A 144,179-nucleotide genomic window follows, 5' to 3' on the forward strand; every position below is an offset into this window, starting at 1 on the left:
GATGCCACAGAACCAGCTAATTTGTTCTTCAAAGTTTTTTCGGGGAGGCTTTTTTACACGTATCTACATTTTAAAGGGTTTCCATTTTGTAAGTAAAAAAGCTCTCCATTTTAAACCTTGTGAGATGGATATTTTCCCATTAAGAACAAAGTATTTTTCATCCTTCTTTTTTTTCCTTTGACATTAGTGTATGTATACACCTACACAGCTCTTGGGCAGGGCAGGGAAGAACAGGGAATCAGCTGTAGCTGAAGCAGCTGCCAGGAGTGAAATTACTGAACATGAAGGGGCAGTATATTTGCAGCTCCAACCTGCTTCAGGTCTCCACCAGTAATTTTGCATCTCTCAGTTCAGACTCTTCTTTGAAACTGCTTTTTCTTAATAAGCATTCCTTGTAAATCCTAGCTGTGTGGTTTGTTCATTCCTGAGCTGAAAACAAAAAGGTAAAGCCTATAGTTACATGCAGAGAGGCAGCTTTCAAGCAGACATTCTTCCTGGTGTATATTCTTCCTGTTTTCAATAAAATTTTAATTATCTTCTTTGCTAAACTGGCATGTTTGTCTTTGTGGACACAGTGTAGTTCAGCACATACTTGTAAAGAAGGGCAGGGACAGCAGAGAAGTTGCAAAGCCCACTTGGGAGTTAAAAAATGGGTGTTTGGGCATCTTTTACACACACATTGAGGGGCTGGCTTTTGATTTAGCACAACCCAAGAGAGCAAAGGCAAAGCAGATGTGGAGAGCTCTTTTCCAGGGCCAGGGAGAGCAGCAGACAGCAAATGGAGATCTACTGGGGCAGAGCATCTGCATGGGGAAATGACAGGGACCTGGGTGCCTCCCTTGCCTGGGCCACTGCTCAGGACACACAGACTCACTGCTGCTTCTGCTACTGCCACCAGAGCAGCAGTTTTGGCAGGGCCAACCCTCCCAGGGGTACCTGGTGAGACCTTTGTCCCTGCCCTCCTCTGCCCTGCTGTCCCCTTGCTCCCCACAGCAGCCCTGCTTCTCCTGCCACCTCTTTGAGACCTTCTCTGCAGAGTCGGGAGTCTGTATTTGTTGTATGAGAGGCTCCATATATAAGCAATATTCTGGGCATTGCCACTATTTTTCAGCTTCATTGAAAATACTCCTTGAAATTTCCCAAGATTAATTACAATATCCCAGTAAGTTTTACTTGATCTTTTCAAAATTTGCCTGACATTTAAAATCTAACTTCAAGACAGTTTTAGTATTTCTCATTTACCTCCTAGTGATGAATTCTGTGAGGAACCTCATTCCCTCCCTTTCTCTATCCATCACAATCAATGAGGACTTGGCTCCAAATGGAGGAGAGCAGATAAATGTATCAGAAAGCAATGCTTCACATCAGGTGTGTCAGGTAAGGAAGTGCAAAAGGAAGAGGAAATCAGAATTTTTTCATGTATGTTACAAAGCCCTTTTCAAGTTGATCATGAAGGGTAAAAGCGTGGGTGAAAAAGACAGCAGATTTTCTTACCCATTTACACATTTGTATTCACTTGATAAGCAAGGTACAGTCTTGCTGAAACATTAAAGACATTTTTTGCACTCTGTGTTCGCATAATGATGTAGAAATACATGCCAGAAATAGTCTCAAGGGAGGAAAAAGAAACAGTGAACTAGGAAACCAGGCTCCTGTTAGGGCAGATAATTAGAATATCTGAAGAATGACAAGATTCCAATGCCAAAACAGCTTCATTTCACAACACGGAGGAGGTTTCAGGAAGATGGAATATAATAAAAGCCTAAGACAATTTCTCCTAGTTTCTAGCTTTTTGCAAAGAGCCCATGTGCCATGAACTTTGCTTCACCAGCATACTCCCTCCTTTCTAATCTTCCCCATTTGAGTGGTTGGTGCCTCCACTACTTTATTGTCTATTCTTCAGAATTTGCAAGTAGATGTTGTCTACCACCTTGAGCATGTGAAATTTCAGGTGCATGCACCAGAACCAAACCACACACAACAACCAGACCCAGACCAGCACCAGAGCTGGCTGTACATGAGGGGGGCTCAACACTGAGATCCATTCACACAAGCCAGCTCCATTTCACATGAGGAGATCTGAGGGTACAATAACCATCAGGAGTTATTTTCCCTGCAGGAAAGGAGAAGCCTGTTAGTGCAGATCTCTTCTTTACACTTGCTTGTGTGAGGGAAGGGGGAGAAGGAGGCAGCAAGGATCTGGAAAGCAGGAAAGTACAGGGGATGTGCTTTGCTCTGCTCCATCAGATGGAGCAGACCAGCCCTGCCCTGGTCCATTTGTTGTGCAATTTAAAACTGCCTGTCAGCAACATTATTTATGGGACTGCACAGGCTGAGTCTCAGAATCAGGAAGCCAAATCCAGCTTCCCTGATATCATTCTCCACCCAGGCTATTACATTGTTAGCCCTATTTCTTAAGAAAACGATTCCTACGTGACTTTTGCAGCCTGTTTGTACAAGAGTCTGTGTGTCAACTCTCAAGACCAGTGTGTCATCTCTCCTTAGAACTTTGCCCTGCAATTCACCCATTTCACAGATTTAGCTGAAAGACATGGGCTCAAAGTTGCTTGGCTCCCAAACTTTTGATTGAACCATTTGTCCACAAAGGAAAACAAGAGCCAGAGGAGCATCTGTTCCTGATGGGAATCCAGACAGAGCTCAGCCTTTGTTCAGGCTGGAAGTGGCCATCCAGCCCATGCCCACGTGCACGTTAGGCTGGCCAGCTGGCATGCAGGCACATCCCAGCCAGCCACAACTTCTGCTGCCCAGAAGATTTAGGGACACTGAAACAGGCTGGAGGGGGTATCCATATTGCAGTGGTGGAAGCATGTGGGATGTGGGGGGAATGGAAACATCCTGTTCATGAAGACACAAAGAGGAATTGGGGTGATTCACCAAGAGGCATGGAGGCTATGGGGTGCAAATCTGAGTTGAGGCACTTCCAGAGTGTGCAGATCTGAGGTGAGGCTCCCCACAGAGCACCTCAGTCATTCCATGGCTCCTGGGCTCAGCACGACTTGGCACACATCCAGCTCAAGTGTGAGACTAGTGGTGATCCCTCCAGAGCAGAACTGAGCACATTTTTTGCTATTTTGTGCCAAAATGGCCTGGATATACTGGCAATAAACCAGACGATGCACAAATTCACAGATCAAAGTTCAAGAAGATTTAGGAAACAGGACTTTTGATAAAACGAGGACCCAAAGGAACCTTCAGATTGGAAATAGTAATAGGAAGGGTCCAGAGACATGTTGATAGCAGTAAGGGCTGCATTCTTATAATAAACCAAGGGGCTCTGATTTAATCTATGGAATGACCAGACACAAAAGGAATTCAAGAGGAATTTTCTGCCTGCAGAGCAGTGGACAGAGCATGCAGGAAAAACAGGGAAAGAAGAAAAAGGTGTAGTATGCAAGCATGGACTGAAAGTGGTTGTGGAATTTATCTAGAGACTCAGAAAGGGGCACACTTAATTAGAAAGGACTCCTAGCTTCCTTCTGTCCCAAAACATCTCTCATTTGCCATTAGCAGCTCAGCAGGCGCTGTATGATACAATTACTCATTAAGTAAAGGAATTTCAAACCTTTGCCCTAAGAGGAGGCTAAACTTGTCACTCAAACTCAATCCTGCGTCTTTTGATGAGCCTGAGGAATACTCAAACAAGGATCACACAGCTGGGCTTTATTTTTGTTTTGCTGCAAGTGCTCAGGGATTGAAATGGAGAGTTTGCCCCTGGTAAGTCAGTGTTACTCTGCAGCTGTCCTGCACACACCATCCTCCTGCATGCTCCGTGGGCTGAGACAGGCTACTCTTATCTGCCTAAACTCATTTCCCTCATGAAATGCATCAAATACAGCCTCCTCTTTTCTAACAAAATCATTAGCTCTGAGTATAGCAACCATATTTTATATTTGGGCAGAAGGGAGGATGTGGACAATGAGGTTACAGAGGTTTGTGGCCATGTCTGCATAAATGATTCATCTTTTGTATTATCATACTGGTGTTGCTGTAACTTTTGTGGTTCAAGGGTACTGTTTTATTTTATAAGCCTGAAGGACCTTATTAGAAAAACGAGCAGAGGTTTTAGATTTCTCTCCTTTTTCCCCCACTCTGGCAGCTAGGCCAATAAAAGATACTTCCTCCCTCTACAAATCTAAGTTTTTTGATTAAATCTCTACAAGATAAATACTACACTGATTTACAGCACATTCAACATTATCCCTGTGTGCCACTCTTTTCATTCAATAACTAATAAATAAAAATACCAAGTTAATGTACAATCCAAGGCATTTAGAATAAAGTCTTGGGATTAAACAGGAACACATGTAGCTCGCATATCTTTATTTGAATAAAGTATATGGAAAAACTAACAAAGGTTACAATTTCATTGGATCTGTTTTCCTCAGAAAACTTTGCTGAGTAAGACACTGAAATGTTAAACTTTGTTTCTTTTTCCACTTCTGTTGCTTAAGGAATTTTCTACAATACTGTGGGGGGTGTGTGTGTTGGGAAAAAATGCTGCTTTAACATTTCTTTGTAAGTCACTCTGATTCTCTTTTGTTATGCCAGAGATTTACTGTTTCTTTTGACATCACAGTGGCTGTTTTTGCAAGGACTGCTTGGGACAGCAGCAAAGCAATCCTTCTCACTTCCATCCCCATGTACAGAACAAAAAGCTGAGAGACACAAAGTAGTTTTGACAATTGTTTGGTTGTTTGGTGAATAATAAGGAATTAGCAAAATCGTACAAAATTCTCAAGAAAGGATTAAAAAAAAAAAAAAAAGAAGCAAAGTTATCCAGGAGAAACATCACTTAGTTTGTGACCAAACCTAAGAGCAGCATCTCAGGTTTCTTTGGGAGGCCACTGCCTGGGATCAGGTGGTCCTACAGGATGTACTCTTCAAGCCAAGTTTTCTCCCCAAAGCTTGTCGGTGGGACTGTTTGCTTTCCTCAATGGAAATACCACCCAAATCATCCAAAAACAGACTGAACTTACCACATCTGATTTTTCCTGGGATCCCTTAGTGGGCAGAAGTACTATCTCCCCTAGCAAAGCAGGTTATCTGTCGGCAGGTGAGCCATCACTCTGCAAACATCTGCCCTTTTACAGCAGGGCTACTTTTGTGCAACTCCATGGTTTCAGACAAATCCCACAGAAATCTCCATCAGGAGATTCCCCAGACTCTGAACCAATAACATTCATTGCTCAATATATTGAAATCCAAGCCTGAGCCTGGAGAATGGCTACTTCCCATCTCTAAATACTCCCTTTTGTACAACTGGTTACAGAGGATTAAAGTCCCTGAGACTTGCCTAAGAGACTGCAGCGTATAATGAGATATACGCTGAAAAGATGGAAAAGCAGATGCTAGTTTTTGGAAAAGCAGCCCAAAAGCTTTCAGAAAACATATATTAAACATATATTAAACATGATCTAAATAGATGGAAAGAAAGCACATTCAGAAAACATGATGAGGAAAGCAGTGAAGCAGGTGGCCTTAGACTTGGAGTTATGGAAAACGTAACAATGAGCAGAAATACCTTTATTTCTGGCATGTTAGGCAATGTAAATTTTCCTGTCCTGACTAACTAGGAAGAAGCTAATATTAAGTGTGATCTGGGTGTACCAAGCAGTTTTTGCTGTATTAGAGCCAATACCCCAGGGAAAGCACAGCAGGCCTCATCTCTGCAAATATCCTGGGTTACTTGAAGAAGAAACTAGAGAATACAGTGAATGGCTCTGTTCTTCTCCAGTTTAGGCTTGGTACATCATCAGATAGGAGGAGGCATTTACTTAGAACAGGCACTTGCTGGTGGGTAAATTGCTCTAGTTCTTTCTCAGATTTGTTGTGCTTGGTGTTTTGATGGTGTAGGATTAAATAAAATTAAAATGCAAGATAATGCACCATATACCAAGTGCTCTCAAGGAATAAAAAGCACCTACCTTATTGTGATTTCGTTTGCAATATGCAGACATTGACTGCAGTTTCCTATTATCAACACAAAAGAATTTAGAGACTGGCTGGTGAACAAAACACACTGTTTTGTGAAAAAAACTGAAAGAGCTAGGCAAGAGGGATAGACTTACCTCTATGATGGCATGTGGTCAAAACTCTTTACCCTGTGTGAAGACAGAGTGCTCCTTCAGGGGTGGGAGCATGGCAGTGTCTCAGCAGCGGGTAATGTCACTATTGAGCCAATGCCATTCACTACCATGCTGCCACCTTGACCCAAAGCATTCCAAAAGAGATAGAAAAGGTAGAAAATCCCATGAACACTTCTCCTAGCCCTAGGATTTTCCCAGGGAAGACTTTCTCCCTGGGCAGTTCCACCTTTGCCATACAGACAGGGCCAACACAGCTTCCTTTGGCATGGAGGGGTCAGCTGCAGGGCCTGCGGTGAATAATGCTGCAAGATGGTTTATAGAAAACATTTGTGAAAAGCTTTTGATTGGAGAGGCTCTGGGGATGTCTTGGAAAACTTGGAGTGAAAAAAGCAGCCACATAACTGGGTTCCTAATATAAATGCCCTCAGCTGCATATGCAAATAGGGTTTTCATATAATCACAAAATGGCACCTGTCTAGTAATAATTCTCTTTCATTTCACTGTCAGTTTCTTGGCTACTTGGAACACAATGAATAAGAAATGGAAGAGCAAGACCTTGGAGGATCCAGTTACAAAGTAAGAAATAAAAAACAAAATTAAAATAAATATGTGCTAAGGACACAGACTTGGTATTTCTGACAAATGTCCTCATTTAAATGGACTTTTTATATGATATGAATAAATGTTTTGAGTTGACAAAAGTAATTTTTTGTTTTATCCACAACAAAAAAAAATCCCTTTCCTATTTCTGCAGTAGGTCCAGATACCAAGGATAGCAGATGCTCTTTAACCACAAGCAAACAATACAAACATTGAGTAAAGCATACCGCTTTGTTTGTTTGGGGTTTCTTTGTGCAAAGAGCAACTACCTTAAGTGCACATAACAGAGTGAATACAACTCCTTGGTTGCTTCCACTTGGAAGACTGTTGCTATTACTTCTCTTTAACATTGACTAGTGCTGAAATAAGTAGATCCTAAGGCTTTTTTCTCTAAACTGCTTCCTGCTCTGACAACAGGTGTAAGTCAAGATGTATGAGGGATAAGAGAGCACTCTCCATGGCTATTTCAGTCCTTGATAATGTTTGCTGGATTGCCAGAAGAGGATACTTCTGATGAGGTTACACATGTGGAGATTCTTCTGGCAACCACTCATATTGGTTGCTCACAGCAGAAGTGAAAGCATTCCATTGAAGAAGTTTCAGTTGAATTGTACCTATACTCAATGTCTCTGAACAAAAAAAGAAAATATCATGTTTCCTTCATGTTTCTGAAGCTAGAACAGTAAGGAAGCACATTCTTGAGCTGAAAGGAATGGAAAGAATACTTCCCCATGTGAAATTACAAGGAGGGAATGAAGACAGTAGCTATCAGCAAAACTAAGCACATATCGTTCATTTGCAAACCCACTTCCGTTCCTCAAGACAACTGGAAGTGGGTTTTGGACACAATCTGACAATTAAAACAACCACTATTATCTATTGCTGCTGTGTCACCGAACAGGACTTTTTATCATCATTTCTTTGGAAGACGTTCCATTCTGAATTACATGGGAGTGTGTGCACTTCCCAAGTGACAAGAGGTCCTAAATCTGTTTGCATATGTGAGAACTGAAGCCTGACTTAGACACCACAATCCTTGTCATGTGTAGCAAGAACAGAGATTAGCTGTGATTGCAGCAGTGTAAGGCCTTTGTTAACACAATGACCTGTAAGAAAAGTAGGGACCCCTGCTATTTGCATACATGAGAGCATCTTATTAATCTGCTGTGCCCTTTCACATGCAGCTCTTTTAACACACACATTTCAGGCAGATGGGGAATTGCAGTGTATTTTTTTTCCCTCAATGCCCCCATAAATTATGGGACAGATTTGATTTTCTCCAGATCTCAAGCCATGGCTATTTACACCTGTAAGAAACCATTGCAGTAGAAGATTATACTTCTTATGAGAAAGTAAAGATGCCATGAGATGGCAACAAAGGACTGTGGCAGCTCTATTAAATGATTTTATTGAAACAGTGAGATCTGACTGCTCTATAGCTCCACAGTATTATGACAATTGTAGAGGAAATAGGGATCATTTGTCCATTTGCTGCTTTCACTTTCCTAACATGAGAAAAATTCTTCATTGATATTACTAATATTTCAGAGGTATGCAAGCTAAACCACAGGTTTTCCTTTTAGACCCTTGTACTCTGGGTGGCTCACACAGCTCTTATCTAAAATCCAGATACTTGGGACCTTGGGAATGCTTCTCTTAGTTGCTTATCTGTATGGTTCCAGCAGGATACAGATAGCAGCTTTCAGCTGCAGTTTGTTGCTTTGGCTGGTGGCTAAAAGCAATGTCTAAAATTAATGTTAGGCCTTTTCTCTTAGGTAAAGATTTTGTTGCATTTTTGTTTGTTGGGCTAAAGATTCAGAGATGGAAACAGTTTCTTAGGAGAGCTCAGAGGTAAAAACTTCTGCTAGGGAAGTTTTCATGAATAAGTGCCTGGATTTCTCAGTACTGCTGACTATCACCAGGAGAAAATATATGCAGAAATATCTAAACTGACTCCCTCTTGGAGCCATTGATGCCTTGTCAAGGCTGACCTGGTACAGAGGCTAGATGGAGGTAAAGAATAAAGTAGGTATTTATTAGAAGGCCTCAATGGATACACCATGGGCAGTGCAAGAGCCCAGCCAGGGCTACATCCAAGGTTAACCCAAAATGGTCACAAAATGGACAACCAGGCACAGGGTCCCTCACTTTTATAAGTTCTGGCCCATTAGCATATTGGAGTTAATTGTCCAATTACAGCTTTAGTTTATGAAGTCCCATCCTTCTTATTTTTCTCTCTTCAGCCCACAATGTTTATGCTCTTTGGGCTGAAATTTGGGTCAGTTGTCCTTGGTCCCAAGCTAGAAAAGGAATTGTTTTGACTAGCTGCTCTGTGAAGAGAGCTTACTATCCCCTAATATGAAACTCAGAACTACACATTAAAGCAGCATAGAATTTGAAAAATATAAAAGCTGAAACTTCAGGCATCATCATAGACAAACATCCATTAGAGCTGGAGAGGAATCCATCACAGAAAAAGAAAATTAGATTCAAATGCTGTCAGTGAATGCTTTAAGTGGACTTAGCTTCTTTACACAAGGCACTGTAAGATTAAGAGACTCATGCTATGGCTGTAGGAAATGGTGAATAATGGCAAAGTGTGAGTTCCCATCAGTCATGGTTTGGATGAGGCTGATAAATTTGCATTTAGTTAACCTATGTTAATGTAACACCTGACTGTACCTCTTTTGTAATTTTATATCCTACCACAGGACTGACAGAAATCAAAAATGCATCGGTGTTTCCCAGAAATCTTAATTGCATCGGATTGCATTTAATGTCTCCACTGGCAGAGAGTTTAACTACATTTGTGGCCATATTCCATGAGAATGTCAACATCACTTCAAACTCCACCTAATCAATCCATAATGAATTTTTCTGAAAAAATCTCAATTTCATTTATCCTTACTTTTTTTAGTCAGGCACAATACTCCTTCCCAGACTGAAGAAATAGAGAGTAAATGACCATTACTGTATTTTCATTTTGGAAAGATTAATCTGATTTAATGTCTTCTATATGTACCTGCCCCCAATATTCCAGACAAAATTTAATGGAATAATGATGCCACCTTGGCTATTAATAGAATGAGTTCAGCTGATTAGTCAAGCTTAACCTACTTATTTTGACAAGGTCTTTGAGTTTACTTCTGTTTAAACAAGCATAGAAAGCTTCTAACTGATGTTTATTAAGTATAAACCCATATTTTTTCTGTAATTGCAGTGAAAAGAAATAAATAGCTCAAAGGAGCAAAATAAACATTTTAAAGTATACTTTGCAAAGCAGGTGACCCCTGTTTGGTTTGTTTCCTCAGATGTTGTGAAAGTATTCACCACATTTAATAACAGGAGACAATCCAGCATCAAATTCCAAAAAATTGTTGCAAGTGAGCAAGAAATACTTTTTTATATATTTATAGATAAAAGGATGGGAGTTATTTAGTCTTAAAAATGCAATTTAATGGAAGGAGCTGCATTACTACTAGGAAACTATGAGTTGCAACTCTACATAGTGAACTTAATTAAATTCTAGATATTAAATTCAATTAAATAATCTTGAAGAAACTGAAAGTCTAAATGTTAGCCCAGGTCAGATGCACAGAAGGCATTTAAGAAATCCAACTTTACTGAACTTAACTAGTGAATTAAATGTGCTGGCTAGATACCTTGTTTTCCACCACTTTCCCTAGGACTCTTTCTCTGCTATATCCCCCTCCCTGGGACTGTGACAGCCAAGGGGACAATTAAGCCCTTAATGGAGGAATGTCACCGAGGCAGGAGAGTTCAGGAGCCCTTTTATTTGGTAATGCATAACAGTGGCTGGCAGAACAACAGGTCCCCTGGAGCTATGGCTCTTAAAAAGCTGCAGATGAGTTCCTGTACAGCTCCTACAGCTGTTCTTCATCTCTCTTGGTCTCATCACCCAATTAGTGAAAGATACATCAAGTCATGCTTCCCCTTGTGTGTTTGCACCTATGCCTGGATGCTCAGAGCCAGTACCTCGGCTGTGTAGGCTGAGTAGGTTGTGCAGGGTTGGGTGGACAGGGGAGATACCTGGCTGGTGCACATCAGTGCCTAACATCAATCTGGAAACAGAGCACAGCCTGGACACAGACTGTGGAAGTGAAGACAGCTCTGATAACTTACACGTTGCCTAAGCATCCTCATCTGAATGAAATCATTAGTTATGAGTCTGAAAGACACACAGCTCCTTAATTATCCAGTCCTCTTCCAGCCATAGCTCTGAACTCTCAGACTGAATCTTACCTGTCCTGGCTTGTAGTGACAACCAGGCCTGTGAGGTGGCACAGAGGAGCAGGGGGTGGCACTGACCATCTTTCAGGTCTGCTGGTGCGGGGAGGAGGGCAGAGGAGGAGATGTCTCTGCAATCACCCACAGGCAGCCCAGCTCCTGGGAGAAGCTTGCTGGAGGCACTGTCTAACATCTGGATCAAGAAACAGCCGTGATTTGCTGATCTACATAATTGAGATGTCTCCCTGGAACTGTCTCCAGAGGAAACTCAGCATCTAAGCAAGTAAGACAACCAGGAAGGATGTGGTATTGAGATATATGGAAGTCAGGTCTCCCATCTCTCTGTCCATGTGTTAAACATCTTTCTCATCTTTCTTGGGTACCCTGCTTCTTCACAGGGGATTTATAGCAGGCAGTGTGAGTGCTGCAGCCTCATGGTATCACCATGTGGAAGCTGCTAGCTCATGACCAGTCCTGTGTCTCTGGTTCTGGTATTTGAGCTGATGGACATGCATCCATTTCTCTGTCACTGCAGTGTTCTTGCCCAGGAGGTATTTCAGATTCGATGTCCAGTCTCTGTCTTCAAACACCAAGCTCGCCCTTTGGACTCTATTCCAATCCAACAGTGTGAGGATATTACATTTAGGCTAATTTTTTGTTATTTTGACCTCTTTTTGGTACCCCACACTGTTCTGTTCTCTGCTTGGCTCTCAGCCCCTATGGCAATGCTCCAGAATTTCTCTCCACAGTCCTGTATCAAATGCTCAATATCCCCTGCTGAGCCTGTTCTTGAAAAAACCTGTTCCCCCTTCCTCTAATCAATATCTATTTTCTGTGAAACTCCATGGGAATGCTTGTGAATTCCTGATAAATGTCTCTCCCCTCCCAAATATTACTTTGGGGAAAGGAGAGACAGAGGAGGCAGGGATAAGCAGAAAAACAAGAAATGATAATGGAAATATTTTACATTCCTCCAAATGCCTGAAACTGTGCCTATCATTTCACAATTAAAAGTGAGATTCAGCTGTCTTTCCCCAGAGTGTTGTGAAATGACAGGCAGCATTTTTGTAGTTTAGAGATTTCTAAGGCATTTCTAAAATATACCATATAAAAAAGGCAGCCTTCACTGGATTTTTTTTTTTTTTTTTGCCAAGATAATTTTCATCTGCATGTGCCAAAGTTATAACTTTTCAGGAAAATACGACAATTACAAATAATAGAATTGAAAACAAATGCAAATAAAGCATAACTCACAAACAAGCAGAGGAAAAAATCTCTGTTTTATGAAAACAGGTTGTTTTATCAGCCACAAGTAAAGGTTAGTCATCTCTCTCAAACACACACAGTCCTGACCTGCTACCACATTTTTTGCTCACATGTACATAATTAGTGCTTCATGTTTTCTAATGCTTCTTTATCACACCCAGTGTCCAGGAATGTAGTCTCCTCTGCCTGACAGTGCTTGAGGCTGAGCCATACCTTGGGCTCTCACTTGTGCTCTGCAAGGGGTCTTTGTCATCATGCCTGGCTAACCGTCTACCTCCCTAATTTAATATACCCACTTTGAGAAAACACACCCTAATCTTTATACTCTTTAAAATTTTTGGTCTCATGTGGGAATTTTGAATTGCCAAGTAGAACAGGGTTATGTCTCAAATTACCTTTGTCTCATACAGTCCTGAGCTTTTATATTCCACAGATGGAAGGTGTAGAAGGCAAATCTACTCACAAAGAAACAAACCTACCATATGCAAATCTCCCTTACTGTGACTATAATAAAGATAATAATAATGCCAAGCTGAAAAGGTGTGTTATTGTAACTTGTACAAAGTGAAATATTCCTTATTACCCAACTAACATTCCTAAATATTTTATTATATAAGTGAGGTTATTTTAATGGCACACAGATAACTGCTTTATAAACACCTCTCTTAAGACCATGATGACTTCCATTTATCTGCAAAGATGCATCAATCTCTCAATGGTTCTATACCACTGCATAAAGAAGAACAGGAAAATCACTGCTCAGTATTTAACAAAAAGCCCAACATTTTAACTGGGATCACCTCTCTGCCATGAGAGATGTAGGCATATTTAACTTTGGGATTTAGGGTAAAAGTGCACAGTTAATTGCTCCCAGCACTCTGCCATGTCTTAGGTCTAAAGCTAAGAGCTTTCACAGTGAAACCTGCAGAAGCTCTGGCTTAAAACTGCAGAAAAATATTACTGCTATGAACTAGATCCTTAGGGCTATACCAGATATGCTTCTGGACTAAAGCTTAAGTCTTTTCTCATTTAAAACACTTTAAATTATGTGGGCTGATGTCGGTTTCATTTTGGGAAATAGACAAACAGTGGTGAAACAGCTTTTCTCCAGTGGCTGAATCCTGTAGGGTCCTATAGTCCATCCTAAATTTTTGCCCCATAAGTAAGTATAAATACTTTTAACTTCAGCAGGCCTTTCATAGAGAAAACTGAGAAGACTATCTTCTGCTGATATCTGTAGCTAATTGAGCTTTCACACGTTAAATTTCTGTGAGGATGCTGTTACTAGTCCTTTCTGAATAGCTCTGCTTGTGGTCATTTAGGTGTACATATTTACTGCAAGCTGAGCCACATTCTTTTTGGACCCCTGTTGACTCAGGCATAGTCTGTACATTGAGTTGAAGTCTTGTTCATGCAGAGTGAAGTCAATACAAGTATTTCCAGGGGCTCAGATGGGCTTTGATGGGCTCTAGCCCAGGACAAGAGTTTACAGCATTTGAAGCCAGAAAAAACTGAGTGAGGTCATCTGGTCTGGTCTCTAGCTAACCACAGGATATGCAAGTTTTATCCAGATATGACAGTATTGAAATAACATTTTTTTTTGCCTTAGGAGATTAGAAAGCGTGTGCCATGGAGCTGAGAAATGGACGTGCCTCTGCAACAGTGTGGCACCCTGGCTGCTGGGACTTGCTCAGGAGAGAAGCTCCCAGATGACTCCAGCTCCATTGAGAGCCACTGAGTCACACACAACTGTGCAGCACAGCACTCACTTCCTTCCCAAATCCTGAAGGAAGCCCAGAATTGTCAAACAGCACCAGGAGATCTAATCAATGCTGTTTCCTATCAAACTCATGAACAAAGGGGGTAAGCACAAGTCAGACTGACATACTGTAGGGCTAGAAAAGACTGGAAATACCAGCCAGCTTAATCCTCTCATGATGTGTGTGTATGCATAGTGCAGTATTGAAAAGAAATATGGTTGTACTAGGTTAAATCAGAAATATGTCCAGCCAAGTAGTACTTCCAAAAGCAGCAGATGCTTACAAGAGATACAAAAAGCAGAGCAATATAAAATCATCTGTCTCATAATCAGTGGTTTAGGAATCTTTTGGGCTGGAGGCTGGATGCGGACCAGGATGCTGCAATAAACTGGTGGAGGTGTCTCTTCTCCAGGAACTGCGCAACTTAATTTTTTTTTAACTCCTTGAGTTTACTCTCAGAATCTGGATTAATCCCCTTCTTCTTTTAATATGTTTAACTCCACCATAAAAACTCTATGTGAGGGTAAATCCACTCCCTTCTCATAAGCCGTCTCAATATCCTCCTCACAGCTACAAGGAAATGTCTTATTTCAAGGCTGGATTTTTCCAACTCTAACTTCCTAGTGCTTGATCTTATCATGCCTTTGTCAGTACACTTGAAACTGAGGTTGGAAAAGAGATTTTTCTCCTTTCCTTGCTCTGTTGTACTGTATCCATTTTTAAGTAACAGCCATGCAGATTTTTAAAATCCCGATCCACTGGACCACTTAATCACATGATTTACTTAAGCACAGAAGTAATCCCATTGACTTCCATGGGACTGCTTTTAGGTTAAAAGTTAAATGCATGGTTAAGTGCTTTGCTTGAATAGTATTTAAGTTGTTTCCAATTTCTCCTTTACTTTCTTTCCTTGCTCATGATACTTGATCTGCACAGTGTTGGAAGAACAGTGTTTCCAGTAAATTATTCAGTATGGGATCACATAGGTTACAACACAGCAATTTCCATGACAGCTTTTGTCTAGCACTGAAGGAATTCTGACTGATGGATACCAAGGGCTTCTCTTGATGTTATTTTCTCTGAGGATGTAATGCTCTTCATTCCTGCTAATTCCCTCTGCTGCCTAGTTTATTTGTTCAGCAGTGCCCTAAACAAGAAAGGTTTCCTTCAAACAATAGGCTGCTTTGCACTCTGAGTGTGTGTGGTTTACTGAATCCAGACCTAGTGAAAATGCACTGGTCTTCAGCTGGTATGAATCAGAGCTGTCTGCAGAGACAAGGGAGCTTTGCTTATTTGCATCAGCTAACAATCTGACCTGTTGTCTACTGTTTTAATATATAAATGTGTCTATGTGTGCAGTTAAATATGCCCAGGCAGAGGAACAGGACTTCAAACATCTGCTCTTGGAATATGAGATACAATATTGGAGCACAAGGGCAAAGGCTGAAATGAAAGTTCGTTTCTTCCTGAGGTCAGGTGTGGAAATGCATAATTTGGTATTGCCCCCCAGTACCAATAGCAAAATACTTCTGAATAATATTTGCAACATAACTATGCCTGTCCCATGGACATTTGAAAGTTTTCTAGCACCTAAGGTTTTTTAAATGCAACTGCATTATTGATGAATTTTAGTAATAGTCACTGACCATTCTTGTGCCCTACATACACGTGACCGGGGGTTCTGTCTGCTTTTGCAAACATTGTGAAGCAGCCATTTCAGATCAGTCAGGCTTGGAAGGTAAGTATTACCCAGCTCATAGTTTCAATTATTTTCTGAATATTTCTATATCTGGTCTGTTGACGAGATTCAGGGCCAAACCCCTGCTATAATGTGAGAATACACAGTGAGATTAATCCTTAGAATAGACTACTACCCCCATACTCCAGATTTGCCTAGCCCAAATATCTTTCCAGCAGGTGAAATTTCATGGATTTCTTCATTTGGAGAGAACATTCTGTCCATTGTGCTACATAGTCACAATGAGCCTAGCTTCTAGGATTTTTTTAAAACATACTTTGTCTGCAGGAACAAAATAAAAACATAAGGAATAAGGAACAAGGAATCCCTACAAACCACTGCCCACAAAGTAGGATTTGTGATACTGTGCTGGACACTATAATGTAGCTGACCCAAAACATAAATGAAAATCTAGCATGACTTTGAAGTGTTAAGAGCCTAATGCTAAGTATATTACTGTGCTCTGTAGGAGTTTGCCTTCATCTTTTATGAGTTTAACACTTTGATTGAAGTTTTCAGAAAGATGATGATTTAAACGTGGTAGCTGCCATCTTAGCTGACTGCAAGTCATGCTAGAAAATGGCAGACTGGATTTTTTATAAGTTGAAATAATTCCTATATTTGTTGTGACATAAGTATGAATGATCAGACCCTGCCAGCTTCCGTGCATGAGAGATGTTGCACAAATCCATATTCAGCAGGATATCCAAATCTCCCATTTTGACCTGTGTCATACATGTCACAGAATCATAGAATCATAGAATGTTTTGGGTTGGAAGGGACCCTAAAAAATCATCTAACTGAACCTCCCTGTCACAGGTAGGGGATATCTTCCTATAGATCAGGTTGCTTCCTGCTAGGTGAGGTGCACACACTCACTGTGCGCACACACATCTGGACTGGTGAATTCCACAATTCTTTCCTTGGTGTTTAGCATTTCACCGTACCTGAAAATGTACTGAAGTGTGGGCAAGTCCCCCCATCTTTCCCAGAATGGCTTCATACCAGAGCCAAAGGAAATATGAGGAGCAATAAAAGATTTCAAGAGTTATCCTGTTCTGCCACATGCATGTCTTCATGGGATTCCTACATTATTTTTGTGTGCAATAACAATTTGGCTGTTGGTAGAGGACATGGATATCAATTAATATACTTCCAATTGGACGTATGTTATTCTTGTCTGTGTCTCCCCTGAAGTTTTGTACTTCGTAGTCTTTCCTATTTCACCTTCCTTTTCCTTTCTGCCTTTTTACTTCATTCATAATTCTCATTTGTTCTGAACTCATTTTTTCTTCTTTTTTTCCTTTTTTTTTTTAATTCTCCTCCCATTTCTCAGGTCTGTGTAACTATTGGGGGTTTTTTTCATAGTGCTTTAAAAAGCTTTGAGTATTGAGGCAGATGCACAGGGCAGGGTACCAGTTATATAAAAGGACAGCTGTAAAAACATGTGCAATAGCAATTAAGCAAGAACTCTTAGAAGCATGAGGTCATTAATCGTAATTGCAATAAGAGTCTTCTTAGAAATTGTCCTTAATATTTGAAATGGAGAAAATGTCAGCTTCAGGCAGCATTCCAGTTTTGCTAGAATCCACTTCTGTGCAACTGCAAGCAAGGGGACTGTGCTTGTCTGATTATCAACTACATGAGGAAGCTTTACATTCAGACATCCTTCTTTGGGCTTGCTGTCCCATAGGCACTGGAGCATGGTCCACTTTAAATGCAGCAGAAAAAGCTACCAGGCAGAGGGTTATTCCCCAACAAAGCAATTTCCAGTTTCTTAATTGAATATTACCAAGGCCCTGTCCTGAGTGCCTCCAATCACTCTCCAGCAGGTTAGGGCAGCTACCATCTTCAGGAGTTGTTCTGCACCTCACAAACTGGTAACTCAGTCCTCCCAATTTCAATAAATTCTGGAGTTGTGTTCAATAATCAGTCACTCTTTTAACTAGGTGATACAAGCTGAATGACAAAAATATGCTTAAGCAAACCAGATGAACATACAGAAGGAACCCTGTTCCTTTCAGTTGCAGCCTGAAAGCTGATATATTACATGTCTGCATGCAATAAAACGTTTTTGTTTGAATGTTCCTAGGGAAGCTTGAAACTAAACCCTTGCAAAACATCTGGTTCAAAACTTCAGAATTTTAATATTAAATGCTTCCTGAAATCTGTTTGTGTAACTGAGCTGCGCAGGTTTGCTTCATAGCTTTCTAATAAATTGTTTCTAGCTCATTTTGTTATCCTTGCACTGACTTTGATATCTCCTGCTGATAACATAATGTCAGTAATGGTGCTTCTCCAAGTTTAATAGTTTGCTGATATCCTCAGCACAGATTCTGAAGACAATTGCAAAGTTTTTAGCTTTCAGCTTCATATCGTCTTTCATTCAACGCTAAGGTTTTAACTTTTTGCTTTGTAAAGTGAATTAAATTTTTGTTACAGTTTTGTCTTCCCACACATAATCTTCGGTATCACCTTCTGCAATGCCTCTGGATAAGGTGGGAAAAAACTTTGTATGGCCCTGTGAAACAACAGCTGTCATGTTACTGCTGGGATTGGTATTCAGAACTTTGTGTCAAAGCCCTGAAGGGCTTTGAAAACAAAAAATTTCAGCAGTGAAGTGGAAGGTTTTTTTTTCCACACCGAATTATCATCCTTATCATCCAGGGATAGATGAGCAAAAGGAAATCAGAAAAGGCTCATGCACTTTAAAGCATGCTAAGCCTTGTGAAGTTGGTCTTGCTGACCCCAAAAGCTGTAGCTCAGTAATTCCAGCTAAAGCCACATTAACTCTCAGTGTGATGCTCCAAGTTTCACGGGCTGATTTCTGCCTTTTGCTGGTTTCACGTTTGTGCTGAGCACAGCGCAGCGTCCTGACCTGGCATTGCCTGACCCTGCTCCAGACAGGGAAACTGTGTCAGCCTGACTCTCAGCTTCAGGGCTCATGAACTTTGGGATCCTGTCATGCTAGCACAGCTGTGCTGCTCTGGGGGTCTGAGCTGGTATTTTTGCAGGATGTGTAGCTTAGACTGACTGTAGCTATTCAGCTTAATGCAGCCTCAGCTCCTCTGTCTGAGGCCTTCCAGCATGACTGAGAGCACCTCAGGAGCGTGCCTCTCCCTCTGGGCTAAAGAGGGAGCCTTGGTTCCTAACTTCAGGCAACCAGGTAGAGCTCAAAGACTGAATACAGAACCTCAGGAGGCCTTTGAGAGCCTTTGAAATACAGGAGAAAGCAGAAGCCACTCAGGGGCTCATGAAGCACTGGGAAGAATCAAAACAAAACAAAACAAACTTTTACAGCACAAAAGTTCAATTCTATACCCTTAAAACCCTTACCAACTTTTAGCAAAGCTTTGTGCATGCTTTAGATTAGCCATGTAATTACACCACAAACCCCCACAAGGATTTAATTTCAATTGAAAGCAGTAGAATTAATAGTGTGCTTACAAATAAAGCTAATTAAGATTTTGTCGAACTAGGGACTATTTCATGCAAATACCAAGAGATTTAATGTCAGTATACAGCACTTTCCATGACTCATAGAGTCTATAAATATGATCAGGTATTTTCAGCCTGATCATTATATGCCTGGCCTAGCTCAGAAAGAAATGCTTAGGAAATGTGTAGCATAGTAGGAAACAACTCTTACAAACAGAAAATAATTGTGTAAATATCTAACTGGAACAAAATCCTATAGCTGATGTACAACACAGGAAATTCCATTTCAACATATTTCTTGATGCTTAATCCTGCCAGGTGGAATGGATCAAGAAAAAGGGAGAAGTCACAGTACATGGTGAAAAAATGTTACACATTTGTGGAGGTCATCCAACGGGACCCAAGAAAAATCCACAAAGCAGCTACAACTCTCATTGCTCAAGTTCAGCTTGGTTCAAGCTCAATGTCTATATATCTTGTTACAATTATTTACTTTTCAATTTATCAGTTTCTTGCAAAAAAAAAATATTTTAACTGAAACTCCTTTTCAAGCTATTTTCCATTTCTTTTTCAATGGATAAATATTATTTCAATTAAAATAGAGTAGTAGTGGAATAACAAGGGTAGGAAGTTGGGGTAGGAAAAAAGACACTTTCGACAATTAGCTCCCAACAGCTTCTTCAGACTGTCTCTAGTAGGATTCAATATTAGAAGAGTACCTTATTAATTTCAGCAGCATTGAATCATCTGCTTGTATAAGAGTGGAATAAATTGAAAATGTCATCACAATGTCATGACATGACACACTATACTATAGCTGATCAAAGCACTCAAATTCAGAGGAAAATAAAATATTAAGAGGAAACTGTTGAACATGGCAGCTGAGATGAAAAATGGAGATCTCCATAATGGGTCACTGCAAATCAGATTTGAAAAGTTAAAAGAAAAGAGAGTGGATATTTCACATGAAACATGAAGGTATTATTGATGAGATTTTTGTTTAATTAAATTCAAAACAGAAATGAGAGAGGAAAAACTTTTCAGAGTAAGCACTATTAAGAGCTGCCTTTCAAGAACAGGGTGCTGGTTTCTTAAGTGCACTTTTAAGGTTAAGTTTAAGCCCAAGATTAAATTTAAGAGACATACTAGCTCTATCAGTTTTGTTCTTGGGTTCCTTACACCTCCTCTCTCAGCCATTAGATATATATGAAAGAACATGAGAGCAAAGAACTAGGATTTCGTGTTTTTGTAAAAAGATATACATAGATACAGTAGTGCCTGTTTCCATGTGGTTACATAATGGTTACAATAAAGTATGAGGAGTAGCACCTAAGGTGATGCAAGACACTTTGCAATGTTCAAAATCAACTGAATTGAGAACAGGAGCTCAACACACAGCAGGACTCTCTGCCTCAGCATCAGCTTGAGGACTGGCTTTGCAAGGTGCAAGTGTGTGCTTGACCAGAGACTCCCCAGGAGACCTTCAGAAAGCAGACAATTCTGGGAGTGAGCTTTTGATTTTATATATGCATTTATAAATGCATTCTCCAGCCCCTTGCCCTGGGGCAGGAGTGCAGCTCTCCCTCCCCACAGGGCTGGGGCCGCCTGCTTTCTCACAAACTCCTGTGAACTATGATTGATGTGTTGAAACCACCCTTTTTAATCTAGGTTGAGTGAAGCTTTCTCTATACAGAGTCAGACTGAGAAAGAACAGAAAATGAATGCTGCTAGTAAATGAATATTAGCAAAGAGAAACGCCAAAAATGACTGGAGAAACCCTTGCAGTGAAAGATTAAAGTCTTTGGTAGGATTCATTATACATGTAGGCTAATAGCACACGTTTCACAAGTGTCTGTAATAGATTGTCTTCCTTTGTGCAAATGCATTTTCCAGTTTCACTCTCTCCTGAGCTGAGTGTGAGGTTCAGAGGGGGAGAGAGAGGGGGGAGAGCCCCTTCTGCTTCAGCCCAAGACCCAGGGATCCTTTACAAACAGTCACAAGGTCTGCAAGGGTGCCTGCTTAGTTTTTCCACAGAAGAGAACTTGAAATGTGATGAGTCTTGGTCAAGGAGTAAGCAGAAACTCAATGAGACAGCAATTCATATAGATTACAACAAAATAAATATTCCATTCCATCCATAATTTTCAGAAAAAAAAGTGGAATTACCCTAATTTTTAGTGCAAATTGGTGACTTGCAGTTCCCAGTAGAGCTGATAGATTCTCCACTCTTTCTGATAATGTGTTTAAAACTAAATCCCTGAAATCTCTTGCCTAAGCAGCATTAATCATGCTAGATCTTAGCCATCAATTGGCCTTTATGAATGATTAGGTAAACAAAATGGAATGTCTTAAAGTTGCTGTTACAGACTGTGGGCTAAAAACACCCACTCTCCCCATCTCTTCTTTGGGTACAAGGGAGTAATATTGCTGAATATCACAAGGTGGGATATGATTTGCTAACAGTACCTGTCCATACTTTATATTAAGCACTTCTTAGTATTTAAATATCTAATTTCAAAGTGTCCAAAACTCAGTACAAGTCAGATCTCAGACATATTTCACAGACATGGAGAAACTGAAGGAAATAGCATTAAGTGGGCAACCCCCCACAACATTGGCAAGTACAATGATGTACAAAATGCCCAAAAAATTGCTTATCTCGTTCCAGAATCTGCTCATGCTAGCCTCCATCTGGGTTCCTGATATTTTTTCAACTCCCATACCTTCAGAAGGTGTACAAAGAAGACCTTTACATAATGAAGTGGTTTTTATAGCAAGCTAAAACCATGCTGAGGAGATTAAATGTTGAAAGCTATTTTTAGCCAAAGTAATAGTATCAATTTCACTAATAACATAAGCTGCAGGTGTCTCCTAAAGTAAGAAGTAAGACGATGGAAGACCTAACGGGACAAAAGGCTACTGACTACAGAAAAATAGCGGTTCCAAATTACTTTAAATAAGGCAATTCTGCCCAGCACTCCCCCTGGTGGTTTTGCCCACAGAGATGAGCATGAAGTCGCACACATGCAAAATCCCCCAGCCTAGTGACTAAATGTCCCTTAATAGGATTAAGTCCCTTCTCATCAGATAAGTAGAAGATGGCAAAATCCCTGACACTCCCAGAAATAAGTCCAGAACACAGCCCAGCCCCTTCCTGACACAAGGAGCAATTTTGCAGAAGAGGTACAAAATATTAATGGTAAATATACTTTTTTACTTTTCTTTGGTTGTGTGTTTGTATTTCTTTGCAGTTAATTGGTCTTTCGGTGTAAATGTGAAGGTGAAATATGCAAGTAACTGTAGAAGTAAATCTTGGCTATAAACAAATCCAGGCTTTTAAGTTACATATGCTCTTGTGGCTGATAATTGCATCTCCAAGAAGGCTATATTGGCTAACTACAAGGCATCTGAATACTGTGTTCACTTAATCAGATGAGAACCATAAAGTGAAGCTGCATGGTTTCTGAAAAATGAACCTTTTGGCTCTGCTCTTAGGAGGGAAATAAAGCAAATGGCATTTCTTTCCCTTGTTTAGGGATTTCTTTCATTTGCTGATCTGTTTGTTTACAAAATTGATCTAATTACTGATTTTTTGGCACACCTTTGTTGAGTCTCTTATATTAAGTCTTATTCTGAAGGACACTGAAAGGAATTGCATGTTTACAAGAAAGGGAACAACATTCCAGAAACTTCCCTCTTTAAAACCGGCAATAATCTTTAGCATGGATGTATTTACAACATGAACTAAGGACACAATATGAGATTGGTAATTAGTGTGTTTCACAAAGAGGAAAAGGGACAGACTGAACAGCATAAGCTTTTGATTTTATACATACATGTCCTGATTCTGTTAACCACTGTGCAAACTCAGTGGAACTCATCTAATTAATCTAAATAGATAATTACAAAGCAGGTCAAGCTTCTTACTCATGTATTTTCACCAAGAGTAACACCTAGGTGCATGCTATACATATCAGAAACCATCGTTACAGACAAAATTAACGGGATCTTGTAAGATACGTAGTATTATAGTTAGCATTTATATTTACTTAGTATACCTAGACATCTGAGCTTCCTGCCAATGTTTACATGTAACTGCACTGAACTTTTCCTTGAACAGAAAGAACATGAGGTCCTCCTGGATATTTCTGGTCCATGTGCTGTGTCTGAGCGGCCACCAGTGCGCACCAACGAAGCAGGAGGAGATGAATCTCCGGGACAACCTCAAGCGTACGTAAGCTTTTTCTGCCAGGGTGGGCTGGAAGCCCCTGGGCCCGGGTCTCCAGCTAGGCAGGGCATCTTGGCTTCCACACTCACTGCCATCAACAAGTGCCACTTGCATGTATGAAGCTTAGAAAACATAACAAAGTCGATTGCATGCCTACGTGCACACATTAGGAAGATAAGAACAAGCAGGATGAGAAAGCAAAGGGATTAACAGATAAGCATCACCTGCCAAAAGAAAAAAGTACTTACAGGATTTTTATAGGTTATTTGGTTCCTTGTAGATCATCAGAATAGAAACCAAACCCAAAATGAGGTTCAACAGATTTTGAACTATTTTGTTTTTTCAAATAATCTTTGAAAATATTTCCTCTACACTTACATATTTCACTGAAAAGGTGGCTTTTACAAACAACTGAAAAAAATTACTTAATTTAGAAAATACCAGCTATTCTGCACACACACACATACTTCTAAGCATGGATTTATTTTGTGGAGAGAAAGAGGATCAGCCATTAAACAATGCTGTGCTTCAGTCTATGTTGACAGGATTTTTGTAATAAACAAACAGAAAGTTAGAGATGAGGAAGAAAAACACAAAGGAAGAAGTGATTGATGTGTTTTTGGCAGTCTCAAGGTGAGATGGTTTTACTGTTTTCTATAGTTTCAGTGATATTCAGGGTATTTCCACAAAGAAAACAAATGCAGATAAAGGATAGGGAATCATGCAGAGCTTCAAGGTGCAGTGCATGGGCCAGCCCAGGTTTTCACCAAAACTCTATGCTCATTACTTCACAGGAAGTCTACAAATTGTATTTTTATGAAAACAGGTTGAAGGCACTTGTAATCTACATTTTCAAAATGTAGAGGGAAGCTGTCACAGGCTTCTACCAGATCAAAGATAAATATAAAGGTTATGTCATTAGAAAATAGATGAGTGATCCTTGGAGATATTCAAAACCCAGGGTGATGATGTCCTGTGCAACCTGATGTAGTTGACCATGCTTTGAATGGAGGGGGCAGACTCAATGATCTCCAAAGGTACCAGCCCCAATTGCTCTGGGATTCAGTATTCAGCAGTGGGACAGTTGAATCTATCTTTTGAGTTACATACAGCTGATCCTTGCAAAAGCTCTGGGCCGGATTCTTATCTGATGGAAATTGCCTTGGCTCAGTATCATTCAGCATTCGCTATCTCAGATTTGGCTCTGCCAGTGTAGGGAAACACAGAGCTATTTCATTCTCCATCGTCAGTGCATGACAATTTGCAATAGTGTTAAAATCTGATTAAGTCACTGTATCATATGGCTTTTTTTAGAATTATCTGAAGTTGGAGAGAAGTATGTAGATGAAGAGGTAAAGAAAGCTTTGATTGGTATTAAGCAGATGAAAATTATGATGGAAAAAAATGAAGATAAGCACATAGATCTGATGAAAACCTTGAAGAAGAGCAGTGAAGAAAAACAGGTAACATAAATGCATCTGTGGGGGTTTTATGTTTATTCTGGGAAGAATGTAAACCAAACCAAAGCAGTGTACATATTTTCATGCAGTCATGGAATTGAGAGAAAACCTGCTTCTGGCCCTTTGTTTCACTAGCAGAGGAAAATTGCACATACTGCTTGTTTCTAAAAACCCCTGCTTCACTGCATACACACCAAGGCAACTGCAGGCCACTGTAGAACAGTGTTCTGTGCAGAAGGTCCAGCAGCTCTGCCCTCCATGTCTCTATACTCCTGGGGCCACCAGATGTTCTCCAGCTTGCTTGGCAAACTTCAGACCTGCAGGAGAACATCAAAGCCTCAAATGATAATGTGCTCTAAAGAAAGTACAATGAATCAGGGAAATTTCCAATGTCTTAGTGCAATGCCTAGGCTCAGAGCCATATGCTCAGATGATCTGAAGAAACAGAGGTTTACTCTACATTTAAAAAAACACAAATATCCTACCTTTGTTTCAACAAAGTTGAAGGAAAATTCCCTCCTGGCCCAACATCTGGTAGCTAGTTTAAACTAAAAAAGTACCTGATAGCTTTCTAACATCTTAAGGAGCACCAGTGCACTCCCACAGTCAACACTCTTGTTAGATCTTACTGGATGATTTCATTTACACAGGACTCACATCCACAGTGAGAGTTCATAAAACACTGAATAAATGTATTAGAAAGATCAGAAAATAACTGAGCACAGATTACGAAAACTGCAGTTACTGTCTCCATCAAGCACATTCTGATGGAAGTTTTCTTTTATCTGAGTCTCTTCCCTATTGGAATGCTGACAAAAAGGAATAAGCTCCATCAATTAAAATATTTCTGTCATACTTAGAGATAGCTTGGAACATTATTTGGAAACAAAACCTATTGAAATATGTTGCAATTGGAGAGAGAAATTGATGATGTGTAATCTACTTCAATGGGAAGAACTTTCCTCTTTCCATTGTCAAGCCTATATCCAAAAATACTGCTTCATCAGTTAGGGCTCAGCTTTGTGCCCTAACTGATGAAGCAAACAGAAGCAGCATTGTGAAATGCATCTTGTTGCCCTTCAGTATGGAAGGAGTGCCTCACACTTCCACAACAGCAGGAAAAATTTCCCTTTTGATTAGTACACTCACAAACAGCAGAGATGCTAAACTTTTATATATTTCTGCATTAGACAGACTTTATGGCAAGGACCTACCCTCATGAAATATCAATCCCTTAAAGGTAGAGAAAGGCAACAGAAAAGGACTATTTGTGGGACAGATGAGTACTGTTCAGATGATATGGAGCAAAAATAACACGAGTTGAACACATGACCATGGGGGAGGCTGAATTCTTACACAGAATGATGTGTGAGTTTTTTTCTTAACATCAAAAATCCTGGTAGTCTGTAGCGATCCATTTGTTTCTGCAGGCTGTGTCCCCTGAGAGAACAACATCAGAAAAATCCTATAAAGAAAAGGTTTTCAATTTTCAGTTCCCTCCGTATGTAACTGCATCTGAGAAGGCAACCTAGCCTAGTGGTTAGGGATTAGCAAAAAAAGGAGCCATAAATAGCCAAAATGTGTGTGATGAACACTGGGGTAAGTACTTAGAATGCTAATCTGAAAATTGCCCTCAAATGAATCTTTTTCCTTACTTAGCAAGCTTTGCGACTTATGGATGAAGTAAAGGCAAGACTGGAAGAAGAGGAAAGACAATGTCAAGTATCCTTGAAAAATCTATGGGATGAATGTGAATCTTGTTTAGAAAGTACCTGCATGAGATATTATACAACTTGCAAACGTGGTGTGTCAACCTTTAAGAGAAAGGTAGGAGGAAACTTTGCATCCGGAGAATACTCTCGAGCTCACCCAAAGAGACAGCACATCTTATTTCTCAATACCTAGGTCTGCCAGTTATATCAGCTTACTAAAATTAATTTCATTTGGAGAGTCTGGAAGTATGAAGTTATATGGTAGAGATTACATGTGATTATGGGTCATGGAATGCTGAGCCAAAATGAGTTCAGTTGCACCCTGGCAAGATTCCATGGAAACTGATGACTCCCCTAACTCCAACAGACTCATTCCAGATATAACATGTTTTCTCTCACAGTGGGACTTGCACTAAGATGCTTGAACACTGTTTGTGAAAAATACCACATATATTCTTTATGGTCTGTCTGAAAAATCAGCAAAGTTAAAAGCGTAGATGTAGTTAGCAAAATTACATGGGGTAAAAAAAATCACCTAATTATTACACCATTCTTTCCTATATTTTTCTTAAATAAACTCTTTAAGTAACAAACAAAACTTTAAAATGCTTAACCTCTTGTAGTAAAGGAGCCTGTCAGCAAAGGAGATTCCCCTAATTCTACTAGGAAGAAAATATGGTTTCCTGTCTGGAAACCATTATTACTAAACCATTATTACTACAAAATTTAACAATTGTAATCACATTTTTTTGTTTGGGTATACACTTTAAGCGCAACAAACTTCTGAAGCAGAACTGTAATTGCTGCTACTAAAATGTCAGCCAGATTCTCTATCTTTCACCCCTCCCATGTACTGAAAAATACAATAACTTTAACATTAAATGTGGTGTTTCAGGCAGGGTTTAGAGCACAGGTGTTTAATATTTGTGCATATTCTTAAAATAATTCAGGTTAAAACGTGGGAGATATTAAATTTAAAACTATTTGTGATACTTTTAGCTTTTTAGGTATCACTCATGGGTGGCTCATATAAATGTTTTGGGTTTTCAAGAGTCTGTAGATGCTGCAATTACTGCAGTAAAAGTTATACACTGCATTGTCCCCATCTTAGACCCTCTTGGACACATCCCTCATCAGTTACTTGGTTTACTTGAAGCATTCAAAGTAAGAGCTGTGTTATAACCAAAGTTATTTAAAAAAAAAAAAAGAAAGAAAAGAAAAAATGATAGCTGTAGCTGAGGACACACAGACAGCAGGAGCAGTACTTGCTTAGGTTGTTCCTGCAGTGCTGTTTCACACTTCACCTACCCTCTAAGCTGCACTAGTGGTCAGATCAAGCTGAAGATTTGTTTTTAGTTTTTTATTGCTGGAGTTCATAAAGTTAGAGGGTTTTTAGGAAATGGTTAAAAAAGAATAGGCCTCAGACAGAAGGTTTGATAGCATTGCAAATACAGCAAAAAAGTTTTCTAAGCAGTAGAGCATACGTCACAAATAACAATAGGCCTCTGTAGAACTAGCTTAAGGATGGCAACAAGGTTATTTAATGTATATCTTTAGAAGGTTAGCATGAATAGAGCTCTGTTCTTTGTCTCTTATGAACCAGTCTTTGTTTTAACTACCATTGCATGTGTTTTATAAGATTGGATAGAATGCTTGTCAATATGTGTTGTTCTATGACTGGCTGAAATCTAGGCTGAGATGGTTTTATGCTATGCTGTAATGCCCCACCTCCTTGGCATTCCCTGTGGATCAGCGAGCTGTTAACATCCTGTCTCCATTGTCTAACAATGTCCTGAGACTGATGTGCTGAACATAAAAAAAAGCTCATGTCCCTGGTCCAGTTTGTCCTGTGTTGTCCATAGCTGGACGTCGTTGCCTCGGCCAATGATTTCCTTGGTAAACGTGGGCATTTGACATAATTGGACACATTCCCACATTTATAATTAATATATTTAGATGTCTTTATGTATATCTGTCTATAGATATCTATCTATATCTATATATGTGTGTTTTAGCAAGGTGCTTCTTAACCCTTACCCATTTTCTAATGCCATTGGCTCAGGCCAAAGTAGTGCCTCAGAGTGGGGAGCAGGGAATCAGTGGCTGAGACCCAGGAACTGGAACTCTGTGACAGCAGAATTGACACTTGGCCTCTTACACGATAAAACCATGGACTCAGAGCCACTGCTTTATTGATTGTGCTGGTTTCCACTCACACAAGGACATGAGGATTTGCCCAATGGTGAGAGAGGATAGGCTTTTTACAAATCAAGGTGAGAACCTTCTGCTCGCTACACTGCACATAAAGCAGACAGAAATGCATCTCACATCTTCATAACATAAAGCCCAAGCTGTCTGTTGGAAGAAACCCAAATGCTGACAATAACTTTGAGCTCCCACAGATTAAAGGGTGACTGGCAGAAGTTTTACTCCAGATCTGATTTGGAATTAATGATTTAGATTGAATGCACTTCTCCTCTTTGGGGTCTACTCTCTTAAATTATTTCAGAGAATATGCTGTGTTGGCAGTTATTAAGAGGGCATTGTTTCTTTGAGTATTTGAAAAATTAGAGACACTTATCTGAGAGATGAGAAACCAGTAACTTTTCTCTCCTGATCTATATCTTTCTTACACACAGGTTGAAGATTTTTTGAGGAAAATACCTCCACTCATATTTACTTTTCATGAGGAGCAAGGAAGAGACATCCAATCTAATGAAAAGCCTGAGAAAGAAGACACCCAGCTAGTAAAGATGGAAGATTTATTTAGCCAGCTTTTATCGGATGTGGGCTCAATATTTGACAGAAGTTTCATTTTTTTCAAGCACATGCAAAAAGAATTTGACCAGTCTTTTCAGACTTATTTCATGTCTGACCTGGAAATGAGTGAGTCCCCCAGTATGCCAGCTTTACCTGAGGTCACCACCAGAACTGAAGGCTCCCAGAGAGGCTGGGGCGTGCCTGGCTTTTTACAGACAGTTTTTGATTTCAGCAGGACAGTGTTCGAAGGTGTCAGCGAGGTGATCACTGATGTGTTTGATGAATACAGAGATTACAGAAGAGATGTGCCAGAACAAACCAAAGGCAAGTGTTAGAAGATGAAAATTGACTGCTCTGTCAATGACATCAACCCCCTTGGGATGGCTAAACTACAGTGAATTACTCAGTTTCCAGCATGAGTGTGAGATACGTAAGGAAACTCTGGAGGCTGTGGGTCAAGGGTAGCTATCAGTTAAATGCACAGAAAGAAGTTGCCTAGAAATCTCAGAGGAATGTTGCAGGGGGACTTAGGGGTCCTACGCAGCCTGATTTTCATGGCAATTCTTTAAGTGCTCCTCAGGAGCACTTAAATTCAGGGTGGATGCAGGTTTTCATGAGGCTGACTGACAGATTTAATCTCAGCATTTGTCAGGATATGATTTGTATCATTTCTTACTGACATGGTCACCAATTCTAAAAAATTAGGGTAATTTTGTGAGATGTCAAGGCATATCTCTGCCCTTGCCAAATGATGCTAACTTCAGCTTGACAGCTGCAAGTGCTGTTTCAGGCTACAGCAGCAATGTAATTTGACAATCAAATACCAGCTAATCAAAGACCAGCCATCAGGTTTTCCAGTGACCAGAAAATTCTGGGCATACCATTGGTTATGACACTCAGTGAAGGAAAATGACCATGGCTGACTTTTAGAATACAAATAAGCCTAATATTTGACTATTGCTAACAGGACAAATACATGCTGGTCCTTGTCTACAGGGAAATCACAGTGAGCACATGCCATAACTCTGAGTGGCAGGTGACATGAACATTACGTGCTCATCAGGAAATACAAAGTTAAGTGACTCTTGAACATTGTTTTTACATTTTTCTCTATATCATTAGCCCTGTTACCTCAGAAATGGACTTGGTACTGTGTTCTCATGTAACTGTATGTGATTATGAAACATCTTGACTTCTAAGGGTCAAAAAGATCTTACCAGAACTCACATGTTGTAGCAATAACGCATAATAATATTAGCAATTTTTTGGTTATGTCTGGGGAATACACTCCTAAGTCTTTATAAAGGAATATGCTACAGCAAGAATTCCTTGAAAGAAAATATTATTTGAATCTTCTCTTGACTTCTACTTTTTAATAATTTATTCCTTTTACTTTTTTGGAGCGGAGGGGAAGTGGAGGGGTAAGGAAGGGGATTTATGCAAAATACTTTGGATTAAGGACAAGAAATTATATTCTAGCACTCAGGCTCGGTAATGAATGCATACTTATAAAGACTCTAAGTTTAACAGCAGTCTAAAAATACTATGACTTCATTCTAGATCCTGAAAGAAGTGGCATGTTTTCAAAAATTGTGTCAGGGCGCCAGAGACTTCAGTGCAGGGAGCTCCGGGAGAACTCCTCTGGATGCCCGCAGTTCCATGAGAGATGCCAGAAATGTCAAGACAATCTTTTGCATGGTAAATAACTATTCTCTTTTTTTTTTTCCTTTTTCTTTCTGTAATGCATTGATTACTGGTTTATAGATTTTTGAGGTTTTAATTATCTACTGGAATTAACATTTATCATAGTCACCGAGTTTTTACTGTAACCACGGCTACAGTAACCATTCCTCCTCATTCCAGATGATTTCAATTAGCTTTCCCCGCTGTCTCCACAGAGTGTCAGTATAGCTCAGTTCTTAACACACCGCTGGCGCTCCAAAGAGACGTCCCACAGCCTGTAACAGAATACATAGGTGTTTTGTTAGAGCTGCAATCCTGCAGAGAAGCAAGATGTCAGGCAGCAGTCGATCCTGCCTGGGTGCAGCAGTGCTGAGCAGAAACTGAGGAGAAGCTCAAACTCCCGACAGTCGCTTCTCCTGCTGACAAGCAGGGGTAACCACAGGTATCATTCAGCTCCTTGCAATGAAAGCAAGCGCTGAAGAGCCTGTAATTACTTTTTGTTGAACCCTGTCTGCAGATAGAAATGACATGAAGGACAAAAAGGGGACTTCATGTCAGTAAATAAGGAGATGGCAGAGCTCTGTCAGCACTGTCCATGGGCACCTGAAAAACCTTCAGACTGATCACCCAGAACTGCCAATCAGGACTCCTACTGCAGCATAACATACCTGTCTTTCCAGAATTATTTCGATCTTAAAATCTAAAAGCATTTAAGCACTAAACCTAATGCTTAAATTTAAATGTCTTCAGAATATCTCCAGAGGGGCAAACATTAATGAACAATGAAATACTTTTAAAAGTGTTTATCAGTGTGTATCTGACCACTTATCTTTTTATCTACACCCATGTATTAAGGAAAACAGTTTGTTACTGTACCATCAGCTGGAAGGTGCCCCTTGATAATCCAATTTGACAGAACAGAAGCTGAATTTTTACAAAGAAATTATTGCATAGAAATTTTTCTTGTTTAAATCCATATTTTAGTAAAGAAAATACCAGCAGTCTTCAGTTCTGAATTTGTGGCAGATGGTGCTAGTCTACTGTCTAGCTATTGTAAGATAAATATTAGGTTTTAACACTCCACAAGAATACAGGCTTTCTTGTCATAACCTCTATCACAGAATCATATAATAATGTGGGGTTAAAGGGACCTTGGTTTAGATGACCAACTCCCCAGAAATCAGCAGGGACATCTTCATCTAGATCATGTTGGTCAGAGCCCCATACAACCTGACCTTAAATGTTTCCAGGGATGGGACATCTACCTGCTCTCTGGGCGACTTGTTTCACTGTTTCACCACACTTATTGTAAAAACTTCTTGCTTACATGTAATCTAAATCCACCCACTTTCAATTCAAAATCATTACCTCTTGTCCCCATCTTTCTTACAGGCACCCTTCAGTAGCTGATGGTCACAGATTATATTCAAAGGCCACAATAAGCGTCCCCAGGGTCTTCTCTTCTCCAGGCTGAATAACCCCAGCTCTCTCAGCCCATCCTAATAAATAGGAGAGGTGCTCCCAGGCTCTAACAGCTTTTGTGGCACTCCTCTGGACTTGCTCCAACAGGTCCATTCTGTGCTGAGGAGCTGCTGTGGTTTGACACTGGCCCAATGCCAGGCACCCATGAGGGTTGCTTGCTCACCCTCCCCTGCCACGGCTGGGCAAAGGAGGAAAAAGAAAAAAATTAATGAAGGCTTCATGAGTGAGATAAGGACTGGGAGAAAAAACTTCAAGGGCAAAAAAGGCTCAGATTTTGTTACAAAGTGAAATTTATTACTAACAGAACCAGAGGAGGGTAATGAGAAGTAAAATAAGCCCTTAAAACACCTTCTCCCCCAGCCCCTCTTTCCTTCCCACCAACAGTGCAGGGCACGGGGGTTTGGTCAGTCCACCACCAAGATTTTCCTTCTTCTCTGGTAGAGGAGTCCTTCCCCTGTGAGGTTGTGAGGTCCCTTCCATAGCAGACAGTTTTTGGTGAACTTCTCTGGTGTGGGTCCACTCCCACGAGCAGCAGCTGTACTGCACCTGCTGCAACATGAACTCCCCTCATGGGCAGACAGTCCCCCCAAAACTGCTGTGGCATGGCTCTCTTCCCATGGGGTCCTCCAAGGACAGGCCGCTCCAGCCTCTCTCCACCAGATATCCCACTGGATCACAGCCTCCTCCAGGCATCCACCTGCTCCAGCATGGGCACCTCCCCCATGGGCTGTGGGAGGATTCCTGCATCCCTGTGGATCCCCATGGGCTGTGGGTGGATCTCTGCATCCCCCGCTGATCCCCACAGCTGTAGGGGCACAGCTGCCTCACCATGGTCTCACCACGGCCTGCAGAGGAATCTCAGCTCTGGTGCCTGGAGCAGCTCCTCCCCTCCTTCTCCATCCACATGGTGTCTCCATGTTGTTTCCCTCACATATTCTCACCTCCTCCTCTTCTCTGACTAGAAGCAAAATCCCCTGACTTTGTTTTTCTTCTTAAATATGTTATCACAGAGGCATTAACAACTTCTCTCATTGGCCCGGTTTTGGCCGTCTTCACAGCCATCAACTCTGGATCTGCCAGACATGGTGGGAAGCTTCCCGCAGCTTCCCACAGGAGCCATCTTTGTGGGCCCCCTGCTACATAAAACCAGGCTGTGCCAAACCAATACAGGAATCCACACCTGGATGAAGTGCTTCAGGGGTCTTATGAGAGAAGAGTAGGGGGGCAAAATCACCTCCCTCAACCTGCTGGCTGTGATTCTTTTGATGCAGCCCAGGATGTGTTTGGCTTTCTGGGCTGTGAGCACACATGGCCAGTTCATGTCCAGCTTCTCATCCACCAGCACCCCCAAGTCCTTCTTGGCAGGGCTGCTCTCAGCCTGTTCATCTTCCAGCCTGTGTTGATAGCAGGAGTTGCCACGACCCAGGTGCAGCACCTTGCACTTGGCCTTGCTGAACCTCATGAGGTTCACCTGGGCCTACTTCATGACCTGGACCTTGTCCAGGTCCCTCTGCGTGGCATCCCATCCCATCCCCTGGGTGTGTCAACCACACCACTCAGCTTGGTGTCATCTGTGAACCTGCCAAGTTTGCAGGCTTCCCCTCGATCCCCCTGTCCCTGTCACTGATGAAGACCTTAAACAGTACTGGTCCCAGTACGGGCTCCCAAGGGACACCAAACTGTACATGATGTCTATCTGGCATGAAGACATTGACCACCACCCTCTGGGTATGACCATCCATACAATTCCTCATCCACCAAACATTCCACCCATCAAATCCTTATCTCTCCAGTTTAGGGAGAAAGAAGGATGCTGTGGAGGACTGTGTCAATGGCCTTACAGAAGTACAGATAAATGACTTTTCCAACCCTTTCCTTGTCCAGTGATGGAATCACTCCATCATAGGAGGCCACTGACTGGTCAGGCAGGACTTGCCCTTGGTGGAGCTCTGCTGGCTGTCCTGAATCACTTCCCTATCTTCCATGTGCCTAAGCAGAGCTTCTTGAAGGTCTGTTCCACGATTTTTCCAGGCACAGGGGTGAGGCTGACAGAGTGGTAGTCCTTGGGGTCCTTCTTACAATCCTTTTTCAAAAAAATCAGTGAAATATTTCCATTTTCCTCATCACCAGAGACTCCCTTCTCTTCCATGACTTTTCAAATATCATGGAGAGTGGCTACATCAGCCAGTTGCCTCTGAATTCATCAGGTGCCACAGACCTAGACAGGTTAAGGTTCCTCATGTGGACTTAAAACTTCTTTTACAGTGGAAGGAACTTGGCTTCCTCAGCCCCTGCCTTGGAGTCTATATACCTGGGATAGATTCATAACGGAATATGAGCCAATAAAAGAACCCATAACCTATAAGAAGACTATGAAATTGCTATATGTAAAATTTACCAGATCTTATTTAGCATTAACAAAAAATCTATTGTGATGAAATATTATATAAACCTTATGTATTATATGATATAAACTTGCTAAATGACTTTGATACAATAAATGGCATAATACATTCATTTAGTCATTGAGTCTAAACTAAATCTACCATAATCAATAAGCAAAAATTATTCTCCTTTTTTTCAGCATTATTTGAAGACCCATCCAAACCATGCCCCTTTGCTAGGCTTTTTTACAGTTTTCATTTCTTCAGACAGAAAAGACAAAGAACAAGACATAACACTGTCTTTCCTAACAGATTGCCCAAACGTTCCTGAGCTGCACATAAAGTTTGATGAAGCCTTTAAGCTGGTTAATCTCTCAGGGGAGCAGTACGAGCAGATTCTCCAGGTCGTTCGGCATCACACGGAGGACACTTCCTACTTGCTGAACAAAATGAAAGAAAGGTTTGGGTGGGTGTCTGAGCTGTCCAACATGACCATTGGACCAGAAAACATTTTCAACATAGTTAAGGTAAGGGTTGTCTTCTGAAGGGAGCTATTGCTGCCTTTAAACTGCCTTTTGCTCATGTTTACGTTCCTGAGGGCTCTGGATGTTCATACATGTAAAATGTTTAGCTTTACAACATGACTTTCCTACTCATCTTGAATTTGTGTGTGCTTGGTAATCCCTCAATGAGCTGAAACTCCTGAGATTAGAAACTATTTTCCTCTAAATCCCTTTAGTGTGATGGATAGCTGACAGGCTAACCTGAATCACTGTCTGATAAGAGTAAATTGACACTAGCAGCTTTGACTGGCCTCAGATTACCTTCACAGATAAACTGCACTGCACCAGTCACTGACACATCCACATTAGATGGATGAATGTCTAGCTGTGTGTCTGTACCTACATATTCCAAAGTTCAAAGAAGGCAAATGTTATACAGATTTTTGCAGTGGAAGCTGCACATGCTTGACAGCACTGGCCAATATTTCAGTAAATACATAATGATTAATTGTGTCTCACACACAAAGATACATCCAAGGTAAATTCAATCCATTTTCCTGGGCAAGGGACAAATCTTTTTCTCTCTTCTAACTCAGAAATCCACTTATATATAGTGAATTACTACTATTACTATCAGAACTTTATACAAAATAGTGGTACAATTCACCAAAAAAAGCACAAAATAGGAACAGGCGACAGGCACATTTTCCCAACTGAGTCTGAGATATCTGTTCTAGGAAAATAAAGCTACAGAACTAAGTCTGATTTAGAAAAACACACAGAAATGAATAAATTCAATCACACAAATGTTGTATTGAACTTAGTGGGACAGCTCAGAAGTTTTCATTAGGAGAACAGAAGCTCTTTATAGATGTAGCCCATGATACAAATATTAACATGCTGTTCTTTAATATGGTCTTGGCAGTGCCATGTCAGCTCTTTCCACCACCTACATGAATTCAGACACCCACTGTCTTTTGAGAAGAAAGCAATTTAAAGAAAGTAGGCAAGTCTAAAATATTCCCCTATTTAATTTTCCCCTGTTAAAGAGAGTGGGCACAGCAGGTATAAACAAAACTGAAAGCACACAGCAGTTTGTGGTGTCTAAAGTACTGATCTCTCCTAGGTGGTACCTGGAGATCCCTCCAGTAAAGACGAAACTGTGGTAGATGTGAACGTTCTGACTTCACCTACTTTCACCATTAAAGTTCCTCCCAACTTAGATCCCAAGAGTCCTGAGTTCATCGAATACATAGCTGGGAAAGCACTCCAATTGTATAAGCAGAATTTTTAAGTGGTAAGTTCATTCTTTCTGCTTTCACAGAGAACACACTTCTTCATAAGAGGTGTTTACATTGCAATAAACTTTAGTTGGAACAGGATCCATTCATGGTGTATACAAAACTGCCTTCTCAGAAAGGACACATTGAGAAAAACACAAGCATTATGGAAAACACAAACAAACACTCAATGTTCTTGCCTGCAAAACACAGACACGATGATATTAAATGATTTGACTTATATGTCTGTGAAACCCCCAATCTTTAAGTAACAGCTGGGATGAGGTAATGTGATAATAAATATTTCTTCACAAAAGAATTGCCTCACAACCACAGTCCAGTGTCTTGGCATTGAAAACCATGTCTTTGTGTTCATTCATCATGAATGGACTGGAATTACCACTATTCATTATGTTTTTTGGATTTTTTTTTAAATTTTCAGTAGTGTTTGAGAGCATGCTCATATTATTTTTGATGATAAAGGAGGGCAAAGTGAGAATCACCACCAGGACTTGGAAGAGCTGTCTTGCCATAATATCTCTGCATTAGCAGCACACTGCTCAGATTAACAGTGTTTATTAATACAGGCTTCAGTTCATCTTGCAGGATCATGCACAGAAAGATCCTGCTCATGGGCTTCAACCATTTTTGTAAAAAGGACATACAAGAAGGCTCTCTTCTTGTTTATGACATTTCAAGAAGAGGAAGGAAAAACCAGGCAGAGAGGCAGGGAGGACAAATGCTTCATATCCTCTAATCCCACAGGGAATTTCCCAAGAAAGAGGGAATGGTTTTAGGTGGCATCACACTACTGTGAAACTTGTAAACCACCCTTCCCTGTGTTTCCCTTCCAAGGGGACTCTGGGATGCACAGCTGTAGTGGCCTCTGACTCTCAGACTTGTCTCTTCCAGGGGAACAGAGCCACAAGACACATGAGACTTTCAGGCAAATCACTGCAGTGTCCCCAAATCTTCTGAGAAGGACCAGATTTGAACAGTTTCTCTTAGGTCATAGCTGATTGCTCAACTGAGCAACTGAAGCATGACCTGCACACAAGGAAAAGTCTCAGGAGGCAGGGAAAGAGCATTCAATGTTAACAAAGTAGATGAAGAAGATTTCAGCATTTTGTATTAAATCTGCCTATTCTTTTGAGGTCAGAGACACATTTTTTGAGCAGATGAAAGAAATCATTCCCACCAGAGAGGCTGAGGTGGGCTGCAGAATTTAGACAGAATAAACCATGTACTTTGCTTAGGTAAATGTTGGTGAAATTACTTGTTGATATTTTTAAACATCTGAAATAAAATGCTCCAACACTTTCTCTACAATTTTTTCTTCAAAATTCTCTGTAATTTATATGCAGTTGTAAATATAAATGATAAATACTCTTTCAGATTATGGAATAATAATCTTCAGGGCCCGATGATGGCAATAATTATTTCTGTAGTTTGATGATGATTTTTAGCCTGAATCTTAGTCTGATTTTCCTGTGGGCATATCTGTGTACCCATTTAATACCTGGGAAAAGTAAGCAGTGTTGATTTCAAAATCACACCATTCAGTTTGCACAAGGCTTAGAGCACATGAAAATGTAATGGATAAAAACAGAGTCAAAACCCCACAAGAAAACTGGGTGAGAACAGAAAGGGAGAGAAAAAGAAAAGTTTCTGTCTGGTTTTTATGTTATGCATGTTTCTATAGCAGGACACTGGTACATTCCACATATACTTACTTTTCTAACATATTTTTCTCCATTCAAAACCAAAATGTATAATCTTTTTTTTTTTTTTTTTTCTCCTAGGAAAGAAGTGTGAATTCTTTCTTCCTGAAATAAAGTATATGCTCCTCAGTTGAACTACCCCTATGCTCAGCATAGCTAAGTGTTGAATTTCTATGGTTAAAATAGTTGCATATAAATAAAATGTTGCTTAGTAAATACTGTGACATATAAGCTATCAACCAAAGACTGTAGAAATCTTTAAACTCAAACCTCAAACCAAATCCATTTCAGTATTAGTTTATTTAAATAAAATGTTATTTATGTTGCCAGTAAGGTAATCTTTGATAACAAGTCATGGCTCTGGTTATGCAAAGATTTAAGGATATAATCAGCTGTAAGCATAAAAGTAATTTCTATTTGCATTCTTACATTCAAGCACATTCTCAAGCCTTTTCAAGACTGATTCCTACAGATGTTGCACATTCAGCTAAGTCTGAATCAACCAGATTTCCATCTGCATGTAGCATATTATTTTGCAATGAAAATATTCAATTTTTTCTTCCAGTTGCTTTTGATGCTTATTGTGTACATTAAATTACTTATCTGAATATGCACTAATGAGTAAGTCTTCTGCCTTTGGCATTTCTTACAAACAGCAGTCTGCCTCTGGAGTTTATTTCTTAATTAATTAAAAGCCTTTATCAGTAAAGAAGTTTGTTTCTCCCTAAATTATACACATCAGCTTTCAATGGTATTTGTAAATTATAATAAAGTTCTAGAACTGATATATCTCTCAGCTAGAAGCAGACCTCTAGGTGATTTGGTATCATTTGCCATGCAAAGCTTTTATAAGTGTGTTTTGCACACAGGTACACGCACCATTTCTAACTGTAGCTCTGCTAAATGAAGTATGCTAATTTCAAAATGTACAAATTCATCTTTATCAGATATGAGCAGAGAAAAATATCCACACCCTACTTACACTGTATGTTTTCCTTTATTTCTTTACATACAAGTTAAGTATACAAATCTATACAAGAAAAAAGCTATTTCACTCTTTTAATTAGTGGAAGAGATTATTTTCTGCATGCTGCAAAGCAAGGTAGCATTTTCTAATCCACAGTCCTCTGTGGTCCTTAGCTTCCTTCATATATACCTGTATTTCAGGCTCCTAATCGTGAGAGATTATCAGTCATAACATAACATAAACATGTCACTTGTCAGAAAGCTGGGCTTTATCTCAGAGATAAGTGACTCTTAGGAAATTCTTGACTTCCAAGAGATACTAATGATTAAATATTCAGAGAAGAATCAGTTTCTTCTGACTAGCAGAGATTATATGCAGAAAATTTTCAGAGGACACCATGTTGGGAACAGTTGCCATCAGACACGGGTTGGGATGCAAAATGACACTGGGACATGGGAGAAGCTGAGATGAACATGATGAGACACGATAAACCCAAGTGACGAGGACTACCCTTAGTGAGCAGCAAATGTGCCAATAAAATATGAAGCAGGAAGCTCATGGCATGGCATGGCATGGCATGGCATGGCATGGCATGGCATGGCATGAAAGGAACCTGGTTTTGGAAGCTCAGGTCAGAGTGACACTGCTGGACATGGAAGGTGAGCTGTGCATGGGGCATGGCACTGCAGGGCCACCACAGCAGGGGAGACAAGGGAGGCTGGCACAGGGGCTTTGGGATATCCCGGCTGGAGGGATCCAGTGCCAGATGTGTGCAGCCTGCCAGGCCCAGCTGAAGGCTTTGGTCTTGTTCAGCTCCGAAAGGGGGTGCCTGAGGCTGCAGAGAGAGGGAGAGAGATGACGAATGTCAACAGCACTTTCCAGCACGGGATGAGCCTGGAGAACGCTCATGGCGCCACTAGGGCAGAATGAAATCACAGAATCACGCAGTCAATCAAGTACAAAAAGACTGAAGCTCCTCTGAGCTCACTGGGGGCAACCTTGGACGGAACACCACCCTGTCTGCTAGAACATGGCACTACATGCCACCACGTCTTTCCTCAAACACCTCCAGGGATGGTGGCTCCACCACCTCCCAGGGCAGCCCATTCTGATATGTAATCAACCTTTCTGTGAAGAAACTCTTCCTAAAATAAAGCCTAAAGGAGCCGGTATGGTTCGGGGCACTGCCTCGGGCCAGCCCTCCCTGAGGGGCAGCAGCTCCGTGCAGGCCCACAGAGGGCGGGCGGCTGCGGACGCGGCGACGCTGAGGACCCCCGGGCCTGGAAGAGGAAAGAGAGGGGGAAAGGGAAGGGGCCGGGCAGGGGAGGAGGTGGCGGTGGTGCCGCTCCGCCCCGCCCGCCCCTCGGCACTATTTGGCGGGAACTCCGGGCTTGCTTTGGCGGGAACTCCGCGCTTTGGCGGGCTCGGCAGAGGCGCGCAGCCGGAGCCCAGAAGCCGCTCGCCAGCCATGCCCGCCGACGGGGAGCTGCTGAGCGGCCCCGCCGCCTGCCCGGAGCCCGGCGAGCAGCAGTACCTGCAGCAGGTGCGGCACATCCTGCAGCACGGCCACCGGAGAGAGGATCGCACCGGCACCGGCACCATCTCCGTGTTCGGCATGCAGGCGCGGTACAGCCTCAGAGGTGGGCACCGCCGCGACCCCAGCCCCTGAGCTTGCTCCCTGCTCCTGCCCCTGCCCCTGCCCCTGCTCCTGCCCCTGCTCCTGCCCCTGCCCCCGCCCTGAGCCGGGCTATGTGTGGGGGTCTCACACGCCGGGCCTGTCCCGCTCCCTCCCACCCGAGGGGTCTGACCATGGGAGCTACACATCCGAACTCTTTGTTTCATATCCCACCCTCACAATGTCAGGGGTGGCATTGTCCTCTGTGTGGGGAAAAGGCGAAGTCTGCTCACCCTGGCAATGGCTAGTGGAACTCTTTTGCAGATCAGTTTCCGCTGCTGACAACGAAGAGGGTGTTCTGGAAGGGAGTGCTGGAGGAGCTGCTGTGGTTCATCAAGGTTCGGTATTTGGGTGTCTCTGTGGGTGGTGGGCCCGGAGTGGCATGAACAGAACCAACTGCTGGGCAGTGGATTAATGCATTTGGGTAACTGCAGACGCTTCTGTTCCTTTTACAGAAGAAATGCAACCCCCTGATACTGTGACCCCACATGGAAGGTCGTTATCACCAAGACATTCTGCTATTTAGTACAGACTATTGCTACCAGTGCAATCAGAACAGTTTCGCTTCTAGTTCTTCTTAAAGGAGAAAATTTGAAATAGTGAGGGCTTGGACTAATTTGAATATACTCCACAGCTACAACACCTAATGCAGTGTCTTTTCTTTGTGTTTTAATCAGAAATAATAATATGAGACAGCTAGTAAGCAATTTAATGATCTGCTTTTTAATATTGAAGTAGCTTGACTTGAACAGAAACAAGCAGTGTGGAACCACGGGTGAAGTAAGACTGATGTAAATGCTAGACTTTTTAATAGCAAAAAATTGACATCTAATAGAGCAAATAGCTGTACCTAGTATAATAAAATTCAGCTATAGTTAGTTCATTACAATGTAAGTGTTCCTTTCTATGTTGTGATATTGTGCAAGTGTGGGAGAATTTACTAGTCCTACATTTGCTAGATAGCAGGACTCTAATACAAATTGATTTTTTAAAAGCTTTTGGTTTTGTTTTGGGTTTGGTTTTGTTTTTGTTTGTTTGTTTGTTTGTTTGGTTTAGTTTTTGGTTTTTGTTTCTTTTTAATGGAAAAGACTAGACACTCCCCAAACCAGCATAATTTCTGTGTTGGATTTTTGAGTGTGCTGATTTGGACATCTTGCAGGATTCAGTGACATTTTTCTGGGTTATTTTCTCATTTTTCTCATTTTCACAAAAGGATTTTTAAGACCATAATTTTATTATAGGTAGCTTGGAAAAGACCGTGCCTAGGCCATACAGTTTTTGTTGGCCTATTTTCATCAATCTGTAAAGTAACATCTTGTTCTCTGCAAATACGAAATGACGTTCCGCAGCTGACCTTGAGGCTGTTTGTGCATTCACAAAGTGTGAGAATCCTGAGTTAAACAGCAGCAGTGTGGCACTTCAAACTCCATCCCAGTGTGGTGCTCACAAGTTTTGTTCTGTCTGTGTGCAAGGACCTCATGCAGTACATTAATTACACTGTTCATCCCTTATGAGTGGAGAAATTCTGTGCACTAGCAAAGCTTTATACAACTGTTCTAAATCATGCCCTCTGTGTTGGAATTAGGATGCAGACTTCTCACTGTGTTTTGCAGGGTTCTACAAATGCCAAAGAGCTCTCTGCAAAAGGTGTGAAGATTTGGGATGCCAATGGGTCCCGTGAGTTCCTGGATAAGCAGGGCTTCAGCACCAGAGAGGAGGGTGATTTGGGACCAGTGTATGGTTTCCAGTGGAGGCATTTTGGAGCAGAATACAAAGATATGCATACAGGTAATCACATCCGAATACAGTCTTGAGTGCTCAGTGAGACAGCTGTGACACATCACTTCCAGAAGCCTGTGTGGAATGGAATGTTCTTAACCATAGAGAGCAAGCTGATAGCCAGAATAAAGAGTGTTTGAGAGAGTTAATTGAACTTTCTTCCTTCCTCAATCTTAATTATCCTGAAAGATGTAGCTTTGTATACTATAGTTGGTATTTGTGGAACAGATGAGTCACAAGGCACACACTGTTACTCTGTTACCTAGGGCAGATGTGGTTGCTGATAGCTGGAAGGATGTGTGTGCTGCAGTCCAGAAACCTGAGCTAGCTCCATTTGATAACAGAACACAGGCTGCCATCTCTCTATACCAGTGCAGGGTCCATGAAATTGTTGTGCTGGGAAGAACTGGCATCAGTACACTACATTCACTGGAGGCAGTGAAGAGAAAGATTTTTCCATTCTCCATCTGAACAAAGTAGGGTGTTTCCACCGCTGATGATGCTGTGGGCAGAACAGCTGTGACAAGTTGTGATGTGATGCAGTACCTGTTGGTATTTTCAGTGGAACTGGTTTATTAAACTGACTCTCAAATGCATTGATTCCTCTTTTCCAAGTCTCTGCAGGAGAGGCTATAGAAAATGCTTAGAGGACTGCCATTAAGAAAAAGGTGTCAGAAACCAGATTGTCACTATCTGGTGTGATTTTTTTTAATGTGGATTAACAACATGGGTAATTATCTAGATGAGGTTTCTTGGGGTTTTTTTTGTGTGGTTTTTTTTTCATTTTGTTTTGTTTTGTTTTATTTTCAGTACAGCCTCAAACTGCAGCTCACAATGAATTGCTGATATTACTCTTAGTATTGGCATGTTGGCCACTAGCAGGATACATTTTTATGGTAACACAAATGATGCAAATTATGAACTGGCACATCTGAAAACTTACAGTTTCTCATCTTAGAAAGTCTTGAGGTACAGCATAGCATGGAGAAAATGAACAAGATAAATTCCCATGGTTTTCCTTACAAACAGATTTCCTTAAGTTGCATTACTAAAGGATAGGTAAGTAGCTTCAGGAACTAACATGACCATTTGACAAGGCTTCTGGCATGGTACTGCTGGCAAAGAGTTCCCTGAGATGCTAATTGTGTATTGCTACCTTGTTTTGCAGCTTGGGTCTCCCTGTAACCATAATTTGGTGTTGCTGCAAAAAGAGTTATTAGAAAAAAGTAGTTACCAGCCATGCTGATTGACTGGCATGAGTCAGAACAATGATTAACAACTAATGACTTTTTTTTTCTGAAATCCATTCTATGGTCAGTTAATTTCAGAAAATTTCTTACACAACTGGTATTGAGCCTAAAATTCAGCCTGTGTCATTGGGTGAAATGTAATATCCTGTGCTACACATAATTAAAGTTCCTTTCTGGAGCTAAATGCTATGTAAATTTAGTTTTCATACATGACCTTGAGAGTGCTAGATGGATGCATTTATTCATCTGTCAAAAACTCTTCTTTTGAGTGTGTAAAGAATGCTGGCACACTGGTCTGGGCATAATTTTTTTTCTATATAAGAAGGAGCACTGTAGCATGCAAATTAAATGTTTAGAAAGGCATTTTAATCCAGAAATGCAAAAAGCAAATCAGTCTAAATACCATGACTGACTAGGTGATAATATCTTGTCCATTCCAGTACAGCTCTTGCCCTATTTAGGTAACAAGTCATCATGAGGGATAAGATAGCATGCTTTGTCCAGCTAGTTTTTTGCATTGCAACTTCTGTTTCTTGGGGTTTAGTGATTATACAGAATTTTAAGTTCGTCTTAAAATAAATCAAGTGGTTGAAAATGGAATAAATAGGAATGGTCCTATTTCAGTGGGTGCTAAAGGTACTCAAAGCACACAAAATATATGGGGGTGGGCATACAGACATATCATCATGAGAATTTTCCAAGCTCTGGAGCATCCTAAGAAAGACCGAGAACAGCCTATGTTTGGATGGTGCCACCTTATAAATCAGTTTCAAAGTTGCAATAAAATTTTCAGAGGTTGTCATTTGGGTATCACTTTTCAGCGGGACATGGGCTGAGTGATAAAAAAATACCATGGCTTGAATCTGTCCACTTTAGATCTTATTTGTTCTATTTCTCCAGATTACTCCAACCAAGGAGTTGATCAGTTGCAAAAAGTGATTGAAACGATCAAAACCAATCCAGATGACAGAAGAATCATTATGTGTGCTTGGAATCCCAAAGGTATTGAACAGATGGCATAAAGTGAATGGGGTTGCACATTATATTGCTGTGTGCTAAATTATCTTCTGCTCCTGTGTCAGCAGTCAATTCCATTAGGTGTCTTTGTTCATTCTTTAGAAAACTACAATATGTGTAGTAAAAACATTCAGGAGTTATAATCTTGATTCTCTTTCAACTTTATCCTCATGTTTAGACCTCAAAAATAATTTCTTCAAAGTTTTTCTCTCCAGGTTAAAATGAGGGATACACCAGTGTCTTTGACATACAGTCTATTCGAAGACAGTAACTCTTATTCTAAAAAGGTGAAAAACCCAAAACATAAAAATTATATTAAAGGAATATGTCTGGCTTTTAGCCATGTAATGTCTTGTAAACTTAACCCTTAAAGCTAGAGAACAAAAATATTATTTGTGTTGTAATCTTCTCCTTGAACGTGGGATCATATGATGAACCTGTATCACACAAATGATAGGGTCTATTTATACATAGATATCTATTCACTCTGTAGAGACTTCTAAACAAGAGCTACTACAAGTGAATGTTTAACTTTCACCAGTGATAGACTTGTGCGCCAAAAAAATCACACAGCATTTTCCACTGTTATCTGAAAGGGTATGCCACATGCTATTGCTGTTATTTTCAAGGCTAAATATCCTCAGAAAATATCTGGTGAAAGTTTTCTTTGTCAAGCTGTAATTTTACTCTCTGCACTTTTTAAGCGTAGAAAAACACACAGATCTTGTGGTTTCTGATTTTTTTTTACAAATTATCATTACTTTTATATCTCAACAAACACATGGCAATTGGAAGAGAGTAAGATGAAGCAGTTGGAATTTGCTTTAGGGTATATACTTAATTTTAGTCTTAATGTCTTCCTTTAGGGAATTCAGCTGTCTCACCAAGGTGAGTAGAAAGAAACTGCTGTGCAACATTATGGCATAAGTCTGTTCTGTGGAATATCTGTTTATGACTTTCTGGTCATACAGCCCAGGAGACAGCTTGTCATGACCTGGACTTAATTGCTTGGGCAGCACGTGCTCATAAACAAGAGAAAAAGCAACAGAATCACAGAGCAGTTGGCTCTCTACTGTATCTCATTACATGCTTGTTTAAGTTTTGCATCTTCTACATTTATAACATACTAATGCTGTTACTGTTTTCTCCCCTCCCCACCTTCTGTATCTCAATTCCTAGATATCTCACTGATGGCTTTGCCTCCATGCCATGCCCTTTGCCAGTTCTATGTTCTAAATGGTGAATTGTCTTGCCAACTCTATCAGAGGTCTGGAGACATGGGACTAGGAGTGCCTTTTAATATTGCCAGCTATTCACTGCTCACGTACATGATTGCCCATGTCACAGGGCTGAAGGTAGGCTATTTAATAATTTCATTTATTCTTGTCTGAGAAAGGAGGGACTGAAAGATAAGGCTCTTCATGTCATGTCCAAGAAAAACTGGAATGAGCATACTGTTTGAAATCTTACTGATATATGTGTAAAAAAGGGCCCTGCAAATTTGATGTGAATTGCCTCTGGGTTGTATGGGCAGTTAGAATCAGCAAGGTAAGAATTTTAAAATTCAGTTTAAGCAGAAGATTCTTTCATGTCTTGAATCTGTCAAGACTGACCTGTTGTTCATTAGTCTTAGAAATCTGAACTGAGTGCTTGTCCTCATGAGGTAGTAATATACCAATGATGAGATTTTGTAGCATGTGTTTATTACTTATTAGAAGTGAGCAATAGCTCAGCAGTTGCTGTCAGGGTTCTAATTTGGATAATCTGCCCGTCTTAACTTCCAGGTATAATTTCAGCTGTGCATTTCTTTGATTTCTTACTGTAGATGTTTACATGTAGATGAGTGGTATATGTGCTCAAGTAGCTCCTGCCCTGACCTCAGAGCTGTATTTTGTAATTTGGCAGAGAAACTGAAATGCATTACAGTCTTGTACCAGGAAAACCCCCTTTTCTTTAGGGCATGTAAAAAATTATACTAGAAAGGCTTTCAGTGCCTAATCCTCCTGTTGCTGTTGCCACCAGCAACATGAAGTGGAACTTCTTAAAACAGGGCAATAGGGAGGAATCAGACTTCACTGCAACCACAGAAATTAGTCCAAGCTGCTAAAAAAAGTGAAGTTTAACGTTATGTCCAGCTGTTGCCTCTCAGCCACTTCCTCTCATGGCTTTGGTGGTTTTCAGTGTAACATATCTGGGGGCTGATCAACATTGGTCAGAGGCCAGTAAAAGAGCTGATGAAACTTCCCCATGTGAAAGTCCATTGCTCAGGGGTTGGTAAGTCACAGGACCTGCAAGCTCTGGCCTCTTGCCTGTGCCTGACACCTCCACTGCTGTTTAGTAGTGGCTGAGGCAGCTGCTCTGAACCAGCTTTGGCAAGTTTTACTTACTAGAAGAGGAGTGGAAAAGCTGGATGTCACTGCTGCACCTGTTTCTGTGTCAGTGGGCAGATCAGTATGGTTCCGTTCATTTACCAAAGCTACTGTCATAGCAGGATTTGAAAGATAATTTTTTGGTAAGCTAGTGGAAATTTCATTATATTTTCCATTAATTATGCATTAATGGAGAAGCTTGTGCCCTTCACAGCTTTCAAGGATACAGTCCTATACAGAAGTGGCAATTCCATACAAGCCAGGTGCTGGGAATCAATATTGTAAGCACTGTAATGTTTTGCTTTCTTGGAACCTGACTGTTTGAAAACCACATGTATTCTTCATTCTTTTCAGCCTGGAGAGTTCATACACACCTTAGGAGATGCTCACATATATCTGAACCATGTGGAACCTCTAAAAGTCCAAGTAAGTACTTATTCTGTATTCTATCCTTTTATCTTCCACACTGCCTTGATTTAAAATATCAATTGCCTTGATATTTTAAATATCCTTTTGCAGATATTAATTTTTGTGGCTTTTTTTCTAATTTCTATCCTAATTATTATATTAACATCTGTTCAGTTGCATTTCTGTTTGCAAACAGAAATACAATACAAGCATGATTGAAATGTACATCTGTGTACTGCTCTAAAACCAAGTTAGAGAGCAGAATCTGCACTTTTAACTTCAAAAATTATTCCACCTAGTCCAAACAACACAAAATAAAATGTCTTTGTAATATATCAGAAAAGGATCACTTAAAATTCACAGAGTTAATCAGTAATACTGTTTGGCTGAGAAAGGCTACATTTTCTTCAGGAAGTAATTTGTTGCAATAGGATAAAATCAGTGTTTGATTTGATTAGACTAAGCTTGGAATTAATGTCCTCATTATTAGTATGGTTCAAAACCATCCAGAGAAGTAGTTATTGATTCAGACCCTAACGATGAGAAGTGAGAAGCTGTAGAATATTTGATGCATGTTTGGGTCAGATTTTCTAATTTAATTCCCCTGGAAGGAACATAATCTGTAACCACCAGAACTGATTTGCCATCTGAAAGTACTTGCAGTGCATTTGGATGATCAGGGAATTCACCTGAAAATTATGCTACTACTCCCTGTGAAAATACTAAGGTAGATTCTATCTAACTGTCTCGGGATTTTCTTCCATCGCTTTTTTCTTAGTGTAAGTCTTGGTGGGAAGGGAAAGCCTACACAGTGTAATCTGATTTGAGGTTGAGAACAGAGTCTCTGCTTTCAAGTATTAGCTTTATACAGTAAGCTTGCTTTTATTTCAGCTTCAGAGGGAGCCAAGACCTTTCCCCAAACTCAGAATTCTTCATGAGATTAAAGACATCAGCGACTTCAAGGCAGAAGACTTCCAGATTGAAGATTATAATCCTCATCCACCTATTAAAATGGAGATGGCTGTCTGATGCTATAAACCAGCATTAAATATTAACCTGGAAATGTACCTAACCTACTTAGATTCTCTAAAGTGGTGGGGCTTTTGTATACTTCAAAAGGTATTTACTTTATTGTTAAATAGTCACAGACCAGATTTGCCTTCAGTGCTGCTCCCTGTAGTTGTACAGGACAGGTGATTATTCCTGATATGCCATGCAGATGTTAACCCAGTTTTAAGTTGTTAGAGAGCTGCTTTTCTACATATTATTTTAGGTGCCATTGTCCATTTCTGTTACCATTCAGCTACTGTGTGAGTAGCACGGGTTTACATGCTTGATTTGGTGCTGAAAATAAGAATTTGTATGTGTGATTGAGGATTCCTTCAGGGTGGAAGAAATTGTTAAATATATTCTAAGGAGTGTATGTTTAATAAAGCTTTTTTTAAAAAATCTTCTGGGAGGCATGATGCATATTTAATTCTGGTATGATTTTTTATAGTTAGCAGTAAAAAAGCATTGGAAAGCAAAATGTCTTGGACGGTAACATCTGGCCAGGAAAAACAAACTTCCCATAGTCTTCACAGATGAACCATCAGGAAGGCAAAAGATTTTAGTGGAACCTTGCTGGAGCTGCAATCTCTACATCATGTTTCTGTAGCAGCAATTTTTTTTTTTATTCCTCAACCCTACATAAATTACTAATTTGATATAAGTCAAAGATAGTTGCAGTTAAACAGAGGTTACCAGATAATATTAGTAATCAGCTGTCTGTCATTATTTAAAACAGATCCCACAAACATATGGACTAATTCTGCAGCCTGGAGCAGTAAAACCTAGAGATCATAGTATTTTTAGGAATGGAGTTCATGAATTAAATTCTAGCAGAATTCAGCTTTCAAGTCTCCTTATCCTTCTACCTTCTGCAGTAACACATTAAATTCCTCTTCAGCAATTTAATAGTGAGTAGATATGAGGTTAATATTCATAGGATTGGCAATACATATTTGAACATGTAGGAAAATGCATAGTAATTTTTTGAGTTAAATTTTAAAGTAAATAAACTGATAAATATTGGAAAAGTGTACAATTTCAGATAATTCTTAGAATTTAATAATCTGTGTGCTTTCATTCAGGAGCCTGCATAAGAGGACCATTGAACCTTTCTTAAACCAAACTCATTATAACTTTGAAAATATACTTTTAATTAAAATTATTTGCATATGCCATTATGCTCATTTTCCTTCTACTGATCACTGATATTGAGACCAATTTTTTTGTAGCACAAAAAGTGATTCTCCTTTCCTGACATTTAGCCCAACACAAGAAATTACACAAAAAAAAAAATCTTCCTGTTGTAAGCACACCAAATGTTAAAGAGACCACTGCTTATTAGAAAGGTTCTTAATATACAGTGTAGTGCATCGTTTGTGAAGAGAGATGATCAGACAGCTCTTTCAGCTCAGATCCTGTGAGAAGCTTGGAATGGTCAAACCTCATCCTTTTCTGAGGCTGCATTAAATGGATGCTCAGTAGCCAACCTGCAGTAGAACACACACTTGGGTCTTCTCTCAAATTACTGAACTCACAGGTAGCAGCAGCGTTCTTGTTACCACATCTGAGAGCTTTGCCACATGCTCCTCCTAATAAACTTCATCTCAGCTCTACTAGTCTGATATTCTAAAGTCAGACTAGTCTGGTCTTCTTCAGATGGTCCAGGTGTTACCTTTCCATTCATGCCATGTCCCAGCTGTAGGTTGTCAGCCCCTTCTTACCATGTGCACACTTTTATAAATTAAAAATTCTTGAGTGTTCCTACAGCCCTTCAAAGTACAAGGAAACGGATTAAGCTGCACATTCACTTAACAGTTCTGCCTACACTTAGCAAGTCAAGTTCCTTCTGCTGGAATCCACTTTATGTAACACTGCAGATAAGGTGGATTCTGCAGGACATTTTAGCAAGTGTAGCCAGACAGGATGTGAAATAAAGCTGGCCTCAGGGCTTTACTAGTGGGAATTAGCAGTCTCAGTGGTTATCCAGGACAGGAATACCTAGCCAAGAGAAGAATTCAGAATGGGAATCATTTACTTCTCTTCATAAATTGCAGAGGAGTTAGGTGTATGGACATACAAAGCCTACATAAGCAGAGCAGTCTCTATAGCTCTGGAAGAGTTCCTAGTTTTTAGTATAGGAATTAATTACAACTTCACTGTTTCCCTTTATCAGCACAATTTACTAACAATAGCAGTTGGAGTGAAGCTTGTACCTTGAAGACCAAGAAGGTTTATGCTGCTCAAAAGATCAGAAAGATGTAAAAAACATCTCAACAGCACACTTTAATGTGAGTAAAAATAAAAATACATTTTGAAATTTGTAGGTATCAGGATTCTAGAGGCTTTCATGAAGAAATATGAATATTCAAATAATTTTAATATATAGAGCTAAACAGGAGGTATTCAAGGAATTTTGATTTGCAGAATATGGACACTGCTCATGCTGCAATGATGACTACTATGACCACAGGCCATATTCAGAGCTGTATTTTAGACAAAACATGGGACATTGCTTGATACTTTCAAGAGATGTATCCTTGTATCATTTCTCCACTTTCCAAAGGCCATTCAACAACTCAGAGATAGCAATGAAATGTCTTACCACTTTGTTCAAATATCTACTGCATTCCAGCTTCTTAGACGAGTTTTGTAACCCACTCTATTTCTGACATATTATGTCAAAATTTGCCGTACGGCACTACCACAAAGAATATTAGTTATCTGATTATGGTAGATAAAGGGTCAGAAAAGAAAGAACTGCTGAATTTTTGAGACAAACATCCATCAAAAGCAAAGTCTTCTAATGAGCCTGTCTTGGTGAGTTTGTCACCATAGTGACTGGCACCTGCGAAGTGTCTGAATGTGGAATGCAGCCCAGGTTTCAAGTGCTTTTATTAAAACCACAAACAGTTCACATCCACCTGCTAGAAGTTTCACCCACCCTTCTAACTTCCCTTTGCAACCCAGAGGAAGGTGAGCTTGTGGGGTAACAACACCAATACGTGCTGTGGCCACCATGCAGCAAGATATTTTTTAAGAAAAAAAAAAAAGAGTGATCACCACAGTCAGTTCTTACCAGAATTTTTTTTATATAACTAACCTGTTTTCAAGCCTTTCAGGTACTTGGATATGATTAAATGTGATCAAGTTCTGGACTAATTGACAGAGGCCCCCAAATCCAAACTAGAGATGACTGCCACACTGAGACATGCATAACATGATGCATAACATGAAACAACAAAAATTACAGCAGTGCACACAAGCTTATGCTCAGAAATCACAGTCATGACAGCTGAAGAAACTAATCAGACTGCTTTGAAGGATAGGGAGAGAAGATTTTCTCATTGCTGCTGCATTTTGCAGAGCATTTCTCTGGAACTTTTTGGCCATCAGCAGCACAGACAAGCTTTCATTCACACTTCCCAGCCTGCAGCTGTCAATTTGGAGACAACTGAAGGCCCTGGCTTGTAGAAGATATTTAAATATCACTCTGTTGTGGCGGTGGAAGGGAGAAAATGGAAAGTTAAGACCCAGAGACTCCCAAATTAACATATAATAAGAGCTGCTGGCAACTCTTACAAAAGCATTTGTACAGTGTCCCTCCTGTGTGTGTCTCTATAAATCCAAATAATTTAAATTTAAATGAGAGATCACATGATAATTTGAATGAACCTCAAGGATGTTGTCAGTATTAAAAATCAGCTTATACTTGCAATGTCAAAAACACTACACTTGACACAATGAACTGAGGTACACTGAATAAAAATCAGTGTGTGCCAAAGGGCACAGTTGTACTGGACTGAGTTTGGAAGTTACTGCCACTTAGCTGGATGTTGAATCCTGTAAGTGAAAATGAAGTGAAAATGCCAAGTGAAAATGGCTGCTCCATTCCAGGCCATGGACATGGCACAAAGGCACACCGAGCTTGTAGTGAGACAAATACATTGTCTCAAACATTATGTAATGCTCACACAAACTGATTGGGCAGCTCTCCCAGATAATTGCTTCACACATTCCCTTAAAATCTTTTTAGCATTTAGGCTCCTTTGGGACCCAACTCACACCCCTCTGGTCACCTAACTGCGTGCACAGGCAGGAACTAGGAGCACTCTGGGGTCAGGATTCAGCACGCCTGGGACTGCACAGCTTTGGGATGTGCTTGCTTATGTGAATGAGCAGCTATTCCCACTTTGAGGCAGCTAAAGGGAAAACAGCAGTGATTCTGCTGCAGGAAATCATTCTTCCTCCTGGAGACCAGTCCAGCCAGATGAGAGATGGCCTTGTAGCTGAGAGACACTTGGATAAGAGTCAGGATTCAATTTCTAGCTGTGTACAGATTTCCTGTCTGTAGCTGGACTAAGTTTGTATGTCATTTCAGGCCTCATATTAATTTCCTGTGTTTTTAGTACAGATAATTGCATTCCCCTTATTCACATGGGAATTCTCTGGATAAATACATTAAATTCTTATGTGGTTCTCAGATGCTATGGTGAAAAGAAGAGAAAGGCCATAGAAAACATCCAGTAAAGCCAAAATTCAGGACTGGTCTTTAATTTGTAAAGCAGGGCTATGCTAATGGGTAATTCAAACTCATCCTACTAGATATTCATTATAAAACACCCCCCTCTGCAAATGAAGTGTCCTATCTACTGGTAGACAACAGCTGAGAGTGAGAAGTAAAATTAAATATTTTTATAGCAGGGCTTGGCATGAGAAACTGGCAGCAGAGAAATTATGCTAATGTCATCGCTGTTGTTTCCATTGCTGCAGAGAACCAAGAATTTGTTAATTCACATTGTTTGGCTCTGTAGATTTGGTGTCAATACTTGGCAAAAAGATGGGTGCAATAAAAACCAATTTACTTTAATCTGGAGACTGGTATTCTGAAAGGTATCAGCCTGCCTGCTGGCACCTTGCTATTTATGATATATCTGGTAGTTAGTTCTGGTCTTTGGACTCATTAAAAATATTTCATGCAAAAAGTATTTAAATATAGCTGATGGCAGTGACTTACTACTAATGCTTGGGGAAAAGGACAGGTTTCACCCTTTGAAAATAGCTGCAAATGTACCAGACTAATTCCTCCAAAGGCCAGACAGGACACTGAGTGCACTGACAGGCCTCACCATGACCAGTCTCAGCTGGGGGCTCACACCTTCTGCCCCTGGGCCTTAGTTTCTACCTGGGTGGCATGGCAAGTGTACCTGCCTCCAGCTGTGCTACAGCTGTGGACATGTCTGGCCATGGAACTATACCCCATCCTGGCTGGACACACCCTGGGCCATGTCTGACCATGGTTCTCCTCACTCCTGGCCTCTGCTCTCGTCCCCATCCCCAGGGAAAGGAGGCTGGGGCCATCTCATTGTTCGCTGCCACCCCTGGAGATGGGACAAGCTTGGCTGGGAGGGATCTGTTCCCATGGGGCTTCCTGACAGCTCCCAGTCCTTGGGAGCAGCTGGCCCCCATGGCATCCTGCCTGCTGGGCATCTCAGGCTGCCCCAAGCCCTAAGCCAGCAGTGCAGAGCCAGGCCTGAGGCTGCACAAGAGCTGGCCCTACAAACCTGGCCTGACTCTGGGCTCTGACCCTCTCTTGGGGTTTAACCCCAGCCAGCAACCCAGCCCCAAGCAGCCAATGGCTCATTCCCCACCATCGGGGCCAGGGGTGGGATTGGAAGGGGAAAAGCTGGAAAATTCATGGTTTGAGATATAGACAGTTTAATGGGGAAAGCAAAAGTTGTGTACACAAACAAAGCAAAACAAGGAATGAATGAATTCACTGCTTCACATGAGCAGGAAGGCATTCAGCCATCTCCAGGAGAGCAGGGCCCCATTACACATAATGATTACTTGGAAAGACAATCACCACCACTCCAAATATTCCCTTCCTCCTTCTTCTCCCCCTTTATACACTGAGCATGGCACCACATGGTCTGGAATATCCCTTTGGTCAGTCTGGGTCACCTGTCCCAGCTGTGTCTCCTCCCAGACTCCCAGGCACACCCAACTCCCTTGCCAGCATGGCTGTATGAAAACCAGCAAAGGCCTTGGCTTTGCACAAGCCCTGCTCAGCAATAACAAAAACATTTCTATATTATCAACCCTGTGTTCAGCACAAATCCCAAACACATCCCTTCCCTAGCCACTGTGAACAAATGAACTCTAGCCCAGCCAAAACCAGCACACCCTCCCAGCACAGGCCTTGCCCAAACACTGAGTCTGACTGATCCCCTCACAAGGGGGACTTGATGATCTTCAGGGGCCACTGAGGATCCCCACTTTGATCCCCACCCATAAGTCTGCCAAGTCACTGGGGATATAGTCAGCTTGTGCCCTCCACTTGGCTCCAACAATCCTTGTCCCTTTCCCATTTTCATGTCCCTGCCCTGGCTCTGTGTCCCCTACACCCCACAGCAACTGAATTCCCCTTCAAAGGAATCCCATCAGAGCCCTTACTTCTCTGTTGGGTGAGAGGATACATCTGTCTGGGAGGGAGCTCCAGGCAGGAACAACCCTGCTGGCCTTGCCCAGCCTCACTAAAAGCCATCCCTCACCAACACTGCCCTTGGACCCACCTCAGCTCAGGACATGGCCCCACATGGTCCCTGCCTGAGCTACCCAGCTGTGATGGCAGCTGTGCAGAGCCATGGACCTCGCTGCTCTGGGCCCTGAGCCACAGGCTGAGCCCTGCCTGAGCTGGGCCTGACTTCATCACCATGGACAGGCTGGCAGACCCTGGGCTTTGTCTGACCCTGGTCCCTGTCACTGGGACAGAGCTTGCCCTCAGAGCTGTCCTAGGTAGCATAACCTTGTCTGGTAACCTTCCCAGTTCTGGCTGTTCCCTCAAACCTGCCCTGCCAGCCATGCTCCTGGCTCCCCAGCCCTCCTGCACCCCTGGCAGTGCCCCTGGTACCACCGAGAGCATGACATCATGATTTCCTGGAATGCTGATATTTGCAGCTGAGTTAGGGCAGCACAAATAGAGCTGGTGCAGTTAGAGGAGCCTGGAACCTCCCCCCTCTAAACCCCGCTCTTTCATACAGCCACTGCAGAGTCATGTCTACACATGTGCTGCTGTGCAATGTTTTGCTTCAGCCAAACACTGGCTGCAGCACCAAAGCCACAGAGCAAAATGAAGATGGGAGCTGGGTAATCATCCTTGGGCTACAGGGGATATCAGCTTCATCAGACCTTCAGTGCTCTACAGACCACATTGTCCAGCCTGCTCTGCTCTGCCCAGGTGCTATCCAGACTGTCTCATGGACCTGCAGTTTGCTCCACAGAGCAGCATGGACTTCATCTTTGTACCTTGCTTCCCTACCTGTGGGATTTCTCGGCTGTTCAGATGGTCTGGGGAAAAGCCCAAAGATGGCCTTGGGCCCCCGGGTTCGAAAGGACGAGAGGAAACTTCAGATTTGTTCTTGGTCTTGGTGTTTATTAATTGCTTATCTAAAAGATTTTCTCTTGGCCTGACAGAGTTCTGCTCAGCAGTCAGCCATGGGCACACACTGAAAGCCCCTGGGGCGGTCACCTATCTTTATACCCGGAGTTACGTATACAATATTTATCATTTTTCTCCAATACCCTCTACCCTTATTAACCAGTGTTCCCCTAGTAAGGTCCAATCCCGGAGTGCCAACATCACCACAGAAGATGGAGGCCTAGAGGAAGAAGAAGAAGGAGAAGGGCACGCCCCAATCCCTCCATCTTGCCTCTCTAGACCCCCCTGTACAGGGATCTTAAACCCTGTATCTCACACCCCAATTAACTTGTCCCTTCACCATTCACCCCAGTGAAATCCTCCCGTCCTCATACTGATGTCATCTCCCATGTGGGATCAAAGTCCAGTCACCAGACATTTCTGGCAGCATTCCAGGACTCCCGAGCCCCCCAGGGGGGGTCTTGTTCACCCTGCGCCCCAGTTCTGAGAGACTGAGATCCCACACCTACCCTTCATATGGGCAATCACAATCACAGGACGCATTCTTTCATATTTCTCACTGATGTAGAATTATGAAATTTTAGCAATTACTTTCATAATAATAGTGAAAAAAAAACCCTGATATTTCCAGGTTGTTCACAGAAATTGTATGTGGGAAGAAAGAACCAGGGAGATAAGGTGAAGGCAATCTTGGTAGGAAATAGCTGAAATAGAGACCAAGTAATTTTCAGCTTTAGTGTTTAACTTCACACAAAGGAGTTTTGGCACATGCTTCAACAGTTATGCAGTAGATTCATTAAGCAAACAGTAATTAGGAAAAAGCCCAAAGCACTTACACATATACTCACATGTTCTCTGGTTGCTGCACCAATTTCTAGCACTGTTAAGGCCTGCAAGGAAACAAACATTCAAGACTTGCTTCTGGTTCTCTGAATTCCCAGTGGAATTGCTCAGTAGCACAAAGGATGGAATAACAGCACACTCTTTTCTATGTGTTTTATAGAAAATGCAATACATGTTATAAAACTTTTTATTGAATTTTTTTTCTGCTTTCTCTTTTCCACAAGTAATGTAAAGAATTACATAACAGGGTGTGTGCAGCAGTAAAGAAATACACATGCAGTAGATCTGGGGTTTTAATAGTGCTGCTAAGTATAGCATGTTGGGAACACAAATTCTGAATCAGTCTTCCAATTTCACTGGAAACCACACATTTAAAAAAAAAGTCCATTCCCATTTCATACTAAATGTTGTCTGCCTTCCTTATGCAAGCATTGCAGTCCTTCAACATTTTTTAAGAAAGGAGTTATTTATTTAAACTTAAGGGAATACAGGTGCAGAATATGTATTAAGATCCCGTAGGAAACAAAGTATTCTGAATCACTAGTTCAAAATGAACTCTGAATATGTGAAGGAACAGTATCAACATTACATCAGTACTGGAGTCACTGTATTATTATTGAAATAAAATATTTAACCTCAAGGCTTTGAAACAGTTGCATGTCCCATCTGGATATGTATATCCTCATTTGGAAAAGTTGGCTTCTTAATACATGAGGGTTTAAACCCAGCTGGTTCAGTGACCCAATGTATTGCTTCCTTTATTTCCCTCTTTTGCTTTGCATTCAGCATCTGGGATAAGAAAAATAATAATCAAATACAGTGAGGGTTTCTAGAGAGTTATTTTTTCCTGACAAACTGCAAAATTTTTATGAAGTGGTAGAAATTCAGGATATAGAAAGCAAATGAAAAGTTGGAATTGCTGTTCTGTCTGTATTGTAGTTTTGGCTATACTTATGCAGTGTTGCAATGACTATGTCAGTATCCAGACTAGGTTCAAACTAAGCAGATCAGGACCTGTAGGAAGTAGAGCAGTCTTCTGTGGGAATGAGTATATCTTTGGCAGCATATATTTAAGAAAAGCACTCTAAAACATGGTCATGGATGCCTGAAATTTTCAGCAGAAAAGCTTCCTGACAAAAAAAAAAAAAAGTGCAATAGTTTAAATAAGATGAGTTTTTGAAGCAGCATTTCTCTCCCACACAAGGGAAATTTTTTTTCTATAAAAAATGAATCATCTGAAAATTACATCATAATTCCTCTGCAGGCTCTTCAGGTCCTTGCCATTCTATATTGACAGAGTTCGTGGTTCAGCATTCCATATCTTATGGCATCCCATGAAAGCTTTGTGCTGCACTGCAGCACCCAGAGTAGGTCAGCAGCTGTAGTGTCTCAGTGAACATATGGGGCAAAGAATCTGACCCACAGCAGTCAGCAAAGTAACCTTTCAAAGTAAAAATGAGTGACTTCCATCTACTTTTTCATTTTCACTCAAATATTTTAGTTTGAATAACTTATTTTTCAGCTTATTTTTGGCCAAATATCCGTTAAAAATTATTAACAGGCTTTACTCTGGTAGCCTCTCTGGATATAAAAGCCACTTTACATATTTTAGAAGACAATCCTGGTAGTGGGGCTCCCCCACAGACTCAAATTTCTGGCACAAAAATACAGGTTAAAATAGTAATACATCTACTTCAGTCATATCCAATATTGCTGTTCGTTGAAATATATCAACATTTGTTGACATCATTATTCAGGATTTGAAGAAGGAAAAACCCAATATTTGTCAATAAATGCGTGTAAGATCTATTTAATCTAAAGGTTTTAAATAGAAAATAACATAGTATAGTAACAAAAAGCGGTATGCACAGTTTTTATTCTGGCCAATCATTTCTTGCATAGATCTCAATCTGTAAATATCGTCCTGTAATAATCACCCACTTTTACTTTGAACGTATACGCATACTTGGAACATGAAATAGATCACTCCTGAATGATTAATGGGGCCATAAACTGGAACCCATAAAGTAGATTTTACCATTATAGCATGAGTGTCTTACAGAAAGAACTTCCTGGTTACTTCTCCTCCCTTGTGAGTGAGCTTCATCCTGCTCTGACCATAAAGCGGCGATGGTGTTTTGTAAGTCAGCGGGAGCGCGTTAATCTTCATGGTGATCAGCCCTCAGCTTTCCCAAAAGCACCACTCATGTTTTCCTGCAATGCAGCATTATGCAGCAGTGGAAGGGGGGAGTGTCTGGGAGAGATACAGAAGCAAAGTCATCACTGCCCGTGTCACAGACCTGCAAGATTTAGACTAAGCCCAGTTTGTCCTTTCAAAGCATAAAACACAGAAGTAGAATACTCAATTCCAGCATTTACTGTATGTTATCCAGCCTTCCCTCAAGGCCTGTGTGTGCAACTGCAAGCAAAGTTAGGTCACTTGATTATGCATCTCCAAATAACTCCACCACACTGCATCTAGAATAATATTAATTTACATGTAATTAGAATAAGCTTTTTATTTCTTCCTCACAAGTAGCTAGAAGAAACCATCAGAAAATGAGATCAGATATATCAGTAACATACAGCTGAACCAAACTCCTCATCCCAGCTAATTGTAACAAATAATACATTTTTCTAATCCATAACTTGGCAACAGTATTTCTAGGTATACCAAGGTGTATATTTTATGAAGGAAAAATACCCACTATATTAACTTGATCTGACACCCATGAACTGAGACAGGGAGTCAAGCACATGCAGCTCTCTCTGGCAATAGGGATGCTGTTTATGAAGGAAGCCAAGGGAAGCCAAGGGCCCTCTGCTGCTGACAGTTCCAAAGTATCCCTCAAAGAGATGGCAACCATAATTTCTAGATTGAACCAGCATTTATCAAATTTTGAGGTTCATGTTGACTCTGAAGAAGATATCCTCATTTCTCATCCATGAAGTTACTGTGCTTCTCAATGTATCCATCCAAGCACGGATTTTATATATTTTCATTAACACTCCTAATGATCATACTTTTGTAGCACTCCCCTGAGAATCCCTATGTACATAAGCCCCTTGCATAAACCAACAACAGCTGTAGCCATGCAAACTCACTGTTACACACAATATACCAACAAAGAAATTTCCATTTCTATGTTAGTTCCATGGATATATCTTCATTCATGAACATTCAGCCTAACTGGGAAAATCACTGAAATGCTATTAAGCCTACTTTTTTACCTCCCCAAATGGTAATGATAGATTTTCAGTCAGTCCAGCAAAACTTGTAAGTGTTTAGAAGCAAGCAGTGAGAATTGATCGTCATCTGTTAGCATTTCCCACTTCACATACTATTTAAAACCTTATGGCTGTAAAATTGAACATTCAAGCCTGTTTTAACTGCTGATCTGGTTCTAGCCAGGAATAGGATCCTGAATAAGACAGATACCCGTACTTTAACATTTTCTGGTCTGAAGCAGATAAGAATAATTATAAGTCAGGCTGTATTTTAGTCAACAGCATATTATTTTGTTAAATAATGCATCAAAGAACGTTATTTGTGAAAACTGAAGGATTGGAGATGTTTTTACTTCTTTATTTTTTCCCAAAACCTGGCATTTTAATCAAATAGATCAATTTGGCCAAATAAGCCCTTCCCTCTTCTCCCTAGCTATTTTATTGCAAAAGAACTGCAAAGCAGATAAATCCTTAGAAGAAGCTGAGATCAGTGCAAGCTCCTTGCTAACCCAATGCAAAGAGTCACATGGCAAAACATCACCACTGTGGCACAAACCTGGTGTTTGACATTGCACTCCTGGGAAACACAAGAAGATGCCAGCAAACAACAGGCTTTGTCTCACACAGTCCCTTCCCACTCTCTGAGAGATGCAAAGAGACTGTTTCCATCAGGTACAGATGTATTTAAGATCACACCTTTCTTTTTTTCCCAAGCAAACCATTTTGGAATATTTCTGTGGGGAACAAGAATGAATATCAAATTACACATTGGATCAAATTCTCCTCACACTCCAGGTTTCATCATTACCATTGTTCCTCCAGCTTGTCGGTCTCACAGGCTGATGGTGTGCTCCTGACAGAGTTACTCCCATCAAAACTTGGAGACAAGTCCAGGATTGGGAAAATGGAGGGCACCAAAACTCCAGCTTTGAAGGAAAGATGACACCACAAGCTTCCTCCTCTGGTGGCACACCAGTAATCTATCTGTATTCCATGCAGAATAGCAAATGCTGGCAGCCTCCTTCAAGCATGACATATAAAATAAAAAAAAGCCCATAGCATGATAAAACAGTATGATGAAGAAAAGACTGAGTAATGCTAGTCAGTTGGGTATTAGCTGTCAATCTTTTCCCCATTTTTCTGAAGCAAGCAGGGAGTGAAACAGCAGATATTCTAAACCTTCACACCCCTCTCCCTCATCAGCTTGTGTTGCACTGCCAAATGTGAGTTTGCCTAATTTCATGGCTGTGAGTAGTTGATAAAAAGCCCTTTTCAGCTTCTTTTTAAACTCTATCCAAGCAGGAGTAAAAGATTAAACAGGAAAGCCAAGTCACACCATTTTAGCTGTCAAATTAAAACAGAGAAGCACCCCTATTCTCATACCTCCTGCTCTCAGAAAAGGAAATACCTAGTTATTTTAGAACAGGATCTTTTAGATCTTAATACTGAATGGAGTTCCCCCCCAAAACGACTGATCACTTCAGCAAACAGATCAACACATGAAGGCCAAGTGTTTACTAGCAGACCATGGTAGCACAGGCAATTAAATTACCAAATTTGTAGTTTTCAGTGCGAAGTTGTTTTTGTGAAAAAGCGCCCAGCCATTAAAAAAACGAAAACAAACTCCCAATTATCCAGACTGAGAAAAAAGCATCTTCTTGTCCAAACCCTAAACGAGGACCTACAGATTAAAGCACATTCTTTAAGTACTCAGCTTCCTGTAGCTTTAGACATTAGTCCCCACTGCCAGCTGTGACACGAGGGAGCAAAGACAGGCTGTAGAGTCTCCCCAGGAGAGGGGCTGGTTTGCATCTCTGCTCGAGAGCAGACACTGGAAGAGGGTATGTTGGGAGGGAAGGACTTCCCTGTGCAGAAAGCAGCACTCCCTGCCAGTGACACAGCTTCTGTAAGACCATTTTAGTTTGGGTGCCAGGTGAAACATGTACTCTTCTAAAGGGGCCCAGTTCCTTTAGACTTTCTGATCATGTCCACCTCCAACTTTCACATAAACTAGAAAACAAAACAAATTAAATAACTGGAGCCACAGTGATGCCATAACACACAGAGGCTTTTTTCTTCATGATGAAATGTCACAAAATGCAAGTAACATTTACATTTGGCATGCAAAGTTAATTCCTGACACCAAAGCAAATTGGTTCTCAACACCAAGCAAGAACATTTGACACTTTCTCCTGAAAATCATTAAGGATTCAGTATCCTTCTTAACCTGGTTTCATTATGGAAGCAGTATTGGGAGAGTGATTATTAAAAAAGGTGTGGAGAGATAATGACTGTGGGTTTGTGAGGATCTGTAATTCATGAGGACACGAAAACTTTGCCCACTAAATTTCTTTCCTTCATTACAGATTACCACAAATATGACAAATATTGCCACTAGAAAACATATCTATGGTTAATAAAATGAATGAATATATATCAAGTTATTACAAATTTATATCTGCCATCAATAACACATATTATCAAACAAGAGCATGGTATCAATTAATAATTACATAAATTGGTACTGTTGTACAACCAATGACAGCAGCAGCCAATATTATCTATTATGTATGGTATATAGTAAATTATATATACTATTTTAGATTACTGTTTATCACAAGTGAAGCAAATTTATCAATGATACAACAGCAGAAATTTTTATGATTACTTATATTAATATTTATGCTATTGATATGAAGTGAATGAGCCAGAGTTCAAAAGCAGCAAAACCATCTCAAAAGGTGGGAACAACCTGGGGGACCAATCTTTCCTGAAAGAGAGGAGGACAGACCTAGACAGTAAGAGAACTGGTAGAGTCCCATTTTCAAAATGATCCATATCACAGACTCTTTTTCAGCCAGCTGTCCCTGGGGAGAGCCCAAATGCTTATAGGAAGGTTGTGTGGGATTCAACCAAGAAGTTCTCAGGTTCAATTTTGGATAAACATAAGGCGTTTTAATAGCACATTATCATAAAAAGGAGTGGGACATTGATCAGCCAATAGATCCTGTTTAATTTCCATTTTTCACAGACAGTTAGGGATCCTGTTATCTGTTCCTTCAGAGCTATTATTTTTTCAGACTGTTTTCCACCTTCACGTGACAAATTTTTGTTACAGTCTCGTTGTTTGGTGCTTATCAGTGGTATCTGTGGATGTTTCTGGTTTCTAGGTACCTCAGCTGCACTTCAAAGAGGCCATCTGCCCCTTTCAAGGGTGTTTTTCACTAGTTCACAGGCCTGGTCCCCAGGCTCGCAATTCCAGGCAGCTCTTTCTATGTCAGTCTTTTTTTGAGCAGACATATATCTTTTCTTCACTAATTTTCCTTTCTAACCAGGCTGTCTTTATGGCACATCACTGCCTAAAAGGGTATTTTTAATAAACAGTAACATGTTAAGTATGCAAGATTTGGTTCCCAGATCAACAGTATATTCAGCAGAGAAGGGCCTAAAAGGTGAAAATCTCAGATTAAAATATGTGAGGAAGAAAGATGAAATCAAGAGAGGGATATACAAAGAAACAGGACTCAGCAAAAATATTTTCTTCCAGAAATGCTCGAGCTCCACAAAGTTACTCTGTAATGTTCCAACCAATTCCACCACTAAGCACTGTGCAGTGGCCTCAATTTTCCATCCTGCAAAAATGAAGCATGGGCAGAGTCTCCAAGAACTCAGCAATGACTGTATTTTATTTGATATTTTAATGCCAATCGTATGTACAGATTATTTCAAGATCAAGACCACGTGCAAATGAGGGCAACCAGGATCTCTCTGAGTTAATGAACATTCTTACTTTGAGGTCCCATGGGCATCACCTTTCCCTCTTGTTTGGCCCAGAGCACTTTCAGAACAGCAGGTATAGCCAGGTGAACAGTGCCCTTCTCTGGTCCAATCTACTGAACAAAAAGATGTAGAGCCCTCAGTGTCATCCACAGTGGTTTGATACTCAGCTTCTTTTAAATGATATTTTGTTCTCCATGGTTTGAAAGATTGTATTGTTGATAACACAGCAAGGGGAAAAGTCACTGATACTGGGAAAAAAACCCCAAACCAATTAATATTGGTTAAAAATTACAAAAAAAGAGAAGGTGCAGAAATGTGCAACTTGTATTAAAAAAAAAAAATACCTCCCTAGAATTCTGCCTGGTCACTTTCACACTGGCTTGTCTGAGAACCACATGTTCCCAATTTCTAAGAATGCAAATGGAATTATTTTGTGGCAATTCACAACTTACATGTTTGTTACAATCCTTTTCACAACTGCACCCTAAATGTGTCTTACAGCAGAGTTGCCTGTTGCTGGTAAGCTCTCTGGAGAAGCCTTCAAAGTTGTTGACAATTTCTCCCATGTCTCTATTGACCACATGAATAAAGAAAGCCTTGACAGCACATATGACTGCCAAACATAGTCGAATTTGCTGCCTCATTACATCCAAATGCCTATAACAGAAGGACTGTGGGCCCTTTCCTCAGCTAGTACTTTGAGAATTAACCTTTTCAGACAGTCTCTGAATTTGAAGTATCAGCATGGAGCCATTCATTTTGTGCCCAGACCTGGGTGGCCACTGTCGATTTAGTTGAGTGGCCATGTTTCATCTTATACTTCCTGTTTCCAGATGCTTACCTCTTCCTAAAAAAAAACCCGTAATAGTCACAAAGGGCTTTCAAGATGAAAGTTATTTTGTATCACCTCCCACTCCACAGAGGAAGAAAACAGCCACCCTGGAATGGCAGTCCAAAACACTGTTAAGGGGACAGAGGCCACCAGATCCCCTTATCCTGTGAGGAAAACAGCTTTTCTTCAAATTATGCACCCTTTACATACCATCTCTTTCCAGCCACTGCTGCATGTCCCTGAGTTGTTTTGGCACTTGCAGTCACATTCAAGTTCCCATTTCCTCGTAAGGCATTCTGTTTCTGGCAGTGAGGTAATGGCAGTTGTCCTCAAGCTGTTTCAAGTCCCCAAGACTCAGGGCTATACCAGAATTGTTTCTTTCCAGTCCCACATACTACCACTCAATGTCAACATTTATTCCGAGCAAAGGGTTTTGCCAGGGTAAACCACATGCCAATCTTCTTCAGCAAACTGCAGAGTGTCAGAGAAAGAACAGACAGAGCATAAGCCTTGTGCCAGCCATCATTTTCTTCAGCAGCATGGAATAAATAGTCTTGAGAGTTAAGAGACAGTGACTCCAGTTCTGTGACTTCTCCCCTGTGTAGGGTATTTGCTTGATGTACAAGTAACTGATGTCTGAAACAGTTTTGTGAGAACTCCTTTGCGGGATTCTGGCAAAGACATTTTCCTTGCCTCTGTCTCAGTTCCTCTGCTGTTCCCACCTGCATTGTGGGAACAACATCCCATCCCACTTCTCTTGGATGTGATGAATCATGTATTCCAGTGCCTGAGGTCATTTATGTATCTAGGCAGGTTGTACTATGCACATTTCACCCATGACGACGGGGAGGGATTTCAGCATCTTATAACAAACCAGGTGAAACACAGGCTCCAGTCTTAGGCTGACTAGAGATAATGGTTTGTTCCTGAAGAAGCTTAAAATAACTGAGTACGTACTTGCTAGATCCTAAGTGAATAAAAAAGCCAAACAACAAATGAGACATTCCTGTGAGAAATTATTGCTGTGAGAAATAATTGCAGAGGTAGATTGAAGGAGGAAAAGGCATGATATCACAAAGTCAGAGGTTTTGTGGGTGTTCAGCTGAGTGCTTAGAGGGTTTTAACATATTTGAATTTTTAGTGAAACAGACTGGAATGGCAAAGGAGGAAGTGCTCATTCTATGGGCTAGGGCTGAAAGGGCACTGCTGCAAACCAGTGATGTCTTGAACCTACACCAAGGTGCAAGAAGGGAGCGATGAGAACTGTAGGGGAACTCGTGAATGTGCTCACTGGGCAGTGCTTGTGGAACAGTCACAGAAGCTGTGTCCTGTCCAAACTGCCTAACAAAAGCCTCCTGCCCCCTGGCTGTGTGTCTGAGATGTGGCAGCTCAGAGACCTGGGAAGGCAGATCCCACTAACACATTGTCACTGCCTTTCTCAGAGGCCAAGGTCCAGCACTCACCCACATGTGGGCTGTCTGAAACGTGGCTAGCTGCATCCCAGAACCTCAGGCTAGAGATCCACACTCGACGTATTGGTACACTGGCTTTGTGGCAGCCAAACTGCTGTGCAGGACTGGGCCAACAGGTTTTATGCAAGTTTCTCTCCCTCTTGTTGGATTTTTTTTTTTTTTTTAGTAGCTCAGGAGCCCATTGTGAACAATAATGGGAAATTACTGCAGCTTTTCTTCTCCACCAGGGGTCAAAGTTGGTGGGTGATGCTAAAAGTTGCCCATCTGAAAGGAAATGTTCAATCAGCCAAATGCTAGATTCTGGCTGCTGCTTGATCATGGCCTTCAACTTGACCCTGGATGAGTCAAAACACCCCTTTTCCCCTTGCTAAAGGATAATGACAGAGATAATGACACTGATCTCATTTGTTTGAGAGTGTGTGAGAAATGCTATGTATGAGGCAATAAGGGTTGTTGGCCAAAATGGTAACTGTCTCAGAAACCCTTGGGAGAGATGCTTCCCCTCAGTAGATTTCTGTTTATTGCCTGGCATAACAGTGTCTGTCTTGGAACAAAGAACAAATGAAGCCCAAGCTATTTTGTCAATAGATCAAGAGCATTTCCACAAGATAGGCTGACCTTTCATAGTGGATGTGTATCCCACTATCCTACTGACTGCTCTTTGTCATTACCAGGTTGCAAAAAGGGTCATTCCTTCCTACTTTACTGATCAATTGAAATCAGGGGCATATCTATTGCTAAGTGTATACACACTTGCTCTTCAGAACACTTAGTAGTAGTCTGAACAGGCTGGGGCCATTCTAATGACAGCGGCGCCAGAGCTCATATTTAGCCTCCTTGTAATCTGCTCATTATAACCCTTCACTCACTGAGGCAATTGATTGAACTTCACTTCCATGTGGAAAAAAAAAAAATCCTCTCCTTGCAAATGGCAGTTCTTTGATAAAGATTTCAAGAAAATTCAATGGACAGATTTTGATGCACTTTAACAAGGGACACTAGACTAAAATGTAAATATGGAAATGGTTTCTATTGTACTTCTAGTCTTTTAGCACAATGGAAACAATATACATTTGTGGTAGTCATAAGCCACTTTGAAAAACAGAGTCATTCCAGAAATGAAGAGGGTAATATAGAACAAAATCAAAACTCCAGTGAAAGGGGTACAGATCTAACCTTGCTCTTATAGAGCTGCTTAATTTGCCAGGCACCCTTCTCTTAAAAAAGAGAAAACAACAACCTGTGAATTCTCATATATGTCCATGCTATTACTGCACTGCCAGGATGGAGAAATAAAAGCTGATTGGTTGTAAACACCCTGGCTGGAACTGAGAGGAGAGGAAGGTGGATAGAGGCATTTAAGGAGCCCAAGTCAGCTAGTCACCAGCTTTCACTCTCAGGAATGTGAACCAACACTCTTGCCTTTTCCTGGGAACTCTCTGGAAGGACAGAATCACTGACTTGGCCCCTTGGCAGGACTGAACAGGGGCTGCAATTTAGAACGGTCATTCCCTTTTCCACAGCACACCATGAGCTGCCCTGAGTGGCATTTTCTACCTTTGCTGGAGAAGCAGGGAAAAGTGCTCACTGTTCTCATGAAGAAGCAGTCAAATGAATAGATGCTTTCTTCACGTGTGGTACTTATATCATAGGAGTCATACTGAACTGAGATTTATCATATTCTGGTTTTGAAAGAGCAGAAATACTTCCTTACCCTTCCTTATTTCAGCAAATACACCCCTGGCACTGCTAAACACTGAAGCCAAGAGAAGGATCAAGAGTCATTTAGCCCCTGGAAGACTGCCCCAGATGTGAATAAATGTGTTTAATAAATGTGTGGGGAGAGGCATTGAATGAATGGTGAATCCAGCAGCTGGCACCTGTGGAGGTGCAGGAAAAAAGGTGCATCGTTACCACGCCTGGGATGGATTTTCAGGAGCAAAGGAAAAAAGCCCAGATTTATCCTTTCCCCAGTATGTACTTACCAGCATCCTCAACTAGAGACTCAATAAGCTAGCAGCAGGGCACAAAGGAAGTGCTCCTACTGGCAGTGGCTTTTTGATTAAAGAAAGGAATGCTTTCACAGCAGTCAGCTTTCCAGTTCGTACATGACTAATTCATCAAGACTGCTTGTATTCAGGTTTCCCTTTTGGATTTCCAGTCTGTTTCCAGACCCTGCTGAGTTTAACTGGGTATCTCTCCTGTCTTTAAGAACAAAACAAAAACAACACAATGGCCAACACGTTTCTCCTTGCCTACAGTAAATTAAATTCTAAGAGATGGACAGCGTTCAGTAAAAATACACAAAAAAGAAATACTTTATGCCCCAACAATAGTGGTTGTTACAATTTGACAAAACCTATGCCTTTAAAGAGTATGTTAAAAAAATATTATCAATGTACTACCTACAGAAAGCACGTTTGCATGCAGAATTAACAAAGAAAATAAGCTCAAAGAGCAGGACCAGAGAAGAACATGGGTCCCATGGGTAAAGTCTGAACTCGGTAAAGTTCCTAGGCACACCATATGGAGAGGAGACATGGAGAGGAGGGAAACCTGACAGAAAATCCTACATCCACATATACATTCACTAGGAAAGGAATGCTAAGCTACCTTCCAGAGTTTGATATGCTGTCTATTTGGGATCCAGGGGCCAGTAACTCTCTTGTCAGGCTCTCAGTATATATATATTTTTTTTTTTTAATTTGCTAAGAGCTGATCAAGGTTCATTCTTAGAAATTTCTGAGAGCAAAACAATGCTTGGGACTCCCCAAGTAATATGAAGCTGATCTGCTAGAAACCAGTCAGGGTGAGCTGCCCAGAGTTACCAGAGAGAACAGAAGCAGCACTTGGCATTAGCCTTGCTCCATTTCCACTGTGCACAAGGGAACAGATGCTCTTCAGTTCCCCTGCATTTCTACCTCCTTTTCAAAATATGACAGAGACAAGAACATATGACATCTGCCATGCCACACCCCTCAGCCTGCTTCCCTCTGCCCAGTGATAAAGTGTGGTACTTCAGCTGCTTGTCTCCATCCTTCTATCCCACTCACCCCCTTTTCCTCCCCTATGCTAAGGGAGAAAGAAGCAGGGAAGCTGTTGCTGTTTCTGTAGCTAACACTCGCTCTGTGTCACTAGGAAAAGGTGCTGAAAAAATAATCTGGTCCTTGAGGAAATGCTAAAGTCTGCAGCTGAGGGCGAAGTTCTCTGTGGATTCTGCTTCCAACTCTCAACACCCTCATAACAGTCTCTCACAGCTGACACCCAGCTAGCCAGGATTCTTGATCAGAACCCAGGCTTTACACTCCAGGCTGTTACATCAAAAATAGACACAACCACCTCACTTCCGTCTCCTGACTCTTCCCACCCTATCTTGGAGAGGTGTCTGTCAGAGATGTATATTTGGGAGGATGCTCCCAGCCCCACACTGACAGTCACTCTCCTGCAGTGCCTGGAAGGTCAAAGGCAGTTTTGTTCCTGTACTACAACGAAGTTGAAGTAGGAGCAAGATGTGTGTCTATGAAGGCACCTGCACTTTCAGACATTTGCACAGGGCCCAAATACCTACTGCACAAGGCAATAGTTATTGGGTGAATCAGTTTTGGAGTGAGGCACTTATCCACCCAGACGTGCTTCTGGTGCCCAGATCTGTTGTTCCAATCTAGCCCTAAATTCCTTAAGCCAGGTGTGAGGATTTGAGTCTCCTGCTTGCAATGTACTGCTTGGCTTACGTTGAGTGCTCCTGTGGTTTAAACCCAACCTGACTGTGTAGCTCTATGCGAAGTCGTGTCAGGGGAATGTTGCCACAAATACAAACATCTACAGCATCTCCATGGAAAACTTAAAAACTTAGAAGTTTATTGAACAGTTGAAAATAAATAACAAAAATGGGGGCTCTAAGTTTACTTCTTTATACTCACTCCAGCTGCAGAAAACGTGTTTTAGAACAAACATTAGTATTGTAGATGAGTGTGGGTAAGGCAGCATTCTGCCTTGTTTCTGCCCATCAGCAAACTCTAGAAGTCTTTCTTTAAACAAAACAAAACAAAAAACCCCAACCAACCAAAATAACCCACCAAACACAACAAAAACCCCTCCAATCCTTTCCAAGGCTACTTTTCACTTTTAAGGCCTTCTCACAAGCCTAGTGAAATGACAATTCAGTGGTTGCAAGGATAAGAACACATAAGGTTCTTTTCATAATGCTTTATACTGAAGTAAGAATGTACTTTATCTAAATAGTAGGCTCATACACATGTTTATGTTTGGAAGTTTACTCAAAAATACTATGAAAATATTCTTAAAATACTACAGCCTGAAACAATGCATGACAGAAACAGTCTGCAGGCCTAGCATGCAGAGTGGGAATCACAAGGTTTGGATGGACAACAGGGAGGAGCACAGATTACCAGAAATTACATGATTGTTCTCATTAAAAATAGTAAAACATACATTACATTACAGGAAATACTAAAAATACAGTAAACTTTGCAGTTTGTAGGTTCTGTAAGAAGAATGGTTTTAGTGCTGTGTTAGTTATTATTGAAACTCAAACAGTACTAGCTCCTTGACCTACAGTGGCACTGTAGATACATGCCAGGATCTGCACTTTGAGCGTACTGGTCATTGAGACAGGTAACATTCAATGAGGTTGAGATAAAACATTGGCTGTCACAAGAACAAATGTATAAAATTCCCTGAAAAATTAGACAGAAGTGAACAGTGGCTGTTAATCCCAGAGAAAGCAAGAGGGAGGATATGTGCTTGCCTTACAGCATGACAGTGACTCCAGCTGAGAGTTGACGTTGGACTTGCTCTCACGAGAATCCCAAGTCTGTCTGTCTGTCCACCAGAGGGGTTTGTTTTATGCCCAGGCAGAATTGTTCTAACCCACTCCTGCCAAGGACCTGTGAACTGGTCTAGAAAATGTCTGTTTTAACAGCAATAATGCACAATGAACTCACAATCCTGCATGGAAGTACAATTTACAGAGGATAAAAAGAACCTCATGAATGTTTTATTCCCGTCCTTCTCCCCTCAATTTGAAGGCTACTCTGCTTTTGTCCCCCTCCCACCTTCTCCCCCGCCACCTCAAATAAGCAGATGCAATCAAGGTGAAATTTATTTTGAACCAATTCTGCAAAACAGTTCAACAATGCCATACTTTATAAAAATACTTAGTTACATAATTAAACTTATTACTATTTATATAAAAAGTGTGAATGTGAATTTTAAACTCTGTTAGGGTAAGAACCACATCAAGGTCTTCAGGTGAAACAAATAAATTTTCATAAACATACAAACTCTTTTGGAGAAGTTTTATAATACACAACCATTTACAATGAACACGTTCATTAAGTTAGTGTTTTATTCCTTTACTATACAAGTGTTATTACAATGAACTGTTCCATTCAGTAATTAAAAATCAATACAATGCCAGTGTCATTGTTGGCATTTTTTGTTATGACTATTAATACATAAACTCATATGATTGTGTTATTATTTTAAAATATTTAGAAAAATTAAAATTTCATCATCTTTTTTGGGTTTTTTGTGTATGTGTTTTTTGTTTTGTTTTTTTTTTTCTTACAGAAAGCCCTTTTAAAATTTGATAACCACAGATGTACAGTTGATGAGGGAAAATGAAAAATGATGGCACTGTTCCTACATAGATCTGTTTGGTAGTTGGATTCAATGTAGTGTAAACCCATGAATGTTAAGTTTAGTACCAGAACTATATTACCAGCTCTTCTGAATTCATTTGTTGGATAGCTTTACAATGATAATATGAATTCCAAGCCAGTAACTAAGTAAGAGTGTTTAAAAATTAAAGTACATAAGCTTGATCAGAAATTCAAGAACCTCATGCAAATTGTTGAGTAAAAGACATGACGTTATTGCTTGATATGTCAGTAGCCAAAGAAAATAAATCTAGATGTAGTGTCAGCTGGGCTGAACACCAGCAAATTTCATTACTTGGACAATATTAAATATATTTTATCCCTTTACTTTTTAAACTTTCACATTTTCTTTCGCTTATTTTTAGTTAAATAATTCTGTAGGAAGGGCAGAAGTGGGAAGAGCAATGGTGTGTGTGTCTTAATAGCCAAGAAAAGCAAAAGTGCAATCAAATCCCTGAACTAGTGACAGATAGCACTTGTGGCACCCACCCTCAATAACACTTGCAAGCCACATACAACAGTACCAAACCTGTCTCTGAAAAAGGACTAAAAGGTGGCCATTTACCAGCTTCAGTCTTGCTTTCCTGGTGAACTTTGTAACTTTGTTCAGGTAGTCTTCCCATACAAAAGCTCGCTGTTCCACTGGAGCTTAAAAGATTAAAGGCTTTCCCCCCGTGATTGTATTACATAGCTTCAAGTTCAAATATCATCATACTTTATCAACACAATTTTATAAAATATTACCTCATTTTCTAGTTACCTTCATTATTCTTAATTAGCTATGCAGAAAGAAAAAAGGAAAAATCTCTCATGCTACTTTCCAGTTATATTAACACAAGTATTAACACAGTGCATTATGCTCCCTAATCTCACTATTGAGGTCTACCGTTTAGATCAGGTTTCTCATTCACTGTTCCAATTTCTCTTTTTACCTGCCTACTCTAATTAAGTCCATGAAAGTGGAAGCTTAAAGATTGAGACTATGAATCAAATACAGTGAATCAAATCTTTTGTTTTGCGGGGGTGGGGGCACACACATGTAGTTTTAAACACAGGGAGTTTTACTGAACTGGAATAGAATTGCTTGGTCCCACAAAGTTCTTCTGCTTTAAAAAGGCCTTACCCCAAGATCACAAATTCCAGACAATTCCCTCACTAGTACAATGATTAGCAAATACTGGGAGAATAAAGGATTTGAAACATTGGTTTTTCTGCTATTGTTCACACCAACACTCATTTTTTCTGCCCCATATTTTCAGTAAGCTTCCTTTGGACCCTGAAAATAAGTTGGGAAAGAGGAAAAAATAAAAAAAATGTCATTGGTAAATCAGAGTATAACACTTTAAAAGTGGTTTTGTGCAACTGCATTATGAAATTCCAGTTTGCCATTAAGAGCATGCAAAGTAGCAAAGATTTTCTTTCCTGTGATTCCTTAGAGACTTCAGGAATTCTTTGCAAGTCTTTTACATTTGGCAGATTTGTGCATGTTATATAGACTGTTGGCTTATAAATTGTCTCCAGGCTGGTACTGTGGTTCTGTAGCAGTAAAGTAGTCCTCCAAGAAAGACTGTATATACTCAAATGTTGGTCTCTCATCAGGGTCCTTCTTCCAACACAGTTTCATTAACTCATGAAGAGACTCTGGGCAGCCTTGCGGACAAGGCATCCTATACCCACGTTCCACTTGTTCCAGAACTTCTCGATTCACCATTCCTAAAAGGAAGGCATATTAGCTCTGAATGACATTATGCAAAGAACAGTTTCCCAAAGTTTTTCAAGAACCTCTGCAGCTGCAATGCATGTGGTTCTACCAGAACAGAACCTTTACTGAACACACTTTCTAGGGAATGAAATTTTCACATTTTGCATTAAATATATTTTCTGAAAATTACTTCAGTACACTGGTAATTTCTCAACACATAGTCCTTTTCCCTTTCTCCCTTTCCCATTGCCTTGGACCTGTCCTTTCATAGAGGAAACTCAAGTCCAAATAGCTTTTCCCTGCCTTAGGTTCTGCTCAAGGACAACTTAATCTGAAATCAGGCCAAGAAAAAGGCTTTATATATCCCTAACAGAACTGCCTTACACATTCCAGATCCAGCAAAATATCTGCTGAAAAATGTTTAGTTTCAAAAACTGGTTTAGCAGGTTCAGTGTAGTGGTGCTCTCTGTAGTCTGGGAAAATGTCAAAAGTAGAAATATCAGGAACAGACAGAGAGAAAACATAAGGATACCCACTAATCTGAAATAAACTGTCAGTCACATTTAGAAGTGCTATTATCTTAAAACATTTTAAAATATGCAAGATTTAACCTGAACATAAACCAAAGTATCTTTGTGAACAAAGGAACCAGTAAAGTGTGACTAAGTTTTTGTCTCTGCTTGTCAACTGTGGGTTCTGAATGAAGAGAAAAAGTACAAAAGGTAACTTCAGAGGCAAAGAATACAACAAAGAAAAGAAAAATCTATTAAATCTTCCTGTTACCTGGATATGGCACTCTCCCCTTAGTTACCAGCTCTGTCAGTAAAATTCCAAATGACCACACATCCGACTTGATTGTAAATCGACCATACAACGCTGCTTCTGGAGCGGTCCATTTAATTGGAAATTTAGCTCCTACAAACATTGGAAAGACAGATGCTCAATTTTCTCCTGCTAATCCACAACTTCAAAATATTTTGAAAAGAATAATGCACTAAAAATATTTTTATACTTTACTTTATGATAAAATTCAAGGTGAAATGGTATTTTAATGTTTCTCAAACTAGGACAGCAATCATTGGCTACATATCTGGAAGCACTAAAGACATTTGAGAGTCTTACTTAAATATGTTTCAAAAAGTGAAACTGATGAACAACTTCTCTGGAATCTCATCTCTCTTCAAGCTGTAGCATGTTTGATCCCCCAAAAATAATTAAAAGTGCTTTTTGAAAACACAAACAAACTGCCACATAACTTGGAACAAAGGAAGTTTACTAGGATTACACTTAGGCAAGGGGCTCACCTAAACAGAGCTGTGGAAGCACACTTCCATGCATGATCTTTATCCATGAACAGAAAACACAAAGGCATGTTCTGCTAAATGTAATAGTTCTAAGCAATTGAAAGGCAACCAGTCTTATTAAATAAATTAACTGGCCTTACCTTGTCTTGCAGTATACTCATTGTCCTCTATTAACCTTGCTAAGCCAAAATCTGCTATTTTACACACAAGATTGTCTCCTACAAGAATGTTAGCTGCCCGGAGGTCCCTGTGGATGTAGTTCATTCTTTCAATGTAAGCCATGCCATCTGCAATCTTAAAAAGAAAAGTGTTATAAAAGGTTATTTTTCATGGCTATATACATTTCTCCCAAGCATTAAGCTGCACCCCCTTATTTTAGCTCAATTCCCATTGTATAAGTATAGGAATTACATTATAGCAACCAAAAGCTTGGCACTGATTAGTGTGTCTGGCTGTGCAGTATCTGCTAATTGCAAACCAGACTGTTTCCTTTCTGACAAATTACAAACCCACAACAGAAGGCATAAGAGAGCAGCACACAACAGCCAGAGCATTTGATATTTATGTTTAGTTGCTATGTGATACCTCTTCTCTAGGCACAAAATACAAGTTTACGAAGTTTTTTTGGTACCTGAGCAGCCATGTCGACCAGCTGTGGGAGTTTTAAGTATTTCCCTTCCCCTTCTTTAAGGAAGTCTAGTAAGCTGCCTGCAAAACATAACACATTTTCAGGAAAAAAAAAAAGAGGAAAAAACAAAAACATTAACTTGACCTGAAAACACAAATGAGATTTTCTTCTTAGACATTATGATTGACACATTTATCTCATGAAATCTGTATCTGAAAATCCATCATTTACTAGAATATGTGACCCAATGATCATGTCCATAGTTACCTCTGCACTGGTAACTAGTTAGTGCAAATCTATACAAGTGGTTTGGAATCCACTTCAATAATGCAAATAACTAAATAATAACAAAACAGACTGCTGTTTCTGGCAATACAATGGAATTTTTCCAGTGTTGTTGGTATCAGTGCTCCTCCTAGTTGGACTTTCTTCTGCTGAGAGATTTACAATTGCAAAACAAAAAAACTCTATCCCTTACTTGCATTTTTCTGCCAGCCCCAATCATATACTAGAGAAATTATTCTGAAATTGTTGCTTTTTATTCTTACAGGGAAAACTATCTTCCATTCTTCACAATACCTTATTTTCTCCCATTTATATAATGCAATTGTACCCAGAACATTACATGAGCAGTATCTGAAACCAGTTCCAAGGAGCAGTGCTTCTGTTAACACTCCAACCTCTACTTGTGCAGTAAAGCTTTGTCTCTACATAACAGTTTTCCCTACAGGTGGCATTATGTCACATGGGGTAAGAAATAGGATCTCTTTCCTAAGAAACTGGTAAGATTGGTAACTAATCACTCTTGTCACTGTCCAAATTACAGTAACAAAATTACAAGTGTGGCCAAGTGGGGAAAGAAATTACTTGACTGCATATCCGGAAGTGGATTCAGAGCTGTTCATAGCAGTGACTCTGAATTAGATTTTTTCAACATAACTTTAGTGACTTGCTGTATTTTTGCACAGTGAAAGTAAAAATGTGTCAGGTCAGACCCACACTGCTGCTGCTGTTTGCTCTGTGTGTTTGCACAGACTTTTTCTGACCTTGGTTCATGAGATCAAAGGACTGAAGAGGAGCAAAGATTTCACACTGATCTCTAGTAACCTGTCCACACTGCAAAAAACAGTTGGATACTTTTCAGTTTGTACCTGCTTCTCTTCCTTGTGAAAGGGGAAATAAAAATAAATTGTTCTAGTAGCTTAGAACAAGGAAATTCTGTGGGTTTTGTAAAATTTGAGAATTTTGTCAAAGGAAAGCTATAAAGAGAAGCTTCCAACAACATTTTGAATCCATAATTTAGACAAATTACAATTCTTCTGCTTTAAGGTAACCAAGTTCTGGTAGTGAACTTTGCTATTCTTTAGGCAGTTATAAATATTTTTTTCCTTACTGCCTTGCTGAAATCTGATTTCTGAACAATGAAAACTGACTTTGCATAGTTAGTATTATTTAGGAACAAAAATGCAGAAGGAAGTTTTTACATTTTCTGTTCATTTTTACCTTTTTGATCTTATACAACCCTATAAAACCCATCTAAACAGGAAAAAGTAAACCCATACATTTGTAGTGCACTACTGAACACAACTAGCCACTCCCTTGCTTCTGCAGCTTATGAGGATAGCAAAATTCCTCTCTGAGCTGAACAGAAGTCTCCATTTTATAAAAAATGGAATAATTGACTTGGAAATCTGCTGCTTCTTAACAGTCATATGCTTATGATGTTTATTTCTACATTCTGCCTAAATCTCTAAATCTCTGTTTCAGCAGCAGGGGGAGGGGGAAATGACACAGAGCAAAGGAAGAAGGATCAAAGACTGAAAACAAGGGGATAAAGGAGACAGTCTGGGAAAAAAAAACACTCAACGTTTTTAAAATTTACTATTACACTGCTGGGAAAGAAACACTAAAAAAACCAAAGCACAACATGTTTTGTTGTTAGCATGACCTGTCTACAGGCAGGCATAATCTCCAATAATACTCCCAGCTATGCTGTTCCATTTAAATATGATGGACATGACACACTAAAAATGAGGAGGAAAAACCCCCCAATCTTGTACTTGGAAGATTAGAAAGGGTGACACAGATGTGCAAAAGAATCATGCCTCTGCCCATAATCTAAATCTACTTGGAGGACTGCTCCAAGTAGGTCAAGCATTGCTCATTTTAATTTAATCAAAATTAACACTTATACTCCATTTAGCTTATACCTAACATTAATTAAACATTTGATTTGTTGCTAAGGTCTTAAATAACCTTTTAAAGGTAGTATTTGTAACTATTGTGTCCCACACCTTTTGTCATGAATTCAGTGACGATGTAGATTGGTTCCTCAGAAACGACCGCGTACAGCGGAACAAGCTTGTCGTGTCGTAGCTTCTTCATGATCTGAGCCTCCTGCAGGAAAGCTTCCGGCATCATTGTACCAGGCTTTAGTGTCTTGATTGCTACTTTTGTGGTTCCATTCCATGTTCCTAGAGAAACAGATCAGGTTTTATCCCCCATTGTAATACTGAAGAGATTTTTTGCTGAAATTTTTTTTTGCTTCTGTTTTCTTAGCTTAGATATAATCATAAACTAGAACTATGTTGAATATTAACTTTACCATTATATGCATGATCATAACTGGTATTTTTTCCCTTCATTTCTCTATGATATTATATTTTCAGATCCCATACTGGATTTACTTAAAATAGTATTAAAACATTCACAGGAACAACTGAAATGTGTCACATTAAGCTCTTACCCATCCACACTTCACCAAAACATCCTTGGCCCAACTTAACTTCCAGCCTCAAAGATTCTCTAGGAATTTCCCAAGCATCTTTTGCTAGTCCCTGTGTCTGTGGTTTCACAGTGGGACACACAGTTGTTAGCTTATGACACAGCCCATCTGCATGTTCTGGAAAACAGAAAAAATAGACAACAGCTTCACAGTTAAGCAAGGGTAAGACTGTAACAAAAGTGACATCTTAATGTTGATAAAAAACAATTAGTCCATTTCCTTTCTGTTGAAATCAGAAAGAAATTTTATAGTTGTGAATTTTAAGAATAAGCAGTCCTTCTTTCTCACAGTAGGCACAGGGTAACATTGGGACACTGGAACTTGGGCTTACCTCTGTAGTGCTTCACCAACTTCTGTAGAGATTCAAATTGTGCTCTGGTTGTGATATAGTATCCACCATTGTCAAGTTTCCTGATTTTGTAGTGTTTTACATTATCACCTCTGACCTCATCCCAGTCACGTATAGAAAGGGAATAAGCACCTAGGAAAAAAAATCACATCTGGTTCTTCACCAAAATATAAAAAGGTACTTAATGTTATCTCCCCCAAATGTCATGGCACACATACATGGTGTGCACATTCATGTGTATCATGGGACAGGCAGAAAAATGTTCACCTTGGTGCTGGGGAGAGCAGGGAATGGGAGAGAGAAGAGATACACAGACACATACATACCTTTAGTGGTTTCACTCTCTCTTACTAAGAAAATACCACGCTGGTTCCCAGGATTTAAAAGTAGCCTTTCTGCATCCTTCCTGCCCATCTTACCAAAATACCACCTAGAAAATTTAAAAGGAAATGTGTAAATAAAAGCTTCCTATGATTTGATACTCATATAAGCAAAAGATTTAGAAATCTCAAGCACTGACAGGACTACTAATATACCCAAACAGTTGCTGGGCTAAAAGTATCCCAAAGCAGACAGAGATCAACAAAAGCAATGACATCCTTATAGACAAAAGATTAAGATGACCTATTTCTGTTATTTACAAAACACAAGTAAAGAGGCCTGTATCTGCAGACACTATGGTTTTCTGCTGGTTTAACAACAGACATCAACTGTTCTTAACATTGAAAGGAACATCCTCCTCAGGCTAAGTTTTCAGGCCAAGATGAATCAGATGACACGCTTTGGTAGCACATTCAAAACTGCAGCAACTGAAATACCTTCCTTAAAAAGTTTGAGTTTTATGTTAGAAAACAATATTTAATGCAAAGTGAGTGTGCATAAATATCACTGGATGGCAGGTTTATTCAGGTTGGAAGGACCCTTGGAGTTCTCTAGTGCAGCCTCCTGCTGTAGGCAGGGTCAGCAGTGACATCACACCTAATTGCTCAGGATGTAGTCCACACACTTCAGGCTTGAAAACCCTGAATGACAGATTACCAACCTGGGCAACCTGTACCTCTTCCTGGCTGTCCTCAGGATAAAAATGTTTCTTCTATTCAGCTGGAAACTCTCCTGTTTCAATTTCTGTTGCCTCCCATCTTTCTCTACCTCAGTAGAGAGAGCCCTTTTTTCTACTGATCATTTCGCAACAACCCTATGGTAGATCTCATTTACTTTTTTGTGAGTAACATTACAAATTGCTGAATTATTCTGATACCAAAAAGAACACAGATGTTTTAGAAGACTTGCATTTTTTCTTGCCTTCAGCTCTTTCACATAAGGAGTTTTTTCTTCTATACTCCCACAGTGTGCCCATCCTGATGAACATCCTGCACACAGTGCTGTCCTGAGCCAGTGATAATTTTAAGGTCCATCCTCCCATGAGTCCTCAGACTTTGGATGTATTTATATGTATTTCTAACTATATCTGTTTTAATTAAATGCCTCAGAAGTTACAAATAATGTAAAGTGTAAATTTCAAACATTTTTGTCTGTCACTATCTTATCGTCAAGCTAATTTGGCTTCATGAGTGATGGGAAAAGTAGTACTGGAAACTGCTGCAAAACAATGGCTTTGTGGGTGAAATATTTTCTGGGGAAAAAATGTAGATAAAGAGGGATCACTTTGTTGGCCATGAACAGAACGGCCTGTGCAATCACAGGGGAATTTGAAACTTATTCTTACATTTTGTTGTATGTGCAGTTTGAGTGTTGAAGGAGATGTGCAAAGTTAGAAATGGATATGACAGTATACACACTGGAGACAATTTGGATGTAACCTAAAATCTTACAGAAGCAAACTTGAACCTAGTTCATAACTTCACATAAAAATGCCTCTTCCTCAGACTACAACAATTTACAAACTATATTGTAAAATGCTGTTTTATTTCACTGCCTATAAAATAATAGCTGGGTTTAATTGCTTTCTTTTTTAGAGACAATTAAACATTTATATTATAGTGTCATTAAAAAAAGCACACAAATAATATGGATCCTGTCAAAAGCAGTTTCTGCTATAAATACCTCCAGGCTTAGAAAAGGCCACAGACAAACTCTTAGCAACTTGGGGCTCTGTATGACATTTGCACTTTTATCTCTAATTGCAGTCACTGCACAAAATCTACAAACTATATCAAAGCACAGGGCTAACAAACTCTAAAGCAAATGAGCGGTATTCCAAATGCTGTGGGGATATTTATAAAATTAGCACTGGTTTTTAGAAATAAACAGTTTTTAGAAAGTTCCTCATTTATCACCCTTTACTCTCACCTCTAGTCATCATATAAACCTATGACAAATCCCACCACTTTGTTCTGGCCAGTGTTTAGGAGTTATGCCTTCTTTGTAAAAGGCTATCATTTCCATTTTACCACCACTGTAGTTGTAATAGCCTAAGCTTTTACTGCATAGTTCTAAAAAAAAGAAATCTTTGACTTTTTTCCCCCAAAAAAGAAACAAAAGTTAATAATTTTAAAACCAGATAAAACTCAAGAGTGTAAAATAACAGAGCATCTTTGATGCAATCATTTTTTAATAGCACAGAGCTAAGTGAGAGCAGCAGCAGCAGCAACATGCTAAAGTCTCAGCTTGAGATTTAGCAAACATCTTGAAAATCAGGCACTATTCCCAGACATCCAGTAACAAACAGAGAAGCGCACAGATCACATATCAGTGAACTGTTGATTGGCAGTATCACTGAAACAAGAGCTGTGCAGCTTTATATTTCTAGTACAACAAATACAATCCCTTGGAACGAGGATAACCTAAAACTCTACTCCAACCTACAGGATCCACAGTCATTTTATGTGATTGTCTAACCACTCCAGGATGTTAGTAAATAAATGTAGGAAGTACTAGTACACAAACAAGTATAATTTTCCAAATTCGTAGCAGTCCTTAGCATATCAAATAATTCTGTCATCAAAAAGTTATTACAGATTATTAGATTAACAATAATTGTGCACACAAATGCTTTTTTAGAATGTAAGGTTAGGTAATACCAAGTATATAGCTGACCTTGACTCAGGGTTTGGCAAGCAAAAATAGGGATAAAAACCTAGAATTGATGGTGTGTGAACTCTTTAGCTAAAACCCAAAAATTTTTGCTTTATATGATACACAAGGCATGCCCTCCAATTTTTATCATTATTGAATTCTCCCATCCTTTCCCCTTTAGCCCTGCATGTAGCAAGCAGTCAGAAAACATCTGCGTGAGTGTCCACCCCATGCTTACTAATAATTACACCTTTGACATAATCTAAGTAGCACTGCTATCCTTTCATTAACAGTATTCTCCTACTTTACCCTTAAATGTTACATATAATGACTTTAAAAATCAGTATCACCACAGGGTAGGAAGTGTATAAAATTGACAGGATGCAGTGTCTTACTCTTCTGCTTGAATGGAATCTGCAGGAGCTACATAATTGCTTGGGATGTAGCCTGTCTTTCCCGTAGCAATGGATCTTGCTTCCCACCAGTCTCCTTCCCTGCAATGAAACATCATTACTTCTTCCACACATAAACACAACACATAATCCCATAGCACATAGAAAGACAGGTAAATTTAGGTAACGTGTTATTTTAATTATGATGGCATCTCAAATAGTTTATGCTGCACCTACATACATCTTGTGTTGTGAGCAACACAAATGCCCCTTCGTGGAATTTAATATTTTAAAGATTTGGGGCTTCTTTTTTTAATGTAAAACCAGAATGCTTTATGGCAGAGATGCGCAAGTAAATTTCTGAGTTATCTAGTCTTCATTTGCCTCTCCAGATCAGAGAGTAACTCCAGGTGCAGAGCCTGGGATGGAGCAGTACCTGTCCCCACCTTTGCTGCCCCAAAGGGGGTAGCTGTGCCTTGCTGCTACAGTCCTACACCTGCACCCAAACTCCGATCTCAACCTGAAAAGTTATTGTATTAGCAGTATTCTATATTTTAACCCCATGCTTATTGAATATTGAACATATTTAAAAAAAAAAATATCCTTTGTTGAAATAGGATACGTGGATTTGCAAAAGAACTAAGGATCTAATTATTTCAAACAACCCAGTGAGGTCTGTGAATGAGAACACTTACGTGTTATTTATTATCTGGAACCGTTCACCTTTCTTAAATGAAAGGTCATCTGTAGTTCTAGCTTCATAATCATATAAGGCCACAAATACAGTAACACCACCTTAGGAAAAAGAAAAAAAATCCTGTATAATATAGCAGTAATGTTGCAACACTTGATTTAAGGACTTGTCCATGAAACAAAAAATCAGTTTTGATTTGGAAGCAACTAAACACACTGGGTTGCATCTCATTCTGGAAGACAGATCAATAACCTGCTAACTTCTTAGGAGAGAGCTATGCCTATAAACAGACATTCTGAAAATATGCTTCCACACCACAAAAGGCCACTAGACACATCACTGGAACCACATTAATAATTACAGCACTTATATACAGAAACCTGCATGACGCATCATCAGTAAAAAAACCCAAACCCTTGGCTTCTTTATTAAGCTTGAGAAATGCAATTCTGGAAGAACCTACACCACCACAATAGAGAACCATCAGCCACTAATTTTCACAGAGGTGAAAGTTCCTGCTGCACTTAGCTATAAATACCTGATGCATTCCCAACTTTTTGAGGTTACACATCAAGACCTACCCAAGGAACTGAACCAGAAATTAAAAGTATTCTCTTGGGGACAAAGACATTCCTCTGCTTTAGCACTGATGATTTTTTTGATGCCACCAAGTCTCTTCACCTGTGAAGCAGACCCTTGCTGAGGATGATCCATCAGTGCATTACTCCAGAGAACAAGGACCAAGACAGGTCACATGAGGAACAGCTGCACTCCACCAACCCTAAGAATCTGCTTTCTCATCCCACTGCTGGTATAGTGCATGCTGTTGAACATGTGCCCTAAAGAAGACAGATGTAAGAGAGGTGGATGGTAGGAAGGCTTCTACACTTAGCAACAGAAAACATATTTCTATACTTCAAAGACTTAATCTATAAAACTGGGAAGACAGAGAAGAGGAAGAGGGAAAGGAGGAAAGGCTGTTTGAGATGTACAAGCTACTAGCAAAAATAAAGAAGCATGTACCATAACCATGAGTAAGTTAAAATACAAAACTGCAAATAGACAATTCAGAAAGACTTTTTAAGCCCTAGAAATGCTATTTCTTAGTCTAATTAACATAATGATTGTCCAACCAGTAACATATTTTTAAACATATAATACTACATCTCTAATGTGCACATGTACATATCAGGATATACATGAAAGCCCACCAAAAGAAACATGTTGCTTCTAATTTAGGTCTTAAAATTAGCATGATCATGATCAGAAAGGAAGAATACATAACGCAATGGGAAGTGTCTATATGCAATATTCTTTTGCAATGTGTACTTTCTGACATAAGAGCTCCTAATCATCTAAAATAGTTTGATTTGGAGTCTTCCTGTGGTTACAGTCTCTCAGCAGGCCTCAGCTGGAAATGAATTTACAGTTCCGCTAGGAAAAACAGAACAAAATCCCCACGGGAAGTTAGAGTAATTGAGGGTTTTTTTAAAGTGTGATTTATGAACTCAAAATGAATGAAAACATTCCTTAGAAGTTAGCAGCTCCTAATTTAAGTTAAAAATCAAAATAGTTATACCAATTTTTCTCTTTATTACTACATTATTTTGATGACACAAACTGATAGGTGGAGCAAGAAAATAGTGAGGATAAAACAGTATTCACACAAACAGAAAGCAAGAGTTATGGAAATACACCATCCCCAGAAAGTTCTTCAGAAGATGAACACAATCAATATTCTCAAGTCACAACATCACAAAATGTGATGTTTTTTAACTGCATATAAAGAAACTTGAAAAACTTCAGCTACCATAAAACCTCTTTTTATTCTCAGTCACGAATGTTATTTTTTCATAGCAAAGAATAAAAAAATAATTGAAGACAACATCATCAGCACAGACTGATTTAAACAAAGATACTGTCAAATGATACTTCAAATCTCTTGCAGCTGTTTTCTTTGTGAACCACTGTGAGGTGATGTAGTTTAGTTGCTCAAACTATCTGTAGCCACAAGACTTCCCTTAAAGATTTTCCTTTTATTAGGTCAGTGTGCCATCCTCTAATCTATGACTGGTTTTGGAGAGAAGACTTTACCTTCTTGTTCAGCAAGGGGATTACAGAGCACTATCACAGCTTCATGGAAGACAGGAACAGTAATCCATTTTTCTATTTTGATTTTCAGCAATATTCTATGAATTCAGAGTATCTGAAGACAGACAGTGTGTAATACAGGAGCAGTGTGACTAACTCAGATTTCTTCTTCTTTTCTGCTCTAGAGGAATAAAAGATGGCTCAACTTTTCAGCCTCACTACAGGCCATGATGACAACCATATCATCCTCTTGTCACTCATCACTGATCAACTGGATAAGTACTACTGACATTTACATCCTGTTTGACAAGCCCATCTATTCTCCTCTCTTGTGAAACAAAGGGTGACAGAATGTGATCCAGTGTTTTATTGGTCACAAATACAAAAAGCTTACAGCAGATGAAGGCTATCTCATTTGCTTACAAAACCATCCAATTCTGATTGATCTGAAAGGCAGTACTGAATGTACCAAATAACTGTTAGTGCAATTCTGTTTATGAATGTATGCATTTATGTATGTATGTTTTTTGTGGATGGGCTGGTTTTACAGAACAAGGAGGAATAATTTCATATGCAGTATCATTTTGCCTAATTGCAAAACAATGGAAGCGTTCACACAAATCAGCCTGCCTGCTGATAACTGATTTTACACTGATGAGATATCAGACTCTCTTTTCATGAGAAATCTCTCTTGTTGACTCTGGTTCAAGATATAACATGCTTAACAACCAGCAGGAACAGGAACAGTCAAGAGAGCATCCCTTCTGGTCTCTGCAGCAAAGGATTTGTGGTACCGAGTGGGGGGCTACATCCCTGATGTCTGGTTATGCCCAGGAGTGCCTGCATGCACTGCTGGAAATTCCTACATGACCAAAGAACCAGATCTAGTAAGAAGAAATATTCCAACGTTCTTGGGGGAAATGAAATACAATAAACTTTCCTCAACAGAGCTAATGAATGAATCAGACCCTAATGAAAATAAATAAATGCTGCCCTTATTTAATTTCTGCGTATGTTCATCCAAAAGAGGGATTCACAGTTGACTCATAAATGATACAGGCTAGATGTTCATCTTAATTATTTGGTTTTTAATGTACTCCCAAGAAAAGGACCATGAGTTATCATTACCTGACAATTCATACTTGGTTTCCTGAATTGCTTAATGCCAAGGTCAGAATGTGTTTTCATGGATCTCAGATTTCTTGTGTTTTTAAGAGACTTTAAATGCCACTAGAACAATGCAAACAGTTCAGCACTGTAATTGTGCCAGCATTAGAGGTTTGTGGGAAAACTAGAAAGAGACTATTAAGGAATTATTTACTCTGTTTTCTGAAGTGTCTGTACAGGCTTCTAGAATAAATTAGTCTGTCTTTTCAGTGTCTCTCAAAAAAAAAAAAAAGCACAGCTTCCTCTCAAAAATATCCAACAAAACGATGAAATTAGTTACATGGACAGAATCGGTATTTTTGTAATTTTTAAGATTTTAATATTAAGTGGCTTTATAACATCAAATATGCATATTGCTTTAAAATGCTGTATGTGCTGTGCCTCAGCCAAAAAAGTCTCTGTGTACTGCAAATTCTATCTTTACATTTTCCATTCTGGTTTTCATATGACCACCAAAAATGGGAATTCCACTCTTTCATTTCACACATATTGTTCCCACAGTAAAGTACATAGAATATAATGCAAATCCAGTTTAGCTTTATAAATTCATTCAACGTTGTATTAACGTAACTTAAAAGTAATCAGACTTAAAACCAGTTTAAAAAACCAATTTCCTGAATCTGAAGTGTTTTTCATTTGTACATCTCTCCAAGTTTAAAGCCATTATCCCATACACATCCTTTCAACAGCTTACAACTTCCAATGTAAATTTATCAACTATTCCCATTATTGTCTTTAGTAACTCTTAAATTTCTCTGTTCTGTGATCTTAACTGTCTCCACAAAAATAAAAGCCATAACACCCAACCTTCATCCCCCAGTCACTAGTGAATACAGGCTGAATTTTTACATGAGCAGTAAAGATACTGAAAATCAGGAATCTCTAAAAGGCAATTTATTTTAAATTTGCAATTTATTTCTGTGTGGCAAGGTGTCACAGTATTTTTTTGTGCGTATAATACTAAATAATAGAATCATTTTATGTAACACTCACCTGTTAAAGTACTAGGATATGTACTTGGCACAGCTGAAAATGAAGATGATGCTCCTCCAAAAGGTGTCATTCCTGAAGGCCCTCCAAAAGGAGTCATGGAATGACTATTAAAATTAACTGCTGATCCCTTTATTGATGGTGACTGTGTTGCTTGGCTGGAATCTGATCCATAATGACTGACATGGGAAATAACAGGTTCTGGAGCATTTTCAGTTCTGTATTTCATAGCTGGGCCTTTACCTTCTTTGCTTTTAATGCACCCCATCGTTGCTTCTGTGAGGATGAAAGGGAAAAAAAAGAAAAGGAGCTCACCTTCATGTGGTCTTAGGACAGCTAACAGAGGATATTCCCAAAAAGTTATTCCAAATGTGAATTGATTACTTTTAAACCCCATGCAGAGTGTAAACTCTGATGAAAAAGTGTTCTGCAATAAAACCTAAACTATTACCAGGGAAGCCTTAATTATTTTCCCCTACAACTTCACATCATAACAGCACATTTGAATTATTCTTCATCCTGGTTACTTGACAGACTGTAAATGGCAACAAAGAAAAAAGGGGGAATCAGGCAACAGATGAGGAAAAGACACTGGAGTCATCTACAGCAGGGTGGAGGGGGAAACAGATGTGACAAAACCAGATTCAATTATAGGAAGCAAATCCAAGCAATTCTACAAAGAAAATGCATGGGGCATTCCTGCTTTCTTTTTTAAGCATCTGCCAATGAAGTCTTGACCAACTGCTGACATCTTTATAGACATAGAGAAGTTTTCATCCATTGCCAGCCCCCCAAATACATCTCACAAACAAACTTCAGATATTCACAGCCAGAAGACAGGGTTAAGCTCTAGAGTAACTAAAACTGCAAAACCCCAATAGTAATTACAATATCCTAAGGGACTTAGAACCAGAACCGTGCCTGGCCAGGTGGCAATTGATGGCCCAGGAGTGCCAGCAGCTCCCACTACAGGCAGACAGTGCCTGAGCTCTTTACCGTGGGGGCACCTATTACCTGCTGCTGAAGGGAATCAGAGAGGAGACCTGTCACCAGCAATTAACACCGACTGAGCCTTAAGAAGTCACCACCTGCCATTTATCAGGTGGTGTGACAACTGGTAGCAGGCATTTTCTGGCTTACCCCAGTTAGGAAACAAATCAGGAAGAAAACAGCAGCATCTATTAGATGCAGCACTAGTCTGGCATTAAAATCCCTGTGTTATTCGCAGGAGGGGGTTTAAAAATCTACTTTAACTACAAAAGTAAAACCTCTACAGACACAGGAAATCAACTGCTCGACATTCTCTAATGAATCAATTAAAAAAAATAAACAGCAGGAGAATGAAAGCATGAAAACCACATATTTTGAAAAGTACAAAAACAGTTTCATGGACTCTAACTAACAATTAGGGAAACAAAATATACTTCCCCGTGTGCCTAATTCTTTTTCCTTCTCAATCCCTTCTTACCTCGTTAACTATTAGACACAGAAATATGGAACAAAGTAAATTTTACTAAACAAATACTGCTGTAATCCAGTCACACTGAGAGAAAATAACACCCTCTGTATAACTAACCGTTACAATAATAAAGATACTGTAATTTCCTCAAGAACCATGAATCAGAGTTCCTGGAAGGAACAAGGTCCACAGACAGTGAAACACCCTATAAAATTTAATGCTCAAAAACATAATATTCACCCTGTCATTTCAGCCCCTAATACTGCTATGTAATACAATTACTTATGCAGAAACAAGCAGCAACAAAGTCAAATAACAGCCCTTTTACAAATCACATTTAAGGTTTTCCACAGAATAATGAATCATCACAAAGCACACCTTTTCAATTATTTTTACTTCTTATACTATTATTGCCAACTTATTAACTATGAGCAAATGTTAACAGAGCAAGGCTCAAATATGTGAATAAGAATGCAATGTGCCTAAATACTTTACAAAAACCACATTACTATACACAGTAGAAAAGCCAGTTATAAATTCACAATAGAAGTCAAACATCCAGAATCACATCCTTTTAATTTCTCTACTGCTGCAAACAGACACTATAATCCCAAATATTTTCTTTTGGCCATGTGGCTGCCTATTGTGAATTCTTGTCTTCCTCTGAGGCCTACTTGACTATTTTTAAAAAAACTTAAATTCTGTTTTCTGCTAGCATTGAATAAAAATCCTATCACCTTTACAAAAATGTCTTTTCTAATAGCTCTGATTCCTTGCCTTTGGCTGGAAGTTGAGCACACAATTCAAAAGTCCAGCACACTACTAATGTTAATCAAGTAGATTAAAAGGGAAGCACACGGACATCTGTCCAAATATCCATCACAAATGTATTTCTGTCCTTGTGCCATTTGCCTAACTTGTAGCAGGCTGATAAGACCTCAAGATTAAAAAAAAAAGTAATAAAAAAATAGATAGTAAACAATTTACCAAGTCCAGTAAAACTGCTGGATCCTGCCCAAGGAACTGCTGATTTGATCAAAAGGCTGGTAACTACTATCACCCGTGTGTCACAAAGAAAAGCCCTTACTGAAGACCTGAATTCATTCCAGAAAAACAGAATCAGCCTCTCCCTTGCTTCTCCCCTCCCCAGCCACTTCACTGTTAAGGTAATCTTCTTTCAGGGGTTAAAGAGATTAACAGTAGAGATTCAATCAGCACTTCAAAGAGAAAGACATTCAGAAATAAGCAGACAAAAATGTAAACACTTTTATAACTGCATAACCACAAAAGAAAATTAAGCAAACTCCTTACCTTTCAAAAGCAAAAAAATATAGGTGCAAACTGCAGTAAAATTCTGTATATGCATTTGTGAAGACAAGTTAGAAGCACGAGGGGAGGGAAGATGATATAAACCAAGAGCAAGTAGTAAAAAATCCCTGACTGCCCATCCTGTGGGGGAAAACCCCCAACGACTTAGTACTGTTTAGTCTTATAATAAATTGCTGGATAAAGAACAAAAAAATCCCTAAGCAGCTGGTGTGCAATGCTGGATTTGATTATTCTGGTACTGCATTTGTTATCAAAAATGTATGTAAGTGAAATAACTTTACACCTATTTTTACCAACCTTTGCCTGGCCAGCAAAAACATATTAAGGAATACATTTCTGTCATAAAAAGCTAACAGCTCTCTATCCGATGCACTGAACTCTTTAAAACAGATTCAGATGGGAAATTCCTATTTTCACTGCAGAAGTCAATCTATTTAAAGCAATGCTGGCCCAAGGTATCTTATTCACAAGTCTCTGACTTCCCACTAATTAGATCATTGTTTCATGCCAGACTGGTGTCTGAGGCAATTTATTTGAGTAACTTCAGCACCTTGTTCTTTCTATTGATTCTGATCACTGTGCCCACACATTTTGGGTGGGAGAGGGTGGCAGTCAGCTTGCTGGAGGTCTATGAGGAAACCATGTTCAGAAAGGCATGGATTATAAGTCCAGCCGTCTTGTTCTGCCTTCTAGATGAAAACAAACCTATGTTAGAACGTTCTCAAGTAGAAACAGAAACTAAAATTATCACTGTTAAGGACAGCTGAAGCTTAACAGGATGCCCGCAGAAATCAACAGAAGAATGAGAGTACCCCAGGAACTTGGAATCAAACGAAGTTTTAGTAGCATCTCACTGGATTTGTGCTTTTTGGAGAAGTACATAAAGAGCAACAGGATAATTGTCATTCAATACCCTACAAACACCTCACACAATGAAGAAGATCTTTAATAAACACTCTGACAAGATGAGAGCTCCAAGAAAGTCAATGCTGCCCTCTTACCTTCCCAACTCCTTTTTAGAGCACAGTGCCAAATGAGAGGAAAGCTTTGTTCAACAACAATCGAAAAGTGTGGCCAGTAAAGTCTTTGTGTTGGCATTTTTCTGCTTTCCTTTAAGGGTGAGCTACCAGACCAAGAAAAACAAGTTCTTCTTCTAAAGCCATTGTATCTTAGCATACTGACAAATTCCCTCAGGGTGTCTGCAGCCTTGTCCATCCAGCCCAGAGAGGTGGGTGTCATAAAGAACCTACTCTTGGATCTAATGTGTCTTTGCTCCTTCCAGTTGATAGTTACAGAAGTTACTCCTTGGTTCCTTGGGACACAGGACTGTCAGGAGTGCTTCAATGAAGGTCTCCTACTGGCATGATGGAAGATTAGATAAAGTTTTCATTGAAAGAAGGGATTTCAACTCGGGTGGATAAACTGTGTTCCAGCCACATGCCTTAGAGCAAAGCAGCCTGCAAATGCCTCTAAACTCTGCACTGCCTTTCCCCCACACTCCACCCATCAGCACAGAGGTTTTGAGGGCTGGGTGTTAGCATCCAAAACCATGAACCAAAGGGCTGGAAGAGGCTCATGTTTGTTTCACTTGCTGTAATGCATTTGATAACAAGAGCCATCACTATTAAAAAAAACTCCAAAAAACCAAAACAACCAAACCAAAACAAAAGACATCCAAAAAAAAACCTGGTGTTTCCTTTTGGGGCCAACTGAATATCTCTCTGATTTTGCTCTTGTGTTACAATGCAGCATGTCCTAGTTGCCTTCTGGAGACTTCACCTTGAGTAAGGCCAGGAGTGACAGTCACATGTAGCAGTTTCAAGGCACCACAAAAGTTAAAGATGCTCTAGGGACTTCCTCTCTTTTTAACCTCTCATATAAACCAGGTACTGTACCATAACTAAGAGGTATAGAAAAAGACAATCACTAAGAGAAGGGCAGTTTGCAACATTTTGATTTCATTACTTCTGATTACTGAAATTGTCCATACAGCTACAAAAGAGCACAGAAGTGATTTTTCACTACAAAAAGTAAGTTAGAACAAGCAAATCAAGTCTCTTTCCAGAAGGATAAGGCAAGACTGCAAATATTTTCCCACCTAAAACATACAAAAAAATAATCTAACTAAAAAGTAACTCCCCATGCTACCTAATACAGAAAAATAATTTGAGGTTCACAAATGGCTAATAAAAAGATGAAAAAAAATCGAAGATTTCCACTGCTACTGTAGCTTCACTTCCCAGTGTTAGCATAAAAAAGAAATTGTTTCTGTCAAGAAAAGACATGCCTTCACTTCTGTGAAACAAATGCCTTACAAAAAGGTCTAACAAAAAGGTCTTCTTAACTTTCAACTAAAGTAATGATTAAAAGTTATTAAAATTTCATGCAGTGATAAACACAGGATATTCTGTGGGAAGTTTGCTAATGGATCCATTAGCTGGCAGCTGTCTATTTGCTCAAACAAGTGTAGAGCTGGTTCCACATGTCAACAGAGACATAGAACCTATACTGGCTTTTTGTACACTGGACAAACAGCATAGAGCATCTGCCAAACAGCTGGCTTCAGCTGGTGGTATTGAAAAATCATTTATTAGATGTGACACAGACTAAAAAAACTGAAAACCACTAGTAAAGAGGCTAACAAGTCTTTAGCCCCTATGATAATATCCAGCTAATTCAGTCCATCTTTAACAGGTCACTGCTTTGGTATGAAAACAAGAGTGGGCTCTCTTGTCTACAAAACAACCTGCTTTGTTTAAAAAGGACAGTGTACTAAAGAATTGCCCTGTGTTCTTTGCAGAGTACATACGCTTTTTAAAAATTACACTGTTTTTATCATGGGATATAATTTATCTTTTATGAGCTGTCATAATTTGCAGGGTTTGCTTATTTTACCATGAACAATCCATGACATTTCAAAAAATGATTTTCTACCATATTCAGTTTTATAATTAGCAGCAACATTAGTGTAATGAGGCCTTAGAGAGTCTGCATCATTATGCATTTAAAGTGCAACTGACATGACCTTGCAATTAACGATCTAATAAGGAACAAAAAGTGAAGATAAAGGAAGAAACATTAAAAAACCCCACTGAAGCAAGCATTCATGTTTCTTGAATTTCAATGTTTACCATACATCTTTGTGGAGTTCTACACCAAAAAACAACTACAAATCAGTACTATTAGACCTCATCTTGCCCATACACTAAAACAGATATTTAAAACCAACCTCTTTATTACTAAGGCAATCTTAAGTTTTGAATCCTAATGGTTGTACAGACCTAGTGCTTCTTTGATCGTGACTACAGAAATATATTAAACAAAAAAATATGGGGCTGCTGTGATAATGATTTTGATTTCACAGCAACAGAACAGACTCCAGATTGTTTTCTAATAAAGCTACAGCTAGCAAACCCATTGTAGCAAACAGGATTCTGTATAGAGAAAAAAACTGAGTGTAAAAATACTTTTTAGGTGAACATTTTGCATTTCAGAGTCAAAAGATATCGGAAATATTACATATTGCTATTCTGGTTTGTGTTTTTTACAGGACTCAGAATTTTGAATTTGCTTTAAATTAATGACTGATACTGATCCTTCTAATGGAGGACCCAGTTAACTGCCTTATAAGATCACAAAGGAATACTGAAGTAACTAGAGATTTCAAAATGCTACCTGAAAAACAAGTAAAAGCAGAAATTGCTAAAAGAAGAAGGACCTTCAATCCTTCATGTCTTTCCCTGATTTCCTGACTTTTTTTTCCAATGGAAGAAGTTCAATGGAAGTTTGTTTCCTCTGAGGTTTGAATGGATTAGAGATGGGAGATTTACCCAGATGTATCAGACTTTGAACATTGTACCTATGCAGGAGTCTAAGGATTTGCAGTCCTCCAATTTGGATTGTCCCACACAAAGGCTTCTCTATTGAAGAAACACTTACTGTCCTTGTTGGAACTAACAGGTAGGAGATGGAACTGCCCCAGCAGGCAATACAATCCTCACAACAGTGCACAACAGGCCCCAGCAATCCAACTGCAAGGTCCCATTGGATGCTAGGTTGCAAAGTTGAAGGAAAAATTGACTATGGCAAAGAAAAGTTCTAAAAACAAAAGCGGAATTATGGGTTATCAGTAAGGCAAAGTTAGGAGAGATGTGAACGCTCTCTTATTTTTTATCTGTTACATTCTTCCTTTTATCTGGGTCAAACACATGCAGGATCTCCTCCCACTTCTGTGTACCTGGACAGCTGAATCTGTAGAGGTACAGATTTGTGTACCCCTAAAGTGCCTTTCAATTTAGAGACAGACAAAGGCTTCAAGAGCATACTGGAGACAATGACCATGTCATGGATGATACCCAGCTCTTTCTGCAAAACATACATATTGATAAATTGGTGCTTATTTATAGTAAGAGTTTCACCTACACTATATCTAGGGTAGTAAGTTTTGCTTCCAATCAGACTAGGAAGTGGGCAAGACTGACAGACTAGAGGTAGAGGAAAGCAAGCCTACTGTAATTTTTAACACACTTCTAGTCGAAGAAGACCTAGCTTATTTATTCTGCCTCCAATAGTGGCCTTTGCCTCTAAGCAGGAGTTCTACCCTACACTGTGGGTCTGGACTCTGACATACAATCAGGCTTTTCTCTTTTTATAAACAGTCATCAGCAGGGGATGCCTTGGAACATGAGACATGCAGGATGAGGGCAGACTGCTCTGACCTCCACCAACCTGTAGCTCAGAAATTCCACTCAAAGACAAGGACTCAGCTACCTGAAGAAAACTCCAACAGCTATGTCCCAGCTTACGAATTTAAACTAATGTAATTATGTTGATGCAACATCTGCACAGGATTTGCATTCTAGTATGTCTTCACTTGAATTGTTTTATGATTACAGGTTAAAGTCAGAATAATCTTATCCAAGAAAACAGAAGTAGTTATTACTATACTAACACTGACTTAAACATCAGAAACATTCTGATCTAGACAAGGCTCAGGAAAACCCACAGGGGGTGAGTGTCACTGCCAGGGCCAGGACTAAGATCTTGCAAGAGCAACTGTGAACAGCCTGACTTTTAGTCTGATACACCAGCGCAAGGCTGCCTCACCCACAATGCTCAACACCAGAAGAAGCACATTCCCACCTTGTCTTCCAGGTGCCTACAGAAGCAATCTCCACTTCAGCTGAAAGCTGCCTACCTTGTGTGCAAGACAATGGAAAGCAAAAAGAAAGAAGTTACTGGATGGGAAAAAGCCCCAAGCAAACAGAAAAGTACCTAACACCCCAAACCCAGCTGCAGCAGGCACAGAGCCTAGCTGGGGTACCTGACTGACATCAAAAGGGAGCTGCTTCTAACTTCCAAAGCAGAGCAGAGAAAATACAGCAAAGTTAAATAGTTAATTTTTAAAACCCCTACCAACTGCCAGATAGAGCTTCTACATAAAGAAAGTTTGTTTTTGAGATGTAAACTGAATTTTGAGTGAAGTCAACATATTTTTCACTTTCAAAAAGAGTGAAAAGGTAGACGATGCAAAATACCTAACACTGGTGGATTAATCTTCTTTATTCCAACAATCAAGATCACAAGGGAGAGACTAACTAAAGTATCAGAATTGCAAAAGCAGTTTTATGTGATGAAATACATAATACATATACATGAGACCACTTCTAAAATTTAGAGTTACAACGTCTAGCCATACAACTTCAAACCCTTACCACACAAAGACATTTTCTCTGACAACAGATGATACTAGAGACAAAACAACCAATATATTGTCTAGACAATATTACTGCTGCAATATTGTCTTGAACATTTAAGTAGATAGTCAATAAATAAATGCAGAAAAGAACAATTCTGCTGTTTGTTTTTTTTAAATAGTGCAATGGCTATTTTTATTGACATGCAAATAATTACAAGTATCTTAAAAGCTAAAAGTTGGGTATGTTTAAAAAGCCTGGTCAAAAGATTGTTTCAGATTTTAAGGCACATCATACCTTGTCAAAGTTATCCAGGATATTTTAGACAGGATGCCAGAATCAATTTATAAATAGAAATATTTTGTTTTCATTGAATTTTATTTGGGAAACAACAAACCTATGCTTGGTATCATAGACCATTTTCGATCAGTTTTCAGACATTCCATTTAAGTATATTAAAAAGAAAGTATCCAAAAGTTATTTAAAAAGCAACATTTAAATTCTGTTTATCAAATTAAACTAACATTGGCTTTCTGGGTCTCACAGCATGAAGCATGCAAAACATGTTCCCAAGGGACGTCTGCCCTACAGAAAAAACAGCATAAAACCTACATGGTAAAAGAACAAATTGCACTTTTGTTCTGAAAAAGATAATTTAAGAAGCAATTTTTTTCAAAGTTCAACTATGAACTACATATGAAAAAGGGATGACAACATTTGCAAGCTCCCAGAATCTCAGAGCCACTGAAATTCTTATGAATAATTTTCATCTTGTCAGATGGGCATACTTTAAGATGATAGAGGAATTCAATATCAGCAAGAATCCTCTTGCAACTTCATTAGTCAACTTAGAAATACAAAGGAAAGGAACAGTTGCAGCAACTTAAAGCGATAAACCAATGAAAGACCCTATAATGTTATATCAATCCAAATTATAGCACATGGTCACTGATAAGAAACCTCATGGAACTTAAGACATGATTTATTTGATGTGTGTTTGATACACTGTATTTTACAGTGTATCAAACACACTGAATTTCCCATCTACTCTTTGCCAAACATCACCCTAAGCAGAATGCAGATTCTCCTTATTCTCAATGCTGTTTTATCCTAATATGCTTGACATGATTATCATGTTAAGAAAAATCAGTAAATAAAGTGTTTAAGTCCAATTATTAACTCAAATTACTGACAAAATGTTGCAGCTCATTTATTCAAGGACCATACACCCAGACCTCCTTCAATTAGCTCTCTGCTGAACAACAGCAAAGATTTCAAGAAGACAGCTGGAAAATATCAACCTTTGAACTAAAACAAAAAGTTAAAGTATGTATAAACAATTACAAATACATATGTACACTGTTCTTCATTAATCAATAGCTTTAATCAATAGTGTTTTTCCTTTGTACATTAAAAAAGTGAAAAGTACAATTAAATTGTAAAGATATTAAAAATTAAACAAAAAAGATGACATCTGCTAAATAACACCCTTATGAAAAGAGCTGGGTGATTTTTAAACAAGAATTATTACCCTAATAGCTATCATTAGTGCTGTTCTATTGTTTCTCTACTGACAGCTATAATAGCGTTCATAGGCAAGAAGACCAGGAGAAATTATCTTAATTAGCTAGTCAGGCATCTTGCACAATAGAGGCCACAGGGCTGCCCTAAATTAATTTTTCCTTTTATGGTCCTGAATGTACACACATGCCCAAACTCATTTGAAATGACTGTTATGGAAAGCTCACCCACAGTCTGGGCAAATCCTTCATTTTGAGCACAGTAACCACTAAAAGTACATGCCTCACATCCCATCTGAATTTAATGGCAACATCCAGAAAACACCTTTGCCTTGGAGCCCTACCTGTCCCTGTTTCCAGTGTAATAAAGATCACAGTTTGCTTAGACCTTCCCTTTGTCAAGACTCATGCAGTCCCACTAGGCTCCAGTCTATCAAGTGGCTCTTCAGTCACTCAATCACCTCATCAAATACCCTCCAAGATCCCTCAGTTTTTTCAGAAACTCCCATTAACAGTGATCATTAGGAACAGACATGGCATTCAAGGTAGGGGATATTCCTTAATCCTTCTTACATATAATCACAGAATGTTTTGGATTGGGAAGGATCTTCTAAGATCATCTAGTTCCAGCCCACATGAGCCTGAGCAGGGATATCTTTCTCATTGAGCAGGACCCCATGCAACCTGGCTGGGGATGGGGCATCCACAACAACTCTGAGTGATTTGCTACAGTGTCTCATCACCCTCACCCTGAAATATTCCTCACTTGCATGGGATACCAAGCTATGGTCTTTCAGTTTAAAACTGCTAAACCCTTGATCTGTCACTACAGGCCCTGGTAAAAGTCCTTCTCTGTGCTTTTTATATACCCAAAGTCCACAATAACTCTTCCTGGAGCCACTTCCCCTCCAGACTGAACAATCCAAACTCTGTCAGTCTGTCCTCATGCCCCAGCCCTCTGCTCATCTTTGTGATTTCCTCTGGACCTGCTCTAACACTTCTACATTGTTCTTATGGTCAGGGCCCCAGAGCAGGACACAGCACCCCAAGTGGGGTCTCACCAGAGCAGAGCAGAGGGGCAGAATCACCTCCCTTGACCTACTGGCCACATTTCTAATGCTGCCCAGGACATGGTCACCTCATGCCCAATTTTTCATCCACCAACACAGATCTTTTTCTTTGCAAGGCTGCTTTCAACTATTTCCTCCTCCAGTCTGTATTGCTACTGGGGATTTTCCTGATCCAGGAGCAGGACTTTGCACTTGACTTTGTGGAAAATCATGATGCTCCCTGGGCCCATTTGAGATCTTTAGTATTTATTTTGACAGCAGCATTATGATTCTTAGGTCTTTTTCAGCATTGCTCTTGAACAGAATTGTCCATACCCTGAAAGCATGGTGCACATCCTTCTTGCTGAAAGTAAATAATAATTTTTCTGTATTAAACAGACATGACTCTCAGTTAATCCAGATAACTCTAATCCTGGAGCTGCAGGACAAATTTGAAAAAAAAAAATTCAAAATTCTATCACTCATCTGAAAGCAGAGACAAAAGGACACAGTAAGAGTCTCACCACTACTCTATACAGAGTTTCTTATGCATATCTCCAAGACTGCATTGCCTTGTTCATCATCTGCCCTGCAAGCACCTGGCACTGTGTTTTGCATTGTGCATGGAGTTCAGCCATGCAGCACTTCTACCTTCCAAGTTCATCTGCTTCTGCAGGATGAAGACATAGCTGCTGCACCTCAGCAAGCACACCACCACAGGAAAGCACTCACATTCTTCCTGTCTTTGTAAGCAAGACTGGCTTATTTGTAGGTTACAGCCACTTGTCCTAAACAAGGGCTGGTTCCTGCAAGTAGGTGTATCCTGTATCTCCAGCAGAAAAGTTTTGCTCCGAATGCAGGCACTTCAACTAGTGATTTCATTAACTTGCTTGAAAAAAAAAAAAATCAATCTTAGCTTTCTAAAACTAGGGTACTACCTTCCCTTACATTCATGTTGTTTCATTTTGCTTTAGGGATCAAAATATTCAACCCTTTCCAGCTCCAGTCTAGCAATCAGAGAGACTTGTACCAAGCATACCAAGCCTGCAATGACGGCATGTAACATGGAACAACATAGTGTTTGCTTCCTGTTTGCTCTTGTTTCAACTCATCTTCTGCTGATTGTCACTCTACCACTTAAAACCACTGAAAGGGCTTTAAACACAGTTCATAAAAGCGTTTCTGCAGAAGATGTCAAAGACTAGCTTTTCCTGAGGGTATTTATTTGATGGAGTGAAACAGAGGGAAACCATCTTAGTATTTCCTGTGATGCAGAGCCTTATCAACATACAGCTCAAAAACAATGTTGAAGTTTTGTAATGATATTTTAGAGATGACATCAGTTTTGTTTCCCTTTTTAAAAGATTTTCCATATTAATGGAAAGGGGCCTTCCCTCTGACATAGTTCCCTCTAATATATGTTCCAAGCATGGACTGGCCAACAACACATAACACACATCACCAGTCACTACTCCCTGAACACGAGCAAAGTGAACAAAACAGATAACTTTCGTAAGTTTTAGTCATGGTACAGGATAGCAAACAAAACAGTAATACAGAAGGGTGAGTAAAGGAGAGAAGAGATGCTGGAACAATTAGAGGGCTGAAAGTTATCTTTAAAAGAGAAACAAACTACTAATAATCAAAGAGCAATAGGAAATAGTTCTGACTTATTTCATGTAAGTAAATACTGTTAACTTCCAAAAGGGTACACCACAGCACAAAGATACCTTTCAGTTTTTATTGACCAGTTCAGGCAATGTTTTTCTAAATAGGTAAGTAAAGCCTTGGCCATTTTGTATTTTCAATCACTCTGGTACCTTGTTTTCAGAAGTAAACAAAGTATGTTTAAGAATTCTCTTTAGGCTAATTAACTGCTGTTTAGTAACAAATTTCCTTGTTCATAACCAGTAAGCAGGGCTTTTAGCAATATTCTTTTGACTCTAGAAGTACTGCCAGAAGGAAGGACAATTTCCATTTCAATTAAATGTTAAATTGAAGGGTGGAAGGAAGTTGTTAGGGATTTAGCAGAAGCATGCATGCCAAACAACTTACTCCTCAGTAACCTGCATGAGTTTTTAAAATTTTGGTCACAGGTCAGAATGATCTCAGTCATGAGTAACAAGGAAACAACAAACTTACACTATTCAAAAAGAACTAATGTTGCCTGATACAGATATTTCAATGACAGAACTGCTGATCTTCAAAAATAAGCAGCATGATTAAAACAGCTTAAATGAAAACCACTTTGCTGCAGATTCCAATGTCTGACTGAAAATTTCAATAAACCCAAGGATTTATTGGAAACAAAATAAAAATATAAGCACTTAAAATAACTTATATAATAATTTTATCATGTCACCATAAAACAAGAAAAAGGAAAAAGTCTTCCCATTGTTCTATGTCTCTTCTGGAATGTGGGGGAGACATATTTTATGTAGCTTTCTCACTTATTTCAGTGTTTTAATTCTTATTATACTGATGGTTTACAGATGTGTAAAAACTTGCATTTGTCACTTCTCATAAATTGAAAAAAACCCAAGATGTATCTGAGAGAAAGTTATGTGTCATCCCTATCTAACAGAAATGGGATTTCCTTGCTAAGCTCCTAAACTTCCAAAATTCCTTAAATCCTTACCAGCTTTATAAACTTAATACTTCTAAACGTCATCTTTCTAGCAGGAAGCAATGCAATACTATCATTCCACAGGTTAGCCTTAGGAATTAATTTTGGATATTTTTGAACACTGTCTTTTGGACTAAACACAAAATGGATCTGCTGAAAAGTGGGTCCAGCTGTTTGGCACAATCTGTGGACTGTTGGCCAGAATCCACTGGCCAGCAGTCCACAGATTCTATTCACAAAGAGTAGTACTAAGAGGTATAACTATGAGCCTGAACAGAATCAGAGGTAAATGCCTGGACCTGCAGCCACCAAAGGAGTGACACAGTTCATTGATGACTGGTCTAAGATAGACACAATACAACAATAAACCCCAACTACACAGTAAGAAGAAAGGAGAAATACACAGAAGGAAGTAACCCCTTTGCAGCTGTCCACAGGGGAGCAGTAGGTAGCACTTCATACTTCTACCAAGTACTGGTAGAAGCACGAAACAGGAAGAAGGGATATTGTCCCCAAGCAAAGTCCTATTCAACATCCAATGGAGAGCTCAGCAATTGCTCCTTATCACACAAACTGACAGGTTTGCATTATCTGCTCATACAACACCCAGCATTAAACTGCCAGGCTAGGAAAAGGAAGAATTACCCAGCCACTCCCAACTGGTAGAGACTAATGGGCTTTTTTATGTCCCAGCTTAGAGGGGATATTGTTTTCTAAAAGTGCCTGGCAATCTCTATTTGATAAATTCTCTGCTAGTGCTAAGGGCTGGTGATTTGTTTTACCTGCCTCATATCTTTCCATAGCTTGACATAGCTACTACTGACTTTTGCTATTTTTGTTCACAAAGTTGAGAACTGCTTTACATACTTGTCAGTACAAGTAAGGAGCCCAAACAATATCTGTACAACATCCATTCTCCCAGTTAGGAACATCAATAACCTTTTGGGTCCAAGTTCCCAGCCTCTGATTTCCTCTAAGCTCTGAGTGAGGAACTCTCCCCACCATGGTTGTACCTGGTGGAGTAAGATGTTCAAAGGATAAATTTTTCTATTATATACATAAGCTCAAATGCTCTTGTGATTTTTTTTAACCCCAATCTACTTTTCTAGAACCCTCAGGCTGATGTAGGAACTAAAAAATTAAAAAAACAAAAACAAAACAAAACAAACAAAAAAAAAACCCAACTCATTTCAATGCAAAAAAAAATCCCCAAACCCAACAGACCTGACAAAATTCTACCATCTTTGATATATAACTGGACATAAGAATAGTAAATGGTATAGGAAAATAAAAGTGGTACAATAGCAACAGGATTGTAATAATTCTTTATATTTGATTCAAGTATTAGGATAGGATCTGATGGCAGGACTTGATCAGTGTGATCAGACGAGGAAAAAGTTGCCACAAATCATGACACAAAAAGCAGTGTTTCCAAAAGGGGAAAAAAAAGGACTAGGAGATTGCCCATGACAGGAAAGGAATCAAGATGTGTAAACAGGAAAAATGAATGGGGGGAGGGGGGTGATTTCTGTGTGTGTAAGCATGGCACAGCATGAAAAGTATTTTAAAAGAATACCAGTCATACCAAGTGTCTGTTGCAGACAAACGGAAACAAAAAAGGTATTTGCACTGCCTACCTTTTCTTCCTGATAATTTGAGGGCTGGATCACCTCATACAAACTTAGAGTACAACCACTGTAGGGACACAGGGTCCTCTAGAGGAGCAATGATTTTAAGGACACTGGATTTTTTGTTTTCTTAAATTCCTAACATTTAGCAGAAAGTTACAAGCAGAAAGACATCTTTCTGATAACAGGGACTAGCATAATGAGAAGAGCAGGGCACATAACCCTGTTGTCATCTCCTTACACCAGGAATCACATCAGTTGTCAGGAAGAGTCAGACAGCCTGGGAGAGTTAGATACTTAGAAATTAAGGAATGTGAATATATCTGACTTGTAACTTTCAAATCTGCTGTAAAGGCAGAGCATCTCCAAACAACACAAAATATGAAACAGGCTTCAGAGTGCTGATTTTAAACCTCTGAAACACAATTCATGTAAGAAAAAAAGACTTCTACTCAATTGTTGTGTCAGTCAAGCTAGTGTCCTTTAAAAATAATTCCCTAGTTTAAACTAATGACATTTATATTCGGTAATGGACTTCAGGTGGAATTCATCTTCCAAATTTAGACATCCATCTGGGGGTGAGATGAATCATGCAGTGAAAGTGCTTATTTCTCTCCACTGACTATAACGGGAGCCTACAGAACCAGCTCATGTACAGGCAGCCAAAGCTGGTGTTAACCAACCTGTCTCCTGACAGCTAATGCACAAGTTTAGGTGGCACTGCATGCCTAATGGTCATCTCCTTCCACAGTCTCAAAAAATTAGGCTAGAAAAGTTGTCCTTCAACAGGGTGAGAAGCAGCACTGCCACAAATAAGCTAATTCCAGTAGCTAAAGTCATGTGTAAATATTAGCACCCATTATTTTCCCCCTGCATCGCAGACAGGAGTTTGTTCATGGAAAAATAATCACACCTTTCAAATAAAATTACACATGCTTCTGACATCTTTGTACAAATCTTGATATTTGCTGAATATAAAATAATTATTTTAAAATAAGGAAACTATACAAGGAAAGTTATCAGGAAATCCATATCTTCAGATAATGATGTGTAACTGGATGAAAATATTTCACGAAGTCTACTAATTCCTTAACCTCAGCCTAAAATTCAAAAATGTTTCTACAGAAAGCAGAAACTAAATAATCAGCTACATAGTAAAGTATACTACTCAATCAAAATAATCCATTATGACTGAACCAAACAGTTAAAACCAGTTATTTGCGGAGCTGCCACCTTCACAAAAAGAACAGGGCAGCTGCACTAAATACCAGTCTCTTGTTTCAAATAGTGCGAAGATTCTCAGGTGGAATATTGCCATCCAACGCATTATTACTACTTCATTTACAAGTAGCAAGATCTCTTGACTATTTCAATAGTCATGAGAGACACAGAGAAGTATATTTTTACCAATAAGCATGTCTGGAGGAGGAAGTGCAATACAAAATCACCGCAACAGAGTCAGAAGGGAGAGCAGAAATAATCTGCCTACAGTCAGCCCAGGCCATGCATTTGTTCGACCTATCCACACACAAAATCACCTCTTCCTTAGAACATCCATTACATGACCAAAATGTTCTATGCACCAGTAAGAGGATAAAGTCTTATGAAATTAAGCCATTGACTGACACGTACCTGCAGTCCTATCCCTGGTCTGAACATGATCAGATTTTATATTTTGGAGATTTTATATTTTGGTTGCACGCACAAGGTCTCACAAAGAAAAGAATATGTAACCAGTGGCCTTAAAACCCTCCTTTAATATCTCAGCACCCCACCGTGGCCCAAAGTTTGAGTACTACTGTTAGAAAGGATTCTGGAAAACCAATAACAGAAATAAAAATAAAAAAGGGGCAGGCTTTGAAACAAAGTGATGGCTATACTAAGTAAGATCCGGAGGTCCATGTCCATTCAAATAGCCTCTCACTAACAGCAGCCAAGAGTGGAGCATGCAAGAATACAGTAATTACACAGCAGTGTTTCCCAAGAATATTCTTTGATCCCCCAATGGTTTGTAGAAGCAGGATTTCCTGAACAAGAATAGGTAGATAATTGATGATTCTTCCACGAAACAGCAGTTTCCCTCTACAGTGATGTAATGTTTAGACTCCTTAAATTCCTGAGGCAAGAAATTCGATAGCCTAATTACACGTTCTGTTGGGAACACCTCCTTTTGTCTGTTTTCAATTCCTAGCTGCTATTTTCATTAGATTCCTCTTAGCGTGCGTGCACTAAAAAAAGACATTGAATAAACACCCCCTATTTTTGTCTCATTAGTTGCTGAACACTTAACAGGATGCTGTCACACCAGTTTTGGTCACCTTTTCCACCTTAACAAATTCATGCTGCTCCTCTTACAGAAACTGTCCCATATTTCAGATTTTTTCTTCCTTGAAACTTCAACTATATTTTTTTTACAGCAATGACAGGGATAGGTGTAAGCAGGGGAAAACTGCATAAGATGATTAAATTTCTTAGAAGTTATAATCATTATTCTCCCTTTCCTTCCTAACCATTTCTAGTGGCAATAGTCAGCTTTGAAGTCATCTTTTTAGATGAGAAGGCAAGCTTGTTCTTCCCCACCTCCAAATAGAACACACGAAGTAATTTATGAGAAATTTCATCTCCCATTTTAATGTCTGGTTGCTGAGCAATGTCAGGTCCCTGTGTAATGCTAGGGTCTGCCTTTGCATCTGCTATCCATCAGTGAAGTCTGTGAGCTCAGTTTTCTTCTATACACCTTATTAACTTGAACATGCTCTATTAACATAACCCTGGAGAATTATTACCTGAGGCCCCTCTCTACTCTATTTACTCCAACCCTTCTCTTATATTTTAGTCATTAATTTAACTGCATAAAATCCTTTCCCCCTATCCTGTGCCCGCTTGTTTCTTCAAAAATTCTTTGGTGGTGGCCCTCGTCAAATGCTTGTTGGACATCCAAGGGAACCACTTCTGTCAGATCCTGCTTATTCATGTACTTGCCTTCAAAAAACCTCCAGCGAGTTTGCAAAACATGACATCCCTTCACAGCAGGCTTCTAACTCTTCCTCAATACATCATGTTTATCCATGTTAGTTTCATGATTATTATTTTCACTGATATACTTCGAGCAGATGTCAGGCTTAGTAATCTGTACTTGCCCAGATCCGTCCTGAAGCCTTTTTTAAAAATAGTGTCACATACAGATGAGGACACTATAGATCACACACACACGGATTTGGATCTCAGCTAGGTGTTATATTTGTTGCTTACTGTCTACAGTACAATGATCCTTGCTTGCTTGCTGTTTGGAAAGCTGTACTTCTAAAGTGCAAAGCAGGCACTGTTCTTAAATATACGAAAGTGGTTTTCATTTTTTCAATAGAAAGTTTAAGCATTATATTTAGGAAGAGCAGTACATGATAAACATTTACTGTAACAGTAATACTACAAATATTTAATTGCATCAAAAAGTCACTCTCATCTTTACAGTCGGTAAATATATGTTCCATAAATATATGCTCCTATGCGGCAGTGGCCATTCAACTATGTAATAGCTGTCCTAATTACCAGAAAATACAAATGAGCTTGTGAAGACACACTTACTCATTTGCAAATGAGACAGCATTTAAAGAGAAGTAAAACTTTTAACATCTTTCTGGATCTGAGAACTTCTGTGGAAATTACAACCAACAAGCAGGCAACTCAAAATAAGGACTAAAAAACGTAGACAAGTGTTTTTAGGCTCAGCGATTTTGTGTGAAGTTGAAGTTTTACAACACAAAGTTTTTAAGTGCCATTTAAGTTTCAGGTTTTCATTCACACAAATTTTCTTCAACATAGTGCCAACTTTCATCTAACTCACATATCCAAAGACAGAGTTGAAAATTAGTCTTACAAACGGATGAAGTGCTTTCTGTGGTGCAAGATCAAATGCTAGGTTCATTGTGACTGTATTTCTACTGGCAGGATGCTACAGCTACACATAACAGAGTGTTTAAATCCATATGCAACTGCTTCATCTCCTTCACCTCTGTATTTTGCATCAGTCTAATAGGAGCTTGTAGCTCTAATATCAACAGAAGAGCAGCATGGGTGAATCAATTCAGTATGTTTAAATCAAATGTAAGGAGAAAAAAAAATTAAAAAACACCATAAAGATTGGTAAAAAGACCATTGGAGCAAGCATAGTGTTCACATCCTATGTTTTTACATTATGAAGAAGAAAAAAAAAAATTACCCCAATTACAGATGTTGAGAAAACATCTTTCCAGATATGAGATGAAAACTCTTCCTTGTCTTAAAGCCTCTGGTGGTGCACAGTGTTCTGGGCAGCAGGAAAGCTAACAGTAGCCTCACTGCTGCTGCTGCAGGAGTGAGAGGACACAGCTGACAATAAAGCCATACACAGCCTTGGTATTAATAGCAGAAAGCTAAGACACCCAACAGAACAACACAGTTGCAAAGAGTTCTCTCCCCTCTTCCCAAGCTGTCAAAAAAAAAGCTGGGAAGAACAAACAAACAAACAAACAAACTTGTCTGTGAATACAAACAAAAATATTCTGCCTTTCAACACCTGTATTTAGTTTCATTTCAACTGCCACATTTATTGGTTTGACCCTCTTAAATAATTTACTGAAAATCACAGAACAGCTGAAAACTGGAAGGGACATCTGGAGGATGCCTACCCCAACCCCCCTGCTCAAAGCATGTCAATGACAGCAACTTGCTCAGGGCTGTGTCCAGCTGGGTTTTGAGTTATTGCCAAGGATGCAGAATCCAAAACATTTTTTGGACCACCTGTTCCAGCAATCTATCACCCTTAACATAAAAAACCTCTCTTTTTTCTGATGTTCAAATGGAATTTCCTGTATTACAATTTGTGCCCATTACTTCATCCACTATCAGTGGAAACTAGGGAGAGCAGCCTGACTCTATCCTCTTTATTCCACCCCATTAGGTTATTTACATACACAGGGTGCCCCTGAGCATTCTTTTCTCCAGGCTGAGTAATCCTAGCTTTCTCAGCTTCTCCCCATAAGAGAAATTCTCCAGACCCTTAGTCATCTTAGTGGCCTTTTGTTGGAGTCTCTCCAGCATATCCATGTTTCCCTTGTACAGGGAAGCCCAGAAGCACACAGCACTTGAAGCGTGGCCTTACCAGTGGTGAGTAGGGGGAAAGGATCACCACCTTAATCTGCTGGTAACTTCTCCTAATGTATCCAGAACACTTCTGGCCTTCTTTGTTGCAAGTGCACATTGATGGCTCACACAAATCTTTCCCACCAGGACCTCTGGGTCCTTTTCTGCACTTTCTTCTCAGCTGATTGGACCCTACCACATACTGGAGCCTGGAGTTGTTCCTCCCCAGGATCGCTGAATTTTCCTTTACCGAATTTCTGGAGGCTCCCATCAGACAATTCTTCTGTCAATGTCCCTCTGGTATCAGCACAACCCTCTTTGGTCTATCAGTTCCTCCTGCAAGCTTGGTGAGGTTGCACCTCTGTGGGACCCCTAGGTCAGTAGCAAAGGTGTTAAACAGAATTGTCCCTGGTACTGAGCCCCAGGGTACACTGTTAGTGACTGGCCACCAGCTTTTGAGCCACTTGTGACATTGTGGCACTGATGCCAACCCTTTGAGCCCATCAGATCAGACAGTTGCCCGTTCCTTTCACTGTTCACCCACCTGGCATGAACTTTATCAGTTTGTTTAAAAGGATGCTATGGGAGACAACGACGAAAGCCTCACTGAAGACAAGATAAACAATGTTCACTGGTCTTCTCTCATCTACCCAGCCAATCTCATCACACAAGGTGGATAAACACGATCTCTTCTCCATGCTATGCTGACAGATCCAAATCAAAATCTTGTCTTTCATATTTGAAAATTATTCTAGCTCCTGTTCCTCATCTTCTCCAATCTAAGCTTTTGTTTTGGTTTTTTTCTTTTGATGTCTACAATACACTTACTAACAGTTGCACATCTACTAATGGATATGTCCCTAAAACAACTAACAATCTCTGCTTAACAAACTGTCCCTAAAACAACTAACAGCACTGCTTAACAAACTATTATTCCAGCCAGGCACTGAAACAACAATGCTTCTTTTTTCTCCACAAATGTATGTCAGCTAGTAGCAATGTTGTTGCAGCTGTAATGGCCTAATGACCTCAGAGAAGCACAGAAAACACCCTCCTCCCTGCCCCCAAATATACTCACTACTTGCTGCCATGCCCCTAAGAAATTTTCTCTCCTTTAAACTGAGTATTTTGTTAACAGTATCCTTTCTACATGTTTAGGATAATAACGACATTTTGTCAGGCTCTTGACAGAAATAACTTACTTTCTCAGATTTCCTGGCCTCCCTGAAAAAGAAACATGAGGAATTTCAGGAAGCATCTTCTCCACACGTTTTTTTCTCAATTTTTTCACCCTCTCTCTTCCCCTCCAAAGTGCAGTGAAGAAATATCAGGACCCAAATTATGCTTAGGAAAAGTCAATCCTTACACTATCAAGCACAGCACTAAACCCTCTGCACTCAAGTGATGGTGTACCTAGAAGGCATACATCATTTCAACCTGCACTAAAACTAAAAATGTATCAAAAAATTTTAGTCACCAAAGCAGCGATGCAATTTTCTTAAATTCTGTCCATTTTCACACAATTCCAGGTAATGGATAATCCAAGTAGCTGGCTTGGCTAAATAGTAGCTCAGCTCTGTAGGCACTACAGTAATGACAGGCTACAGTTGTGGTTTTACACTGTATTATACACCCAACTAAGTGTTTCAAACACATGCTGTGCCATTAAATGGAACTGGAAGAGCAGATTACAACATAAATCCTGTATTCTTGCACCAATTTAGTGAGGTACTGCCAAAAAGGAGTCCATTTTAAAAGCTGTATTGTACATTCAGCCAGGACACGTCTGCTACAGTTCTGACAGGCCACGGGTGACTGTCTGACAACCACTTCTGGGGTACTAATGCTCTCTGCAGCCTAATGATTGACTAAAATATTTTGAACAAATTTTGATGTGAAATCAGATTATAACAATTATCACAATTTTCAAGCAACTAGTGCTCTGGGCCAATGCTAGTTGACAGCACCCTTTTAAAAACTCTTTCACACCCATACCAAGTTAAATCAACTTGGCACTCTCTCTCTGGTAGACAATTGTCTCCTTAAAGTATGAGCACTATTCATCCAAGTGAATTGATGCATTAAGGGGGCAGTTGGCTGGCATGGGGAGGACTGGACTGATTGACAATGCATCTCAGTCACAAAGAAGTTGCAGCAAGAGTTTCTAAAAACCAAAAAGCAGTCAGGACCATGAATAGATGAAGCATGCTGAAGACACAAAAGTACAGGATGTATCCAGGAAGATGCCGGTGCTTCAATAAGCTTCCTAACTATGACTAATCTTAAAACAGTTCTCGTGTCTTGTTTTGTAAATTTAGCATTTCAAGTGTTTCAGAGAGTTTAAGTTTGCTACTTAACCCCTTAAAACCAGCCAAATATTGCAGCGACAGTTATTTGAGGATTTTTTTTCAGAGCTATGTATGCTAAACAGTAAAGAGCCCTGTGAAGCTTCCTAGGGAGCGGATTTTATTAACCTCTGAAATGTTAATAAAGAAATGCGGGGCAGCATTTAAGGGCTCATTCTCAAATTATTCTAAGGAGATTACAATACTCCCATCATCCCCCTTCCCCTTGTGAAATTTCAAAGAGGAATTACAAGAAACCCATACAGAAATTGCTCAGGTCATAATCATCACAAACAGTCGAATTAATTCCTGATTCCAACAGATACCAGAAGCACCAGAAGAAAAACTTGATACGCAAGAGTGCAAATGATACATTTTATGAAAAGTATAAACGTTACTACATACGTAATCACTACATTTGAGTTCATTTGTCAAATATTATTTCTTCACCATTAGGGTACGCAAAGCAGATACTGTTGTGTAAAGCATTAGTGGAAGATGCCAAAGGCACTACTGTCTTCTGTGGGACTCAATGGGATTACTCCAGACACTACCAGTAAACACAGGAGATAACATCCAGTTAAATTTTTGGTGTAAATGAATTATCCACTTCTCACCTCAGCAAGACTACATAAAGACACTCAAGATGCCAGCCTGAGGCTGAAAATACAAACAAGGCTCCCCAGACCTCACACAAATTGTCATATAAAGCCTAGATTTAAACAGCAATTCAAACAGATTCCTTTCATCTACTTAAGGATAAACTCCTCAAAAGTTTGCTTAACATTTACCACGTGATAATTCTTACGCCAAAAAGGTTCATAATTCTTACGCCAAAAAGGTTCATAAACAGATTCTAGTTTCTGTAAAATATTTGTAGTCAAGATTAAGTGACATGTGTTATTCACTGCTCAATGCAGTGAAGTAATATAACTACAATCTAATTGAAAAAGGGCTAAAATCTTTGATTCAACTGCTAAATTAACCTAGCTGTTTGAGCTAACAGATCCAATTTCACTGCCTGTTAAGGCAGGCAACATTTTTTTGTCTTCATTTTATACTCTAATGAAGTCTACTTCAATAGAGTTGCCTCCACTTATCCCAGAGGATGATTTAGTTCTTTTGTGTACAGCTAATCCAGCTCTCCCTGAAGTCAAGGGGAATTTTGCACTTGACTTCAGTGTGAAAAAGGATCACATCCTAGAATAGCAACGCTAAAACATCTGTGAATAAAAACAGGTTCAGATTTTCCAGTTCCTAATTAGACAAAAAATGTCCCAGACAAACAAACAAACTATCCTAAAACAAACCTTTTAAAAATAAAAAAAAAAATCTAATTTTCATTTTAATTTAAAGCACGTGAGAAGTTATTTTACATGGCCGTGTTTTTAAAGACAATGATCCCATTCAGATATTCTGACTGTAAAACTGTATTATCTGCATCTGCTTTGGCTTTCAGTTTCAGGGGAACTCGAGGGAAAAGTAAAAATCCATCAAATCTAGGAATTTTAAGAGAAGCAACAGTTTAATGGCATGGTTTCCAAGATGCAGAAATCCTGCCGCAGTAACACTAACAAAATTTTCAATTTTCCATCAGAGCAATCAGGGTTTCCTCAAGAACTTCTCACGCTGTGATAAATCAACAGGCTCAGAAGTTTTTGCAGGTTACTCTTTGTTGGCCTAAATATGATTTGATTCCATCACATAAATTACCTGGTTACCTGGCTACACGGTATTGCACATAATGTAGCAAACAATGTTTACTTCTATTTGTATAACAGCAAAAATAGAGTACAATAGACATATGGAGCCAAATTAAGTCATACACAGACTGACTACACATCATATATAAGTATAATACTAAGTAAGTTACCCTTCTGATGGCATTTTTTTAATATTTAATGTGGAGGGAAAAAAAATTTAACTGAAATTTCTAGAAAGACACAGGTTTACTTTTAGGAAAACCTATACTGAGTTTTAAAACATACTCAAACTATGTTGCTAGTCACCAAAACTTTAAACAAATTTAAAGCACCAAACTAGCAGAGCTAATACATAACTACCTGAAATCAGAATTTGAATACCCAAATATATAAAGTAACATAAAGCTGTTGCAAGTGTAAAGAATATTCCACCCCTCAATGTTATCTAGATACTGGTTCACTAGAATCTTAGACACATTTAGGGAAGACAAGTTTAACTGACAGAGGAGAAATTTGTTTCTACTTTCGAAGAAAATAAAAACTTAAAAGTACAGGATCTACCTATTCTAATGCCTTAGAGGTGGTAGTGACCAAAAATTATTCACAAACTAAAGCTAATATTCTCTTTTGTAAATAAATCTAGCAGATTTAAAGCAAAATGTGGTTTGCACTAGAATTACTATCCTCTATATCCTTATCTAGGAAGCAACACATTAATCTGTACTTTAAAATGTAACACTGGTTATTTATATGAGTTACAATCAGAACTTCCATTCAAATGCCACTGAAAACACACTAGGAAGAAATAAAAATGTCTTGCATAGAAATTGCAGTGTCATTGCTTAAATAATTATGCATATAGCTTAAGAGAATTATTAAGACACTTTACTATTACATTAAATATACACACAGAGAATCCATGCCCCTGGCAAAAAGCTAACAGGATTAGTGTAAACCTAATATGGAGAGTCAATATAGTTTACTGACTAGTAAGGCTCAACCTCTTTCTTTAGGAAAAAGAACAAAGAAGCCCGAGTGTAAAACTGAGGTAAAATAGTAATTTAAAATAACCATATAAAACAAAGGTGTCATGCTTGTTAATGTAAGTCACATATTATTTGGCTATGACTTCACCATGTATGCACCAGATTTAAATAGTATTCTGATGATATGTCAGACCTAAGCAAAAGGGAAGGGGAGGTAATCAAAGAGCCCTAGATTTCATAACCAATGCAAATGAATTCCAGAATATTTAAATACACCTACTATGCATGAACAAGTCAAACGTTTCCAGGGAAATAAATTTTCATCTATAAACTAACACTTCTCTCATTTTACGTACATCATGATAGCCTGAATCAATCAGTTCTACAATTTCTCCAGCGTACAAGATAGGAAATAATTCCTAAAATGAAAAAGATTGATATCTTTAGCAAATTACATAATGTGCAATTATTCAGCAAGATATTTTGAAAGCTTATCACTTTAAATAGCCTCAATTGCTATGATTTATGAATTGTTTTAAGTGTGTAGCTGTGCTTAAAATACAGTACAGAATTGTACTTGAAAGTAAAAAAAAGGTACCCATATTACTATTGCTTCCTAGCCATATACAGTTAGCATTTAATTTTTGTGTGATCTGAAGCTGAAAATTTTGTACTTGCATTTTGCTCTCTCACTCAGAACCACAGAAAAACAGCAAAAAAAAGCCAAAAAACACCCCTTAAACCACCAACTACAGAATATTAATACAATGCCTACTTCTCAGGCTTGAGAAAACAAATATTACTCAAGAAAATTTCCCCAATCGACTAGTAGTAACATCTCAGGAATTATCCTTGTTTTCCCTTCTCTTTTCTTCATGGATAATTGTTCTCCAAAGTAATAGTATTGTGCTCTATGCTCTAAGTGTTCCTGAACAGAATAACTTTACTATGAAAAAAGAATTCAACATGGATGCCTACAGTGAGACTAATATACCCTTTTCCTCTTACCACTGAATGTTTTTCAGTTAGGTATGGACAAGCTGATGAGGCCAATGCTATCATAACCTTTAATCATCTGCTAAACAAATATTTAACACCAGCATCAGCTAAACAAGCCCATCCTCTCTTTGCTTTAAGGGCTTTGTCATTCTATAATGCAACTTATACTCTAAAATATATGACAGGGAGAATCCCAAAAAAAACAAAACCAAAGAAAATACTTTGGCAAAAATCTCACATATCAATGTCTCAGAAGCCAGAGAGCAGAGTCATATTTTAAAACACTGCTGTTGGAAAAAACCTGAATACTCTTTATTTCGAACAGGCAGAATAAGAAGTACCATCTGTTGCTCAAAGAACCCATTCTGAAAATTAGCCTCTAACTAAACTTCCAAGAACTTCTAGTTGAGACATTAGGAATTTATCCGGAATGAAGTGGATTGAAAAAAAGACAGCAGATATTTGCCTAGATAGACTTCTGGTCTGATTTACAACAACTCCTCCTTCAGTAGGCTTCCGCTAAATAACATGTGCGTCAAAGAGAAGCTTTGTTCAGATTTAGGATAAAAATCCTCAAACAATCAAGAAAACTAAAAGTCTTCCATCCCCATTCAGTAAGGGAGAGTTTCTTTTTTAGAATGTACACAACTCATCTGGACTAGTCTTCACACAGAGCAGAGAATGGTCTTTGCCTTGCAAAACTTATTTAAGCCTTGCATAAATTTGCATTAGGAGAAAAGAAGACAAAAATCTGTATTTTCACATTCACCTGTCAGTGAAGTATTGCAGGATTTTCTATTAGGAGAGATTACCTAGGAGCCCTTAAGATGCATCACTAAGTATGTTCACAGCCTCATCAGAGCATCATTACAAGTTCACACCTCTAAGGAAACGTGAAGTGTTTCAACTGAACTACTGCAATTGGAGCTGGTCACAAACTAAATACCAGGGATCAACAAAACACCAAGAGTCGCAAAATGCTCCACTGGCATGGTCTGTTTTCAGCTCAAGGTACAGGAAGAAGGACACAAACCACTTGCTTTTATCACCATAAGCTTTCCTCCCATTTCATCTCACCCTTACTTAGTCTTCACATGAATATAAATGCCATGACTCTACAGATTTTTAAAATGTGAACTTTGCTACTAGGTTTGGTGCAGATCTGTAATTTTTTAAGATGTTTGGACTCTACTGTTTTATACAAATTTCAGACACAAATGTCACATTAAACTCTGTGTTTTGCACAGACTAAGTCTGATCAACTTCTAACTGAAGCAGTACATATTTTTTCTGTTAATATTCTTCCAAAGACCTCAGTTTGGGAATCAGTAATATAAGGTTTTCATCTCAAACTGCAGACCTCCAGAAAAACAGATCAAAATCAATGCAAAGAAAGGAGGTACAAGAGCACTAAAAAGATGTATGACTAATTGTGGTGATTTGCTTTTAACACTTTACAATGAAATACAGAACTTTCGTATATATTTTTACATTTCCTCCCTCAACCTCAGTTCTGATAATGTTTTCTTTTCTAAGTTTGGCAAACAAATGCTAGTTTCATATAAATGTGCACTTTGAAAACAAGAATATTTTCTAGACGTTAATTCTATATTCATTTCTCAGTGAAGAATACTTTAAAAACCTTAAAAGCATTGTTCATCTGTGAGGCACATGTTAAGTTAAGCCCATTGAAAGGCCAGTTTTCATAAATTAGACCAGAAGCCCATCAAGCCCAAAGACCTCTGAGTCAAACCAGAAGTTCCCCATGGGCCCCCACCATCTGAAATGCTGGGCAATACTGGATGCTCAGGAAGGGAGCCTAAGAATTAGGAAAGCCTGTGGTCATGGGGTCCTTGGTGCAGCCTTTTAGCTTCTGGATTTGGAGTACTATTACTGGCAAAATAAAGTATTTATGTTGAACAGGCTGAGCTGGTAAAAATCAACGAGAAACAGGAAGAGTATGTAAAGAAAGAGAAGGACTTTGGAGGGTTTTACTTTTACTCTTCTGTGGTTACAAGTGTCAGTAATGATATTACTTTCCAATTAAATGTTCTTGAAAAGCAAGAAGATACACATAACAACTGAGACCTGTTTTTTTCTCTGTCACACTTCAAGCATAAATATTAATGTTGTTATCTAACCATACTTAAAATAACTTATTAAAACTGGATTGTTCACTATTAATTTGTTTTAAGTCTCCCTTTCCTGGCTGACTGCCAAAACAGTTATAATGCTATACAATTGCAATACACAAGAGATCCATAGCACCCTCTAATTACTCTTTAAATACCTCACACAAGCACTGCCTTCTCTTACAATTGTGAGGCCATTAGGTAGGGTGGAAATTTCAAAATCTTTAGCCCAGACACTATTTCTGAAGTTTGCATGCAATATGAAAATGTTTGCCTGAACTATGGGCAAACATTTGGAACATGAACACCATCCTCCACTCCAACCCTTCTTTTCTACCGGGGCTGTCAGTCCTGGGAAGCATACCTGAGGCCTGACTGCATTTATACTCCATAATTCACATCATGAATAAAACACTACTACTGTCTCAGTTTTGCAACACTACAGAGTACTTTGGGCATGTGCAAAGGAACTTAACCCTACTAAATCAAACCCCTCCAATATAAAGACTGAGTTTAAATGTGTGATTAATGCCACAAAGTTCTCCTGAAAGTTTCTCTAAAACAAAGTTAAAGGCCCTGATCTACAAAGATTTACTTGTGTGGGTGTGTTTACTCAACTTCAGTGTCAATGGAATTAAACAAAGTTATTCATTCTTGTAAGCTTGGTCTAGATAACGCTAAAATTTCAACTAAAAGGACTCATCACTTCTGAAGAATCATTTATTTTGCCCAGACTTCTCTAGACCTCTGGTGTGAAGAAAACCACAGAAACATTTTAAGCCATATAAGTTTTTCATCTACCTGAAGTTCAGACAAGTTGAAAGACAAATTATTTGATGTTCAGTATCACCATCAGAATTCAAAATTTACATAAACATTTAAGACATAGGTGCAGTCAATATTGTTACTTATTGAAGTCTCATGTAACATTACTACAAAAGCATTTGCCTTCCAAAAATACAAAGATAAAACACAGCCAGGTTAACAAAAAAAGTTATCCAATTCCCTACTCAACAACTAACAGTGTTCAAGAAGCTAAAATACAAATTATTCCAGTCTGAGGTTTTACTTCCTCAGCATTCTCCAACCATGCCCTATAACATTACCTAATACTACAGTCAAGAAAAATCGAAACAAAACCCCAGTCTTGGCCACAACAGTCAACACAGCCTTAAATGCAGTTAGTGGTGATCTCTACAGCAGTAGCCCACTGAGCTGTGGGGCTGGGATACAAGCCAGGGCTAGCCAGAAGTTCAGCTTGAGGGCTTGATTTCAGCTGTGCATGGCTTTGGTGCACTGACTTAGGGGACACAGCAGGAAACCCAGTGCTCTATGCAGTCCCTATCCAAAATGACAACAGAGAGCGTTTTCTATCCTTTTTCCAGCCACCCTTTACATTTTCAAAGAATATGTGTTTAAAAGGAACAAAACTCATGCATAAGTAATAGTGTTTACTTACTCAATTTCTAGCATTAAAGTTACTATCATCTTGATCTCTGATCCTGCAATCAGCCATGTGTGTTAACTTTACCTAAGGGTGCAGTCCCACTCATTTCAATTACTTTGGTGCCAGTTTCTGTTTTGATGCACTGGCACCATCAAGGATAAACCACCATAAATGCAAAAGGCAGTAAGAACGACCTCTTATTAAGTAAAATTAAACTTGTCCTACAGTTAGTTGACAGCATCTTTTCAGTATTATATTTTCTCTACTAAACTAAGCATACACATGGGAAGTTAACCAGGTTTACCTTCAAAACCTGGCAATTGGTGATACAATCTGGAACCCTACAGCTCTAATCACTGGTGTGAATGCAGCCAGGGACTGTACTGATTGAAAGAAGTTCCCATATGGCAATTGTAAAGCAGATAGTATTTAAAAAAAATATAAAGATAGTGATTATCACATAATAAAATCCATCACTATAAAACAGCCTCCTCCTGGCACTCTCAAGGAGAACAGAAATGAAATAAATCCTGGGACTAGAGTTACCTACTTGTATTTGGAGGTGGCTCCTCCAAGACAAAAATTAACTCATTCTATTACAGTAGGTAGAGAAACTGCAGTTCTCCCTCATGGATCAATCTGTTCCAGCCACAGGCACAGGACTCACACCAGAAGCCTGAAACCTTTCAGGAGGACTTCACAGAAACCACAGGCCGTGTACATATGCACAGAACGTGTCCTACCTGAAAAAGGCTGCTTGATGCGACACAGCAGAGTAAGGACGCGTTCCTAAAGTCATTTTTGTGTTAGTACTGACACCAATTTTTAAATTAACATCAAGGTACCTTACTCAAAGTGTGATCAAACTACGTGGCAAAGCAGTTGGATGCCAAGTAGGGAATATGAATGAAAGAATGTATTTCTTTTAACTAATGTTTTGAACACAAGGAATTATCTGTTGAAAATGTACAGCTTTTGTCCACAGGTAGTGCATATGGAAAAGTAAAACCACGCAGCCAGTTTGTTCATAAAGTAAACTTTGACCACATAATCTGATATGTGCCACACTGCAGACTTTTGCATCGCTGTCACATGACAGCCATGATTTATAGACTGAACAGAGTGACAATTTCATTCTTCAGGAGCTGCAGAAGTGCACAAAGCACAAAATAAAGAGCATTTCTTTGGTGCACAGGAATAGTTCTCTGCTCTGCTGCGTGAATATTGATAAAAATCCCTATAATGTGAAGTTTTTCAATAATTCTATTACAGTAGAATTATTACAGTATGCAGCACGCCAAAAACGTATTAAGTATTTTTCCAGCTATTTCAAAATAATACAGCAATTTAAGTATACTTCCAGTTCCACTCATATGTTTTGTACCCAAAGAACTGTTGTTGAGTAACAAGAATCTCCTTGAAAATCTGTCATGGTAATACAAAATACAGATTAAAGCTACCTTGGGCTCACCAGCCTCATTCCAGATAGAATGGTACAGGGGTTCAGTTATTAAATAACTATTGAAAACTGGACCAGTAGCTCTGCAAGCAGCAAAACCAGGGAGGCCCCATTTCCTGCAGCAATTTCCAGCTTGAGGTAAGCGTTGCTGTGAACTCTCTGGCGTGCAGGTTAAATGCGCCGTTCTACCTGGCTTCCTTACTTCCAGAAATTTTGTAGAAACTGCTCACCTGGGAGACCTCTGCTGCCAAATTTATTTGAAATCTTCTAACAGCCAAAAGAGTTATTAGAGAGACTGAAGGCACACAGAGATTATAGCTCTATTTGAGCTGCACCTGTTAAAGAAATAAAGCTAATAAAGCACGTGGAATAATTAATTACTGGCAATTGCTGTTACTAACTACTGTCACACCTGGTACCACAGGATCTTTTTCTTCGAAATTCAGCGGAAGCACAGTGCCCATGCTGCTGTCCCTGTTGCCATCACAGATGCTACCTTGTCCCAAAATTAACCACAACACCCTGGCTGTGCAGAACACACACAGTCTCCACTCTATGCTTATGCTCAGTAGGAACCTGCTATAACTAAATTTACAGATACACATCAGAAATAAGAGTGGAAGTGCGAGGTTTTGTTGTTTGGAAAGGAAACGTTCTTACTTCTATGAAGACAACAAAAACATCGCTATGGGTGAACTATACCTACAAACAGAGGTACTGCAAAGGTAACTGACAAGGCAATTCTATCCCTCTTCAATGCTTACTTTACAAAAAGGAAAGAAAAAGACTCTAAAGTAAATTTTCGTATCTGGCTCCCGACTTAAGATCAATTTCATTTGCAAAATCTGCCTGAAAAATCATTCAGCTATCTATGAGTTATAGTAATTGAAAATCATTACACTTTCCGTGTGAACGCACTCCAACCTTCAAAACTGGTTTTGGAACATTCTGCCACTTAAAATAAATCCAAACATCCAATTTTTGATTAATGACTGGCCTCTGCCCAGGGTTAAATCCAGCAGGTACATCTGAATATACCTTTACAACATGAGCTTCAGAAATATTTCTGTCCTAGTTTTCCCAGTGCCAAGACGATCATAATCACATGCATACACGACACGTAGTAGCCCATATATTAATATAATAAATAACCATATCATAAACTTCACATATTTGTAATACTGAATATTGGAGAAGTCACACTAGCCTTGGTCTGAGCACACAACTTAAAGCACATCAAGCCTGCGGGTCCACAGAGAGCAGAAAGTTATGTGCAGCCTCCGCAGGAACAGGGGCCTGTGTGCGTCCAACACATTTTTTTTTCTAATTGTAAGGAAGACAAGGAGCCTTGATGAAGTGTGATGATTGAACATTTAAATTAATGACTCAGAAACGTACAGCGGTCATGTTTCAGGCTCGATAATAGCATATAAACCAGAACAGTGGGGCGGGGGGAAGAAAAACTAATAGAATATAAAACCACGCAGGCCAAGCTACAGGCGACTCCTGAATTTTGCCCTTTTACATCCTCCGTCCCCGCGCCCGGGAGCGGCTCACGCCGAGCACCAGCCCGGGCGGTGAACGCCGCCTCCGCCGGGGGCCGAGCAGCCGGCCCGCAGCGCCCGCGGCAGCGCGGCGGGCAGGGGCCGGGAGGGGCCCGGGCCGAGCAGGGGTCACGGGGCCCTCCCCCACAAACTTACTGCCCGCAGCCCGCCCCACGCAGCCCGCCCAGCCCAGCGCGGCTCCCGCCCGCCCGACCCCTCGGCCCCGCGGGCAGGAGCTGGGGCCCGGGAGAAAGTTGCCGAGAAAGTTTCTGCGGAGGAGAAGGGGCCGGGGATGCGGGACGCCCCCCGCCCCCGGGGCGCGGCGGCGGGGCGAGGCCGGGGGCGGGCGGCCGGGGCCTAGCGCCTCCATCGCCGCCGCCATCGCGGCCGCCGCTCCCGTGGGGCGGCGGAGCGGGGACGCGGCCGGGGCCTCACCTGCCTCTCCTCGGCGTGGCGGGTGGGAGAAGGAGGGGGGGAGGGAAGGAAGCGGGGGCCCCCCCGCTCCTCCCGGAGCCGCGGCGACCCGGGGAGGGAAGCGGGGAGGAGGGGAAGGGAGGAGGGACGAGGAGGAGGGAGCCGAGCGCTCCGGTGCGTGCGGGGAGCTGGAGCCTCGCTGCGGGAGGAGGAGGAGGAGGAGGAGACTCCCCGCCCCTATGGCCGGGATCTCCGGTGGGCACCGTGGCCCCTCCTCCGCACCGCGTTTCCCTCCATGCGCTCCGGGTCGGGATCGCCGCGCCTGCCGGCCGGGGCAGCGCCTCCGCGCTCGAACCGGAGGCCGCGGGGAGGAGCTGGGCGGCCCCCGCGGAGCCGGGCTGGCGGCTGCGGTCCCTCCTCCGCGCCGCTGCGCACCGAGACAACATGGTGGAGGCGTGTGGGGCGGCGCGGGGGCGGCGGGGAGGGAGCCGGGGCTTGCCCTGCCCCGCGGCTCGCCCGAGGGCGGCCGCCTACTCCCGGCCTTGAGTCGCGGGGACCCCGGTCGGGGTAGATCCTCCCGCCGTGCCGTGCCGTGCCGGGCTGGTGAGCTCGGTGAGGCTCTCTTGCCAGAGAAGCTGAACGTGAAAGATTCCGGCAGCGGAGCCCTTCGGCGTTGTGCGTGAAAAGCGAACAAAAATAACTTTTAAAACTCCTGGGCTGGGCGTCTTCAGGTGGGCCACGGCTTAGGCTCGGTGCATTTAATTTCCTGTGGGTCAGACCGGAGCAAGATGGCCCTCCGGCAGTGCGGGTGCAGCGCGGCAGATCGGGAGTGCCCAGGGCGGAACAGACCTGCCGCCGAACACCGAGCAATGAACCAGCCTGTAAATTACGCATCAGGAACTCCGGAGAATTCTACGTTACGGGTTTCCCACTCGTCGCGGTTCCATTAGTCAGTGTTTCGTATTTTAAGAAATAAAAAATTAGGTTTCTGTCAAGGTGGGCTTCATGGGAAAAGGTGGTTCAAATGCATCTAGCCTTCAGCAGAGCTGCAGGCTGCAGGAAGGAGTGGAAGAACATTAAAAAAATTAACCTTAAGACCCGAAGTTTATATGGGCAAATCGGCAGTCCTCATTCAGCATTATTTTTTATTTTTCTCAGCTCTCTCATAATCAACTTTACATCTCCCCCCGTTTTATTTTCTTTAAAGGCTGATCAGATAACTAGTTGTGTTGGTCACTAATGATAACTTCATATAGTTTGTTCTTAAGAAAAATAATTGAGTCAGGATGTCCAGTTTATTTTGCAGGCAATGCTGCACAGTAAAGCCATTTGTGTTTTTTAATTTCAGATAAAGAAAATACCTGTATTTGCTCTTAGAGGACCATAAATACACTTAAACAGTTAACAAAATTAAAAAAAAAAAAAGTGTTCTAGATGTGGAGACTCAATACCATAAATTCTTCTCATGTAACCTTCTTTGAGTGGTGGAATTCATCATATCCTGTTCAGTCAAAAATCTAACTCACATTATACAGAATTGATTTTTAATTTAAACAGCAATTGTAAGTTTTACAAATTGACCTTGGCAATGAATTACTTAACAGTTTGCAGCCTGGTTGAAGCTCTGGGTCAGCCACGGCTTCACAACTCCAACTGGGTCTTGAGTGAGAGTGAAGTTTGAATTCCAGTATCATTTGTGGTGTTTTGTATACACAGGCAAGTGTTGCTGATTGGTTCGTTTTACAGCACAATGGTAAAATTTGCATACCTGAAAACCACGAGACTTAGTTGTGTTGTCATCTTCATGACGTTTCAGAATGACTCACATAAGAAATTTTGTGGCATTGGGCTAAAGCTTCATAGTTAGAGACACCCTGGCTCTTGCCAGCTGTCGCTGTAATTTGATGTCTGGGTTTCAGGTTCGGTGTTCAGGGGTGGGATTATATAGTAGTCCTTTCTCACGGCACCTGGCGATGCCCGTGTGGTACCAAAAGGTTTGTTGGGATTCTCAGTTCATCACGCCTCTCCTGTTGCTTTCTCTCCTAAAGACCAATGTAAGGAATGATTTGGTGACTTTCTGAAAGGCTGAGTGACTAACTGTCCTCTGCTGTCTGTCTTACGTGTATGTGTGCTATTGGCTGCCACAGACAGTGCTGGGGCTGCACCAGTGATTGACTCGGTCGGTAGTGGAGAGACCGTCACGCTTAATTTCAAGCGCAGTGTGATTAAAATAGCAGAGCAGTTGGGGAGAAGGCGAGCTGACCAGTCCCATAGCTGAGAGCAGGCTCAGACTCACACCATATGGGTGTGAAAGAATAGATGAGGGTCTGAGTCGGGAGTCTTGGAGGCTAGACATGCTTTCATTGCAGTGGAAAAATTGGCTGCTTCTTAAATTGTCTTGCACTTGTCGCTGATAGTCTGATAGTGTTCCTCACAGCGTTCCTTTTATAAGGAAATGTTGAGCAGGTGACTTAAAATGATCAAACTGTTGGTAGTTCAGCCTGATTAATCCTGCACGGGATGGGACTCGGAGTGTCATTGCCACCTTTTGCCTGCCAGTCAGGCAGCCTGCAAAATGTCTGCCACATGATACCTGGGTAAAGCCCCTTGCCAGGGCTGTTCCTGAGTGGCATCTCTGATGCGTTGCAGTGCAGGTGGACTGACGCTGCTTGGTATTCGCTCAGGAGACTGAGCGGATCAGCCAAAACTACCAGTCTCACCTACTAGTCAGGCAAGGCCAGTGCCAGCTTCTAGGAATTTCCCCTCTCTTTCATTCTTTTGTTTTAAATTAATATTTTTGACCTTGTGAGGGAAGGAGGAGGGAGGAGCTGCCCTTGAATGCTTTAGCATGGCTGGAATATAGTGTAAGAAGCTACTAATGCAGGGGTTCATTGCTGCCATTTGCTGAACACAGTTTCCCAAATAGCCCTTCACACAGGCTCAGCATTCACTAACTCCTCATCTGTGTGTTATTAATTTAATCTTGAAGATTTATGCAAATAGCCTATGTTTAGGTAGGCATTCTCCATGCACTATCCTTGAAAATTCTCATATATTTGAATTACTTTCTAAAGTGATCATTTATACTTATACAATCCTTAATGTGTTTGAGTAATTTGAAAAACCCAAAAATATATGATAGGATCAAATACATATTATGCCAAATAAAGTATTTTTAGGGTGATGTGGGGGAATACAGGTGTAAGAGCAGGAAGAAGGAGGAACAGAGGAATAGAGATGGAGACAGGCAGACTAAAATATTTCAAACACTGATGTGGGTTCAGTGGTTTGTAATTGGGGCATACAGGACTTGCGTCCTGGGATATTGCAGGAGATGGACAGATTGATTTCCTGAAGAGCTTTGCCAGTACATGCCAAAAGTTAATCTATGGTACACATGGTAGTAACCTGAAAACATCAACACATTATTGAAAACACTTGGTGGGATTCTGCAATTCAGAGTAAATAAAAAAGAAAACAAACAAAAAACCATTACAGTGGTTCATGGATAAACAATTTTTTTTCTTTTGAAAGGAAAAAAATATTTCTGGACCTAAATGAATTTCCTCTTTATGAGAAATAACTGAGGTAGTCAAGGCCTCATCGTAGCTATTGCTCTTTGAAAGTGTAGAAAACAATGGTATTTTATAGCAGCACCTCCTAAAATTCATGTCCAAATTTCCCATTGCTCGTTGTACTGTGTGATCATATTACAAAAATGCAGTTCATCTTGGAAATAGTATTAGTTGCTCACTTTGAAGCTCTTGGATCACTATTTTAAGAACATGGTGTTTAGCAAAACATAGGTTTTTCTTTTTAATCCCAAATACATTTTTTTTGAATAGTCTAAGCATTAGTTGAATAAGTGGGTAGTTTTTGTCATGTTAATTTCTATTTAATATTCCAGAAGCTATTAATAAAATCATTGATGCTTAAAAGTGAAAGATCTTCCTTAGATATAATGCAAATTACATACCAGTATAGTAGTTCAGTAAGGAAATGGAGTGCTAAGTCACTGTGTGGTTGGTCTGTAATTATTTCCTATTCTGAAGCAAGTTTCCTATTTAAGCCTCATGTTAAACTTGTCCCATTTTGCCTTAAAATGTATCTGCATGTCCAAATGGCCAGGATTTTTGTGTTTGGTGCCTGCATCTATTTGTGAGGTTAAATATTCCGTTCTTTCTCAAATAGCACTTCTGTTTGATCTTGCATAACATCTCTAATTATTTATGCATATTATACTTCTAGCAAGTATGCGGAGGGTTCTTTTTGAAAAACATTGTTTCAAAGATTGTTTTTGAACTTACTAAAAGTTGTGCTTAAAAGCTTGTTAGACTTTGAAAACCCCGTATTCCCAAACCTGTTGCTATTTACATTTGTGTCACATCCAGTTACATCAGACACGCTGGATTACATTGTATAATGAAAGCCGTATTGCTGTACTCTAATCTTTATCTCTTTATATCCGATCTCCTTTGAATTGCACATGAGTATTGCTTATGGTTACTTAAAATAACTACTGCTTTTGTTTCAAGGGCAGTGCTATATATGATGAACATTTAACTCTCAACCCTGCTTTGGGAGTGACTTCACATCCTGTGTCTTCGGTTCTTACATGATTTAATTGGGAAGCTTGCGCACATTCTTTTTATTTTTCATTTAAATTTCATAGTTGAAAAATCTGAAACCTGTGAAATCATACATGTTCAGAAAAAATTAATATATTTACCTGTGCCACTGTGCTCTTCTGAGAGATTTGGCATGTATGCCTTCCTCTTCACAAAGCAGGTCGTGTACTCTTAGGGAGAGTGGAAAAGGACAAAGAGTAGGAGGAAAAGAAGTTTGTGCAGTAAAGCTGACCTGAAGTGGGGTTGGTTTTGACATCACTGCCAGAGTCATTCATAGCCTGTAAGAGTTTTCTGACCTCATTTGATAGCCAGTAAAAAGCAATTTCTGCTGACTTTGGGAGATTTGCACGTGTACATACTGGTTATATGTATTTTGTTTTTCTTGAAGTGACTACCTAAGACATTATTATGTGAGTAATGTTTAATAATGTTAGTAGCTGCAGAATCCAAGTTAAAATGGCATTTAGGGAGCACTGGAAGGGGATTCTGCATCCAAATTTCCTCTTTTCCAAGGCACCCTGAATTTTTACTGTTGAATACACATGCTGTTGTGATGCTTTTATATATATGACTTCAACAACAAAGCCAGGTGAAATAGAATGAAAAAAAAAAAAAGAAATCTTACTCTCCTGTCATCAGTAGTTAAACCTTACTTGGAACTCTGTATGGTCTTTTCCTCTCAGCTATCACCTTGCTTAAAGATGACCAAATTCCTCAGGCTATGTGAGTGCCCTTCATTATACATTGATGCTTAACAGGTCTTTAGAATTTTCTGTGACAGGTTGTTTTTTCCTGCCCTCTTGCTTGGGGATTATTGTTGGTCACAACCTTGAGGATTAAGAATCCTTCCTCCTTAATTTAGAGATGAATGTGATGAAATTTATCGCTGTGGGAGTTGTTCCAGGAGCAAAATCATTCCCTCAATCTGTGATGTCAAACAAACCCTTAGAATAGAGCTTGGATCAGGATGGGGCTGTCCACCATTTAGAGATCTGAGAAAACTGGACATCTCTCAGATATGTGGGCTTGTTTTCCCAGCATGCCCTCTATTTCTATTGTTTTCCTCATTACTTTAATGTTCGCAATACCATTCCTTCAGGTGGAGGTTACAGTTCCCTCAGGTCTGCTGGTGTATAGGTTTTCCTATAGTTTTATAGTTTTTCAGCTCTGCCAACATGATCTTAGTTTACATCTCCTAATAGTTTTCTACAAGCCAAGAACATGTTGAGGCAATTTTGCTAGGGATATACACATTGTTGTGCTCACTGGCACGAGGAAAGAGGTAATAACATAGGAATACCTATGTTCTTTACGTGTCTTCTTAATCACTTCTTTAGGTGTTTTCTTAGTCACTTCTAAGTGACTTCTTATCCCACCTACAACCAGAATGGTCTGGATTTTTTGAAATTTCAGAATTTAGGAAAATCCAATGTGATTGCATTAATAGATGAAGAGAGAGCATGGTGGTGGGGAATAGGGAAGATTATAGGGCTCTGTTTTCCTGATGTTTAACTGTTCCATGGTTCTGCATGGATGTTTTTCAGTTCCCACCTCACTTTAGGTAAATGTCCTTTGGTTTGCTTATCACTATCTGCCATGTTCCCTCGAAGCAGCCGCAGTCTCTTCCATTCTTCCCTGGAATCTCTGTTGGGGCTGAATGAGTGAGTCATGGAGCCAGCCAAGGTAACAGCTACTCAAGAGGCTGCACCTGTAGAAAGCTTGATTCTTAACATCTGAAGAAGACATGAAGAGATGGAAGAAGGCTGGGTTTATTAAAAGCAGAGCTTGTATCGTTTCCTTGTTGTTAATTGTTATTATTGAGTGTACGAGTTTTCAGTTGCCTATAACTGCCCATCTTCCACTTTTTCTAGGTAAAGATTGTTCTTGGCAATTGCCTGCCTCACTGCTCTGACACTTTCAAAGTGAAAGTCTGCTGCTTTCTCATGTTAGAAGGAAGCAACTTTGCCAGCTAAGTTGCAGAACAATACCTCTGCTTCCAAACTGGACACAGCCCTTTGTAATGTCCCGAGTCTCCCACACAGATGGCAGGGATGTGCATTTTGCAGTAGGTGTGAATAGGACATCCATACCTGACCCAAAGGCAATTAAGCCTCTGGACAGTCTCACTGCTCATGTAGAGGCTTGGTAGATCTAAGGTGAATTCTCCAAAATCTCTGTCTGCATTTCCTCTCACAAGCCAAGGAGGTTGGAGATGCTCTGTTCAAAGGCTTCCAAGGCTAAGCTAGCATTTCTTTGCAATTAGGTAGGAGCACAGAGCTGGAACAGACCTCCCACCATGCAACAGCTATTGTGGGAAAATGTTAGCAGCTTTAACCTTCTCCAACTCTAGCTCAAAAAGAAAAAAAAATACAGGAATTAATAAAGAAGGAAAATACTTTTGTGTTACTCTTCTCTTTTTTCTGCAGGCTCCTGATTTGTCCTGATGTTTTATCACTGTGCTTTTTGGGCATCTGGCTTTCAGGAGAAAAAAAGGAGCAGAACAGAACCAAACCTGAGCCTGCCTTCATGAGTGCTGAAGCTGGTGATGGTATGTCACAGCCACCCAGAAACTTTTTGTTCATATTCTTCAAAAGAAAAAAGAAAACACTGCTATAAAGGTTCAGAAGAACTAAGTATATGCCATGAATTCGGAACTGCAAGCTACAAAAAATGACAAATTTATTTAGAAAGGAGAGGTTTTACCAACATATATTTATACAAATTTTGAGTTATTCTAAGAAAGGCAGCTGGCAAATAGTCCTTTCCCCCGCTCTGCTTCTTTGAATATGCAAGTAATTGATCCTATTGTTTGAGATAACTGTAAAACTTTGGAGGAAATGTGAAAATATTTGGGTTATTTTTTTTCAAAGTAATGTCATATTCAACTATTTAATTTTGTTTCATATATTCCATTAAACAGTTTGTTGTAGCCAGATACCATTGTGTGTTGGTATTTCATTTCTCATGGAATAAGTTGTAAATGATGGGATAAAAAGATGCATTTATAATTCTCATAATGGACAATGCTAGTTAATAGTATGCAGAAAAATGTAGCTAAATGAAAGAAGAAAAAATATCAGCTAAACAAAGATATATGACATTAAGGATTACATTAGTATGGGTCATATGCTGCTTACTTCTGCCTATTTTTCCTTTCACTTTTGGTTAAAGTGGGATTTTCCAAAGCACAAGAATTTCCTACTCCTCTTTCCGTCAAAATGGAGCCTATTGAAAATCAGACAGTATGTTCAAAATTGTCCCACATTTTTGCTTTTGTTTTCTAATTGGGAAGAAAAACAAACCACAGAACGTTCCAAAGTATTTTGGTTTTAAAATGTGGGCTTGGATATCTTTGATGCATCATCATAACAGCTAGAAGGGACATTATTGTTCTTGATGGAAAATGCAATCCATGCAGGAACCCCAGATGATGGGGGAAATGAGGAACCTAAACCATGACAAACTCATGATAAGTAATGATAAACCATCCTGAAGCCAAACATTTAGATTTGCTTGGACAGTTCAAAACATTTTGGATTCTTTTTTTATTTTCCCAAAGGGACATGACATTGTTTTGACACAACCAACTTTTTCCTGTGGAAAAAATATTACAGAAAACACTTTTCTATTAAAAACCATGAATAGAAAATTCTGGAGCAGCAATAGAGGGAAATAGTCAAGCCAAAACCAAGTGCATTTGAAAATGTCCTCTCAGGAGAATCTTATGACTGCTCCAACCTAGCAATAAGGATTTTATTTGAAGGTAAGTTTATTTCCTAGACAACAAACATAACCTCATTAAATCCATGTAGCATTTGGTGTGTTCAACACATTTGAAATATGATGTTTCTCAGAGTTGCTTGAGAACTGTAAAAATTTGAAAGATCTCTGGTGGAAGGCTTGGGCCTTTGACATGAAAAACTGTTTTCCTAGGACTGGGCATTTTTTAAAAACTGAACACTGCTTTTAAAAAAAAAGTCTCAGTCTACCAAGCAAAAATTTGTATGTTTAAAAACATAGTTTTAGCTTTAAAAACATGTAGGTAAATTCATAATTTTTTAATGTTCAGAGGCATACTCCTTAATTTGTTTTTAAAAAATGGGCATAAACCTCTTTTTAATGACAGTGAAGTATTTTCAGGAAATATAAGGGTTGCCATACTCTTACTGAATTTTTAGGATACAGGTAGTTAGGATAACCTGCCAGGACATTTTATATCCTTGTAAAAGTGGCCATGAGTCGCTGACTTGCTAGAACTGATGACTATGTCAATGCTTATTTGTCAAGGGAACCTGTGTTTTAAATGTGACAAACTGTGTGCTGGCTTCTATGTCAGGGCAAGCTCCATCTTGTCAAGAGTGGGTGGGAGACAGAGCCTGTGATTCCCTATTACCCAAGTTAATCACATGCTTTTCTGAGTATAAACAGGTGATTCACCAAGTTTGAGAACAGAAGTGACCAGCAGACCAGCCAGGGTCGAGCACTCTATCTATTCACAGAGTTCACAGAATTCAGAACTCTGAGTATCTATCACCACTTCTCAAATTTCACCCACACTTGGATGCTATTTCTTGTGCCAGGCTGAAGTGTCCCATAAGGATAGAAGACTTTTAGAGATGGGAGTTGCAGAGTTTTGGGTAGAACAGGCTTAAGGGACCAACAAGCAAGGAGAGAAGAGCAACAAACAAAGCCAATGGTTGTTGGCATCATGCCTGTTGGCACATGCATCATTTGGTCAGTGAAATTACGTGAACTTTCACCTGGTTCTTGCAGGAGTGTGTAATTTTTTTGATGTTCTTTGTGAGTGCAGTTTTCACAGTCAGATGCTGGTCCTTACAGCTGGCCTGTTAGGGGCCTTCATAACAAAAGATATAGTAAAATAAATAACTTTTGCTAGTTCAATATGCAAAATGGCCTCTGACAACTCTGAGCTTCACCACAGCATAGTGGTGTGGAATTGAGGGTGAGCTATTGAAGGGCCCAGGATCCTGGTAAAATCAGTAAATGCTCTATTTGCTTCATGATGGGAATGTCTAAGAAGTCACATTAAAATGGAGGAGTGGATTTTATAGCTGGGGGCTTCCCCTTAGAATGCTTGTGGCACTAGCTCAAAGAAAACAAATTACAAATGGATCCCACAGAGTTGTGAAGGGCCAAGTTTTTTATTCAACATCACCTGACAGTGCTGTTTATTAATAAATACAGTGTGTTTCAATATAATTTTTCTCATCTTTCACCACATTTGATGTTTTTATATCTATAATTGTTTCATTAGTCATTTCTGTAGGCAGCCTGGCAGCTGTTGCTGCAATCCGTTTATTAACTGTGGTTGGTTCCGGATTTAACAAAATGCAACTGCACCCTCTTGTGGAAGCTGCTGAGTAGATTATTTTGGTTTCCTGGTGCCACCTGGTTAATTTTTTTTTTGAACTAGTCAAAAGAAAACAAATAGCAGAAGTGTCCTAAGGCCACACTGCAACAAAGCTTCCTGGAGAACTTCAAAAGAATAAGCTGAAACTATGGAATGCCTGAACTCAGAAAACCTTTGAAGACATACTTCTGTGGGGAAGACCTTCAAAGGCACCCTGGGAGACTGTCCTGCCTGTGGCTTTTGTGGGAATCTCTGTCATAATATATTTTTCAAGAGAAACAGTTGGTATGGCTATATGCATAGAAATGGTACATTTACAAGTCTAAGGACAATAATTAAATATAAGTATCCAGCATGGACCTGAAAAATAGTTTATATTCTTTTTCTGTTTGTACAAATCCATGAATACAGATGTCAATCTGTATGTGCTAATGGAAATAGTGTGTGGTTTTGAAGACAAATACACTTGTGAAGGGAGCGGGTTAGGTAGCACAAAGAAGGTTTAAGTTTGAACTCTTGTGAATATCAATAGGCATTTTTTTCATGCAACAGCTGTGGACACTTTGGATAAAAGAAGCGCCTTTAAACTCATGAATGCATTTGTACTCTGCTCTATGAGGAATAGGGGCAGGGGAAGCCAGAATTCCATTAACTGCTGAAGCAAATATATTGGCATATCCACCTCCCACACTGCATTATGTGGGCTTGTGGGCTTGCACAGAGTATCATACAATATTTACCTTAGTTTAAAAAAAGAAAAATTGTTTACAGGAAATAAGTTTTCCTGAACAAAAAGCCTCAAACTTTTTTTTTGTTTTTCACTGTTAGTGTGGACACAAGGACTTTCTGACTAAAATAAAATGAAGGAAAAACGGTTAAAAAATATCCTTCATAAGCAGAGACACTCACTGACAAAAGAGTAAAAATGCTCCAAAAGTAACAATGTATTTGTGAAATCATCACTTTCCATGTAATTTCTTCTTAAAGAAATTACACTGAAATTTTTTTAATATAGTTTCTAATACACAAGGTATTCAAATGCATTAAAGTCTGATGTAAGCAGCACTGGTTTTTAGGGACCATAGCACAGCTACTCTTTCTCAGAGCAAAGAATTTAGCTATAATCTACCTTGCTGTCAATTAGAAAGATGGAAGCATTTGTCTTGCCCTCTGCAATTGGCTAGTTAAAAAACAAAACAAAACAAAAAAGAAAGAAAGCAACTGTCACACAGCATGTATGTATGTATCTCCTATGCAGAATTTAATGAGGTGAGTTGATTTGCATTTTTATGTCTGAGCACGTTTTCGCACTGGCAGCATGTCCCACTGAGTGGTGGAATACAACCTATAGACAGCTCTGGGCAGGGTAACCCAATTTCAAGATGATGGTCTGAAGCTGAGTTTCATTAAGTCCTGGTCTGATGCTAACATTGTCTCACCTGTGGCAGAAGTTCTCCACTTTTTGAAGTTTCACAGTGTTTAAAATTTGTATTTGTGCTTGTTTCTCTGCTGCACTTTTGCTCTGTGCTTTAAAGGACCCTTTGCCATTACACGTTCCTGCAGTCAGTAATACAGTGCTTTACCCCAGATGAGCGTAAAGCCTCATTTTACTCTCTGTTGGGTGTCTGCTGCACTTTGTGTACTTCTGACAGAACATTCATGAGCCTGACACTATGCCAGCTGACCCAGGAGGAGCAGCTGTGGTTGCAGGTCTCCAGAGGGAGTGGCTCACACAGCCTGGCCGACTTTGGTCTCTGTGGGCTATAACAAAGCAAAAGACATTGGCCAAGTACCCTCATAATTGTTGACATTATGATTTTGTTGCATCTTTCCACAGAGCATGGAAAGGTTGGTGGGAAAAAAAATAAAAATCATCCTCACATATGAAAAAGCTGCTTTTTGGACCTCTTTGTGCACACTTCGTGCCGCCAAACTCAGAAGGAATCCTCTTAGCACACTTCAACCACAGGAGCTTGCTCCTTCTCTAGGGCAAGTATGGATGTGAAGTTTATGCAGCTGCCTCTCCCTTTCAAGTTAATTATATCACTCTGAGCACTTCAGCTATGATCCCACACTGCAGTGCCTTGCTCTTGAACCAGCCTGCCTGATTCCCTGGGTGCCTGCCACGGAGGTTGCTTCCTGCTGAAATCCTGGCACATCACCTAGTGCTCCACAATCCAAGTTTCTTTCAAGCTCACGCACCCAGAATTCACCACTGTAGCCATGCCTCATGTCTCTACATGACTTCAGATGATTTCCCAGTTTCCTTTGGGGAAAGGAGTATATTCAGCCTCATTTAAAAAGAAGCCCATTGCTCAAAACCAAGGATCTACAAACTACATTACAAAGTACTACCTTAAACAGTTCCTGCAGGGCTAGTAAATAATATAAAGCCATTTACAACTCCTGGTGTTGATCCCCCACTTTATAATCCCAAGCATCAGTAACAGCTACAACTCCACACCCCTGGCACTGGCCCCTTGTCCCGCACTTCAAGCGTACTGAAAACAGTGTTGATAACACAGAGATGTCTTGTCTATGGCAACATACAGAGCTGGGGGATCAAGAAGGAAGCGGGGGAGCATTCAGAGGGATGGAGTTTGTGTTTCCAAGTCACTGTTAAGTGTGATAGAGCTTGGCTTTCTTGGAGTTGGCTGGACACCTTCCTACCCACGGGAAATAGTGAATGATTTGCTTTGCTGTTGTGCGAGACTTTTGCTTTACCTATGAAGCTGCCTTTTTTTCTCAGCCTATGAGTTTTCTTACTTTTACTCTTCCAGTTCTCTCCCTCAGCCCACTGGAGGCAAGTGAGAGAGCAGCTGTGTGAGCTTAGTTGCCAGCTAGTGTTCAACCACCACATCTAGTTAAGATAATTGGGTACTCCTAGTATTAAGCTTTGCAAATCACAACAATCAGCAAAACCCTCCCTCAGCTCATTTCTTCTGAAACACTGACTTGAATGTTAAACATTCTCTGCTAGATGCAGCTTACCAAATATTGAAGGCACAACTCATTCCTTACAGCAGAAGCTATTATCTAACACCATGCATTTTGCAGGGACTAGACTGTATGTTCTTCATTAGTTTCAGCATTGCCGGTAAATTTCAGCTCTAATTATAATTGTGCCTTGCATCATGGGCACAAAATCACCAGCACCTTACACCTAAACAATCTCCTTTACAGTAACCTCAGCCCTTCTCCACATGGATGCTGCAGGCTATTGTTGAAATTCTTCATTCCTGCCTGTCACAGAAATTGGATGTGGCTGGAGATGGCAGGCATGAACTGACAAGGTTCAGTTCTGAGCCTAGTGTTAGGATTGGGGTAAAGATTTGTGTTTTACAAAAGAAAGCTTGAAAAAGCTGTTTGTTGTGTATTCCTACCAGAACATTAAAGTTAGGATGGGGGCTAGGGCTGGTAGGGGGCAGTTCAGGGTAACCAGGCAGGACAGGATGTGGGTCCTTTCAGTGAAGGCTGGAGCTGCAGCTAGAGGTTCAGATGGGAAGGGCTGATCCAGAGAGGCAGCAGGGGATAAATATGCTAGTCACAACTGCAGATTAAACTCTGAGTTCTGATTAAAACTAGGGTTAGAGTTTGACCCTAACCCAGGGTTTAAGATGGCTGAAGAGTAAAATGACTGCTGGATTGAAGAGCTGTGTTGAGTCAGGCTGCAGATGACCCTGGTAGGGGAAATTAATTCACTGTTTGGGCTGTTGATGCAGGGATATATGTCAACTCTGTGGTTGGGTTAATGCTAGAGTTTGGTTCACAAGAATCTGAAGATTTCAGGAAAATGCAGGAACTTCTAAGACCTGTAGGATTATGGTGAGGTTTAGTTTCTTGGTGAACCTGGTAAGTGTAGATGCTAAAATGAGGAGAAATATTAGACTAGTTCAAGATTGTTTTGTTTAGCGCTTGCTTCTGGCTATATTGACTCTGTCAAAGGAGGCAGAGACGTCCTAATAAAAGTTCAGCTATGATATTTTTGGGGAAGAATAGGATAGATTATGTTGGACAAAGCCAATTTTGATAAGCTTGAAGTTAGAGCTAGTGCTGAGTAAACATTGTTTGACCCCACCAATAAATGACACTTGAGGGTTCAAAGGTATTTCTCAGGTGTCAGGTGTGCTGGCTAAGACCAGCAGGAAAACAAACACACCTATATAAAAAGTGTATGTACAAATCAAACATTAACTGGTGTTCCCAGTGTCCCATACAGGAAGTGCACACACACGCACACACACACATATGTGGTTAAATGTATGGGCTCTAAGAAAACTGAAGAATTGAGGTATCACTGTGAGAAGGTTCAGAAAAACAGAATACTTCAGCTCAAGGCCTAGCTATCAGTTTTACCAAAGATGGTGGCTATCACTGAAATTCTGAGTCCAGCAGTTATTACCATCATAGAACTCAGATAGTTGTAATTCCAATTTACTTATACCTTTTCTACAGTTAATTTGAAAGTAAACCATTCACACATGTTTCTAAGTTTTTTGGTTACAAATTTTTTTAACAATCACAGAATATTCTGAATTGGAAGGGACTCTCAAGGTTCACCTGGTCCAATGAGTGAATGGCCCATATGGGGATCAAATATGCAACCTTGGTGTTATCAGCACCATGCTCTCATCAACTGAGCTCATCTCAGATTATTCATGATGGATAAGGAGTAACATACATAAATAATAAATTCCATACTGCACATTGCACAGAGAAATGCAGTAGTCTGTGCACTCATACAACAAATTTTGTGGGTACCTTGGTTTGGTATTTATAGAAAACCATAGTGGTTCTTCAAAATTGTTGAATCAATATTTCAAGAATAGAAATTTACAAAAGTGCTTAGAGTGATTTTTCATACTAGAATATTTAATAATATACTTTGGAGGTATTTATTCAATTTCACATGAAAACCTCAAGTCAGTTTATGTATTATACCTCAGAACAGCCTCTGGTATCATTTAGATATCTTATAAATATTTATTCAAAAGCCAGGAGGATTTTCCACTTGTCTTTTTTGGGTTATATTCACGAAGAGGTAAATCCTACAGCCAGAAAAGCAGTCTCACTGACCCCAGTGGAGCTGCTCATGAGAGAAAATGCTGCTGGAAAGAGAATAAACACCCTTTAATAAAAATGAACATGGAGAAAGTACTGAGGTCGAGTTCCACCCTTCTCATTGCAACTGACACTTTTGCCTTCAAATACACCATTACATGTATCCCATGTGCTTCTTCTAAAAGAGCTAAATAGCAGACAAGTGCATGAAAGAGAGGGGACCTTTGGCATCTTTAAATGTGGGGTTAAAAATAAAGCCAATTGCTGGGATGGGTGCTCTGAGTTCCAGGACCTTCAAGGAGGGTAAAAAGTTAGCCTACTGACTGTCTGTCCGTAGTGGCTCTATTTTTAAGCACAGACTTTGGGAGTTAGACTGCAGGATGCCATTCCCAACACCTGCTTATTCCTTAAGGCTTCTTTCCCGCAGAGCTTGCTGCCTGAGGATTTACTGTAACAACCACTCTGACACTGATTTCAGGAGGGAAACCCGATTCAGAAATCTCTGCAGGTCTGTTGGTCTACTACACTGCTGGTAATCCTGAGAGCAGGATTTCCTCAATTTCTGTGATTTGCTTAAGTCTTGGGAGTTCTCCTGTCAATCTGAATAAAGCAATTAATATTACTTAATTTTGTTTTGCATGCCTTTGTGTCTTACAAGTTGCAATTAGAAATTATGAATTAAATTACATACTTACAAGAGTGTATCATTTAGTATGACAGAAACTTTCAATTATAAGCGCTCATTTCAGTATGAGTTTCTTCCAGCAAATGATAATTGATGAGGGCAAAAATATTTGTCAGGAGATTTCTAAAGACTTGTCTGGTTTTTGTTTTTAAATTTCCCAAATTTCAAGCTGAAAAAAATATTGATAGAGAAAATGTTGGGTGGTTTGGGTTTTTTTTTTTTTTTTTTTTTAAACAGTGTACTGAATTTCTAAATACATGACCATTTTCCCCCCTTCCTTTTTAATGAAACGTTTTAGAAATATATATTCTCAAGCATCCTGACTAGCTCTAATTTCCGAGCGGAAAATCCAGTTACATTACGTGTTACAGGTACATTCCTAAAAGAAGAACCAAAACTAGAAGCAGAGCTCTGCAAGGGCAAGTCTGCTCTTTAGTGTGACATTAGAGTATGGATGGAGGAGTGCATTAACCAAAACCTGCCACATGCTGTGGGCCTGCCTGGAAACGAGGGGATCCAATGACTGCAGGCTGCACACGCTGCTGCTCCACTGTGGACTGAGACAATAACCAATGTCGGACAAGCCTGAAAAAAAAGTCTGCGAAAAGTAAAGCCTGAGACTTGCTATGTTTGCCCAAACAAATTCATGATGGTTCTTGAAGCTTCTATCCTGGAAATGATGCAGTTGAAGGAAGCTCTTGTTTCTGTGCACATTGTATTTCACAGACATTTTTCAGCACTTTGTCAGTCTCTTGGTCTCTCCTGGCACAGAGGGTACTTATAAACTGTGAATGTTTACAGGTTGTTCCAGTTAGTCTGTTGCTTCAAGGAGAAGTTTAATCAGATTTTCCTTCTCTTTTCAAAGCTGATCATTTTTCTCTGGGATGCTCTTCTCTTGGGTGGGAGATGGGACGTGCATTGGGAAGCTCCTCTCAGGCGTTTCCTGGAGGCAGCTCCGTTTTTTTTCATACACCTCTTTAGCCTTTCTGCCGGCCTTTTGCTGTTTCCATGGGTTACAGGAGACATCTTGTGGTCATGAAGCAGAATCACGGAGCATGCAGAGTGAAGTCTGCGAGGGCTGAGCAGCGATAGACTACCACTGTCTCACAGGCCTTTACTGTTCCTTTTACCTACAGGGAATAAGGGAAGGAGGAGTCATCCATCTGTCTGAAGGGCCCTTTTGAACTAGGGCAGCCTGGCTGGGCTAGGGCAGGACGAAGATTTGAGGCTGTGGAGGTGACATGTGGGACATCGTCAGCCTTGTATGTGAGTGACCCATGAGATCTGCTGCAGCTGGCCCAGGCAGATGTTTCTTAGCTGAGCCCTTGCTAGCCGTGTGACTCCTTGCTCACCGCCACCTCTCTCCAGGAAGGAATGCTAATGCACTTTGCTGCAGAGCATGGGGAATGAGGAAAAGCACAACAAGTGAGAGCACATTCATATTTAACTTCAGCGCAGTAATATTTCTGTGACACTGTGGAAATGGACATCACTCAGGCAATCACCTGAACCTCACTTATGAGAGTCTGTGGAATTAGGATGCTGTCACTCACCAGATCAATGCAGAGGGAGAGTTCCATTGAGGGAGCCTTTTATTTGAAGGTGTCTGTTCAGAAAAAAAAAAAAGAAGGATTAAAAAAAGTATGAAGAAAAGCAAGAAGGAAAAAAAGAACATGACAGGGAAGCAGAAAGAGAAGGTTATATGTTTTTATGATTAGCAACAGGCATCTGTCTCTGATTATAATTCCAATTATTGGGCAATTATGATACAACATTGCTCAGCTGGCCTGGACTTTTACTGTGGTTGGTGCCATGCTCAAATGTTTGGAAAAGGACAATATATGCCTCAAAGAGAGCATCAGCTATGACACATGCTAGAGCAGATGAAGGGCAAAAATAAGTGTGTTGTGAAAGTGTGATGGACAACATGATACCTACCACTAATAAAAGAATGGTTCAAAACGTACCACCATACCATACTGTGCTATTAAAAACCTTGTGAGAGAGGAGAGAAATAATGAGTACCCATGCTATGTGAGATGGGGACAATAGTAGGAGCAAAAGATAACTCCTAGAAACCAACTCAGAAATCATGCAGTGGAAGTTGTGTCTGGCCAAGCAATCTGGTATTGAGACTGCATAGCAATCATTTGTCCCCAAGCTGCTGTTATCCATGGTGAGGAAATGATTCTTGCAAGTGTGCAATGAAAAAGAACATGAGCTTCCAGACCCCATGGAGTCACAGTTTATTAGCAGAGACTTGCAGAAGATGAAAATTCTATTTGGCAAAAGACTGCCCACTCATCCTCATTAGCTATGGCACCAGTAACTCCACAAGTTCTGTGCAGAAGGATATTTCATAAAGGATTAGTGTCAGGTTGACCTGGACACTTTGTTTTGAGATGCGGAAATATAATATTTTTTATAAAATATAAAATTAAATGAACAGTCCTTTTGAGGCAGAAAATAAAAGAAAGAGAAAAAACCACTTCAGAATGTTTCTATAAGTGACAAAAGAACATGGTGCAAAATTTTCACGCATCTTTTCTTTTCTTTTCTTTTCTTTTCTTTTCTTTTCTTTTCTTTTCTTTTCTTTTCTTTTCTTTTCTTTTCCTTTTCTTTTCTTCCCTTCCCTTCCCTTCCCTTCCCTTCCCTTCCCTTCCCTTCCCTTCCCTTCCCTTCCCTTCCCTTCCCTTCCCTTCCCTTCCCCCTTTGTTGAATGGAATTACTGAGATAATGATGCTATTTTGCAAATGTGTCAATGATAAGGAAAGTGAATTCTCTGTTCTGACATTGTTTTCCCAACAATCTCAATTAACCAGTTCACTTGTCTTTCAAAGGTAAATTTTGTCCCCTTCCTTGGAAATTTTGTACAATTAATGCTTGGCCCAGCTCTGCGCACACTGCCTGAAAATAGAGCAGCCCTTCTGCAAGCAAATGCCAACTACAAATGTGGGGGCCAGTGCATCTCAGGCAGTGTGTCCTCTTGGAGCAAGACTGGGGAAATGGCACAAACACAGTCTGATCCTTCTAATTTCCTTGGAACTTGCAGTGGCCCTTTGTGCAGTGTACACCTGCCCTAATTTAAATCATAAAATCACAGAACCATGGAACAGCCCAGTTGGAAGGGACCTCAGAAGTTCATCTGGCCCAAGTTTTCTTGGGAAAGGGAGCCTCAATGAGATTGCCTAGCAACTTGACTAATCTCAAGTTGAAAACCTTTGGTGATGGGGACCATTTTCCTGGTAAGGTTGTTCCACTGAGTTATTATTCTGACCACAAAAAATTTCTTTCTTAAATCAAGATGAAACATCTCCTAGCATAACTTGTACCCATTGTCTTTTCCATGTATCCCCCTGTGAAGAAAGAGCCTCTGTCCTCCTTTTATCTGCCCTCTAAGTACTGGAATACCATGATGAGATGCCCATAAGCCTTCTCTTCTCCATGGAAGAAAGATCTAACTCCTTCAGCCTTTCCTCATGGAGCATTTCTCCAGCCCTTTGATCATCTTTGCAGCCTTTATTTGAACCCTCTCCAGTCTGCTTCTGCTTTTCTTGAAGTGTAGTAACCAGAACTGGACATGGGTGCAACCTGACCAACCCTGAGTGGAATGATCTCATCTCCATCGCTGCCAGCAATGCCCCTGTGGCTGCAGCCCAGCATCCAGTGTGACTTTGTTGCTGCTGACTCATGTTCAGTCTTTGCTGTGTACCAGGGCCCTTCAGCAGGGCTGCTCCCCAGCCACTCAGATCCTACCCTGTGCTGGGCTCTTTTAAATCTCTGCTGCATTTGCCTTTCTTGGCTGCTGAAATATCTGGGAATGCTTGGCTTAAGAGAAAAACCTGTACAAACCAAAATCTGTGTCTTCTGAAGTGTTCCTTGTGCTTGAGTTCCCAGCAGAGGATGAGATATTGCCTGAGGGCTTTTCATTGGTTTCATTCCATGTGCCTCTTGGCCATGATTTTCTTTCTAGCCAGCACTGGCATTGAAATGGATGGTCCAATACATCTGAAAAATGTTATTCAGCCCTCATCCTTACCTGCACAACAGTGGGTAGATTCACATCAACTCTGGGCTTTCCAAGGACTCTTTATAAATTGCAGGTGGGGAATTCCTGTGTCTCAGAGATGCCTGGATGTGCTCCAGGGTGTCAGACTTGTCAGCATAGAGCAGGCACCATGTATTGCTGTGATGTAAAAACCGAGATGAAGTTCTTTGCCATTTACATAGCTGGCTAGTCCAGAACTAACTTTATAATCTACAATATTGAATGAATTTTGCTTATAAACAGGCATTGCTGATGCAGTATTATCTGAGAATGCTAAGCCTGATCAAACAATTAGCTTATTTCTTCCCCTTGCCTGATAAGGTGAGTGTAGCCACAATCAGTGTGGAATGCTTGGGCATACTGTGCTCTGGTATTTCACATCTGCCTCACTTGCAAAGCTGTAGTTTAAGTTAAACCTGCTTGGTGATAAGTTCTGAGCATGTTTGCCTTCAGGCTCCTGCAGGTACCCTTTTGCAGTCTCCAAACTTCACTGAGGCCTGTGGTTATGCTTGAGGGACAAGTCAGTAATGTTAATATGTAGATGAAGCACATAGCTGCCATCCACAGAGTGCATTTTTGAATTGTCCAGTATACCAGAGTGTCACAGCAAAGGGATGAAATGGGCAGAAGTTCTCATTTATTAACTGTTGAGCTTTGAAATTCTAGTCACGTTTGAAGTAAGGTTTCAGCAGGGCAGCAGGGGCAGGGAGGGGACAGAAACCTTAAAGTCCAGCCCTGAACAGACACTTGGTTTGGCACAACTCCTAATTAAGCTGTGAAACTCGTTTCACATAGCTGATGCAAGTCAAAGGTATAAAACTCTTCAAAATGCAATTAGTCACATTCATAGGGAAAAGTCAAACAAGGACAAAACATCAGAATGAGGATTCACTTAATACCTCAATAATTCCTGAAGTCACAAACAGCCAGTAAGTGCTTGGGGGAAGAGTGTCAGTGCAGGCAGGTGCTGTTCTTGTGGTCTTTCCTAAGCATCTGTTGGCAGCTGCTGTTGAGGTAGGCAAGCAGTTTTGATGGACCACTGGTCGGGACAACACAACAGTTTTTATGCTTTTACATCTACAACTCTTAGATCCTGCAGTCCCAGAGACTTCCATTCGAGTGTCCTGCACTGCAAAAAGACACATCAAATGTGGGGCTGTATGCTTTCTCGTACAAGTATTCTAAGCAGAACAGTTTTCATAAAAGAAAAAACCAAAAACCCACAGAAAGTTATAGCATCTGCAAGGTCTTGTGTATTTCCTCCTGTGTCTGTACAAGCAAATGCCAGAGTGCTCCTAGAAAATCAGAGCAGGGTATCAAACTTACATCTCAGCAAGCTGCTGTTAATGTCTGCTATTGTTTCTGCAATAAATTCCTCTCACCAAAACTTTGGCTTAGAGTAGGGGAAAACCTAGATTTTATCAGCTGCCATTTTCTGTTGATGATTCCTAAACACTTTAATTAGAAACACACCTGATAGTGCCTTTCAAACACATGGTGAACAGCTGTCACATAAGCACAGTAAAATTTCTGCACAGCAGTTTTCTCACAAGAGACCTATTGCTAATATAGCAAAAATACTGCTAAAACTGTGGGCTTTGGGCCATGTAAATTGTACTAATGGTGAAAATTAGTTTTATGGGCTTATGTCTAATAATATCAACAAAAGAGTGAATCCAAAAATGGGATAAACGCTAAATACAAGTCCTGCAAAGTAACAGCAATATGGTATGTGTTATGTGTGCAGGGAGAAGAAGCCAGCTGATTATTGGTATAGTGTCTGAAAAAGAGACTATTGAGGGACTAATTTCTGGTAACATTAATCATATCTTAAGTATATTTGACCCCCACAGATCAATTGCTGTTTTCAGGAACTGAATGCCACGTGACATAAAAGTGTTCCCAAAGGAAATCTATTCTACTCTGCCCAAATGTCATTATCTAAAAGTGGATAAAGATTATTTGCATAGAAAATGTGAAGAAGATATTTTTCAGCTATTACAATGCTTCTGGGATTAGCACTTTTAGAAGAGATGATTCCTTCTTCCTTTTAGTTTTCATTTTAAATGGAAGAATAAGACAAATTCTCATTCTCGATTTTATTTTGTTTTTATTTTCCTGCAGGTAACCACTGGCAAAACCTGCTTTCCACAAATTGTTTTAATGCAAACGTATCAAAGACAGCCTTTTTTTTAGGAGTGGCAGGAGCAAAACATGGTTTTGTTCCTTTCCTTTCTGTTTTTTGGACTACCAGAGCCTCCTGCTGCAAAAGCCACATGTGGTTAGATGCGATATGAAAAATACGGATAAGATACTGTTCTTAACTCTAAAGTACAAAAATCCCTTATTCCTAGCAGTAGTAAAAATTGGAATCATAGAAATTGAATGTGTTAAGGATTTCAAGAAATATTCTAATCTAATTTTTTGCTGAAAGGCATCAAGTGTATCTAGGCCACTGACAAAGATATTTGTCAAATAATTCATGAATGCCTTGAACGAAGGAGGTTACTCAGAATTTCTCTACCCCTTGGTCCTGAGACTCATTGTCTTTACAATGAGAAAGTCCACCACATATCTAACAGAGTTAATCTTTGCTGAAAAACAAAATTATTTCTTTTTCGTCTCCTTCCAGCTGGTCAACAGCACTCTTGTTTCACTGAACAGCAACTCACAGCTTGCCCCACACTTTTGCAAATCACAGAATGGTTTGGTTTGGAGGGGACTTACAAAGTCATCTAGTTCTGACCCCCTGCCATGGCCGGGTTTGTCTTCAAAGTACCAGGCTGCTCAGAGCCCCATCCAACCTGGCCTTGAACACTTCCAGGGATGGGGAATCCCCATTTTCTCTGGGCAACTCTTTCCAGTGCCCCATCACCTTCACAGTAAAGAATATCTTCCTAATATCTAAATTTAAGCATATCCCCTTTAAGTTTAAAGCCATTCCTCCTTGTTCTATCACTACATGGCCGTGTCAAAAGTCTCTCCAGCTCTCCGGTAGTCCCTACTGAAAGGCCACAATAAGGTGTCTCCAAAGCCTTATCTTCTCCAAGAGGAACAATTCCAATTCTCTCAGACTTTCCTCATAGGAGAGGTGTTTCATCCTTTTCGATAAAGCCAGAAATAAGGCTCTGCAGTCACCTCACATCAACACATCAACAACTGACATGTCCTGGTGCCACGAGCACCATGAGGGGTTTTCCAGCTAGGACACTCTTCAGCCCTTGCAGAAGCACCTGTGGGAACCAGACAAACTTCCTGAACTCCTTCCTGAACAGCAGAACATCGCTGCTTCTCACTGATGCAGCCTCAAGATCCCTGTGTGTTTTAATCAAACAGATTGTTCAAGAAGACTTGCAAAAAAAAGTCCAGGAAAAGCTCAAAATGAACTTGTTCAGGAGGATCTGAAAGGGTGGAAGGAGCAGAACTGGGCTTGGATGGGCTCCAGCTGCAGCAGATGTTGTGCTGCTGCTGGGGCACGCTGTTGAAGGGGCAGCACAGGGATGCCTCAAAAGCATGTATCTAGAGTTGTATTACACCTTTTTTCAGGGAAAACTGTTGGAAAATCCAGTGGGATTTTTGCATGTTGGAAAATCCAGCTTATCTGACTGGAGCTGTAAAATTTATATCCCATC

The 144,179-nt window shown here is 40.0% G+C and overlaps 4 protein-coding genes across 5 annotated transcripts; 2 read left to right on the forward strand and 2 right to left on the reverse strand.

Annotated features, from left to right (window-relative positions):
• Positions 1-23,284: 23,284 nt before the first annotated feature.
• Positions 23,285-36,663, forward strand: CLUL1 (clusterin like 1). Its single transcript, XM_054285333.1, has 7 exons — positions 23,285-23,387; positions 24,700-24,848; positions 26,505-26,672; positions 29,197-29,641; positions 30,878-31,015; positions 35,179-35,393; positions 36,496-36,663. Exons 1-7 carry the CDS (start codon positions 23,285-23,287, stop codon positions 36,661-36,663), a joined length of 1,386 nt encoding a protein of 461 aa, XP_054141308.1.
• A 3,845-nt stretch (positions 36,664-40,508) lies between these two features.
• TYMS (thymidylate synthetase) lies at positions 40,509-49,167 on the forward strand. Its single transcript, XM_054285136.1, is given in 9 exon segments — positions 40,509-40,591; positions 40,593-40,725; positions 40,728-40,977; positions 41,277-41,350; positions 42,626-42,800; positions 44,942-45,043; positions 46,238-46,413; positions 47,782-47,853; positions 48,727-49,167. Coding segments are annotated over 9 exon segments (1,203 nt in total). The 3' UTR covers positions 48,865-49,167.
• Positions 49,168-50,864: 1,697 nt separating this feature from the next.
• ENOSF1 (enolase superfamily member 1) lies at positions 50,865-64,827 on the reverse strand. Its single transcript, XM_054285137.1, has 7 exons — positions 64,673-64,827; positions 64,171-64,285; positions 59,034-59,090; positions 57,805-57,955; positions 52,234-52,385; positions 51,986-52,068; positions 50,865-50,883 (listed from the first exon to the last, which is right to left on the reverse strand). Exons 1-7 carry the CDS (start codon positions 64,816-64,818, stop codon positions 50,865-50,867), a joined length of 723 nt encoding a protein of 240 aa, XP_054141112.1. The 5' UTR covers positions 64,819-64,827.
• A 5,480-nt stretch (positions 64,828-70,307) lies between these two features.
• On the reverse strand, positions 70,308-121,072 carry YES1 (YES proto-oncogene 1, Src family tyrosine kinase). Of its 2 annotated transcripts, XM_054284773.1 has the most exons (13): positions 120,776-121,072; positions 102,614-102,689; positions 87,301-87,573; positions 83,051-83,150; positions 82,359-82,457; positions 79,254-79,357; positions 78,910-79,059; positions 78,540-78,695; positions 78,088-78,267; positions 75,797-75,873; positions 75,306-75,459; positions 74,645-74,776; positions 70,308-73,872 (listed from the first exon to the last, which is right to left on the reverse strand). In XM_054284773.1, exons 3-13 carry the CDS (start codon positions 87,563-87,565, stop codon positions 73,664-73,666), a joined length of 1,626 nt encoding a protein of 541 aa, XP_054140748.1. In that variant the 5' UTR covers positions 87,566-87,573; positions 102,614-102,689; positions 120,776-121,072; the 3' UTR covers positions 70,308-73,663. The 2 variants fall into 2 exon arrangements, with proteins under 2 accessions (XP_054140748.1, XP_054140746.1); XM_054284771.1 differs by lacking the exon at positions 102,614-102,689.
• Positions 121,073-144,179: the final 23,107 nt, after the last annotated feature.

The sequence above is a fragment of the Melozone crissalis genome, unplaced genomic scaffold, assembly GCF_028551555.1.
Source record: "Melozone crissalis strain CALT ecotype California unplaced genomic scaffold, PUWL_Pcris_2 ptg000042l_1, whole genome shotgun sequence".
Classification (NCBI taxonomy): domain Eukaryota; kingdom Metazoa; phylum Chordata; class Aves; order Passeriformes; family Passerellidae; genus Melozone; species Melozone crissalis.

Bases quoted from the DNA above. Each gene is read 5' to 3' on its own strand.
- ENOSF1 (XM_054285137.1), bottom strand. From the start codon at position 64,818: ATGAGGCAGCAAATTCGACTATGTTTGGCAGTCATATGTGCTGTCAAG. The intron at 52,386-57,804 runs GAGGTTAAATAT...CTCCCTTCCACC, and splicing joins TGCAACTGTTTCAAAGCCTT to GCCACAACAGAGTGATATTT. The intron at 52,069-52,233 runs GCAATGAGAAAA...AGTCATCTCTAG, and splicing joins ATGCTCTGCAAAATGCAGCA to TTTGGATTTGGGGGCCTCTG.
- CLUL1 (XM_054285333.1), top strand. From the start codon at position 23,285: ATGAGGTCCTCCTGGATATTTCTGGTCCATGTGCTGTGTCTGAGCGGC. The intron at 26,673-29,196 runs GTAGGAGGAAAC...TCTTACACACAG, and splicing joins TGTCAACCTTTAAGAGAAAG to GTTGAAGATTTTTTGAGGAA. The intron at 29,642-30,877 runs GCAAGTGTTAGA...ACTTCATTCTAG, and splicing joins TGTGCCAGAACAAACCAAAG to ATCCTGAAAGAAGTGGCATG.
- YES1 (XM_054284771.1), bottom strand. From the start codon at position 87,565: ATGGGGTGCATTAAAAGCAAAGAAGGTAAAGGCCCAGCTATGAAATAC. The intron at 83,151-87,300 runs GTGAGTGTTACA...CTTTTTCCTAAG, and splicing joins ATATCCTAGTACTTTAACAG to GTGGTGTTACTGTATTTGTG. The intron at 78,268-78,539 runs GTAAGAGCTTAA...CTGTTTCTCTAG, and splicing joins TTTTGGTGAAGTGTGGATGG to GAACATGGAATGGAACCACA.